This window comes from Paramisgurnus dabryanus, chromosome 17 (assembly GCF_030506205.2).
Source record: "Paramisgurnus dabryanus chromosome 17, PD_genome_1.1, whole genome shotgun sequence".
In the NCBI taxonomy this organism is placed as follows: Eukaryota; Metazoa; Chordata; class Actinopteri; order Cypriniformes; family Cobitidae; genus Paramisgurnus; species Paramisgurnus dabryanus.
This window is the reverse complement of record NC_133353.1, coordinates 9845063-9985820: the sequence shown is the minus strand read 5'-3', so window position 1 is coordinate 9985820 and position 140758 is coordinate 9845063. Positions and strand designations below refer to the sequence as shown.

Sequence of the window (140758 nt, the reverse complement as noted above, 5' to 3'; positions counted from 1 at the left end):
TTGACTCCAGACTGCAGCTGATTCAGGAAGGTTGGGTCCTCCACTTTATCACCGAAGTCAGTGACTTTAGGTTTCTCTCCTCGCTCGTAGCACTGCTTGGCCACGTTTGTGATGGTGGGGTGAATGAGCAGACTGATCTCTGGGATCTCAATATTCTGCTGAAGGTGGAGTAACCCCATCTCCAACTCCGCAATCTTCTTCTCCACTGAGGGAGCCATCTTATCTCCATCTCTGAGGCACAAACATCACACAGAGGTTTATAGTTTAAGATTGTGAACACAGTTATAATTGAGGCGATCACTTGTTTCACTGTTCCTCAATTATACAGTCATAGGTAATGTTACCTATCTGCTTTGCCAGACTCTCGAATGTAGGATTTGAAGTACGGAGCAACGGCATTGCTGATGAAAGAGTGAAGTGTCTCATACGGTGAATCCTCACTGAGCGTCAGAACACGCACTTGAGTTGAGATGGGTTTGTCTGCATCGATGACTCCGGTTCGCTTGATCAAAGCAAGACTGCAAGAAACATCACAAAATTCTGTTCGCTATAGTATAGCAATGAACACTTTTTTGTCTCAATGGCAAAAAAAAAACAAATACTATATAATACGGTCTAAAAAGAGTTAAACCCTTTAATTTAAACGTTTACAGTCTACTTTTAGTATTATTTGGGCTGACTTCAATAAACACATTCTCAAGGGTGTAATCCTAAGAGATCCTGAGATACCGCAGTACAAAAAACAGACACAGAGCTGTTGCTCAAGGCTTTTAGGGTGAAAGAATAAAATCAAGCAAAAAGCCCTTTATTGGTGATGATTTATTCTTTCTTTCTTTCTTTTAAATGCCATGTCAGCTTCTAAGGCATATTCACGGTGAGAATTAAGTCTGATTAAATAAAATAAGACTAGAAAAGATGTTTAAAATTAATTTCATCTAAAAATTGCAGAACTATGTCTTGATTAACTTGATTAAAAACCTCAGAAGTATCAACAGAATAAAAAGTTCACAGTGACAAATGTAATGCAATCTAGTGGGATACGTTTAAAGGACAATGAATTCTGACAAGATGAAGATTTTGGAGGATTTTTTTCTAGAGTAAAAATTGATGTACTTTTCTCTGCATCTTGTATGGATGATTTGATCCCAATGATTCTCAAAAAAAGAAATTATGCTTTTTCCCAACATCAGGATTTATTTCATGAAACTTATTATTTAGACATTGATTCCATTCTGATTGGCACTTATTTCTGATGTATTCATGAATGGTTTGTTTTAAGTCTGTAAAAGATATAGGACACTTGACTAATTCTTTGGATAGTGCTTCTCTAGCTGCATTGTCTGCTTTCTCATTGCCTGATGATTCATTCATTCATTCATTCATTACCTGTTTGATTTGAGACCATAATGGATGTCAATGCTGATGGTGTAAGAAATGACCTCTCTCTCCTCCTCTCCTTCATCACCAACATCCTCTGTGAGAGAAATCAAACATATCCATTCAAAACAACTAACTTAACTGGTGAAGTGCTGAAAACATGTGACAAACTGAGAATCAACTCTTTTAGTTATTGTTGCCTGCAGTCAGTACAGAAAGAAACGGCACCACAAACCACAGATGATGAAAGAGAACAAGAAGCACATTAAGAAAATATATACATAAACAAAAATCACATAAAACACAGACAGTGTGCACCATGATGTCACTGATCTGATCTCTGCAGTAAACACGCCCTGAACTGAAGTCTCATCCATCAGATTACATCAGCTTTCACATCTATATTTATTATCTTCATTTTAAAGAATTTATTACTGAACTTTCATCTTGACATATGAGACAAACTATACAAACAGGGCGGGGTCTGACAAACCCTGCGATTACAAAATAATAACACAATACACCATCTTATAATAGAGAAAACGACTATAAATTGCGCACATTCACCGTTAGCAAGTCATTATATCGTACGGTGTGTCAGTGTTTAGGCCTTAAAGGGCGTTTCATTGTTGTTTTTTAACGTGTGATGTGAATGTTTCACCTTTAAGTGTGCTACGCTCCACTAGAATCGAGTGAATTTGCGAATCTGACAGGAATTTTTTCATCTGCTCGAGCGCACTCTTCTCCTCCAGCGCGCTCTCGAGAGCCGCAGGCACGTCTCCGCCATCCTCCAGCAGCAGCGGCACGAGCTTACGGATGTGTTTCTGCAAAACTGACGCGTCCGCTACCGTCTGCACAGCGGCAGAAACCTCCATCCCGCCACCGCTGTCGTCTCCTCCGCCACTGTCAGACATTTCCACAGCGAATAATCCACAATAAACCGATGATTGAGCTGCTGAAGAGAGCACGAGCTGAGTCAGGCAGGGTCTCTCTCACAACAGCGTAATGGCCAGCGCCCAATGCAGCCGGAAACTTTATTGTTAAAGGGATTCTGGGAAGTGTAGTTTTTTACCAGACGAAAGCAATGAATGACCACGACAAGTGGACTCTAATACCCAGAAGCACGGCGAAAATGTCTAGTGGCAGTCAGTCCGTCTCTGCCGCAATATGTCATTTATTAGCCTGTGTTGCTATTGTAATATGATTTGGAAACGGTTTCTACATCTGCGAAGACTTAAAATCTATCGCACTATGTAATATGTATAATGTTTTAACATTTTCATTAAATCTATAAAAGTGCCCCACCCTCGTTTCATATATTTATTATTTGTTTATTTATGTATTGCGAACATAAATGCACTCATAGGACACTTTTATTAGGTTCATTTGTAGTTTTGCCACTTGCTCATTGTAACATTTGTATTTGTTTATGCCTAATAACAAAACCCATCTGTGTTAAACAATCTTAATATGACAAGCCAGTAATTGTGTCTAACAGTTAACCCATTGTGATAACAATGTCATTAGTCGGAAGAAAATGTGTCTTAATGAAACTGTAGTTAGGATGCTGTCTGCACGACAGAACTGTATAAACCGTATATAGGCATTACTTATCGTACACAAGTGCACCATAGAAGATAGTTGGATGGATCATGTGACTGACAGTGACGTATCCTCTCTCTCTCTCTCTCTCTCTCTCTCTCTCTCTCTCTCTCTCTCTCTCTCTCTCTCTCTCTCTCTCTCTCTCTCTCTCTCCCCCTCCATGTGTGTGTGTGTGTTCCTCTCAAGACAGTTAACAGACACGATGCCGAGTAAGTCAAAGAAAGAAAAGGTAACCGTAACTTTGATCTATCTGTCTGTTTATGTCAGAATGATCTGTTTTTTGACTTGAAACAAATCATTGTGTTTTCAGTCTGTGAGATCCAGCAGAAGTCCAAGTAAACACCGCACAGACAAACCGAATTCGGAAAACCAGGTAAACTTTTGTTTTGACTCTAAACTACAAACATGTGTTTATCAGCTATAGTGGGAATAGATATTAGATATAGGACTTGCTGTTACTTTAGGCATTTTTATAAGGATTAATTTATTTAATGGTTGTCAGGTTCTATACTATGACAAACTTATTACCACTGAATAACTTTTGCTGAATAAATTACCATTGAAATTATTGCAATTAATAAGAAAAATATGTTTGGTCCTTTTGTTACATCAAAAAAGGATGAAGTGGAAAATGTATGATGTCATTCTAACAGGAGCGTGACCCCTGCAGCCTCTCAGGTGATTGTTGGAATAAATGAATCAGGATTGTAAAGGGACCCTGTCCTGTGAATCTCATTTCCACAGAGTTCAAATAAGACGAGCAGATCCAGTACACCCCCCACCACCCAGTTGCTGCGAGTCAAGCACGAGTCGACCCAGAGCGCCCTGAAGAAACACCGGAGACTAAGCGCCTCCTGTTTCCCCATCAGCAGCAACAGAGAACTCCTGGCACTGTCCCATCTCAAAGGTACACAGGCACCCAATTACATACTCAAACACAACTTATGTAGCTAGATTCTGTGCATTATATTATTTAGGTTATATAGCACAGTGTTTCCCAACCAGGGGGCCGAGGCCCACAGGGAGGCCTTAGCAGATTTCCATAGGGGGATCAAGATGACTTAAAAGTATAAAAAAAAACTGGACAAAACAAGCATTAAAATAAGCTAAAACAAGCAAAAATAAAGATGTTTTTTTTTGGCCATTTTAGTAGCGAATATACATCTGTCTATTCCAGTGGTTCTCAAACTTTTTCGACGTCCTTCGCCCCCCAAAAAAAAAGTTATGAAAAATGTGTTCTAAAACGCAACATTTTAATTAAACAAAACATATTAAATTATACAAAGTAGTGCTGTTTGTTAGTAGCCTTATTTTTTTTAGGTTTAATTACACAGAATTTATTTTATAAAATATCATAAAACTGGGGCCTCCTTGGCACCATCTCGCGGCCCCCAGTTTGAGAATTACTGGTCTATTCATTCCAAGCTCCAGTTAATTTTATTTGGAAAAAATTTAGTGAACGGGGGCCTTCAAATATTGTTGTGGGCAACTAGGGGGCCTTCAAGTGAAAAAGGTTTGGAACTTCTGATATAACATATTCTGTGTGTTATATACAGCAGTTTATTCTGTGTCTTATATTTAGTAGCGTATACATATGGCATTATACCAAATTTCTGGTGTGACTATGACAAATTTTTAAGCAACAGTTCAGGCTTTAAATAAAGGACTGGTTTCTTTCTCTTAATGAACAGGATGTAGAGCGATGCATAATTTAAACCTCAGCGGATACAAATGAATGTTGACCCTGCATCTCAATGATACGTTATCCTCCTGTTCATCTACGAAACACCAACAATGTTTGAAATAAAGTAGCAAACATAAAAAAAAAACTCTGTTAAGTTGCATGAACAACAGCATCAGAATATATTTGGATTTTATTTACAGGTACACAATCTACTGAGATGCTGCTATCTGGTGTATATGATGCGATCATTTGAGTAAACATCAATTGTGAGCTTATATTTTTAGAAGCGTTGGTGCTGTATGGTTTAGTCCTATAACTGTAGTGCTAGTGACACCAATGTTATGGGTTTAAGAACACACATACACAATGAATGTAGTTTAAGTGTCTCAGCTTTAATGGTGCTGAAACCCAAGGTTTGATTTTGAATTCATCAGATTTGATTGAGTTGTTCAGTCAGTGAAGAGTCTCAGTGTTCTTGTTGCAGCTCGTATAGATCAGGCATGACAGCTTTATACGACTGCTGCAGGGGCTTTGTGGGGCATTAGTCCCGCCTCCATTTCTTCCAAACCAATAAGCATCTGCTTTCAACGGCAGTCTTATGATGTCACCACTCTTGGGTGCAGTGGACCAATCAGTTTGCCCCTCCCTGCTGACATCACTGAGCTGTTGGTTCCTCTAGCAGCAGCAGCAGCAGCAGCTTCATTTCTGTTGGGCTTTTGTGTAAAAATGGAGGCGTCCGTCCTGCTTTAAGGGCTTTTAGATTACGGCTGCGCATGACACGCAGGCCATCTGAGGTAGGATGGGTGTAGATGCTCCTAATTCCAACGGGCCGTTCCCGCCTGTGGCTCTGATGCACTTCAGAGGTGAGTGATCGGACGGTTATCAGACTGTGATCATCTGATGCTTTACTGGACGTCAGTTATCATTCATTATTCATTTACTGTCTTTATTGATCTGCTGTGTTTGTTCAAGAGTCTGATTTCACATGTTTAGAAGGGTTAAATTGTGTCTACAAAACACTACAGGAGAGAGAGAGAGAGAGAGAGAGAGAGAGAGAGGGAGAGCGAGAGAGGTGTAGTGCCTTCTACCCATCCCCCCTTAACTCCAGCAGTGATGTCACAGGAAGTGAGGTCACGGCTGTGTGTGGCTCTGTTTCTGTCGCTCTTAAATACAGGAAAGAAAACAGAGAGATCACAAATCTTTTTGAAATCTTCTCTATAAATATAATATCTTTGTAACAGTCTAGTGTTTTAAAGGTTTGCTATATTAAAACATCTTAGTCTAGTCTAGATGTGTTATTATAAATATTTTATATGCAGTTATGTTATATGTGAGACTTCTCTTTTTAAACTGGGTATGATGTTAATGTGCAGTGAATCTAATCTGCATGTCAAGTTTGGTCTGGACTAAATGGTTTTAACTGATATCTGTATAAAATCTAATTATATATATTTGAGAATGATTATCAGATGCTGGTTTATGAGGGTTATTTTAGTGTTTTTGATCAGACAAATCATCTGTTATTGAGTTGCTGATAAAGGCACAGTGTGATGATGATGATGATGAATATATTATAACTTTACATTCACTGATTCCTATCTTTTTTTTATGAAATAATGATTTGATTGCGTTGTTTGAAGAGTTTATGTTAGGTTTGTCAGTGTAGATGTTGATCTCGATCTCTCTCTAGTAGATCTGCTTTATCTGATACAGACGATTGATCAGTTTCTTAACCATCAAATGTAATTGGCATATGGTATGAACCGCGTGATACCACTTCACTGTCTGTAAACTCATTTCTCTAAAAAATGCATCTTTTGTATCTGTATTCGACTACTTCTTTATTTCTGTTCATTAGTTGGCTTTCCTGGTTAGAGGCTAAACTTGCATTTCATTGTTTCTAATGATTAATAATGATAGCAATATTTAGTGTTAGAGGTATAAAAACTGTTACCCTAACCCCAAATTAAATATATGATGAAAGCGTGCCTGAGAAGCATTTCACAACAAGCTTGTAAATATACGTTCAACTTAGAAATGCACTTTATAACATCCCTAAAACCAGAGCATGTTGCTGAGACTGTTAATCCTACCAACAACCCAGCGAGCAATTTTGTGTAAAAAGATGTCCAAACACAGCCCAGGCTAGAAGTGGGCTACTCATAGTGGGACTATATTGGGTCTATAGTTAACTTAGACGGTAAAATGACGACTATTGCTTGCTGGGAAGTCTCTGAAAGTGCCCGGATAACAAGCGTGTTGTCAAAAAACACAGATGAGCCTTAAAGAAACATGCATGTTAGATACACCCCCGGATCAGCTTGCTGTCTGTATCTGAAGAACCGTTCTCTTTTATGAGATGCAAAATGAATCATAAATGTCAGTCTATGAATAAGCGATTGCAGCACGGCACGATTAAGCAGCTGATGAAAGGCATCCCTATTGGCTGACATTGATGCCATCAGCTAATGCATGCTCGACTAACACGACCTGATGCCATACACTAGAGAGTAACCAACAGGCTGTGATGTGATGTTTCAGACGTTCCTCCGGCCGAGCAGGAAAAACTCTTCATTCAGAAGTTACGTCAGTGCTGCGTTCTCTTCGATTTCCTATCCGATCCTCTCAGTGACCTGAAATGGAAGGAGGTGAAGCGGGCGGCGCTCAGCGAGATGGTCGAGTTCATCACCCACAATCGCAACGTCATCACGGAGCCCATTTACCCAGAGGTGGTGCACATGGTAAGTCACGCAGACCCCTGAAGCACGAGTGGGTCTCATATGAGCCGCCCGCTTTGATGTTCGAGCTACACAATGATGTTTATTCCTGCCTGATACACGGATCTCTATCTACACGTGCACGTGTTTCATAACAGGGTGTTTCAATTGAATGAGCTTTTCCATTTCTGTTCAGTTTGCTGTGAACATGTTCAGGGCTCTGCCACCCTCATCCAACCCAACCGGGGCAGAATTTGACCCTGAGGAGGACGAACCCACACTTGAAGCAGCGTGGCCTCATCTACAGGTGCTTCACCTCACCTGCAGTCCACATTAAGACATGACTTATCTCACACCCATCTGTTCACTCACCATGACCCTTAATAGGTGACATGCAGGTCGTCCACTCGATTCTGTTCAATTCAATTCTACAAACATTTTCACAATTGGTCATTATTTCAATACAGCTTTACATGAGATGGAAAGGAAGAAAACACATAAAACTACAAAAGCATTGCAGTTTTTTTATGTATAGTATATTTGAAGTTACATGTAGTTGTACAAATTTATTTCTTACTTATTTCTCTAAAAACAAGCCAATCATATGCAGAATACAGCCACAATCATGGGTTTTCACAGAGGGAGAAAGCAGCCCAGTACTGCACCAATAGACACCACAATATCCAGTACTGTATGTACTGGTGCTGACCTCAGTACTGCCTCTTTTCGATTTCCACCAAACCAAAAAAAAAAAAAAAAAATATGTTTTTAAACGTGTTATTGAACATTTATTTCATGACTACCTGCAGTCACTATATGAATCAGATGGCTGTTGATCTTTACTGTGGTAGTTATGCAACAATGTCAGGTGTTTGTGACGTGCGACATCACAGGTTCACTGGTTTCAGACGAGCAAGATTTTAGGGCTGATTCTGAACCAGGATCAGGGCACAGAGTCAGGGCTTTTTTGTGTGGAAAAGCGCAGCACATTTCATGTTTTCGGTGGAAACTCACAGCAGCTGATTAAGGGGAAAATAAGGAGAGAGCGTAGAATAGTGTCACCCCTAGACACGTGTAAAACTCTAACAACACATAAATAATAATAGTGATGAAAGAGGCTTTTCAATAAAGTTTCACTTGTTGCTCTTTTTCTTGCAGTTGGTCTACGAGTTTTTCCTGAGATTTTTAGAATCTCCAGACTTTCAGCCAAATGTCGCAAAGAAATTCATTGACCAAAAATTTGTTATGCAGGTAATTTGTATTGTTCTCATTGTTAGTAATAAACATGTGAATGATGAGTTGAGTTGCGTAAACGTCTGTTTCAAACTGAATTTCAGCTCCTGGAGTTGTTTGATAGTGAAGATCCCCGAGAAAGAGACTTCTTAAAAACCACGCTGCACCGCATATACGGCAAGTTTCTTGGGCTGCGAGCTTATATCAGAAAGCAAATCAATAACATATTTTATAGGTGAGTTGTGTGTTTATGGTTGTGTATTGTGTGTGTCGTTATAGAGACGTTTTAAAACATTAAACTTTTCACGTTTCCTGTGTGCATTCAGGTTTATATACGAGACTGAGCATCACAATGGAATCGCTGAACTGCTGGAGATCCTGGGAAGGTAAAAGATTCATATGAATTTCATGAGTTTCACCTGACTCGTGTTGTGTTGTGTTGTGTGTATCTACAGTCATTCTCTTTTCTTCTTCAGTATCATCAATGGCTTCGCTTTACCGTTAAAAGAAGAACACAAGATCTTCCTGCTGAAGGTTTTATTGCCTCTGCACAAAGTGAAGTGTCTAAGTGTCTATCACCCTCAGGTGAGGAACGTTAGCTTCACATCTGATCTGTGATCAGACTGTACAGACATAATCGCTGATAGTTTACTGTTGTGTTTGTTGATCTGCTCTCTGTCTCTCTAGTTGGCATACTGTGTGGTTCAGTTCCTGGAGAAAGACAGTACGCTCACAGAACCGGTGAGACACTATCAGACCAAACATGTGTTAGGATAATGGGTGATGATGTTTTTGAAGCAGTCTGAATGATGCTCATGTTGTGTGTGTGTGTGTGTGTGTGTGTAGGTGGTCATGGCTCTTCTCAAGTACTGGCCTAAGACTCACAGTCCTAAGGAGGTGATGTTCCTCAATGAACTGGAGGAGATTCTGGACGTGATCGAGCCTTCAGAGTTTGTCAAAGTGATGGAGCCGTTGTTCAGACAGTTAGCCAAGTGTGTTTCTAGTCCTCACTTTCAGGTGAGCCGTCCATCATCTCAAGCCAGAGACTCTTTTAACAAGCGTTCGTGTGACATGACATGCAATGACACGTTATAACATGCACTTGAATTTGATGTGTGTTGGTGACAGGTGGCGGAGAGAGCGCTGTATTACTGGAATAATGAATATATCATGAGTCTGATTAGTGACAATGCCGCCAGGATTTTACCTATCATGTTTCCTGCGCTTTACCGCAACTCCAAGAGTCACTGGAACAAGTACGATATCAAGACACGTTCAGTTTTAACACTTAATTTATGTTTTTAAAGCCAGTATGACATGTGTACATACACTATCTCTTTCTTTATATATTTAATGTATATCTGTCATGCATTTAGTCCATACATTTTCGGTGTTACTTTGAACAGATGTAAGCGTATGATCTGTGTATGCAGTAAAAAAAAAAAAAAATGACATCACAGAACGTTTGTCTCATGTTTGGTTTCCTCTGTAGGACTATTCATGGTTTGATCTACAACGCATTAAAGCTTTTCATGGAGATGAATCAGAAGCTGTTTGACGACTGCACACAACAGTTCAGAGCGGAGAAGAACAAGTCAGTTTAGCCGTCTCACTTCTGTGATTTACACATCATTTCCTTTTTGTTATTTCACAAAGATTGATTGTGTTTCCGACTTCAGAGAGAAGATGAAGTTAAAAGAAAGAGAAGAGGCTTGGATTAAGATCGAGAATCTGGCCAAATCAAATCCACAGGTGAGTTTTTGTCATCCGGGGCGTTTTTCGGCCATGTCGACTTTAAAGTCGCAATGAATTTGAAATTGAAATAAAACTGTCATTTGTTTTTAAATATTGTGGTATTTTTTTTTACAAATTACTTATCAGTAGGAAATGTTTGGAGAGACTCCTCCCCGAACTTCCAGCTGTCCTGTATGTTGCTCTCTCATTGGCTGTAGGTCATCGCCGATGTTATTTTCAGTCAAATGCCAAATATCTCACGGGTGTTGGCGACTCGTCTGCGATTATCTCAGATCACGTCTTTGATCATTCACACTGTGTGATTGTCACTTGCGTGCACGAGCATCGACTTCCCTGTGATTTCGGGCATTTGTCTGCGATTTCTCAAAACCTGTCGGCGAGTCAAAATCAGGGCTAAAATCGTGCAGTCTGAACTCGGCATAAGACTGCAGTGTCGCTAACCTTCGCTGGATTTACCTCTGAAGAGGTTTCATTTTTCTATAAACATATAAATGTCTTTGATCTTTTGTCTTCTTGATTTCACCTTTATCCCCAGTATTTGCGAACAACTCTTCAGATTTCTTTTTGTCCGTGTTGTTTTATTTCAACGTTCTTTTTCACTACGGTTTGTATGTTGATCGCCTGCACTAAACAGTCCTGTAGACATGAAGACCAATACTTCCTTTACTGAAGATGTTCAGATTTTAATAAAGCCAGTAGAGGAGAAATCTGTCACGTGTGGCACAAACGCCCTGGGATCCTTCATGAGTTCCTCAGACTCTCTTTTTAATTCCCATTGAGAAATCATAACACCAGATATCAATCATACTGTCGTACGCTTATATGACCAACAGCAGAACTTCAGAGCCCAAAAGCCTTTTTCATTAGGGCAACACAGAAAGAAACGAGTCTGATTATTTTATTGATATGCCTCTGATTTTAATCAACTCCAGTGTGAGACACAGTGATGTGATGCTGAAGTGTGTTTGTGTGTGTAGATGCAGAGAGATCAGAGGAAAGATCGTCCGCTCATCAGACGTAAATCTGATCTTCCTCAGGACTCGTACACCACAAAAGCCTTGGAGTCGCACCGGCGCGCCGACGACATGCTCACCAACCACAACGGTCACTAACCGAATGAACGTCTCATTCTCAGGTTTCTGTTTCGCTCCGGACTCGGGCCGGTGAGACAGAAGCGAGCACAGCGTCAGCAGAGACAGCTGGCAAAAGTTCATGCTTTTCTTTCTTTGCCTTTTTTTAGTTTCAGATAAGCAGGGATAGCTGCCATTGCCAATACTGTCACCTTAAATAACTTCCTGTTAAATTTCGGTAGTTTACTTCGTATGTTTGTGGCGTTTTAGACTAAATCTGTGTAACACGTTGAACTCTCTTGACATTGATTTAGTACTTTAAATTAATACGGTTCTGTGCCATAATGTGCTCTTTACATTTCAGTTCAACTTTGTGTCTTCTTGATTGACTTTCTCTGACAATATCTGCCACTCATAGTGGTGTATGACAACTAAATAAGGTCCATCCATGTGTAATGTCGCTGTCATGCGTGTGCATGTGTGTGTGTGTGTGTGTGTGTGTGTGTGTGTTTGTGCGTGAGAGTGATATGGTTCACAGTCTGATTTTGTTGCTGTTGTGGGCGTTTCTGCCATCAGCTGAATCTAAAGAACATCATCAGTTTATTTCTGAACATCTGTCATAAAGCTTCAGACGACTCGGATCGCTCTCAATGCTGAGCTGGACTTCTGCTTTCATCTGTCAATGAGAAACACTAAAGTCTGTTATCCAGATGAATCATGGCAGATTAACTGATTCACTGGAGCGTTCGGTTCATTTGGATAAAGCAGGCAGCATGAATCCATCAGCACATGATCAGAGAAACAGCCGACACGACGTGGACATGTTGATTGTTTTTGATTCTCTGTTATTTTGTTAAATTAAATAGAAGCACTTCCTGAAAACTTGAAAACTCTTTTCTGTGTGTGCGTGTGTGCATGTGTGTGTGGTGTGTGTGTCTGCATGTGTGTGGTGTGTGTGAGAGAGAGAGAGAGAGAGAGAGAGAGATGATTCAGTGACCTGCCTGCAGATCTTTACTGTACCGTTACTGTACAACTTCTTTGTTTACTGACAACCTATAAGTTTGTTTTATCATATAATTATTTATCCCATATGTGAGTATATAAATGTTCATGTATAAAATACCTTAATGCATAAAATAATGTCTCTGTTTCCTTTTCCAAACATAAACACAGGGCCAGGCTAGGTTTTTAATTGTGGACTCAACACAAAAAAAATAAATAAATAAAAATATATATATACATATTTACAAACGTTACAATTAAAAAGTGATTTTGAAAATGCTGATTTTAAAAGTGAAACTTTATAACTTCGGTTTACTATAACAGATAGTGAAAAACATTAAGATAAATGTGAAGTAAAGAAATAACAACCGTGTTTCCTATGAACTTCAGATTGTTTAAAAGCAATATTTAAAGTTTGAAATGACTTTAATGAAACTGTATTTGAATATTAAACTGTAAATTCTCATGTAAAATGTCTAAGTCGAATACACTTTAAATTCTGTTAAGCTATTTCGGTCCTTAACTTGTTAACCTGTGTACTTTTCTGTTTGATGCTAACGTTACCTGCGAGAGACTTAACTATTTTATATGAACAGGATCCTATCATAGCATCTTTCATAATAAATGTGATGTATTATAATCACGTCACGATGGAGAAAGTCTTCATATCAATCCAAAAACACATGATGTTAACTCTTAAATTGATCTGGGGGATGTCACATCTGTTGTAATGTTAACCATTGTAATACCAATGTATTAGTTTCTGCCGGTGGGTCCTCCAAAAAAACCCTGCCCAGACATGAACTTTTATAATGAACAGTCAATATAATCATACAACAGTGCAACACATGACAGTACACTTCCACCATACAACACAACACGACACAATAAAAATATGATGTGTCACGGGCTTACCTGCTTTAAAACTACTGGAGGACTTCTTTTCTAAAGCAATGTTTGCAGCAGACAAATGCAATATATGTATATTTCTAATGTCACTGGGTCACTTCTCAAACACATTTTTGGGTCCCTCACCAAGCGCCACGCAAACACGTTTATAAAAGCTGCCACCCACTGGTGAGATCTGGAGGAGAGGATGAGGAGGAGGAGAGGATGAGGAGGAGTAAAGACACGGCTAATGAAGTGGATTAGATGTAGGGTTCATATTTGTAAGATAAGCAAACGTTATAGCCCCCAAACACTTTATATTGAATATGTTGTGTGCTGGTTTATATTGTTTGAAATAAATTGTATTGGCATTAACACTGACAGATTAATAACTGCTGATAAACAATATTGCTTATTTAAAGTTCAGGTTATGCATTTAATGTTAACAAATGAGAACTTTACTGTAAAATGTTAACATGTGTGCATAACTAAAGCAAACAATGAATTTGAAATATATTTTGTCTGAAATGTGTGTTTTAGACATGCATTGTACACGCTGGAAGAGATGCTCATATTCATCATAGCAGAACAGTGTGATAAATTTATAAAGACAGATGTATTTGACACAACAGTTCTTAAATAAAGAAAACAGGGACGGTTGAATTATAACTTTTTAAATGTATACAGAAGAAAATATAAATCATTAAAAAGTCATGCTAGCCATTTACAAAATCTTGTAAACAAATAAATGTTTTTTTAATTGTGCATGCATACGCATTTCTGCACACTTGATCTTAAAGCCGTTCTCTGGATAAATCACAATTATAAATCACCAGAAGCCCTTCAGATTCCAGCACTGATGTGTTTAATTGGTTTATTAAGTTTAATAAATGAAACTCAGTCTGTTAAATAAAATCTATTACAATATTTAAGAGCTCAAGCCTATTACACAACAAACTGGGTACAATAGTGTTTAAACAATAAACTATTTATGATTGGTTTAAATATATGTTTATACTTTTAACTAGCTTATCAATAAAGAAATCAGTTGTTTGCTCCTGTTCTAATGCAGTTTACCAGAAGGAGGACAAAAGTAACCTGCTGAAACTGCTGTCTAATTGAAGACGTATGGGGCAGTTTCCCGGACGTGGCTTAAGTCTAGTCTCTGACTAAAAGGGATGTTTCAGCTGTTTTAACCCTTAAGAGATCCTTAAAAAAACATGTGTTCCTATGACCAAAACATGACACCTTCCAAAAAACTGCTATAAAAATATTATACATCAAGATTTTTTCCACTTTAAACGATTCAATCTTTTATTTCACTTTGTGAAAATCTTAACCCTTTATATGCCAATATGAACCACAGTGTTCGGCTAATGTCGTGAAACATTTTGTGGGACATCATAACCCAGAGAATGAGCAGCCCCACATAAGTTTCTCAGTCTTAAGATCTCTCTGTGATTAAGTTTCTCTCATGCAGGTTCATCATGGCCCCAATATGCTGCAGGATTTCATGCATCAGCAGCAATGAAAAGCTTAAAGTCACGTCACTTATTCAGGCAGCGCCATAGTGTTGAAGGCCAGTAGTCCAAAATATTATCTTGACATAAAGGTATGCATTCGTTTATGTTAAGATAAATGGGGGGTCAAAATTGTAGTTATAATGGTTTTTAATGGGCATCTTTTTGGCCCTATAGGATCACATGTGTCAGTTTTTGCCAAGCTCAGCCATTTTAAGTTCATTTAAAAAACTGAAACCAAAATTCTAAAATTGATAAAAAAAAAAAGATTAAACTCTGACAATTTTGGGCAATATTCAATCAGCACAGTCAAGATTGTTTAAAAATAAAAATCAGAATGGCACAAAATGTCTCTGAGATCTCTTAAGGGTTAACTGAAATCAGCTTCCACTGCAACACATGAAGTCTCAATACAGACATCATTAATGATCTAAACGCCACTGAAAACATTTGGCAAGGCAAGGGAAGTTTACAAAAACAGACGTCAGCTCCAGACCGTGGATTTGTGAAGACATTTAGCCCAGGTGGACTCCAGTGGAGGTGTAGAAACATCTCAGCAACCATCAAGAGAAACGAGCCACCTGAGCTACATTTCAAGGGTCTGAGTAAATGTATTCAGTTTTTTTATAAAAAGTAAATAAAAACTAAAGTTTTTTATGTACTGACATTTCAAAAATGTAGGCTGCAACATAGCAAAACTGAAAAAAAAATGAAGGGAGTTTCAATCCTTTCAGAGTATTCAGAGAATCCAATGCATATGAACCAAATTAATAGTCAAAATATCCACTGCAATATTTTGCATATATGATTTTCCTATCTACATTTCCTTTTTTGATTTTATTTATGTAAATTTTAAATGAAGAAACAACAAACATTGGTTTAATAATTTCATCTTGCGTTTGATCTTTAGAGGCAGTGTGGTTATATTTATAAACTGACTGTAAATCATCAACTATAAACTCTTCACAGCTCTGGACACACAGATGGGTTTGGAAATACTGTAGGGTTAGGATTGACTGACACAGGGTCAGTTTCCTCTTGACCACACACTTCAATTTCATCAGAACATTCAAAGCTTAAAAAATGTTTAAGCTATATTGTAAAAATATGCAGCATTTATGTTATATCAACATATATTTTTTATGTTACTTAAAAAATTAAGTTAAACATCTTCAACTAGTTTTTATAAGTTAGGTCAACTATTCAAAATAGTTGAAATAGTAGGCTACGCTGAATTGACTTGCAATACAAAGTTGTTTGAACTTTTTAACAGTGTGTTTTAAAAGGTTTGGCAAAGGGCTAATATTAATAATGATAATAAAAAAATATTACTAATTATAGGGAGAATGGGCAATGATTAAAATGTATGTATAGCTTCTCCTAAAAGCTGTTGGTTTGCAAAACAACAATTGGAAAACATGAGTTATAAATAAACAATATTTCAGAAATATTTTGGTGAAACTGAATGCACAGCTCTCCAGTTTGTTTGTCTCATTGTTTGGTATAAAAAAATTGGCAACCAACCCCTAATCTCTCTCATTTAAAATTGTACGTTAGGCAAATAAATTTACTGTTTTTTTATTTACAGATGGTAAAACGATTAATGGCGGAAAATAATCGAAATGAAACACAAAAATATGCGCTAAAGCAGAAAAACCCTTTTCGTCAAATACAACATAGTTTCTGAATTATGGATGTTTATTTTAATGCGTTTCATTTGTCAAAAACGCGGAGACGCATTGAACTAAAAAAAAAAAATCAAACAAAACTTTGGGACATTTGTGTCAAATTAGCTAAACTTCGTTTCGAGTTTAAAATAAAAACACACTACACACAATACATAAATGTTTTAATACAAAATGCGTTTGATAAAAATAAAGGAATGTGAACAGATTAAATTTGCTGTATTTCAGACATCACATCGATTTTCTGGCTGTGTTAGGCCTTTTAAAAATCGACGTTCACAAAAAATACAGAAGAGAATTAAAACGTCAATAAAATCAATACTTTAAACTTTTGTATGCTAACTTATATGGACAGGCAGTAAAGTTTAGTCTTATCAAACTCTCTGATTTACATTTAGCCTGCTGCTGACTGTTTATAACATTTATATCGCAGCGGCGTCGGAGGCATCGAGTCGCTTTCGGTACCGGTCCAGCCAAAGTCGGAGCTCAGAGAGCCGGTAACCCTCCGGTCCGCGCCCGCCCTGATAAACCACCTTGCCGTCATGCACGACATAAAGTCTGTCAAAAAACGCTCCGTACGCACAGCTGGACGAGTTATTCATGCTGTCGGCAACTATCGTACAGCCCGGCGCCTCGCGCTGCATCAGACGCGCCGCGTCGCGTCTCTCCTCCAGACTCTGATGTTTGCGAATTTGATAGGGAGCGTCGGAACTGATCCAGCCGTCGGACGGATGAGCCTCCTCGATATAAACCAGCAGCGAATCCACGATGTCTGAATAACGAAGGACGAGCCGCTGAAACGCCGTCAGTCGCGTCATGAACGGCGGTCAACTGCAGCTGCCAAAATTCAGCACCAGCGGTCGATTTTGCCGGACAAAGTCCAGGATCCGTCTGGGCTGCAGGTCCGAGAGCTCCACGACTTCGCTGTTCGGCGCGCCGTGTCCAACGCGCGCCGATTTCATCCAATCCAGTTTGTGTCCGTGGTAAACCGCTTTGAGAGATTCCCAGCCGAACATGCGGTTATTATCAGAGATGCACAGCGGGGGATCTTCAGCATCTTCATCATCCTCACGATCTCTGAGATGAAGTAAAACTCTTTTCCTCACGCACAGGAAATCCAGACACCACAACACGAGCGCAGCGATCAAGACACGAGGCAAAATAAGCAAACACACGAGCGCGTTTCTCACACGCTTCATGATGAATAAAACCACAAATGAATGAATGAATGGATGAATGAATGACTGTCAAAGTAAGTGAATCACTTTAGATGATCAACTTCTCTTTATATTTTAAATGTCAGTCACTCCGCCTCCCAAACGCACTCAATAAACCACAAAGCCTGCATCACTTCTCAATTTATTTATCCTTAAACAAAAACCCTCGTACAATAATCTCATATAGTAACCTTCTATAACCTCAAAAAACTCACCTAAATACATTCTCAAATAAAAACAACTCCACATGGGACACGAGATTAAGTAAACGAATAATAACATGTATAGTTTTTATTCAATTTGAAAATAACAAAATACATCTGAGAGCTTTAACAACTGTAATGTTTTTAATAAAGTATAATGTGTGAATGTATAAGAGAGGCGTCAGACCTTCTTCACGAGTTATTTACTATTTCAATGTGAACTTATCTCTGTGATGTGTTCTCAATGCATTAAAGAAACACTTAACTTTTTTTGAAAATATGCTAATTTTCCAGCTCCCCTTGAGTTAAACATTTGATTTTTACCATTTTGGAATCCATTCAGCCGATCTCTGGGTCTGGCGGTACCACCGGTCTCGAGACCGATTTCTGCTTTCTCAGACTCATCTTGGACATGTTCCTTCAAAGACTCGGTCTTGACTCGGTCTCGGACCACAGTGGGAGGAGAAGGACTCTTAATTTCAGACCGAGTCCGAGAGACCAACACATTTTTTATGTTCATATAAAAAAAACACAAGAGAAAAATACTATTTGGTTATTTTTGAGCGCGATGCTAATGGTCTAAACGGATTCAATGGATTATGCTGAGCTATGTTAAAAGAAGTACTGCCAGACTCAGAGATCGGCTGAATGGATTCCAAACCAGTAAAAATCAAATGTCAAAATTTGTGGAAAATATAAAGTTAATAACAAAACACATCTGGTTTACCAAATGTGGTCTGCAGGATATATAAGAAATTATTTTATCATTAATTATTATGAATAATTTCTTTATACAAGTAAACATGTTAAGTTCATGTTACAGGATTTTATAAATCAAATTTTGAGCAAAGGTATTAAGCAGGAAACTCTCATGTCAATGAAGAACAACAGCAGATTATTTATTTAGAATTTAATTTGGTTTATGTGATGGTTTTTTTATAATCCTAAATACTTTATGCACACACACTTACATGTGTAGACAGCAGAAAGTTGTGTTATGTGTCCTTCATTATATCTGGACTTACAGCTAAATTCAAAAAAGCTGCAGGTCTTGATTTTTCTCAATGTAAAATAATCATCTTTATAGTCAGAATGGTAAAATATGTGACTACCAATGTTACACAAAGTGTATTAAACATAAACACATAAACTCTGCGTGGGTTTACTTTCACCGGCCAAAAACATGCGGGTTAGGTGAATTGAAGAGGCCAAATTGCCTCCTCCCCCTATGTGTGTATGGATTACGTTGTGTATGAATTACGTTTTATATGGATTACGTTGTGGGTTTGAATTCACATTACTGTAAGTAAACGATACTATTATAATAAAATATAAAAATAAATTATTATGATATTATTATTATTAAAACACAATACAGTGTTGTTTGATACTGATGCACACTATCAAGAGAGATATACAGCTGTACATAGAGTTTACATTACTGTACATGTATGTTTGCACAATAGCATGTTTTTAAATGATAGCACGACACACGCTTGACATCAGTGGTGCATCTGCTGGAGAAATAAACATAACAATCCTTCTGCCATTGAAACTTATATTTCTGTCACTGCGTTTATGTTTGAGCACCACATGTATGGAAAGTGTTTCCTGTCACCAAATTGATCTCTCAGTGAAGTTCAATTTTATTTATATAGCGCTTTTCACAATTGTTTAATTGTTCCAAAGCAGCAAGAAAAATCAGCGCACAACATAAGACGCAGAATACAACTGCTAAGATTAAACCGTACTAGCGAGTGTAGTAATAATGTAACGTATAGAAGAGAGTTTGAAGTTGAGCCAATGTTAGCTGATTAATTTAATCAGGATGAAAAAAACTATTTAAACAATCTGGAGGGATACTTTTTGATATAGTCTACTTAAACCTTTTTTGGTTTTATTTTACTTGTTGATATGTTTTAGTATTGTTTAAAATGTTAACAAAGGTAAATCAAGCCAAGCTAATATAAAAACATCACAGGAAACGGCAGAAACATCACAAACTCTGTGCAGGCTAGCTGGTGACAATACAATGTGAATATAAATTAATGCGAATATGAATGAAATCATAGAGCTTACAAGACATTAGTCATGATGTGGTCACAAAGTGTGGGTCACAGAGTGATATAACCACACTGCGAGCTCATACAGCACACGATATACAAGCATCCATCAGCAAGATGTCGCTCAGAGAGCTAATTGGAAACATGTCGCAGAGACGTCAGCATTAAATCCAAATGTAGTGAACACATCCACTGCAAGTCATGAACACACACAGGGAAACTATCAGTGCAACACTTCAATCACTTCCTCCCAGCTTTGCGAATTAAACCAACAACCTCTGGGTTACAAACAAGTCTGACTCTCTAACTCTCTTTAGGACACAATGCTTGGACAACACAAATCTGTGAATCTCGGTCACTTTTACCCTCAATCTGTGTGAGCTTTCTAGAAACTTTATTTCTAGGCTTCTTGATGCCTTAAACATGTTGTCTTGACATTTATATGATGTATGTATAAAATGATGTGTAAAAAGTGTCCTAAATTAGATCCTATGATCATTCCTATAATATTTCTTAGACATTAAGGGTGACGTTCAACTTTTATTACAGTTTTCCCGAGCTAGTTACTTGAGTTACATTCGCCAGTAGCACCTTCATCACACAAGGCACAAAACACAGAGAACAAAAGGGAAGGGGAGGAGGGCGTGAATGGAACAGTGATTGGTCTAAGTTTGGCACGAGGTATCATTTACCATCACCGATTGGTCGACACCCGGCAGCCAGCAGCACAGAGCGGCAGCGGCACACTCAAAGACAGATCGGGAAAATGGAAGCGTCAACAACGGCAAGCTCTTTTTCAGAGGAAGGTTCCCAGCAACAGAAAGTTAGTTTCGACGGGTGGAGATTCAGTCATATTTTATTATGTTCAACGGAAGGAAAATAACTTGACGGTGAAGTGCACACTCTTTAATGTTTCTCTGAACGCTGTTCCCTGCGTCCGGTAGCGGGTAAGGAAGCCAGCATTTTCTTGGCCGTGGCTTGCCCAAATAAACATTCTTGTCCAGAAAAAAATGTAACTAGTAATATAACTAGTAATATAACTAGTTACTTTCTCCAGGGAGTAATAAAGTAAAGTAAGGCATTACTATTTTTGAGAGTAATATGTAATACGTAATATATTACTTTTTTGAGTAACTAGCCCCAACACTGTCCGTGAAGCAGATAGATATATTGTGATATATTGTGAGACTGTCATCATCTGTGCCTGAATGTTTTGCTAAAAATGCAGATGCTCTTACAGTCTTCAGTATTTAATAGTCCACCTAGTTCTTAATCAATTGATCTACTCAAGACAAGGACAACTTTTTGCAGTCATATGATATGTCTATAAATATTTATTTATTCTCTCTCCCTTTGTCTGTCGGTGGTAATACACAGTGTTGGCTTGTAACCCAGTTACCTTCTATAAACCGTGCAGGATTCTTGGCAGCAGAATTAGGTTCATGTCAAGACGCTTACCCGGCACGATATGCATGCTAACTGAGATGGCACGTGTCCAGAAAGCAACACTGAAGAAGAAATACTTTAACAGCTGTCATCACCACCGAACACTTACAATATCATCACCCATGTTCTTATCCGGTAGAAAAGTCACTCGTCTACCTTTATTCAAAAACGTTTCATCCTCAATCTCTCGCTCGAGCGTTTCTCAGGAAGGCTGAGTCAGAGAGGAGCAGGTGCACAATCGCTACTGCACGTAACAGTTTGCAATCTTTACTTTTGGTGCTGGACACATACCTGTAAATATGAACCATTTTTAATTAGTTGGGTAATTTTACTTTTTCATTCTTGGAAAATATTTGTAATCTTCAAAGTGATTTGATTTTGCCAGCACCCTCATGGATTTGTACGCTGAGAAACATTTTAAATAATTTAGGGTTAGGGTTAGGTACTCTTCTGAGTTGTAGCTCAAGGTCTTTATATAATAATAATATGATAGAGAATTGGTGCCCTCACATGTTGAATAACTTCATGATAGAAACTGAATCCTCAGCTGAACTAAATGGTTCGTATATAACTGAAGAAATAAACACACATTCAACATCTGCCAGATTCCATTGAAATAAATTATAATTCCAGGTTTAACATTCATCATCATCATCATCATCGCAGGTAACCCAATACACAATTGCATCTGATACGCTTCCTTTTGAAGAGACTACATTACCATGGTAACAGCCGATGGCTGCAGGAGAAAGTCACTACACCTATTCAGACTGAGATTGAGTATTAATGGATTAAACTCAATATAAAACAAGGCTCAACGCTTTGTCAAAGTATCTCATCTGTTGATGGCATGAACCCTTTCTTAGCTGCTACTGTAGATTTAATCACATGTTGGTTGCTATGGGAGATAAAGTCCCATCTTCAGTATATATCATCATTATTTCATTTTACTTCATTACATTCTGATTATGCAACCATTTTGTGAGATAGAAATTGATGGAGACAGATAATGTTGTGATGTAAGCAGAGAGCCGAGGTAAGATGAGGACAAACTTGCATCTGTTTACATGGAAGAGTCATAAACGAATGACAAATCATACCATATAAAAAAGAGATCTCCGTCAATCCCTGAAACGTCTTTAAACCTTTACAGGTTTTTTTTGTGAAAAAGCTCAATGTGAATCGACACAGACCGCAGACTGTAGGACACTAAAGAGGCGACTGCTGACCTAAAGAATACATGACACTTTTACCACAGCGTCTGTGACTACATGTGCATTTCATTGAGTTCAGGAAGACGCGCATTTACCAGCAAAGAGAATTTACAGTAAAAGTCAGATTTCTCGATAGGATATTAGTCATCATCTACTGAAACATGAGTACTGTCAGTCTTAAAGTGTGACTCGCGTCTTACATATTCCTGCTCTGTGAAACTGAATCCCTACAGAAGTTTCAGCATCTCTACATCTGCTCACCATCATAACAGGCTGTGAAGCTCATGAGATCCTTCACCTGCAGAGCTTCTCATAACCATCAACAAATATCACATTACACACACACACACACACACACACAGACACACACACACACACACACACACACACACACACACACACACAGACACAGACACAGACACACACACACACACACACACACACACACACACACACACACACACACACACACACACACACACACACACACACACACACACACACACACACACACACACACACACTACAATAGTATACATATATAGCTTTACATTATTGGCATCAACATTCAATTGATTTACCTTCAAGTGAACCCAAAGCCAGCGCTGTATCTTTCAAAACTAAACACAAGATCACAAGATCGTGCTTTGAACAGGACTAAAGGGTTAGAGTAGTTGGTCAGAATCTCATTCAAACTCGACCCTTTCAGTGTGCAAGTCGTACTGATCTGTTAGAGGATCGAGACATGAGAAAACTTCATGAACAGCTTTTGAGTTTGCCTACACCATAGTAAAACAAATCAATCTATCAATCAATCAATCAATCCTTTAACCTTAAAAGGTATAGCGGAGGATTTTCTCGAATTTTAGAAAAGAACCGCATTCTCCACTTTAAAAAAAAATGCAATTGCGCAACACTCTTGATTGACAACTAGGAGGACCAATAGTCTTGATGATCCACACGGAAACAGAAAATCCTCCGCAATACCTTTAATGTCATTAACAACAAATGGCAGACAAAAACACTAACAGCAGAATTAACTAAACATTGGTCAGCAATGCTTAAAAAAACATTTAAAATGAAAGGGCTGAAGAATGTTTTAAACAAGACAAATACTCTTACTATATGACATGGTTGCTTGTTGATAGCTTGAAGACAGTAAATCTGCTGATGTGTTTGTCAGTATTTCTCTCACCTAAACAATTTTTAATTGAGTCTTTATAGGCTGAGCAGATTGACTGTAATATTTCACATCTGTATCTCATCTGTCTTCAAAATTAATAGTATGGGAAAATGTCCAGTCCAGTAGTAATGTGCCAATATGAATCACACTATCAGGACCTCTTAAGAAATCTATTTAAAAACAGCACGATAATAAAAGAGGAGAGATATAAAATACTACTTTCAATTCATTATATTTACATTACATTAATGCCTTTTCAGACACTTTTATCCGAAGGGACTAATATAATGCATGATGGCATAGATGTTTTGTCAGTATTTGTGTTCCCGGGAATTAAACCCACAACTTTTGCAATCCTCTGCCAGTTAAGCTTCAGTAAGAGTACAGTAACACGGTAAGATCAAAGACAACATTCATTAGTTGGTATCTGTAGGAAACTTTAGCCTGTTATGAATGAAATCTGAGGATGCTGATTCATGAAATGGTTTTTGTGATGAGAGGTTTAGACGTATCCAAGAGTGAAAGACTCATCCTGTACTTGCATATACAAACAACAGAGAGAAGCTTTAATGTTTTTATACGTCGAGACATGACAGGTTTGATTTATAAATATCATTAACTTCAAAGCTCATGACTCAGAGGTGATGATGATGATGACAGGGTTTGATAATCCTTACATTAGATGTTGAAATCTCTTTATTGCAGATGATATCAAACACTTTTTATAAACATGAGTGTTTATAAACAGTGTTTATGGGTTACAAGGTCATTTATTTGATACTGCTTACAACTGTCAATGAGCAGTGTAAACAGAAGATCGAATGACAGGAGGTCAAAGTTTATTTGAGTTCTGTGTGTTAACACCTGAGGATATGCAGTCGTACACATTTAGTACAATAAAGGATGATACGAGTTTATTTCACAACTGAATGACTTCAGCAATGATCACACAGAGTAGCATCAACACAGATATCAAGGCAAATATCAGTCACTTATCGACAAAACTAAACATATTTCTTTTAAAACACAAAAGAGATGCCTATGCATGCAAACCTGAGCAGGCAAAACTACACAAGTAGGGGAGAGCGGGGCACAAAATAACACTTTTTAACTTTGGCTCTATTATTAAAAAAAAACATTTAAGTTAAATTAATCAGGGCTTTTTACACAGTCAACATACACATCTCTGCTACAAATGAACACTTAAAGTTTGTTTGTGTGATCTACAGTTATCATACAATTACACTGAAAGTGACAGGAGTGCAAATGTTACCCCATAGGTGGGGTTCATTGTAACAAACAGAGGGTTTGTTGTTACACCTGCTAGAAAATTTAGTTTAAACACAAATAATTCAATCAAATTCTGTCTATATGCTAAAGGTGGATTTTGTTTATACACTCACCGGCCACTTTATTAGGTACGCCTATCCAACTGTGCGTTAATGCAAATTTCTAATCAGCCAATCACATGACAGCAACTCAATGCATTTAGACATGTAGACATGGTCAAGACGATCTGCTGAAGTTCAAACCGAGCATCAGAATGGGGAAGAAAAGTGATTTAAGTGACTTTGAAAGTGGCATGGTTGTTGGTGCCAGACGGGCTGGTCTGAGTATTTCAGAAACTGCTGATCTACTGGGATTTTCACACAAAACCATCTGTAGGGTTTACAAAGAATGGTCAGAAAAAGAGAAAATATCCAGTGAGTGGCAGCTCTGTTGGCGCAAATGCCTTGTTGATGCCAAAAATCTGAGAAGTATGGCCAGCCTGGTTGGAGCTGATAGAAAGGCAACAGTAACTCAAATAACCACTCGTTACAACCGAGATATACAGAAGAGCATATCTGAACGCACAACACGTCGAACCTTGAGGCGGATGGGCTACAGCAGCAGAAGACCACACCGGGTGCCACTCCTAACAGCTAAGAATGGGAAACTAAGGCTACAATTCACACAGGACCACCAAAATTGGACAATAGAAGATTGGAAAAAATGTTGCCTGGTCTGTTGAGTCTTGATTTCTGCTGCGACATTCAGATGGTAAAGCATGGATCCATCTTACCTTGTATCAACAGTTCAGGCTGGTGGTGGTGTAATGGTGTGGGGGATATTTTCTTGGCACACTTTGGGCCCAATTGAGCATCGTGTATTGTTTCTGACCATGTTCATCCCTTTATGACTACAGTGTACCCATCCTCTGATGGCTACTTCCAGCAGGATAACCCGCCGTGTTATAAAGCGCAAATCATCTCAGACTGGTCCTTGAACATGACAATGAGTTCACTGTACTCAAATGGCCTCCACAGTCACCAGATCTCAACCCAATCGAGCATCTTTGGGATGTGGTGAAACGGGAGCTTCGTGCCCTTGATGTGCAGCCGACAAATCTGCAGCAACTGCTTGATGTTATCATGTCAATATGGACCAAAATCTCTGAGGAATGTTTCCAGTACCTTGTTGAATCTGTGCCACGAACGATTAAGGCAGTTCTGAAGGCAAAAGGGGGTCCAACCCGGTACTAGTAAATTGTACCTAATAAAGTGGCCGGTGAGTGTATATCTGCCTATAATAGATAGATATCCACACATTCATCTAACCATCATCCTTCATCTAATCATCTGTCTATTATGCAGCAATGAATAGAAAGAGATTAAATATAAAAAAACATAATTGTGAGTTATTCCCCTGATATTGTATGAACAGTTATCATTTTGATGAATAGTATTTGTATTGTTTTCATTTCATTATCATTGTATACCTGAGACTGTGTGACAACTAACCCCGCTGTGTAAAAATGTTTTCAATCCCAGCTATCAGTTACTAGGAGTTGATGACATGTTTCAAAATGATGTTATGTTTTAGGTAACAAGACAGAGATTAAAATAATATAAAGGTTGGATTTGGTGACTTACACACACAACTCAGAAATAAAAAAACATAAGATGAAGAAATTTACCTGCAAAACACTCTTTGTTCAATATCTTAACCAAAACCCCTACTTTACAAAAACACACTTCAGCTTCACTTCCAAACCCAGTAACTTTAGATTTAATGTAAAGCAACACGAGATTAAATACAATACAATATGAAGACACGAAGTATTTCCTGACTGAAAGTAAACAATTGACTGACAGATTGTTTCTGTCAGTCTTAAATCATATCTTGAAGGCTTTTATCTACTTCAAACATTAAACACCTGTATGTTCCTTCAGAAAGATGAACGCTTAATAGATAACAGCACTGTAGCTTACCTGCTGCCGTCTGCCGGACAGAGAGTAAAGGTCAGAGGTCAGACTGGATGTTTTTGTGTGACCTCTAGATGGCAGCAAAGACCGCACGAGTAAAATGAATGTAGAACAACAACCATCCAAAAAAAACGCAATTAATTTATTACTGTAAACTAATACAAGACACAGCAGGGTTAATCCATCACGTTTACCTAGAAGACATTGTTGGTGAGTGCCTATATTAGTGCAACAACAATCTTCTTCATGTGACAAAACAAACCGACAAAATGGTTGTTTGATAATGCAGTGATAGGTTCAGCTGTGAAACAAACAGACTGAGGAAAAACTCACAAACACAACATTCACTGTCTGATGTCAGGATTAACAGACACTTGATGCATCTCTTACTTAGGAGAATATTAAACTTTATGTCTTAAGAAAAAGCACACAGGGTTTATTTTCCTATTCAAATACAAAAGTTGAATTCACACTAAGTACATTTGATTAGATTAAATACTCCTATTAGTTAAAGGTATATGATTGATATTTTTGTATTTCCAAAGACGCAATGTCGGACCTTCATATACTTGTATAATGTTTCCCAAAATGACTGAGTTTAATCTTCTCTGGTAAGATTATGTTGACCTCGCCATCCCTGTCTTTCAGAAGGAAATCTCTCTGTTGACGCACCAGCTGACTGTATTTTACATTAGCCACCCACATTTCACAACGATTCAAAAAAATAATGCCTGTAGTGACAAGTACCACCAGACAGGTAAGAAGACCCAGAACGGCCAAACAGATGACCTGACTCTGTGTGGCCAGAAAACCAGGCGCTCGATCCGTCTCCTTCATGGGGATTTTATGAAGCTTGCGATCGGGTGGACGAAGAAACTTGTGGAAAGCGTGAGCCGGTGCGGCGAGGTGGCCGGGGCCTGCTGCTTTAAATCTGGGTTTGACCTTGAGCTGAAGTTCACAAGATGAGCCGGAAAATCCAGGTGGACAAAGGCAGCGGATCCGGCTGTCTGTATGATTGAAGCAGATCCCTCCATTGACACACCGACCGCTGTCTGAACACAATCTGAAGCTGCAAACGGGACCTGAAAAGGCAGGCGGACAGACGCAGGTGAACGTCAGGTCACGACGACTCCTGCAAATACCATGGTTCTCACACGGGTTGGGATCACAGACGTCAATCTCAGTTTCACAGAAACGTCCTGTAAATCCAGATGGACAGATGCAAAAATTGTGGTCAGAGCCATTTCTGTCCACGCTGGTTCCTCCGTTCTGACATGAAGAGCTATGGATGAAAAATATTCATTTGGACAGACTGAAGAACACAAAGTGAACTGTTTTTCAGAATCACATTTGTAAATAACTACACAAAACCATAGAAGAACCACTTACGACTGTATGGAAATCAGTTCTTAGACTATTAGATGAGAAGGAAATGGTTTGACTGAAAGTCTATGGGGACCCACAAAAACCTTCTGATGATGCACATTTATTTCAAGTTTCATTATCTGTTAATGCATCTCTCACATAAAGTGAATCAATGTGGTGGTCACAGTGCTGGATTTGTAGTACAAATATCAATACAATAAAGGCTACTTTACGCAAGCAATATTTCTTTGTCTGCACTATAGGCACCAATTGTTTTTGTTTTGTTGTTCTTATAAAAGTAGGAAAGATCAAACACTTCTTTAATGTCATTATTGTTGATTATTTGTAACTGAAGTGAAGTTGAAGGCAGTATGTAGTGTAGTGTAGTGTGGTGCATGAGAGTTACCCATCAGTTAAAGAGGGGGTGTTGTTCTTAAGCTGACACTGTTTGCCTGTGAATCCATCTGTACAGATGCAGGTGTAAGAATCTCCCACATCCACACACACAGAGCTACCAAAGCACGGTTTAGATGAACACAAGCTTATGTCTGAAAGAAAACACAATGACAAACTCTTACTGACAAACATCTTTCTTTCATAAAGAAGAACTCAATATCAAATACCAGGGGCGTCATGCACCAATTTTTTTTAAGGGGGCACAGTGTGCAAAGCTCACAGAAATTTGCGCATACACATACATCAAACGAATTATATTATAGAGCTTTCAGTCTTTTCCATGGAACTTACATTTCTAACATTCTAAACGCCCCTGCCATAGTGCAAAAACCTCCAAAATAAAAGTGTTGACTAACTTTCATTTCAAATACTATTCAATCGGATTAATGACATATTGGCATCATATTTACATCTGAAACGGCATGTGTTCTATTTACGTTTTGTTTAACGACTTGTTTAATTCTGTCATTAATGCATTTTGCACAACAACTGCATTATCCTATGAAATTAATATAATTTACATCCATAAAGTATATAAACAACGAAAATGCCATAAGCTATAGCCACGTGATTGATTTTAATGTTCAATAATGATTTAAAAAAATATGTTTAGATACAATTATTAGAGGAACGGATTTTTGCATTAAATTTTACCTTATATGTGAACGTGATTCCGCGCCCCCGTGAACTCTGGCGAACTTTGGCGTTGTGCCAAGAAGATGAATCTAGAAATCTCTGCTAATCAGTGGCGGCGTTTCACGAAAACCTAGGCTATGGTATTGCAAAAATTCTTCGTACAAGAAGGCCATTCTCAAATAACTAATCTATAAAACCACATATGTGTACATACTCCACCAACCTGTACAAAAGCATTCTACGACTGCACGGATGTACACTACTGACAACAATACGGAAGCAATACAAATGAAACAACAACAATAGAACAATAGAAATCATGATTATTTAAAATGCTTTTCAAATAATTCTTAACTAAGCACAACTCCAGCAACAGATAAACTAAAACAAGATAATATCAAAACAAAACATACTGTGACATCCCTTCACAAATCTTGTCACGACAACCGCCAAAACCACTTATAAACACACAATAAAGACTTTTAAATGATGTGATAGAGCACACATAGTTATCCAACACTAAATAAAATTCTTAGTAAAACAGAGCTAAATGCAAAAACAAGTCTTACCTTTTGTCGTCGTGCAGTTTTTATTCCACAAGTGGCCATATTCAAAAATGCGCGCAAAAAAATAATACAATTCACTTCGGCTGCGTTACAATCCCCAGTGGAAGAGAACATGTTTATTTATCCACAGAGCAAATCATTTTACTTCTGGAATAATGTATGCAATATGCAAAGCGCGAGTGTGGGGGAGAACCATGAGTGAGTTTAAATGTTAAAACAAAAAGGATTTTATTTGCGAAAATAAAGATTATAAAAGCAGCGGTCATCATGAGACCTCCTGCAGCGCGAACCCAACTATAGATTGTGTTCGACTTCAAGCTGCGCTGTAAGAACGACAGGCTGATGACGTCAAAGTACCGCGAGGGTGACTCGAGGAATCATCGGAAGAGTTTGATTTCAAACCGCTGTCGCGGCACGTTGATGTCATCCGCTTGTTGGTTCCAGTGTCATAGCATGAAGTCGAACACACGTGTAAATGATACTTATTAGTGATGTACCAATGTTTAGATATGTTCTACTGAAAATATTTTAAATTATCTTTAATGAGCATCATTATAGCCTGTTGATTTCTGGTGTTTTGTCTGAATGCTAGGGTATGGCAACTAGTGATGAGCGAGTCACCCGAAACTCGGATCATTTAACCCGATCCCTAAAATGACTCGAGAACCATGAGTCCTTAGTGACCATTAACCCGAGTCAGTTGAGTCCTCTCAGATTTTGCATTAAAAATGAGAAATTGTATCAAACACAAAGCTCTTCAAATGTTTACAACAGAATTACAACAAATAACTCTACATAAGCTGCCATAGGTTCTATAACTTGCAACAACGAGTTAATTTACATCACCGAGTGAACCAAAAGCTGCTATTCCGGATCATTATTTCTTGCAGCTCCGAGTCCGAGTACAAAGGGATGCGTGCGCGCGACAATGAGTTGGTCGGCGGCTCGGGGATTCACACAGAGAGTGACTCAACTCATGGAGCTTGAATCCTGGGCTAGGAGAAACAAGCCTTGCTCGTGTTGTTAACCCACTGACTCATGTAGGCTAATCTGTTGAAATATTTGACTGGCACAATGTTTTGGGTAGAAGCTGCAAATGTTTAACATTTTTAAATAAGAGGACTGCTGCAGCAGTGCTGCTAGAAAGATCCGCCACCGACGGACGTACACGGCTCCTCTTGTTGACTGAGTCACTCAGAGTGACGTGAGTGGTTCACTCACAGGACCCGTGCAGGAGCGGGCGAGCGGTTCTGTCTGGGACTCCCTCACAAGATTAACCGAAGCCTATCGTGGATCTTTTAAGTCAATCTGAAACAGGACACGTTCCTCTCACGTCCAAGTCAACCAAGCCTGACATCTTCTAAATGTGTTGTTGATATATTTGTCGTTATGAAATGAAACTAAACACACCAAACTTTTACAATTATGTTATTGATAATGTTATCACGGGCATGCATGTTTTTTACGAGTTCCTCAGGTCACATAAGCCCTTTTTTGTGAGCAGAGGAGTCATAAACTCGTAGCTGCACGCGTGATCCGAGTTGCTTGGTTGGCATTAGTATGACTTAGCGATTGGAATTGGGAGATTTTGACCAAGTGACTCAAGTGACTCGAGTGACTCGCACAACCCGGATCATATTAGTGAGTGACTCAGAATAACCCGAATCCTTAAAAAGATCCGGGTTGACCATCACTAATGGCAACTGCCATAAGCAAACGCCGCCCCTGCTAATAAGGTCGAGCAGCAACAGCTAAGCTCATGAGCGCGCTCAGACGCTGACGTGTGCGGCTGCGCCGACTGCCGCAAGAATAAAGTAATGTACACGATCAAAACACTATCAAAACTCTGAAAAGTGACACGGATGCAGCAGAAAATTGATAATTTGGCCATTTTAAACAGATTAAAAGATTAATGGACGCTTTTTTTTATTTTTGAGGTTGCTTGCAAAATCCATTTGGCTCAAAAATCCGAGGGGGCACGTGCCCCCTCAGTTTCAATGGGCATGACGCCTCTGTCAAATACATTTCACCATCTGAACAGCAAAATTACTGAGGAGAGAATTTCGACATCATCATAATAAAAAGTACTAAGATTTCAGTGCTGTAAATGTGATATGTAATAAACCTCGATCACAGCGCGCTCCCGTCCAGCCGCGTTCACAAATGCACTGACCCGGTTCCACACACGATCCGTGCGCGCAATCCGCCGATGGGACGCACCGATCACACGCGATGCCGCGCCAGCCCGCCATGCACCTGCACTTACAACCATGCGTTTAAAATCATGTAAACAAATTCATACATGATTGACAATTACTCACACATGCATGCGCGCGCGCGCACACGCACACCTGTTGCAGTTCATGTGATTGACAGCATGATGTGATGCTTAAAATACACACACCTGCATTCTCCTGCGCGCACACAGAAGCCGTTCACACATCCAGATTCTGAACATTCTGGACCGGAACACACATTTATCATCAAAAGACTTTTATTATTATTATTATATGCTGTTAATATTCTCGCTGTAATTTACCTTGAGTGAGAAGAGATGTGCGGAAGAGCAGCGCGCAGGTGAATCCCAGCAGGAGAAAAACATTCATCCTCTTAAAGCTCAAGATTTTCTGCTAATAATCACAACCATCATCACACAGAAACAACATCTGCCCGTCGAGCTCAATGCCAATACACACACTGCCGAGATATAAAAACTCACGCAAGAAAGTCCACGACACTCACTGAACATCTGTGCTGAGAGAGAGAGAGAGAGAGAGAGAGAGAGAGAGAGAGAGAGAGAGAGAGAGAGAGCGAGAGAGAGACAGAGAGAGAGAGAGAGAGAGAGAGAGAGAGAGAGAGAGAGAGAGAGAGAGAGAGAGAGAGAGAGAGAGAGAGAGAGAGAGAGAGAGAGAGAGAGAGAGAGAGAGAGAGAGAGAGCTCTCATAATTTGCTTTACTCTATATTCTATCCCCTGAAATAAAATAAAATTAAATTAAATTTAAATAAATATTTAGATATCAGTGAATAATACCCTCACAGTCTAATTAAATAATTAGTTAAAAAGCAGGTAACATTAATGTCTGAAATTAGTTAACTGTTTAACGAGATATAGACACAGTGGCATATTATGTCAGACTTGTTTCATGTTGATACCCAAAAGACTCGGTGAAATGTGAAGCGTGGTCTCTCACTGAAGGAATGGCTGGTGGAGATGAAGAGGAAATGATTTTCTGGTACATCATTAAACGCAGGCTCTCATCTCTGCAGTGACCTACATCATGTAGCACATCTCTGTGTTTATGAACCCACAGAGCCTCTTATAAGATCACAGTCAGTGAGGATCATCTCTGGAGGTTAACACAGATAACTATGATCTCACAATGAAACAAACAGATTTAATCTGTGTAACACAGGACACGACGTGTGTCCCACACACAGCTGAATCTATTAAATCACATGGGAATCATAAAAAGAATTCAGCTGAGATGTTTCCACCTTCGTTCCAGCATGTTTTATTAATGTTGGCTTTTCATTTGATTTATTAAAGGATGAGAATTGTCTATCGATTCTTTGATGCAGCTTGAGATCCGTTATTTCATTCGTCCCAAGGGTCTCTCAGGCTTTTGGCTGTGATGGATTACAGAAAATGAACACAGCGCTGCCGACAGCTTCAACCGCTGGAGATTAACACTCACCCATCTGTCAGACATCTTCATCTCAAGTTATTATAACTCAGCAGGACATACAAACAGGTGGAATTAATGACATTGTAGATTTTTCATGCTAGTTTATTTTATAAACTCAACACGAGATAAACTGGGATGAGCTCTCTCTCTCTCTCCCTCTGATAAATCAATGTATTTGTTTGATTTAAACTCGTTTAGTATATGTTTACTCGGTTATTGTATACACATCTTCAAATTTGAGCCAAGCTCCCAACTCTACTTTACTAAACAGTCTTCAGTATATAGACACTGACACAACTGCAAGCCCAAATCACTTACAGCACCCAGAGTAACAGCACTTCACAAATCACCACACATTATACCAGAGGTCTATTGAATGCTTTTTTCTGATTGGTTGAGAAATGTCCCACAGGTGTTGATTATTATTCTGTAAAACACACACCTGACCTGACAAATGTCTTAAAATAATCACCAGAGTAATGTCTGTGGTAACCGTGGTATAAGAGGAATAATTGACTCTGGTCCTTTGAATTATTTGAAAATAATGCACACCTGCAGTGTAACTCTGCTTCGTGTCGTGCCGCATTTCCATCTTGGGTGTGCATTATTTTCGAATAATTCAACGGCCCGTCATCATTTATTCCTTACATGTTTCATTCAAAATATTTCTATGAAAAGAGTTTCAAGAGTTGTCAACCTGTAATCAAAACACAAACCATTAATGTTCAAGAGGAATGCCATTAATTATTCATTCACATTACAAAAGAGGGTTAGTGTTGTGTTTGCTGCAGGGGTTTAATGGGTTGTCAGTGTGTTTGTTATTGATGGTACTTCAGTGATGTGGCATAAATTCAGGTTTAGTGAGCTGACTACAGAATCTTTTTATGGCCATACAGCAGTATGAAATAAATGGATAAATAGTGGCTTCCACTTGATCAAAAATACATTTCTGCTTTTCTTCAAACGGCACGGAAACCTTTATTATAAACTCCTGCATGTATACGAGTGATTTCAGCTGAACAGTAAAGATGTTCAAGACCTCCTTCATGTTTTATGTCTTTTATGTCTGTGTCTTTCATATTCCCGATACATGACATTACTGCGTTTATAGACTTTTTAATCTGTCTAAAAACTGTTTTTGTTGCTCTTCACATGTTTCTGAAACACAACAGTGCAACATACTGTAAGTTATTCTTTTACCAGGATAGTTTTACAATATCTTTGAGCCATATATCAATAATCTATAGAAGAGTTTTCCTAAGTGACTGCATAATGAACCTGTATTGCACTATTACCATCAAACATGGCCAATGATAAAGCTATTTATTTATCTGCCGCATTTTTATATGTATGCATTTATATTCTTTTGTGTTTTCATATAGCTGGAAATGTTCAATAAATGTTTCATATGTATAAAAAAGAGAGCATTATTATTCACACGGCTCTTTCTCAGGTTCTGTGTGACCTTTACAGGTGCGTTCTGTAGTAATAACACTCAAGCTGATCTCAGGTCAGTGTGTGAACATTACTGATGGTCTGTGATGAAACAAGTGCTTCCATTTTCTGACACTTCATATCTTTATGAAGCATCTAACATTCATACATCTGACATCATGGAGATTGCTACATGTCAAGTGTGTTTGTTTGTGTCATTCAGACGTGCTGCTGATCCATTTAGTGATCGTTTAAACACAGATGTATTGATTTAGTTCTTTCGAGCAGATTACAGCAGAGAGATTTCAGGATGGAAATACAGTAACACGTCATATTTCATTTCATAAACTTGCTCTCATTCATCACAGCAGACTGTTTGAAATAAAGCATCAGAATTCAGCAGAAAAACGCTGCAGCTTCCCTTCTGTGTCAGGTTGCTATAGGGACGATGCACAAAGGATTTCTGCGAAAGGGACATCTCCTGCTGCAGTGACCTCTGTCTGTGTTTTCTGATATCATGAGTAACATATCAGCATTCATTATGTAAAACATTAGCTGTCAATTTAAGACAGGGCCGGTTCTAGATATTTGGAGGCCCTAGGCAAATTTTATGTGGGAGACCCCTCACACCCCTCTAATTTTCAGAATAATATGAGAACGTGTTTTTCTACTGCGTAAGAAATCAGATGAGCACTACTAATAAACATGTTTTTCCCCATTACTTCCCCTTTTTATTTAGTTTTATCAACAAATTGATTAACTTTATGCTAAAATGTAATTAGAAATTATGCAAAACCACATGTGTTAAAAAATTTAAGGCAGTCACATTTATTAAAAACATCACCTTTTTGGGATAACACAGGATAACAGTTTTGCTTTCTCCAAAGAGTAAAATTTGAAAGACAACAATACATTGCAAAAACCCTAACCGTAAAAAAAGTACAGGTGAACACCTCCTAGACAACTTTTATTGTTTTTTATTTTAACTTGGTATAAAGAAGAATTTCCCTCTTACTTAACCAATATACAGTATAAAGTTATCTATCAGACTATTGCAATACCTTTTTATAAACTACTGTCGTGGAATTTTAGCCGCATCAAATAATACTCACTAAGAGCAAAAGTCAAGGATCACACAGACACACTGTTAACAGAATTTTCTTTGTCTGAATTTAATATATATTTATATTCTGCAGAATAGGCTCTCACCCCCGTGGTGCTAGAAGTTTAAAAACCTAAGAGCCCTGTTTACAAGGTTGAGCACATATTTATAGTAAGATACTGAAAAAACACAGTCATCCCATCTCCGCCCATGATCCAAAGATTTCATCATAGTTCCAGCGTCACTTAGAAAATAAACCTTCAATTTATCAATGACTAAGAAACATATCAGTTGAAGCACATCTGGTCAAATAGAAGAAATTATTTTGTTCTCAGTGAAACTCCACCGTTTACTGAGTTTTTCCACTTGTTCATCATTTGTTACTTATGTCATTCACTAGCCCCCCTTTATCTTATCTGGTAGGACTTTGCATAATGTTCCACTACACTACCTTAAATATCCATACAAATCAGCTGTCAATGGAAGTTAAACAGACAAACTACTTTCATGATTTGAAAACTAAAATAAAGTGTAGAGGACTTACAAGATATACAGACAGTTTACTTTAGGTAACGCCATTTTTGTTTGCTGTTCGACTTTTTTAAATACAAACTTAATTCTTGCAGCCCTGATTTAAGATCAAAAATTAAAGGGGCTCTTTTTACTTCATTGTCACGGCGATTGTCTTTTCTGCTCCGGGTGGATATCTTTAAACCATATCTGAATAAAGACGCATGTCGATAGGTGCGTCAACCCCATGCGGAGCTGCATAGATGGACTGACAACTGGAATTAAAGTATCGTGAGATCAGACTACTTATAATTTCGAATGGCTCCCACGGCACAATGATGTCACTCGCCAGCTGGTCTGTGCAGCGCTGCATGAAGTTAAGAACAATGGGGCCCCCTTGTGGTGCGGTGCCCTACGCAGTCGCGTAGTCTGCGTATAGGGAGGATCGGCTCTGTTGCTTGTTATCCGAAATTACGGGTGTTTTTTAATGAAGGCAACTTAAACATGCATTTTAGTCTTGGATTAGACTTGAGCCCTGTCTGTAAAACTGCCCCATTATGTTAAGATATCTATGTGGTTCAACTGAAGATCTCACCAGACCAGAAGTGACGATTGTGGCATCTTACACATGACGATTCATATCTGAGTCTCATTCATCACATAATAACTACATGAAAGACCTCCACTTCTGCATATTTATGATAACTTTTCTTCACCTGCCTTTAACACTGTTTATTAGATAATGAGATTTCTAAACACAACTCATGTAAAACTTAAAATAAATGAAAGGTTTCCATTGTCAAAAACAAGCTTTAAATATTTTCTCAAGTATAATCTATTGTATATTATTAAGAACCTGATCATTAACAGGATCCTGTGTTTCTCTACATTCTTTTGGTCTTGGTGGCTGTACCTTTGAAAAATAATTGGGTCCTGTGTGGATACGAGTCAGTATTATACATATGCAGGCAGCGGTTGTCATAGCAACAGGGGGAGCGATCGCATTCTTCTGCTTTATTTTCAGCTCAGGGTGTATAGAGAATTGAACCCCACTATTTCACAAGGGACACGAGTCTAATAAAAGATGTGTGCCAGAATAACATCTCCTGACAGGAGACGCAGGAGCCGGGTTTCAGTCGTTTTACACTAAAGCACATCAGAGTGTTTTTACTGTCCTGATCTCATGCTGTTAAACGTGATCTCCTGTAACTCCTGTCGTCTATAAGATCAAATCTGTGAAATGAATCTGCAATAACAAAATCAATCACAAAATCTGAATGTCAAGATGAATCTTTTATAGAAGCATGCAAAAGCACAACTGATTGCATACTGTACATGTGTGTCTTCAGAGGAAATATATGTCATCATTACAAAGCTTAATTAAAAAAACATTGAGTTTATTATGATGATTTAAAATAAAACAGTTAAAAAGGTCAAAAAATAGATCAATGAAATGTCAAACATAGCCATTCCAATTGTGGTGGAACTATCCCTTTAACATCTAATGTTTACCAGATCAAATCTCCAGGAGCATACAGTATGTACTATTAAAAAAAACTTGGTCCAAACAATGTAAATGCACGCTGTGTGCAGCGGTCACACTACTGTATGTGATTATACTCATAGATATGTATATAAAGGCTAGATGGCTCAAGGCGGAGTCAGCTGTGTCGTCACTTGGCGGCCTTCTTAGGTCAGTGCTGCCATAGTGCTGCTCCCTGCTGCTGTGGACGGAAGGTGAGTGACATACGCCAACTAAAATGCTCGTAACTTGCTGAATTCTTGACGGATTTACAAACGGTTTGGTTTTTTACAAACGTTATTAACGTGGCTATAATTCTGGATGCTTTAACATGTTTCATGAATTTTTCATTTATTTTTAGTATACGTATTCAGTGTCATAGGTACATCTTTGACGTTTATACGTAACAAACCAATCCGTTTGAAAATCGGTAAAAAATTAAGCAAGTTATGGTCATTTAAAAGTACCTGCATCATTAAAACTCAATGTTACGAGTGAGCGAGCGCCCTGTCCTAAGATGGCCGCCAAAATGCGGACGTTCCACTCAATTGGCCATCAGCGCGGACGAGCCATCTAGCCTTTATATACATATCTATGATTATACTTATATTAATATCTTCATTAACCTATTGATCATCACAAACAGATCAGCTGTGGATGGTTTTACATTTACACTTTTATCCAAAGTCACTTTTAGTGCATTTAAGGTATTTTTTTGATCAGTACTGTATGTGTGTGTTTCCTGAGATCAAAGCCATGAGCATTTGCTATTGCAATACTGTAAACACAAGAACCTCTTTCATTTCCAATGAGATTAAGAGGTTTTGGGATGGCTACTCTTGGAACAGTTAAATGCTTTTACACATAAAGCAAATATAAAAACTAGAAATGATTTATTATTTTTATGCTCTTCATCACTGCACACTATTATTAGCCATAGCTGTAGCCGGTCCTACCCTCTGGAATAAGTTACCCTTGGCAAATAAAACTGCTTCTACATTATTAGAATTCAAAAAGAGCCTGAAAACTTTTCTTTCTAATTGTGCTTTTAATTGACCCTGAAGGGTTTATTTTGATTTTATTTTTTTATGTTTTTATTATTGTATTATGTAACTAGTCATGGACATCCTGCCTTTTAATTTGTGTTGTCGTGTGTTTTAAGTTTTATGCCTTACTATTACGTTTTTACTGTATGCCTGACTATTTACAGCACTTTGGTAGGTTTCAACCTTTTTTAAAGCGCTTAACAAATAAAATGAACTTGAACTTGAATTCTTACTGGTAAACAAAGCTTTTATTTAGTTAAAAAAAAACTTTGTCAAATTAATAAACGTAAACAACAAAAAACGGACAAATACACAGTGGATAAAAAATAAGCATCATCCTCCATCAGGTTGGAGCTGGAAAAGCAGGAAGCCACCAGAGCGGAGCCAGAAACCACCACAGAGGAGCAGGTGGAGCAGAAGAACACAGGGCAGGCGGCGGTGCAGGATCCGGTTGTGTTCAAGACCTAGGTAGAGCAGAAAGAACAGGAGAAATGACACAGGGGAGTCCTGGGCAACCATCCTGGCTGCAGCAGGGAACACAAAGGGCATCACTAGAGCAGGGGATAGCTCTGGAGGGGACATTGGAGGGGACACTGGAGCAGACATTGGAGCAGACACTGGAGCGGACATTGGAGCAGACACTGGAGCAGACACTGGAGTGGACACTGGAGCAGACACTCGAGCGGACACTGGAGCAGACACTTGAGCGGACACTGGAGGAGACACTGGAGCGGACACTGGAGGAGACACCAGAGCAGACCTTGGGGAGGACACTGGAGCGGACACCCGAGCAGACACCAGAGAGGACACCGGAGCGGACACTGGGGCAGACACTGGATCAGACACTGGAGCAGACTTACAGACAGAAGCAACCACCTCTGGAAGAGAAGCAGAACAGTGTGCAGTCATGCCACCCAAAATAGCAGAGGTGCACACAGGCAGCGCAGACAAACGTGGCACTTTTAGTCATTCTAGTTGGGCTGTGAATAGTCATTAGGATGTTTAAATTGGATTGAGTTCAATTCAGACTCAGGTGTGAAATGAAGCAAGCAGTTTGAAGTTTTCAGTAGCTCATGCTTTAGTATGCAGACATATGGAGAGATAAATGAGAAGATCAACAACAAACAAGAGTGATGACAGAGAAACTCCATTATATTCCCCAATTAATTAATCGATTTATGGAATTCAAGCTCTGCCCCACTGCTAACATCCTGTCCATCACATGGGATCCGTAATCAATACCTAAAGAGCAACTGACCTGGAAAGCTAACCAGATTTACTGTTCACTGAATTTATCATTACAGATATGGAGGGCAGACTGCACCGTGTTATTTCACCAGTAAGAAAGAAAAGCTCATGTTTTCATCTTCAACATGTGCATTTATTCAGAATATAGGCCTGTGAATCCATGTGGCTTGAACGTATCTTTCCAGGCAGAGCAAAAAGACAATTAGAAAAAGTGTGTCACCTACAGATTGGTTGTTCATCATGGATGCATGTAGGGTGACTGTGAGAGGGAGAATGAGGGCGTGAAAGCTGTTAAAATCTGGTCAACACAGTTCATCATGGTCCAGTTTTCCGTACACACACACTACAACGAAGCGATGTCCAAAGGAAGAATGCCGAACGGCTCCTCAAAAGCAACAGGCATTACAGTCAACAGGACGTTGGTTTCCAACCCGAGGACGCAGCCAAAGACAACATCCAGCAGGCAGGAACGCGGATCCAGTTCATCAACGGCCTTGTGTCCGGTGTTCTCAGGACGCCAAAGCAACAAAGACCCGTCGCCATGCTGCCCATCGAGCCTTTCCTCACCCACCCTACGTGAATATAGTTCAATGTCGAGCCTTAAGGGCTCCATGGCCAGTCTGAAAGGCTCGGTCTTCCACAGCTCAAACCTCAGTCTGCACACTTGCGGTCCCAGCACCAGTCTGAGGAACTCCAGCCATTGCAGCTCCAGCGAGGATGACAGCTGGGACACCAACAGCTGGAGCTCTGGGGCCACCTGTCTGCTACGCAGTACCATCAAGCATCACAGTGAGGAAGTTTTCAGAGCACGTGCCGGCTCGACGGGTCAACCCGAGGGGACGAGCGACTCTGAGACCGGATGCCGGAACTCTGACAGCCGCAAGGGGAGTGTGGTTGGATCGGAGAGCCGTGAGGGACCGGAGCAGATCGCCGTGGGCCGTAGAGATTCCGAACGTAGCCTGACCTCAAGCCAGGGTACGTCCGGAGCTTCGACGATATCGGCAGAGTTAGAGGAGAAGATCGAAGCAAAGCTCAAGTTTTCTCAATTCCTTGATGAAGTAACCTGCAGGGTTCTGGACCCTGAATGTCTGCAAGCCTTTGGTGTGGTGCGTGAAAGGGAGGTTTGTCCTGAAACATCATTAACTCCAGTCTCCAATTCACACCCCTGTATGGATAATTTTTGGTTAAGTTCTGCTCGGGATTCCTGGGCCAGGTATTTGCCAAGCTGCAAGATTCTGGACAGCAATGAGACCCTGAGAAGCAAACAAGAGAAGACACCCTGCAGAGAAATCTCATCCAGAGCCTATCTAGAGACTGACATAGACCAAGTGAGAAGGGAACATGAAATAAGCTCTGCAGTTACAAAAGAAATGGAAAAGCAAACGTTACAGCTGAAGGCTGAGTCTTCTCGTGAGGTACTGGACAGCAAGAGAAGCCCGGTTTCAAATCGCTCAGCTTGTGCACCCAGACCACCTCACCGCTCTTCTTCATTACCGAGACCTCTGAGCAACAACCTGGTGAGTATTCGGTTACAGGTTAACGCATGAAACACGTGAAAAACACAGGTCATTTGGACAGAGTGTTTAATGTTCAGTGCTTTAAAGAGAAGGCTTATGACTGCACTGCAGAGTGACTTCATTAAAACAAAGAACTAAAAAAACATAGCTTAAAAACATCTTTTTTAGGTATGCAAACTCATCAGAGGTGAAAAAAGCCTTTTCCTACATTTCAATAAGAATAATAGAGCTGTTTAACACTCCTGTTATTCACAGCGAATCAGCCAGAGTCAAGAGTCAAAGTCACTCAAGACTCGCTGTATCTGCTGGGGAACAACAGCTGTATTCATCATTTATTTGAAGCGTCCTCTCATATGATGCTCTTGAACGCTTGGAGCTCGTGAGAGCTGCAGAAATGACACAATTAGCAGATGAGGTTGGTTGCTGCCATGTCCATAAACAACAGCACTGTGCGTTTGAAGAGATGTCACTGTATTGTTGACTGTATGTAATAATACTATGAACTATATGAAAAAAGTAAAACAGAACATAAATAAAGTTCTGGTTTCCTCACTCCTCCATCCTTTCAGATGCCATCCATCTTCCTCTGTAGATCTCAATTCTTTATATTTGCACCATGAGGAGGTGAGGAACAAGAGTGAGGCTTCCTGAAAGTCATGAGCGAGCGAGGATACAAACATTTTTATTGACTAAACCTAATACAAAAATTATTTCTACTCCCCTTGACATATTTAAATCATATTGCAACACGCATACATGCTATTTATTTATTTATGAAGTTAGTGTAAATGTAGATTCATTTCAGGCAGTATATGTAATGTTTATTTGTAGACACTTTTATATTTATTTTAAAGAAATTTAAGAATGTCTTTGATTTTAATGTAATAGGGCTACGAACTTTATAGGAAATCTTAAATGTAACGGAAAGGAAACGAGGAAAGTAATCGAGGATGCACAAATAAAAAATAAGACACATTAATTGGAAAAATTTGGATTTGAATGATTTCTTGGTGTTGTTTTAATCATTTGGCAGCTCTGTTGATCAGAACGAAAGAAAATCAAAATCATTCAAATAATCTTGAGTTTTTTTCTTTTGTTTCTTCAGGCTGCAGATATTGAAGATGTTTCTGGCAAACGGTAAAGAACTGCCTCTGCTCCTGAATGCACTAATGTTGGGTTTGTGTCTAATAGTTTCTTCGTGTTGATTTGATTATTAGATGATTTTAAAAAGAGCTCAATGTAAAATCAGTGCTATTACTTGCACATTGCATGCTTGTGTTTAACTGATTAGTTCATCTAGTATACTGTAAACCGCTTATAAACCATGAGAACAACACATACACATGATGACAAACTTCTTACAGTTTCAGTGCATTCAGACTTCTGTTTCTCTTATAGATCTGAATCATATCTATTATTGTACATCATATTTATCAGGTGGTCTGTCAGAGGACACTGTGTCTAATCCAAAAAATCATTTAGAATCAACTTTAAAACTTAAATGATCAAATGAATTTAGATATCAGAATATATATATTTAAGGACACAATGATTAATGGTTGTGCCAAACTTCTTTGAGAATAATGGAGGTCTCTGTGCTCTTGGGTGCAGCATTAAATGTTTATCTGTGCTTTGTAACAGTCCTGTCTTTAATATCTGCATCTCATTTCACCTCATGCCTTGGTTTTTGCTCTGGTATGTATTGTCTGTGAGTTTTTTTTCCAAATCATCTTCAATCAATTTAATTAAGCACAGGTGTAGAAACATCTCTGCAACCTTTGAGAGAGGCACCTAAGCTAAATTACAAGTGTTGTTGAATACTTATGTAAATGTAATATTACTTAACCTACCAACTTAATGATATTTTAAGGGGGATTGTGCAAAAAATTGTGTGTGTGTGTGAGAGAGAGAGACAGATGTTTTCTGTGGTCTCCTGCTGTCACAGATGAGGTTCATACAGCAGGACATCTGTGTACCTGCAGTGAAGCTTCTGTCTGATTCATATGTTTGAATAGAAAGTTCATGAAGTTTGTTGTGCTACTAGAGGCACCGCATGGATGATTTGACTTGACAAGGAATAAAGTACTCTCAATAAAAACACATATTTGACCTGCTAACCACAGCTTGCGCAAAGATTTATGAAATGTGTTCTTATTTGGTGCAGGAATGAATCACATCATTTTTACATTTCCATTAACATGACATTTTTGCTTTTAGTCTAAATTTATGTCATTTGATAAATGATTTTCTAAAATCAGTTGTTATTTCTTAGAGGAATCAATATTAGATGTTTAAAGTGGCAGACTCAATATTGATCATTTCTATCAGGACTCATTATCACACACTGTCATTTCTAATCTAATCTGACCCAAACAGATGTTTTAATAATGGATCAGATCAATAACTGGGATCAATGACAATCTCTGTTGGTCTTACTCTCAACCCGATTAAAGATTTCATCTTAACTCTTAGTTTAATGTCTTTAGTGAAAGTGACCCATACCCATACTTGGAATGTGACCTCTGCATTTAACCAATCCAGTGAGTAGTGAACACACAAACACCCGGAGCAGTGGGCAGCGCCCAGGGAGCAATTTGGGTTAAGGTACCTTGTTCAAGGGCACCACAGTCACAACCCACCAGTAGTGAGTCTCAAACCAGCAACTCTTGGTTTACAAGCCTGACACTCTAACCACTGGGCTATAACTTTACCAGGGTTAAATATTTTTAAATGTTTTTGTTTGTATAGGACGCAGTGATTGTAACGGTTTGTCTGTATGTCTGTCTGCGTAGTTCTTCACAGGAGCAGACAGACAACCTGCGCAGATGTCTGACCTACACAACACATAAACTACACCTGCTGGAGAACGAGTTTGACTCGACCCGTCAGTACCTGGAGACTGAACTACGACGAGCTCAACAGGAATTAAAGAAATCCACAGAGAAACTTCACAGGTCAGAGTCAGAATCCTTCAATCACATCAGCAGAAGATTACATGAAATGAAGCAGAGTCATACAGTTCACAGATCAGTCAAAAATGAGCTTATTCTTCATTTCACCATTGTTTTTATAGAGAAGTTTTCCTCTGCATAGTTTTCCTTAGCCATATTCACATATTGAGCCATTTGATGTTTTAATTGGACACATTCAATATAGATCAAATCATCATCATCATCATCATCATTGTGTTTTCTGCAGGATTCATAGCAGTTACAAAGCTGTGCAGAGAATAAACCAAGAGTTACAGGACAAAATCCTACGAATGGTACAAGAACGAACACACACACACACACACACACACACACACACACACACACACACACACACACACACACACACACACACACACACACACACACACACACACACACACACACACACACACACACACACACACACGTGTTATCACTGTCATATTCGTGATTCATTTTCCTACACTTAATTTATTTCTTTTCTACACTTCTGCACTGAATGAGATTCAGATAAAGACACAAACACAAGTGATTTAGCATTAATGTTACTATATCAATAATGGAAGCAAAGACTGAATTTATTTTCTCAGATGAAATATAACTAATTGGACTCTTGGTAAAGACGCCTTCATACAGCTACTGTAGTGTTGTTTCTGTGACCTGATGCTGTCTGATCATTAACATTCAGTCGTGTTGTAATATAACAGGTAACAGTTCGTCTGCAATGAATCAATGAATAATGCGACTTTAATTCATTCAGGTTCATTCTTTCTGATACAGACCACGCTCCATGAAGAAGAAATGAGATCTTTGAGTCAAGAGATCCTCCTACTGAATAAACAACTGATAGACACCAAGATTACAATACAAAAACTACGAGAGGAGAATGTATGTATACTAAACAAAAATAGTTTTGTATTTTCTACATCAGATCTTGATACCTCATGATATGTTGTCACTGTGATGTCACATTCACACTTGGAGTGCTTTACTGAGCATCAGTTCTCTGCTGTTTACTGAGGATTTGTACAGGAATGATTGTAAGTTGACAGCTCAGTTGCTGCAGTCCGCTCACAAGCTGTCTGAGGTACAGCACGTGCACACACACACACACACACACACACACACACACACACACACACACACACACACACACACACACACACACACACACGCGCACACACATACAGAGCTGATGTTCTTCATGAAGGAGACCCAATACTAAAAATAACAACAGCATCTGTTCACATTCATCTCTGGCAGCAGCTGCTTTCTCTGTTTGCTGGAGGGTTCAAGAAACTTTCATATGAATCTGTGAAGATGTTTTCTTTGGTTGGGATTGATGTAAGAAATCTTGCTATGTTCCGTTTATGTTGCAGGGAAGAACAGAAATGTATTCAAATATTAAACCTTCTTCATATAGCAGAGAGATCTGATGTTTACTTCCAACAATGGACTTCGCCACACCCATCTGACATTAAACCCCGATAACACTGATGTGATTCCTTCATTTCATCTTTCATTTGTCTTATGTTGTTTCACAGCTTCCTACTGATTTTCAGGGGTGTGTGGATAAACACAATCACAGGAGGAATGTGGCTCCACGTCACACTCGCTCAGATTCCACTTCCAGCGGCATCATTGGGAAACCGGAGGCCGAGAGAAGCTGCCCGGTCACTCGTTCATTCAGCCCACAAGCCCGAGACACAGAGTTTCTGTGGGACAAACGACAGCAGCGTAAATCATGTGACCTGTACCGCAGTGACACAGCGCTGTACTGCCGCAGTGACCGCTGGCCTGAGCGCCGACAGAGCGTTGACCTCCAGAACTGTGTGGATGGCAACACAGAGGACGAGACTTTACACCTGAGCTTCTGTCCTTTCCGTGGGTTCATGGTCGAATCTCTTCCGGTCACCGGCTCGTATTCCAGCTTTAGTGCGGCTTCTGAGGAGGAGGCTCACCCGAGGTCATGTCAGCGGCTGTGGCCTGAGAGAGACTACGAGTGTGAAAACCCTTTCTTGTATGAACAGGACAGTCCAGGGTTTCCACAGTCAGACGGTTTCCATCACAGTCGTCACGATGTCAGTTTACCAGCGTCCTGCTATGGGGCGCCGTATCGTCTCGCAGGTGACTGCGATCTCCCTGAGGATGAATCGACCGCCCGCCGGAGGCAGATGAGCGTGGAGGACATGAAGACCTTCTCACTTCCCAGCTCTGGACCCTTCAGCTCTTCAGAGCGGCATTATGCGACGGCTCCCACCAAAAACAAACTGGGTTCCTTCTACAGGAGCATCCAGGACAAAGATGATGTCTTTCACACACGTGCGCTGAATCCCCATTTCTCTGCCTCAACAACTTCTAGTCCTGTGCTAAACCCAAAGACGAGTCCAAATGTGTTTCGGGCTGAGACGGGAGCGGCCATTCGGTCTATGGATGGCAGTCAGAGCAGCTCGGGAAACTTTGAAGAGGAGCAGCAGACAGAAGATCACTTAAAGCAAAATGACGTCAATGAAAGTTCATCCGAGTCACTAAACCAAAGTCTGGAAGCTTCTTTGGTCCAACTCTACAAGAAAGATGTTGGGATTCATCCGGGAGCTCAGAAAAACACTCATCAGAAATGTGTCAACACAGGACTGAGCAGAAAAGACAGTTTGACTAAAGCGCAGCTGTATGGGACGCTGCTTAACTAACTTCTGTCAGAAGCAATGATATCTGCTCAAGTACACGTCTGTGACAGAGTTTATAAGTGTTGATTCACAAATGATTTTCCGATGCCCTCCTCCAAAACCTATTTGAAAAGAAAGAATTTGTCTGTATAACGCTCCAAAGCATCATGTTGTGTTGCTTTGTTATGTTTTCAAAGATGATTCATGCCATTATGTAAACCTGTAATCACATGAGGACGTAATGGTTGATCTGAACGTAGTTACTGTTTGTTTAAAGCTTTCATTATTTGCAGAATATTTCTTTATTTAATAAAAACTTTATAGCCTCAGTTTGATAACAACTGTGAAATGTTTTGTGTGTTGAATGATGATTCTATGATCACATTGAGAATTCAACATTAAAACTCATTCTTCAATAAAGTGTCAGAAATGGAAAGACTCTGAACATTTAGTGGCACATCTGAATTATTTCCATATTTTAATTTCTCCTTCCCAATCACACGTGGCCATCGCACCGGGTAACACAGGATGCAGAGCTGCGCAGACGCAGGCGTGTTCGTGAGCCTGCAGCGTCTTCAGGGTCCGTGAGCTTTGAAAGTCATAGAAGTGCACAGAACCGGTTGAACTCCCAGACACGAGTACACTTCCATCTGCAGAGAACCCACAATGCACTGCAAAACCCTCCACCTACAAACACCACCCACAAAAAAACAACCAATCACTGCACATATACTGTAGACTTGATCTCAATATTCAGTTAGTTTACTAAGATTATGTTGGTATTATTATTATTATTATGAGTCTATCCGACAACATTGTTTAATATATTTATGAACGTTTCAATGTGTTGTTCATTTCACAAATGGTCGCTGGAGTGAGGTCAGATACATCAGATATGGATTCATGTTGGACACAGGGATTCGATTTAATGCCTGGGGGCAAACACTGACCTTGTGTCCTTCATATCGACGTCTCTTATTGGTTCTGTACGGCCGCTGCGCTGAAAACAGAGCGATGTAGCTTCCATTGGTCTGAGCCACAAAACTTTTCTCCAGCGGATGGGAGGTCAGACACGGGCAGGTGTAGCGCTCCTGGTCCACACATTAACCACATCTGTTTCAAACCATGTATAGCCATTTAAAATAAGAACAGGAGCAGTGATTTCATACGTACGTGGAATATCTGGTTGGACAGTTTAGCGGTGGTGTCAAAGTCCCACGCGACCAACGTGAGTTCTGCCGAGTCTCGACTCACTGCGTCTGTGCTCGTCACGAACTCTTTACCGTCACCCAGAAACAAAATGTCCAACGTCTGCTGAATACCGGCTTTATAAACCCGCAGCATCTGCGAGACAAGGACGTGTTAGGAGATCACAATCGAGTATTCCAGAGCGCAAATATCAGACTGACCTTAGAGGAGCGAACATCCCAGGCTTTGACCTCTGAACTGAAGCCACCACAGAGAAACACATCAGGGTCACAGGGTCGAGGGGCGACACAGCCCACCTTAAACTCATTCTCCACTTTTACAACAATTTTACCTGCGAAATAATCCATCAGGACAGACAGATGTGATGTAGCTCAGAAACACTTCTCCAATACAACAACAATAAAGCAATAAAATCTGTGACTTTACAATCATTGATTAATAATTCTTCTGACAACACATTCATTTCTGTCATGTTCAGTCAAAGGTTTTAAATTAAATCTGTGATGATGTCCTGTCTGTGAGGACAAACCTAAACGATAGGATCATTATTACTCAACAAAACACTTTCAAAACATCCTGATTACAGTTACTTACCATCAACACAACAACAAACCATGTGATATTATAACTACTGACTTTATATAAAGCATGTTATTAACAGGGGTTTACATACTGTATGATCACGTGACACAAGATTAATTTAATTTAAACCTGCTGTTAGTGTGGAGAGATACTAGATATTATTAATGAGCGCTGAGTCTCACACATTTAACCCTTCATACAAACAAAGATGAAGCTGATATCAAACAAGAGATGAGAATCTCATATTTATGAGCTGTTTAAAAATCAATATGTGAAGCAAGGAAAGATACTCTGAGACATTGACAAGAGCTCATCATCATCTGTCGGCCTGAAGAAAAGCTGATCACACACGACATCTCTAATGTTATTTAATACAAACTCAAGCTAAATGTTTAACCTCTTCAGGAGACACAGATCATACACATGGATATTTCAGATGACCCACCCGTCTCTACATCTGTGAGCACGACGGTGCCGTCGAACGACCCCGAGAGGATTCGCCGGCCACACGGCAGCCAACAGGCGTCACGGATGGCACCACGCTGCTGGGAATAAGTTTGTAAGCACGTCCCGCTGTCAACGCCATCCCACAACTGAAAACACAAAGATTCACAGAGACAACAAGTCAACTATACAGTAAAAGAAAATCAACATCACACAATAAATCTCAAACGTCGTGAAAATAATAATCAATAAGAACACTTTCAGAGCATCAACTAACATACTGTAGAGAAAACATACTGTAGACACTAAACTAAGTAATAAACTGTGGTAAAATCAAGTGTAATACTGATGTTTTGAAATCAGAGAAAACGTCTCGGTTACATATGTAACCCTCGTTCCCTGAAGGAAGGGAACGGAGACGTCACGTCGTGACCGACGAATTGGGAACCGCTTCGCGGGTGACCTATCTGCTTCGAGAAACCTTTAAAACGCCAATGAACTTGGCATGCAGATAATTGCATCTGCCGGCGCCGCCCCGCCGCGCAGGTATTTAATGAGCGGCAGGTGCAGTTATCAAATCAGCTATTTTTTTGCTGAGAAAGCTGGACAGAAGGAAAGGGTCCGGCCGGTATCAGCAGTGGAACAGCAAACTGTGGCGACGGGACGTGACGTCTCCGTTCCCTTCCTTCAGGGAACGAGGGTTACATATGTAACCGAGACGTTCCCTTTCAGTCGGTCACTACGACGTCACGTCGTGACCGACGAATTGGGAATCCCTACCAAAGCGCCACTGAAGCTGACCCTTCCAGTGCCTGCGTAAACCCTCCGACTCTCCCTATTCAGGGAACGGAAATGGGGTTGAAGCAGAGGCCGGTCACTACTTGTTCCTTAACCCACGATAGTGACTAGGCGAACTGGGAAGCGAACTCGTCAGGCGGGACTAAGATCGCTGCGGAAAGAAAACCCTCTAGGGGTCTACCACTAAGGTGATGGATAAAAAAAAGACACGAGGTCTATAAAAAATACTCTCTCTTAGTACACTAGAGAGGCGTAGAATGAACTCCACTAAGGGAAACGTGGTAAATCAGAAGTTTCCACGGAAATACTCACAAAGAAACCACTAGGGGGCGCATTGTGGACGCTAGCCTCACCCAGGTTCTTAAGGATACATCCAGTGAGAGGCTGGCAGCCGATGCTCCGCAACATCGGCCACCAAGCGGTGGAGGAGACAAAAAACAGTTTTTTGTAACGTTTTTGCCTTAACTGCCTTCCATAATGGTGCGGTCGTGCAGCACCGAAAAGAAAGGCACCAAGCCGACACAGGAGCCGTCCCTCGATGCTCTCACTGATCTGACGAGAGAACTCGAGAGGATACCGGCTCAACACGAACACTGTAAAATCTAGTGAACGTATTAGGTGTCGCCCAGCCAGCAGCTCTACAAATATCTGCAAGTGAGGAACCACAAGCCAAAGCCCAAGATGAAGCCACGCTTCTGGTTGAATGGGCTCTCAAACCAAAGGGGCAAGGAATGCCCTGTTTCTCATACGCCAGGGCGATTGTGTCTACAATCCAATGAGACATCCTCTGTTTAGTGACAGCTTTCCCTTTCTGCTGACCACCGTAGCAGACAAAGAGCTGTTCTGAGGTCCGAAAGCTTTGAGTACGATCCACATACACACGTAGTGCACGAACAGGACATAACAAAGCCATGGCTGGGTCTGCCTGCTCCAAAGGCAGCGCTTGTAAATTCACCACCTGATCTCTAAAGGGAGTGGTGGGAATTTTAGGCACGTAGCCCGGCCGGGGTCTCAGTGTAACGCTGGATTCAGCCGGCCCGAACTGAAGGCACGAATCGTTGACCGAAAATGCATGAAGATCCCCTATTCTTTTAATAGAAGCCAATGCGAGGAGCGTCAAAGTCTTCATAGTGAGAAACTTGACGCTCACCGTGAGCAGAGGCTCGAAAGGGCAGTGCTGAAGGGCTTTCAGCACCATGGACAAGTCCCACGGAGGAATAGAGGGAGGGCGTGAAGGATTCAGCCTCCGCGCACCTCTTAAAAACCTAATGACCAGATCGTGCTGACCTACAGATCTACCGTCTATGGGTGCGTGATGCGCGGATATTGCCGCGATATCTACTTTAATAGTAGATGGTGACAGCCTCTTCTCCAAGCGGTGCTGGAGATATGAAAGCACAATACTGATCGAGCATTCTCGGGGGTCCTCTCGTTGAGAGGTACACCACACAACAAACAGGTTCCATTTCAGCGTATACGCCTGTCTCGTAGACGGCGCTCGCGCTGCAGCTATGGTGTTAGATACCGCCTGGGGTAAATCACCTAGAACCTCCGCGCCCCGTCCAGAGACCACACATGGAGGTTCCACAGATCGGGACGGGGGTGCCATAATGTGCCCCCTTCTTGAGACAGAAGGTCCCTCTTCAGGGGAATCCTCCAGGGAGGGGCTGTCGCGAGGAGAGTGAGCTCTGGAAACCAACTCCTGGTGGCCCAATACGGAGCAACTAAAATAATTTTCTCCTCGTCCTCCCTGACTTTGCACAATGTTTGCGCAATGAGGCTCACTGGGGGAAATGCGTATTTGCGAAGACCTCTCGGCCAGCTGTGTGCCAATGCATCCACGCCGAGTGTTCCCTCGTTCAGTGAATAGAATAGGCGACAGTGGGTTGTTTCTGGAGATGCAAACAGATCTATCTGCGCTCTGCCGAAACGTCTCCAAATCAGCTGGACCGACTGAGGGTGGAGTCGCCACTCGCCGGGGCGCGCTGCTCGAGAAAGCGCGTCTGCCGCTGCGTTGAGCGACCCCGGGATGTGAATGGCACGAAGAGACCTCAGATTCTTCTGACTCCAAAAGAGGAGATGGCGGGCGAGATGCGACATGTGACGAGAGCGCACTCCGCCTTGGCGATTGATATACGCAACAGTCGCAATGTTGTCTGTGCGAACTAATACATCTTTGCCTCTCAACTCGCTGCTGAAGCGGACGAGCGCAAGATATACAGCCCACAGTTCTCGGCAATTTATGTGCCAATGCAGCTGGGGTGATGTCCACACTCCTGAAGCTGCAAGCTCGCCGTACGTGGCTCCCCACCCCGTGTTGGAGGCATCTGTGCATACTATTGCATGTCTGGAGACCTGCCTCAGTGGCACCCCCGCCCTGAGAAAGGCTGGGTCTGACCACGGGGTGAAAGTGAGACGGCATTTCGGTGTGATCGTGACACGGTGAAAGCCGGTGAGCCACGCTCTCCTCGGGACTCGGTCGTGAAGCCAATGCTGAAGCGGTCTCATATGTAGCAAACCGAGCGGTGTAACAGCTGCGGCTGCTGCCATATGCCCCAGGAGTTTCTGAAATTGTTTCAGAGGGACCGCAGTCCTGCCCGAAAATGTATTCAAGCAAGCCAGAATCGACTGAACGCGCGCCTCCGTGAGACGTGCTGTAAGATTGACCGAATCCAACTCCATGCCGAGAAAAGAGATCTTCTGTGTAGGACACAGTTTGCTCTTTTCTCGGTTGACCTGAAGACCGAGACGGGCGAGGTGTTTGAGCACCCGATCCAGATGGGTGCAAAGCATCTGACGCGACTGTGCTATAATAAGCCAATCGTCGAGGTATGCCAGGATGCGAACACCGCTCTCTCTGAGGGGCTTTAAAGCCCCCTCTGCGACTTTCGTGAAGACGCGGGGAGAGAGAGAGAGCCCGAACGGTAAGACTTTGTACTGGTATGCCTGACCCTCGAACGCAAAGCGAAGAAACGGCCTGTGTCGGGGAAGTATTGAGACATGAAAGTACGCGTCCTTCAGGTCGATGGCTGCAAACCAATCCTGTGGGCGAATGCATTGAAATATGTTTTTCTGCGTAAGCATTTTGAACGGCATCTTGTGAAGTGCTCGATTCAGAACGCGCAGATCCAGGATCGGTCGCAACCCGCCGCTTTTCTTGGGTACAATAAAGTAAGGGCTGTAAAACCCTGACCTCATCTCGGCTGGAGGAACCGGCTCGATCGCATTCTTTCGCCAATAGGACGGCAATCTCTGCACGTAGTACGTGCGCATCGGCGGGTTTCACTAAAGTGAAACGAATGCTCGTAAATTTGGGAGGTCGCCGGGCGAATTGTATTGCATAGCCGAGACGGATCGTGCGTAAAAGCCAACGCGACGGGCTGGGAAGTTGCTGCCAAGCTTCCAGATACCGAGCGAGGGGAATTAACGGCACGATCGTAGTACCCGCGGCGAGCGGAACAGGGGTGCTCGATGACGCGCTCTCTTGGGCTGCGTTGATATGTATATTGTGTAAATGAGCACTCACCAGACTCCGCTGATGGATGGCTGCGCGGAGAAGACCCTGATGAAGATGTCTCGGTGCGCTCGAAACATCCGCTGGCGAAAGAGGAGAGGGAGGACGTAGGGTTATGAGCCCATCCGTCACCCCCGGCTGCCTCTGAAGACCTGGAGGAGGAAGAGGAATTCGCTCTTTTTGTGGTTTTGTGGGTGCCGGCTGAAAAGCCGGCGGAACGGAAATTAAAGAAAACCAAGGATTCCCCACCCGGTCCTCCTCCGGGGGGGGGGAGTGGTGCGTTCACCATCTCCCGAAGAGCGATCCCCTCCACCTCCAGGTCGCCCGTCTCAGGGCCGCTTGGATTTACGCTTTCCACCAGGCTTAGCGGGCTGAGAGGGCGGGGCGGGCTGCTGACGGCCGGTTCCTCGCTTCCTAGGAGGGCCCCGATGAGGAACGGAGGCGGCCGCCGCTGCAGGACGCCCTCGGCGAGGGGCAGACTGAGGTGCCGACGTCGACGGGGCAGGTGTTGGTCTCTTCCGACGCGGCATGATGTTGGCAAGGGCCTCAGTCTGCTTCTGGGTGGCTGAGACTTGTTGTGCGAAGTCTTCTACTGCCTCGCCGAACAGGCCGGTCTGGGACACCGGAGCATTCAAGAGCCGGGTTTTATCGGCGTCTCTCATGTCCGCCAGACACAGCCCGAGGTGGCGCTCCTGGACCACCAAAGTGGACATAGCACGACCGACGGCCTGTGCGGTGGTCTTAGTCGCACGTAGCGCCAGATCCGTAGCCGCACGTAGGTCTTTAAAGACCGCCGAATCGTGACCTCCCTCGTGCAGGTCCTTCAGAGCCTTAGCCTGATGAACCTGCAACAAAGCCATGGCATGTATGGCTGAGGCTGCCTCCCCACAAGCCCGGTATGCAGACTCCGTCAGAGCTGACGAATGTCTGCAGGCCTGTGAGGGAAGGGTCGGACGGTCCTTCCAGTAGGAAACGCCGGCAGGACACAACTGCATCGCTACCGAACGCTCCACTGTCGGGATACCGGCATACCCTTTAGCAGCCCCGCCATCGAGGGAGGTGAGGGGTGATGGCTGATGCGGCCGGTTCCGGGAGGAAAACGGGGTTTTCCACGACCGAGTCAGCTCATCATGCACCTCGGGAAAGAAAGGTACTGGAGGGGAAGACTGTGAAGCCCGTGCAGCCCCAAAGTACCAATCATCTAGGCGGGACGGTACGGGAGGGGGAGGAGCTCTCCACTCCAACCCGACCGTCTCCGCAGCCCGAGCGAGCATGGCAGTCATCTCCGGATCGAGATCGGGAACCGCAACCCTTCCCGAAGGAGGGAGAGGATCCGGATCAACGTCCGAAAATGACGGCCCCCCCTCCGATGCTACGATAGATACCGAATCCTCGGGAGGCCCGACAGAGGTAGAAAGCGACGCAGAACGCGCGCTCTCCGTCTCCATCGGGACCTCGGATGGTTGCGGATCCGGTGGCTAAGGGCTGCTGGACGGACCAGCTCGCCGATTCAGCACCGTGAGGCGGAGGTCGTCTCTCCGTAGCTTCACAGCCGCCTTCTTAGGGGCGATCAGCAACGGAGGGCGGCGTTCCCGGAGAAACGCCACACGACCCCGCAGATCCGCAAGAGTCAAGCTCTCGCAAGCGGAGCATGTCCCTCCCACGAAAGCCGCCTCAGCGTGCTGGAGACCCAAACACGAGAGACAGCGATCGTGTCCATCACGAGGAATCATATATTTATCGCATCCAGGAGTCGAACACGGACGAAAAGACATCTTTAAAAAGACGCTTAACGCCCGTGAGCAGTGAACGGCTGTCTTTAAAAAGACGCAAGTTCAACTGCAGCTCTTTTAGGGGAAATCACTCTTTTAGCTGTGTAGTTGATGAAACACACAGGGAGGAGAACGCACACACTCAACTAAAAAATGTGAAAGAGATCACAAAAAGATAGAGGTGGAAACACTCGCGAGCCCCGCTGTGGTGCCTTCGCCCAACCAACTAGCACGCCGAGATCTATTCCTTTAGAGAGAGCAGCTTCTCGTGAGCAGTGTCACTGCCAGCTTTCGAAGCTAAAAAAGCTGATTTGATAACTGCACCTGCCGCTCATTAAATACCTGCGCGGCGGGGCGGCGCCGGCAGATGCAATTATCTGCATGCCAAGTTCATTGGCGTTTTAAAGGTTTCTCGAAGCAGATAGGTCACCCGCGAAGCGGTTCCCAATTCGTCGGTCACGACGTGACGTCGTAGTGACCGACTGAAAGGGAACTGTGAGGATTCAACTCGATCTAAACAACACAAACCCTCAGCCACCAGCAGAGTCTCAATGAAACTTCCATCACATACAGCTTTGTATTTCATTATTACACACGCACGCACGTTTGCTGTGAGCTCAATACATGAAGACTATTTTTCATTGACATGCCATAATACACTAACCAGTAAAGATACTTATCATTCTGGATTGTTGGTGAATAGCCACTATAATCAAACAAGACTGTAACCTTAGAGAGAGATGGAAGAGTAATGATTTGGACTGGAATATTGGGAAGTAAGATGGTAGGTCCCTTTAGGGTCCCTGAGGGCATCAAAAGGACATCTAGAAGATATGTAGAGTTCCTAAAATATGGTGTTTCACTATGGGATATGAAAGGAATCATGAAATAAATTTACTTTCATGCAGGATAATACATCATCCATGCTGCAAAAAGGCCCACTGACTATTTTAAATAATATGGGCATAAAATAAGAAATCAAAGTGTGACCACCATCATCCTCTGACCTTAGTAGTCCTATTAAGAGCCTGTAGAGCATCATTTAAATGAAAGATCTGTGAGGCCGACAGCACTATAACTCAAAACATCAACTTAGGGATGCAATACTAGCGTCTTTGAGTGAAATAAAGACTAAACCTATACTTACAAGTTTAATGAATGGGAGAGTTAAAGTCATGTCAAAGATATGCTCATATATTATTATTATGTAACTTGTGTAAATACATGAATTAATTAACATTGCGTTTGTTTTTTGGAAAAAAATGATTTGTCCATGCAGCACATTTAACAAATATCTGTCTTTGAATTCTTATAACCCACTGAATTAAAGTGCATTCTGCATTATCATTTGAAACAGCATATTATGCATTAAAGATTCATTATTATTTCAATTAAATATAATAATAACATCCACACTGTCATATAACTGTTAAGGGGAAAATTTGTAAACTTACTGACTGTATCGGAAAAATAAACAAAAATGGCATGTGCATAATAATTTGGGACTCGTGTAAAACATGTTATTTATTTCTTAGTGTTTATATTTCTTGTTTATATGCATGACACGTGGTGATCTGTCAAAGTCTGTTATTGACTGAAATGAACCCAAGTTAAATTCCCTTTCATGATGCTGTGGGTAGTTACATTGCTTTAGTTACTGAGGTCTTCTGGCCGGTTGCCATGACATTGCAGTGTGGTTGCTAAAGTATTACAGGGTGTGTTGCTAGGGTACTTTTATTGCCGAGCGGTTAGTTGTACCTTGTATGTTTTGTCCATAGATGCTGAGAGCAGCAGGTGGCTGCGATGATCCACTGGGCACCACTGCAGGGTGTTCACTGGACCCTGATGGGCCTGAACCCGATAGTGAACCCGTCTGGGCAGCTCTAGACCTGCGTGCTTTCTGCCCAGAAACGGACGGATTGTCTCGGAGATCCCAAACAGCAGGGGTGAGCCGACATTGGGTGGTTCCTCTGTTTGGACCGGAGCTGCTGGGGACACACGCTGTCTTTTAGAGACATACGGCCTCACTGCAGCCGAGTTCAGCTGAACTCTCTTCATACCCAACAAATCAGATCTTGAGCTTTGAGTTGCTGAGACACATGACTGTGATGATGAAGAGTTCAGTGATGATGAAGAGTTCACTGATGATGAAGAGTTCACTGATGATGAAGAGTTCAGGATAAAGAGATGGTCTTCAGTATGCTGGTCTTTAAACAGGTCCAGATGAGGCACAGCTTCACGAGGCGCAGTCCTGCTGTCTTCCTCTGACTCACTGTCTGAATCCTCATAATCCACAAGTGAAACCATGACACCAACTTTTAAACAAGTGAATTCATCTGGTGCTCTGTCAGTGCATCGGTTTCATGTAAGATCTTGCCACCTGCTGGACACCTGATGTGTTTCCATGACACCACTTACAGTCCAGAATCAGATGAACATCTTAATAAAAAACTGAAAGGTTACATATAACGCAGCAGAAGTTGATGCAACACCAAAATCTTATTAAACCACAAACAGCGAATGATGTTTCATTAGAAGTAGATACCGATCCGCCAAATTCATATCATATTATAACCACATTTTAGATAATGTTGTTATATCACTACACTATCTTTATAGTAACTTAGCCTAACTACCAATTTATTACAAGTGAAAGTTGTTTACATGAGAATGTTTGCATCACGCAGGCGAATTTCAATGAAATTTCAGGCTGAACGTCCCGGAAGTGCCAATGTGAACTCCCGTACAAAATAAGAGTCTTGTTTTAACGATACTCTTTAATAAAGGACAGCCGCTGTTTTTGACACCTCGTATTTATTAAACTTATGCAAGAATACAAAATGTTATATAAAACGGAGACATACAACTAAAACGCTTTCTAAAAAAATATGTAACGTAAATGAAATGTTGACGTAAGTGATAGGAACTGTTGTGTGTAGCGGGAATGTTCCTGTCGATCGACTTACAGTGAAACACAGCCGGAGTGAATCTGATGTAAGCTGAATGAAGTGTGAAGCACATCGTCAAACACGGTGCAGTTCTTTTATTATTATGATTATTTAACACCTGTGAGCATTATGCGCGTGTGAGCAGCACAGGTCACGAGACTGATGATCGCTTGACATGTTTTTAGTAGAATATATGGCGCGTGTCACAGCTGTTTCTCTCATGTCATCTGTATGTTCTCGAATGAATGAATACGAGAATCTTTTATTATTCTGTGTTACAGGTGAAGATGTCCGATTTAAATCCGATGGATCTGTACGATCATCTGACAGTTCAGGGAGAAACAGTCCGAACTCTTAAAGCTCAGAAAGCTGCAAAGGTCCGACATCATACACGAATATCATCTGACGTGTGTGTGTGTGTGTTCATCATAATGATAATGTGTTGATATCGTGAAGAAGAGTTTGTGTTCGTTATGGTTAATGCTGTGCTTTTGTTTTCTGGATGTTAACTCCAGGCTGAGGTCGATGCTGCTGTGCAGTTGTTATTGAAGATGAAAGTTGACTTCAAGCGCGTCACCGGTCAGGACTATAAAGCCGGATGTCCACCAGTGGACTCTGTTGTTTCCAATGATCATGAAGAAGCTGTGGATGGAGATGATCAGGTGGACCCGTGGAACGTCTCTACATCCAGCGCTAAAGGCGTAGACTATGATAAACTCATTGGTAGGTTATGAATATGTGTTTGACACAGTATTGATATCGTCGCTTTATGCATGAGATTTCATCATCGTTGTTGTTGTTATCTTCAGTGCGGTTTGGCAGCAGTAAGATCGATCAGGAATTAGTGGACAGAATCGCTCGGGTCACCGGGAAGCCACCACATCGTTTTCTCCGCAGAGGAATCTTCTTCTCTCACAGGTCTGATCTTCAGAGCACTGAGGTATAAATGACAGTCGCTCACTGCAGATGAATTTAATCTCTTGATATGTTTTATACTGCAGGGATATGCATCAGATCCTGGATGCCTACGAGAAACAGAAATCCTTCTACCTTTACACGGGCCGTGGACCGTCTTCAGAGGCCATGCACGTGGGCCATCTGATCCCCTTCATCTTCACGAAGTGAGACTTTTTATAATTCACAGCACAAGACGTTAAACTGTGTTTGTAGGATACGGCCGTGATTTCTGTCACTGTGTCACTCTTTGTAGATGGCTTCAAGACGTATTTGATGTTCCTCTGGTCATTCAGATGACTGATGATGAGAAATACCTGTGGAAAGATCTCTCACAGGAAGACTGTTATCGATACGCCGTGGAGAACGCTAAAGACATCATCGCCTGTGGTTTTGATGTCAACAAGACCTTCATATTCTCTGATCTGGACTACATGGGGTAAAACAGCTGTTTTTAAATCTTGTTCAGATTGTGTCTTTAGTGCAGCAAGCAGGTGGCGCTATGAGTCAAAATCACAGGATTCGCATGTGTTTATCTGCTTACCGTCATAATAAGAGTTCATGAAAGTCATGCCCGCTGCATTTCGGGCAATCGGAGTTTGAAAGTGTGCCGCTGGAGAGATGTACAATCTTCACAACAGACTGCAATCTGACATTCAGATCTGCATCTGTTTAGTTAGAAACCACAAACTTCCAATGATCCAATCAGTTCCTGGAGGACCACCTACATTTTTATTCTCATTCCAGAAGTTTGGTGATGGGAAAGCAAAGTCAATTGAATTTGTTTCAATGTGCAATATTTCATTTATTATTATCACAATATTTGTCTCTTTTATTCTAGTAACTCACGCTGTACGACTGAGACGTTTGATTCCGATTGTCTGTTTCTTCCGATAGATCGAGTCCATCATTTTACAGGAACGTGGTGAAGGTTCAGAAACACGTCACATTTAATCAAGTTAAAGGAATCTTTGGCTTCACAGACAGCGACTGTATCGGTAAGAGAAGCCAGTGAATTAAAGCAGGTGATCAGGGTCACGAGATAAAGGGTTCAACGTCTGGTGTATTTGCAGGTAAAATCAGTTTTCCTGCGATTCAAGCTGCCCCATCTTTCAGTAGCTCGTTCCCTCAGATCTTCAGCGGCAGGACAGATGTTCAGTGTCTGATTCCATGTGCTATAGATCAGGTGAGATCAGACCTGTCTGGTAATGCAATACTTTTATAATAATACTTGATCATGTAAAGTTTGTCATAAATTCAGCAGCAGAAAAGACATGGGGTTGATTTTGATGGTTTTTGGTTGTTCCTCAGGATCCGTATTTCCGGATGACCCGGGACGTAGCACCGAGGATCGGTTACCTAAAACCTGCTTTGCTTCACTCCACGTTTTTCCCAGCGCTTCAAGGGGCTCAAACCAAGATGAGTGCCAGTGATCCAAACTCCACGATATTCCTCACCGACTCGCCGAAACAAATCAAGAATAAGGTTCGGTTCTGCTGTTAACATTTGCTCAATGATCAGACGTGATTCTGTTCTGTTTAATACTGACACGAGGTCTTCATTTGGCATTTCAGATAAACAAGCACGCTTTCTCTGGTGGGAAGGACACCGTAGAGGAACACAGGAAGCTCGGTGGGAATCCAGATGTGGACGTTTCCTTTATGTATCTGACGTTTTTCCTTGAAGACGACGAGCAGCTGGAGAAAATCAGACAGGTGAGAGATCAGATGTGACTTACACGGATGTATTTATACTGTAAAACAATTCAATCGTTGAGACCGTTGAAATGTTGTCGTTTAGGAATACAGCAGCGGAGATCTTCTCACGGGTGAGCTGAAGAAACTTCTCATCGAGACCCTTCAGCCCATGATCGCCGGCCATCAGGAGAAACGCAAACAAGTGACCGATGATGTCATCAAACAGTTCATGAGCCCACGCAAGTTAGACTTTAACTACTGATCCATCACAGATCTTTACCGAACGACACAGAACAGATGAGATGTCCAAGACCACAGCAGATGAAGGAATACAGCGAATAATCATCAATTTCTGTTTGTCAAATAAACAACCCATCCTGTATGATCACTGCATGATGGGACCCAAGCCTTGCTATTTTAACAAATGTCTCATGTAATTATTACAGAACTGATGATTCATTTAACGCTGCTTGAATCTATGACATATAAATAAATGAACATCTGGCAGAAAATGTGTTCATCTCAGTCTCGAGTGACGTCAACATGTGACATGAGTGAAAGTCTCCGACAAATGAATCCTAAATCTTTACAAATGTGACATCACACCACAAATATCGTGAAGATAAACTTGACAACAGAGAATTAAGTGCATCATAAATAAACAGAGAAACATTTGTGAATAATTGTATTAGAAAACTGCATCCGAGTGACACAGCAAAACTCTTTATAATAATACATCATATATAATAGAAAGAATAAATAAATAGTGTTTGTTAGATTCTACAGGTGTTTATAAAAATGCAGTTAAACACAAAATGTTTCCAGTAGAAGAAGCTCAACTCTGAAGGCCAAAGTTTGATCGTCTTGTCCAAGATTTTCTTCAGTGAGGAATAAATGATCTCGAGCAAGTCAATCTCCGATTATGATTTTTAATCTACGACAATGTTGACTGAATTCGAAGAACCAGCTCATACGTGGCAAAGACGGTCATGTTGACGGGAAAGGCCCGTATGCAGTTAACAGCCAAACCCTTGAACAGAACCGCCGCACCTTCAGTCCTTACGCTGTCTTTTATACAGTGAATGAATCCTCTGTAGCGTCGTCTATTCATACCGTCCACCTGCAGACGGGACTTGATGACGTCCATCGGCGTCCCTACGGCCCATCCGCACATGCCCGAGACTCCGCCAGCTAACAGAACCACCGGCCAATCTAAAACAACAGCAGATGATCAGATTTATTACACAGTTCTGACACGAGTAAACATGTTTAACAAATAAAACCATTTCATTTAGATATTACACCACATGAAGCAGATATATCAAGCTATTTATTGAGACATTGATGCAGTGTTTGACTTCAGTACATTGAGTTAATGTGCTTTGTGTGCTGTTGTCATCCTTCAAGGTGTTTATTCTTATCTTCTGTGTCAGGATCTAAACTCATGCCATTGCTCTTCTGTTCTGTATTAAGAGCACATTCAACTCAGGATTTATTTTAATGATCTTTGCTCAGATGTTTTATTGGAGTCTGGATTTCTCAAGTATGGGGTGGTTTCCCAGACAGGAATTAACTTAAGCCAGGACTAGGCCTTAGTTTAATTACTAGTTTTAACAAACACGTCTTACTAAAAACAGGTTCTAGTCTTGTTTCTTGTTTCTGTGGTGTTAAGATCTAAACTCGTGCCCCTCATCTGTTTACCTCCGTACTCATTCTATTAGTCTTCAGTGTTTGGGTATTTTCACGTCACATTATTAATCTTTGCTTTCTCATCCTCTTGTGTATTTTGTTTTCAGCTTGTCTTGGCTATTGTCTGTTTTGTTTTTTTGCCAGTTTTAAAGATTTTTTTAAGGAAGTGCTGTCTTCAAGTCCTGACAGATATGACTTCAGGTTTGAATGTTTTCTGTGATGTACCTGCATGTTTGTTCCCTGCAGACAGTAAGTCACAGATGGTGTTGTAAGTGAGAAAGTAAGTGGCGAATGAAGGTCCGTCCCGCAGCGCTAAAGCCGTCGAGCCTCTGTAGAGTCCAGTCAGGCCCTCCTCACGAGCGATGCTCAGCGCACAATGTAGTGGACCGCGGTATTTTGGCCTCGAGTCTGGTCCAGCACGGTAAACCCTTTCGGTCTGACACTGAAGACGAACCTTCACGATGTCTGCGGGGGCCATCGCCGAAACCTGCGCACAACAATCCACATTTAAAGCAACAGTTCACATGCACGTGGACTGACATGACGAGTGATGTGTTGTTTTTAAACTGTACAGCTCATGAAGTACCTGAGCAACTCCACCGGCAAACCCTGCCACAAATATATCCACTCTATGATGCGCGTCTGTTGTGCGTCTGTCACGCATGTTGTGTAAATGATGCAGCACGTTTCTGTACGTGCCGAACACCAGAGAAGAGCTGATGGACACTGTGGTGACAGGCATGGACATCCCTCTGTAAAAACCTTTGATCTAAACACACAGCAGTGAGTTACTTTACTTTAACTCTTTATTATAAATGATGAAGGGTTGCTTTAGGTTTATACTCACTCCTTCAGTCCTCCACAGTCTTTTGACACAGTCCCAAACACCACCATTGTGTTTCTGAGTCTGAATTCTCACCTACAGCAATCCTTACTTTAGTTTAATTATCTGTTTAGCATTATTATAATATTATTATTATTATTATATTATTACCTTCACTGTGTCTAACGGATAGCCCACCGCCACACCAAAAGCTCCTGAATTCAAAACATAAAGGAAAGTGTTTATCTAGTGTACACACACACAATAAATGATATATATGCATTATATTTGAATGTATGCATTTGTCAGGCGCTGTTCTATTTGTGTTCTGTGGGAATCGAAGCAACGACCTTTTGCGCTGCTGACGTAATCATCTACCAATTGAGTGACAGACATGAATAAATGAATGAATCGAAGCCCGCATCATCACTGATGTTGTTCATGTTATCAGAACCCGAAATGTGTAGTTAACACAGAAATAATAAACACCAACAGATAAACAAACATCGGCGCTTGTATTCTCCAAATTGTACTCTCGCGTGCACCGACCTTGATCAGACCGAGACTTTATGAGATCGGACGGTAAAAACGCGGCGATCCGGATAACTCACCTCCGACAGAACCGGCGATAAAATCTACGAGATGCATCACGATCAGATCCGATCAAACACAACCGTCAGAATCGATCAGCTGATCTCCAGGCATGATCATCATCATCCGTGACACGAGAGAGAGAGACCGACCGTGTGTGGTGCAGAATGTGACCGTCTTTCAATTCCACTCACGTGTTTCAGGGTCACAATATCTAAAAAAAAAAAAAAAAACACACACACACCAGGGAGTGCACACACAGAACAATACATTTGCCAGCAGGTGGAGACGAGTCAATTTTAATCAGTTTTGTTCAAAACGAATGATTCGTTCAGTAAACAGTCTGTATGGATCAGTGAGTCACTTGATTCGTTTATTCAGGAACATAACACGGCAGTATGTTGCTGCAGAGACGCCTAAGTTAATAATGTCTTTAAAAGCATTTTAGTTGACGCAATGGAGCAAAAAGACAATAATTCATTCATTTAATTAAAGTAACTTAATATCAACTACATTGTTGCCTGGCGAGTGGCGATACAAAGAAAAGCAGTGCGATCGTTACATACTCAAACATGTAAATCATACACAATTAAAAAAATATAATAATTAAAACCTATTTTTGCCGGGGCTCTTCAGTAAATATCTGATGCACTTTTACCTGAAGCAGCTCTGCGTTGCTGCTGAAATGCTATCTGAAAAAAAAAACGATCTTAATGCACATGAAAGGCATGATGATCATAAACATATTTTAATGAATAATATTTAAGTTAGCTAAATAAAATATAAAATAGTTAAATTACGTGGGGAAAATACACAAAAAATAATCATGATGATGATTTTGGCTGTGACGCCCCCTGTCGGTTCTGCTCGAACACTTCTGGTGACGTCACCTTCTGGTAGGGGTTTAGTATTATAAAGAAAGAAAGAAACCTATTGTTTTCATTGTCTCATTACTACATGTGAAGGTTTAACAGCATATATTTGTGTATAGCCTATACATGAACTCTTCATGTTTGTTTCTTTTAATCTCATATCGTGTACCTAACCATAACCCTAACATCCAAAGAAAGAAATAAACAGTCCCTAATTAAACAATATAATTTTGACTAAACAACTATAATATTTGGTTTTCAAATAATGCATGCATGTTTTATGATTGTGATCGTAACTATAATTAATATCAAATAAACCTCCTCAGTGAATTTAATGAAGATGTTTAGAAATTGTCTGTTGTAATTTGATGCTGATCATGATGAGGATTAAACACATGAACTTTGTGTTGTTGTTGTTGTTGTAATGAGCTACAGGAACACATCATCTTGACAAATAAACTCAAAGTACTTTATTAAAATAGTTTGTATGTGAGCTAAAGAACTGGATGAGGCTTTTTTATTTACACTAACCTTAGTGTAAACTTTCTATAATATGAAGTAAATTAAGATGCAGGTGCTTTACTGCTGGGCTTTCTCAGTTACACGGGTCAAGGCCTGAAACACTTTAATATCTCACTGCTCAAATATCGTTGCATCATTTGCTGCAGTTTTTACGAAGCAGACAGACAGATACGAGACAGTGCTCTTCTATCTATTAATGGGTCACAGGATCTGTGTGCTGTGTTTGATTCAGTCTCTCGATCTCTATACGAATAACTTCATTTATTCGTCTGCATCTTCAGACTCAACTCAGTTAATACTCAAGGGGGAAACACCAATCGTGGCAGCATCTTCTGCTGTTGAATGATTGGAAATATACGACCATAATCCCAAATGAATGCAAGATGTTTAATGTACTTTTAACCGATATCTCACACTCACACACACACACTCACACACACTCACACACACTCACACACACTCACACACACACACTCACACACACACTCACACACACACTCACACACACACTCACACACACACTCACACACACACTCACACACACACTCACACACACACTCACACACACACTCACACACACACTCACACACACACTCACACACACACTCACACACACACTCACACACACACTCACACACACACTCACACACACACTCACACACACACTCACACACACACTCACACACACACTCACACACACACTCACACTCACACTCACACTCACACTCACACACACACACACACACACACACACACTCACACTCACACTCACACTCACACTCACACTCACACTCACACTCACACTCACACTCACACTCACACTCACACACACACTCACACTCACACACACTCACACACTCACACTCACACTCACACTCACACTCACACTCACACACACACACACACACACACACACACACACACACACACACACACACACACACACACACACACACACACACACACACACACACACACACACACACACACACACACACACACACACAAGTTTACAGTTGCACATAAATGTTTTTTAACAGAACTTAATGTACTGTGAGGCAAAATACCCCCTTATACTTCGCTTTCCTGGTTGATTTTTACTTCTAAATTTATTTCCTTTTTCACTTTCCATTACAATCATTTGTCTTGGCCCGTATCCAACCATATATAACTGCTTTCATGATCAGGTCAAGGTCACTTTATATTGAACAGGATTTATTTTAGGTAGATTATTGATAACTGATTTAAAGATCATAAACATCTCCACTTGTTGACTTTCAACATTAAATTAATAAATAATGAATGCCTATTCAAAAATGTTTGTTTGACATAAATGATAGGTTGGAGTCTTGATCTCATCTACATTTACTTTTCTGCATTTGGTCGATGCTTTAATTCACAGTCACACTTACAGTACACGTCTGAGGTCCACAAACAGCCTCGTGTAGAAATGAAGCTAATAGTGACTAATGTTGGAAAATAAACAAACCAGTCTTTAAAAAAAACGAGCAATTTTATTTTTCTAAATAAAATAGTGCCTGCTCAAATAGATCAACATAAATATAAATAATAATCAGAAAATCATCAAAACATTTGACATAATCTGAAACATAGAAAAGATTTTTATTTACACTGTAATCCTCCTGATGGTTTATCATCATAGACACATGTTAAAGTGATTTAGTGTTAGTGTAGGTTAGCTAGTTAGTTGCTGGCGGTCATGATTGTAACGCAGACAGCGATGAATCTCTTGCGCTTGTGAACGAGTGACACGCGCAAACTTCTGCAGGTCCTCAACCGAACTGAAAAATGACATTTCATGTTTATTCATTCATCCGTACGTCACATTTCCATTCAAGTTTTCACAGATCCACAATAAACGCACTCACCTGTCGATCACGTGTCTCACTGAGGTAAAGTTGTGGCACATGTTCAGACCGGCGATGTAACTCACGTACGGCAGCGTCAGGAAGAACTGAAGGGCCTGCTGACGGTGACCTCTGACCTCCAGCGGTACAGCGATGGCCTGACCTTTTCTCTTCTCTACCTGAGCGAGTTCACTCAGTATGCTGGCGGTCTCATCCGGACCTTTGCTGACCGTGAGCCTCACGCCCGCCCGTACCAACGCCGCCAGCGTCCCGTCATAAAAGCGAGTGTGCTGGAACGCTCGAAGCGTCTCGCCTGAAGACAGAAAACATCACGGCTGACAAACAGAACGCCGCGCTACAGACACGACAAACATGAAGCCTGAACGCATGCGACCTTCAGTGAAGATGAGATCAGATTTCTGATGTTTAGGGAAATTCAGTGGAATGGATTGAATTCCACGTCACAGGTCACTTTAACTCTTACTTGTGTGTGTACGTGTCTGATACTCACCAGGTTTAGTTCGATCTCTCTCAATAATCAGACACACACGCTCATGTAACGCCTGCAGTTTCTGGATTCTGTCCTGCAGCCGTCTGCGGTTTTGGACGCTGGCGATGTCCGACTCTCTCAGCCACTCCACGGCCATGCGATTGCTCACGATGAAGTCAGAGGTGAGCAGGGAGCAGACGTGAACCTTCAGCCCGTGTCTCAGCCGCAGGGAGGACACGACCTCTGACCCTCCGCTGATACAGCGACTGTCCACTAACACACTGAGAGGAGCGTCTGCGTCCTGCGCGCTTCGTGTCAAAGCTGTGTCATCCACCTGCGCTTTATTCTGTCAGAATATTAACATGAAATCTTATCTATTATACAAAGAAACTTTATAAACATGTTTTTATTGATGAAAGAAACTAAATGTTTTAATTAAAGTCATGAAAACAGCAGAAGATGAGATGATAGTGAATTTATGCTAAAGATGAGCTGTTGTTTTATTCTCACCTTATCATCAATCACATGACTGAATGTCTTGTCTCTCTGCTCCTGTTGTCTGTCTGTCTGTCTCACACTCCTCTCAGAGACACACTGAGGAACTTTAAACTCCTTTACCTGCTCCTCCTCTTCCTCTTCTTCACTGGAATCCTGAACTCGGATGATCCTGGAGCGTTTTTTTCTCCCGTCGGTCTCAGATTGGACTTTTCTCGTATCGTTTGCTGCTCTGATGTGTTTGATTTGAGCGCGGCGGCGTGTGGCATACTGCTTTCGTCCATCGATGTAAGAGTCTTCAAGAATCATTTCCACAGGTTCTTCATCACTCGCCTCCTCTACATCACTCCCATGAAGCACAAAGCTGTCTTCAGCGTACGTCTCGTCCTGTTCTGGGACCTGAAATCAAGTCGACAACAGATATTTACAACCACATACTGCCACCAAATTCACTTTTTATGACTTCAGGTAGTTTCGACTAAATTTACACTGAAACTATGTTGTGTGTTACATAAAAAAAACTGCTTGATCGATTGGCAGTTCGAGGTGTGTGACAAACTGAGATCGGCCTCGTGCTGTCAGTAATCCACAAGAGCAGCGTCACTTCGGTTAGGGGTTAAGGTCTTCCTTACATCACTAATATTATTTGAACTGAATGATGCTCTCACAATAGATTGAAGCTCACCTGTGAGAAGATGTCCACATTGTGTTTGGGCTTATATGTCATTCGCAGGTGGTTTTGTACTGCAGGGCTCCTCACAGACTTCAGATAGATGGCCTGCATCTCAGACTCTGCATGAACCGGATCAACACAAACCCTCGTGAAAACCTTTTACTCAGGACTGAATATTGTGTAGAAATTGAGACGTTTGTAGAAATGCTTTCAGTCTTTCACATCTCACCGTTAAGCCCCTGAGAGCACTGCGTAGTGTTGACCACAAACCCATCCAGAGACCGGTTCTGTTCATCTCCATCATCTTCATCAGATGAAACATCTTCGTTTTCAGACAGCTCTGCCTCCTCGTGCAGAAACTGACGCACTTGCGGATGATGAACCTTCTAGAAAATGATCAAAATCATGAATGACACAATCGAGCATCAAATTCAACAATCGATCATCAGTGGATATTTCTGATGCGTAAAATTACAGCAGATTTCAGCAGATGATTCCCTGAAGAACTCGGCCGAGGAACTTTGGATCTATGAGTGACACCCTGATGAAAATCATCACCTGACTCCTCATCCACATCTGTGTCCTCTGACTAACACACACCAACACACACACACTGGGTTACACAACAGCAGACTTCACAATGAGAGCATGTCAAACAGAACATAACAGTAGTACCATGTTTAACGCGGCTGAACGTTTTCTGCACACTTGTAAAGGAGAATCCACATCTGAGAAGATCTTTGAGTCCTACAGAAGAATCACACACACACACACACACACACACACACACACACACGCACACAAACAGTGTTGGAATAAATGATAAGAATACACTCTTACACTATACTTAAATAATATTCACATAAAAAGCTCAAGCATTAATAGATTTAAATCAGTGATCTCCAACCCGTCCTGCAGACTTCACCTCCAACACACCTGTCTGTAATCTCAAGCCATCCTGAACACTTGGATTATCTGCTTTAGTTGTGTGATAGCTCATCAGGAGCAGGGTTGGAGACCCCTGGTTTAAATGTTTCCTGAAATATGTTACACAGACACACATTAGCAAAACACATTGCTGAAAAATAAATGAGCCATTGGGTTCATCTGACCTCTGGAGATGATAAAAGATGAAGTTTATGTGCTGGTTTCTTCACAAACACCTCATCCTCACTGTCACTGCTCAGCACAGCGTCTGTAAAACACATGATGATTTATATTGAAGTCTTTAGCTGTGTGTAAGACAGGAGCTGAAGTCACAGGACTGTTGTCTGCATTATCTGAGGATTATTCAGTGCTTCAGTATCTCCTATTATAAATAAACAGTCCTCATACGGACACATTTACCCTTCTTCTTCTGGAGAGATGTGACGGGTGAAGCTCTTCTACGCACGGCTGACAGGAACACGTGGTCGGGTGTGGAGGCGCTCGGCCGCGCTGCAGTGATGAGGAGAGGAGATCGGATGATGAACGGCTTCCTGACCTCAGACAACGGCGTTGAGACTCCGGCTGCCGGCGAGAAGACCGAAGCTTTGGGTTCCTTTAACGCTGACGTCACGCTGATGTTTTCCTCGGCCGGTACGGTTTCAGTCGGTTCTTCCTCTTCAGAGTCAAAAGACAACCCGAGGTCAAAGTTCACAGAGAAGAAGTCCTGAGAGCAGTTAAAGACTTCTGAATTTTGCTCGGGTCTCTTTCCTATGGGAGATAACACATCAGTTAGGTTCTGCTTCACACAATTGGGGTTTTCTGTGGTTTCAGGAGCTACGGCGATCTTGTCTGGCGTCTGAACATCAGGTATGGACACCTGAAGGAACGCATCATCATCTCCAAACAGGTCAACGCTTTCATTTAAGTCCATGGGATTATGATGTTGCTCTAAGGGCAGATCAGTCTCGTCCTGAACATCATCGAACATTTCGTCCCAGCCGGGTGAAAGTGCGTTTCCTGCTAACTGTGGTGAATTTTGAGGCGTGAGCTCCAGCGAGTCGTCGGCTGTTAGGCAAAACTTCACGGTAAAGGGATCAGAGTCTCCTGTGGTGATCTCCGGGAAGTTAAAATCAAAGTCCTGTGGTGGAGATCTGGACAGGAGATTCTTAACATTGGCGAGAACGGTGTGAAATGTTTTGGCCGGCACGTTTGGTCTGAAGTTGGACTTAGATGGATAAAACATCTGATCGAGATCTGAGCTCTCATCTGCTGGCTGAAGGTCAGGGTTTGATTCACATAAATCTTCTCGTTGGATCTTTGATGGGTCGTTCCCATCAGTTTCTTCTGAATCCATTACACAGCTCTTATTGATCTGATGGTCTTGACTCTCATTAAATGCTTTGCTCTGCTCTGACGCTGGGCTCTTTTCACTTTGATCATGTCTATGGGTACGCTGACGTACGCTGGGTTTGGAAGAGGAGGCTCTGATGTTATGAGCAGATTTTGGTCTCATCTGTGAAGTGATTTTGTCAGTGTTCAGTTTTGATGTTCTGTCATCATCCTCCTGTAGATTCATCTGAACCTCTGACCCATCATCACAGTCACCCTATTAGGAGAGAGATAGTCTTAAACAAGAAATACACAAACTAATGTCAATAACAATAAACCTGAATGATGTCTGATCACCTTTATTAGGATTCTGGCACAAATCACAAGAGAACTCAACTATTCAGCTAGTTCTTAACATGTCAGACCTTATTTAGGCTCATTTATTGATTCATTAACTATAATTACTTCAAACCTCATAAAATAAATGAGAATATAAAAATCAAAAAGACTCAGCCAAAGGCTGAATACCGAACATGTTATTTTGACAATTTTCACACCATTGCACAAGTTACATTTTCAGAATGTCTTTTGTACTATATTTATTTCACATTGTTTAATAATGAAAATTTTTTCATTCAGTTGTCATTATAGGGTCTTTTACACGTGGTCATTTCTCTGATCAGATGGATATCTGACTAGGGATCAACCGATTTCGATTTTTCAATGCCGATGGCGATTTTTGTTTCATCAGCCTTAGCCGGGGACCAATAAAGGCTGCCGATTTTCTTGAGCCGATATCAATTTACATCATAAAAATGACACAATGATGATGCCAAATGTTACAAGTCTCAATTTTAAAAAAGTAACATTTATAGAACTTAAAAAAAAAAAAAATATTTAACAAATAGTAAAAAAAAGGTGAGGGTGCTATGGAACCATCTTTTGATGTTGTCATGGAAAGGTTGGTTGTTTTTAGTCACATGACATGCAATCGCTTAAGAAACTTAAAACGATGCTTATATATCACTGTATGTTGAGCAGCAGACGCGCACCTCTGTCCACGACAAGCACGAGCACAGGGAGGGGAGAGAGCGAGCCAGAGAGAGAGAGAGAGAGAGAGACAGCTGTAAGCTTTTGTTAATAAAGGTTTTATTTCTTGTTTAATATAAGAGTGTTTGTCATTGCCATTGTAGGACTTAACTGGTTCTGGGTTAGGGTTGCAGTGCTGTATGTTTTCGCGTCTTTCTTTGACACTTTAAAATGCTTTTACTAACATGACTCTGGGCTGGTGCTATTTGAACGCTTCAACAAAGATCTCATTATTCACATTCAGTCAAATTTATTTATTTATCTTCTCACTTGTTCAGCCAAACACTGAAAATTATTTTTGCTATTTTCAGTTGAATCATTTTGATTGTTGAACATTCGTGCATCTCTAAAATTAATCAAAAAAAGTGTTTATAAAAACACAATGTGTTATTAAATCTGTGTAGATCCACTGAAGTGAGCTCGACACACAGTCAACACATTTAATTTAACAGTAAAACACAGAAATCAACTGTTTCAATAAACCCAAATGGAAAACTGATTTTAATAATGACTCTTATACATGTACTGTAATAATGAGGTCATCATGAGATATCAAAAGACTGAAGAGAAGCTTTGTGTTACTCTCTTTCTCTTCTGCCATTCTTAAAACCAACGATCACTCACTCATAAAATATCTTACTGTCAATTAAAAACCAAGATAAAGTCTTTAAAGCAGCTTTAAAAAACATAAAAGACAATTCAGAAATCTCATTTCTGTCTGTTTAAATGTGAAGAAAGAACAACACTGAGAGAACAGAAATCATCTTTCATCATAAGCCGTGGTCATTAAGCATCAGTTATTGGGATGTGGACTGATGTAGGTCACTCAGGATGACCCACTTCATGTCCTCAGTGCTTATATAACTGTACTGACAAGAGTTGCATAAGAGAGAAATAAACCCATCTCACAGTATTAACTTCAGACGGTCAGTATTTATCAATCTAGAGCATCACATGAAACACAAGACATTGTTGTCAAACACGTTCAGATGAAGCTCAGAGATTGTCATGAAATAAGACACAAGCTTATGGCCTATATGTCAGATCAAGAGGAAGGAATACGAATCAATAAATATTATCAGATTAAATCAGATTTTGCCCAAGAGTTATTTATGAGTGTTTGTGGTTTACAGGGACATGAATAGCATAAAATGACATGTTTATTATGCTATAAACTCTGTTTACGGGTATACAGGAAGTAACAAACAGACTAAATGGTAGTTTTTCATAGATTAAAAACTGCCAAAAGGGTTTTGTGATGGTTGGGGTTAGGGACTGGGGTGGGTTAGGGCAGTGGTTCTCAAACTTTTTTAGCATGCGACCCCCCTTGTATACGGTGCATTCCTTCGCAGTCCCCCCCCAAAGAAAATTTCTGACAAAAAACTGTTCTAAAACTCAACTTTTAATTTAAACAAAACATATTAAATGATCGAAAGTACTGCTGTTTGTTAGTAGCCTTATTTTTTAGGTTTAATTGCACAGAATTCATGATAAATTAATTTATTTTATAAAAACTGGGCCCGGCACCCAGTTTGAGAACCACTGGGTTAGGAGAATATTTGTACAGTATAAAATACATTGGATTTATGGAAACCACACATGCCAACGTGTGTTTTTGTGTGTGTGTGTGTGTGTGTGTGTGTGTGTGCGTTTGTGTGTGCGTTTGTGTGTGCGTGTGTGTACACGAGTATATTCGCGCGTGTGTATGTTCGAGTGACAGTTCACCTGTTCGTCGTGTCTCATCTGGTCGATGAACTCCATGATGGAGGTGAAATGAAGGCATCGTTGTGAATGTTCTACTCTGTGTGTCGGCAGCGGTGCGTTCTGCCAGTGCCTCCACTCCCACAGTGACAGCTCTCTGACGCGACCCGATACACGCGACTCCTGCACACACACACACACACACACCTCTGTAATTCAACAAACATATTCACAACAATACAACATTTCTAAAGAAGACCAATGAGAGATTTAGGAATAAACAAAACGCCATCTCCTGCACTCGACACATATTATACATTCATTAAATATTTTCGCTTCAAATCTGCTTAGTGCCATTCAGAAATACATCAAGAGTCTGATAAAAAAAATTCATTTACAAGAAAACATGTCAGACGCACAGCTCGTTCATATATTGACAGCAAGCCTTCAAGTGATTTGAGTGACAGAAGTTCACCTGTGCTGATTGGCTGTCACTAAATGTCAGTAGAGTTGATTGCTTGAACACAGGTTGAGGTTCATCCTCTCCCAGCTTCATGGTGGACGTCCAGATGACCTCTTCAGCAGCAGTGAGACAGCCGTCATCTTTCACGCGTTTCTCATCACGTCCTACAGAAGACAAGAGAGGGAGACACACACACACACACACAGCTCATAATGATTGTGATGTTCACTGACTGTCTGTAGTGTACGGTGTAGTGTGCGTTTCACAGAGTGTGAGAGACTGCGGTCCCTCTTACCGCCGATCTGAGGGTCAAGTGAAGACCTGCGACCTTTCGCTGAGCTGCGTCCTCTCTCATCTGTGTGTTGAAACTGAGCGCAGCTGATGTGCATCTTGTGCAGTTTAGGGGTGACGCCCGCCGGCAGCATTCGAGGACTCTGAGGAAACATGTGGAAACTGTGCTTTTTTCCCATGATGCTTTTGTTGATACTGCGCCGACTGCTCTGACTCTGGTTATACGTCTGAAAAAGAGAGAAAATTGTAATCGATCTCTGAAGTTTCTGAAAATCTGCCAGCGTGTTTGTGCAGCTTCTTACTCTCTCTTCTCGTCCCTCCGCCAGTATGATGACAATTCGTCCTTGTCGCCTGCGTCCCGTACGGCCCATGCGCTGCACCAAACGAATCGGACTCTTCTGAGCATCAAAACATACGATGAGATCGACCTCACCGATGTCAAGACCCTCCTCACCAACACACGTGGACACGAGAGTGTTGAAACCCCCGTCACGGAAGCGACGCACGACCTAAACGCCAGCAGGCACACACATGGTTAGTGGTTACTTAGCAATCAGAACATGGACAAACACTTTAATCAAATCTTAATGACCTCACATACAAACCCTAACACACAAAACTGTATACATCAACAAAAACACACATTCATATTTATAGGGTTCATCTTAAAATTCATGTGCTCAGTATGAAGTTTATCTGATGACCGTGTGTCTGTTTACCTCCAGCTGTTCTTTCTGTGTGAATCCTCGAACTCCTTTACCAGCAGACGCTTGACCCATGAACGTCATGACCCTAACCAGCGGCTGATGACGGTTCAACATCTCAGCGATTTCCTGGACGCTTTCACGGAATGAGGAAAAGATCATAACGCGCGTGTTCACCTTTTCTGATGCGTCACTGCCTGGAAAAATCAGAGCAGGAACAGAACAAACCAAATGTGAAAACCCATCTCATGTGTGATTTATTGATACCTACATAAACTCATCCTACATAATGTAAAAAACATAATCTTGATATCTTTGGTATTGAGTGTGTAAGATTATGTCAAAGTCTGATGCTTCCACTTAAGTCTGGACTTCACAGACAGAGTGAACTCCAGACTAAAGAATTTTTTTTACATAAATAATAGTGCTGGGCAAAGATTAATCAAGATTAATTGCATACAAAATAAAAGGGATTTTTTGCATTATATATGAGTGTAATTATTAAGTATATAAACACACACACACACACACACACACACACATATGCATTTGAGAAACATTTACATGTGTGTATATATAGGTATTTGTACATAGACATTGTAATATACATAATAATTACACACAGTAGATTTTTAGAAAGGATCCTACGCACAGTTTTATAAATGAGAACCCAGATCTTTCTAGTTAATAATCCACTCACGTGATATATAGCTAAACTGATTTGTTACCTGAGCTCTCAGGCCATGTTTTAAAGTGCTGTAATACGACCTCATCCAGTTTCTGAAGCTTAGGATGACTGTAGAGATACGGCTCTTTAGGATCTAGGAATGAACAAAGAGCATCAAACACACATCAGGATGGACAAAGAAAGACGAGGATCAGAATGAAGGCCGTCATCATCACCTCTGCTGGATGGGGTGAACGTGGCCTCCATGTCCCTGTAAAGATCCACGAAGACCGGATTCCTCTGAAGTTCGTTCCTCATGCGCGATGACTCTAAAAAAAGGGTGAGTGTCATGATGAGTCCACATAAAGACCAGGCAAGCGTTAACATGCCAAGTTAGTGTCGAACCGGTTTACCTTTAGGCCCAGAGATGATGTTCTGAATGAAGAGGTAGAGCGATCGAAGACCCATCTGCTGCAGGAGTTCATAGCCGTGATACAGGCTGATGCAGAGGGCAAAATCCCCCTCGAGTACCCCGTGCTGTCCAGCCTGTCCAAAGATAACATCCACATCAATGGCTGTGAGATTTAGCACGTGTGGCTTATTATAAGGAGCTCGGGTCACTACCGTACCAGGACGTGGGGCGGCGGGTTTCGTCTAAACTGCTCTCGAGACAGAATGATCTGGTATTTGGTAAGCGAGCTGAGGTCACGGTGACTTAAGAGCCTCATCTGAGTCAAACGGGATGCAAATCTTTCTAAAAGCTGTTGGGAAAACAGGTCAGACGTTTGAAAAACACTTCAGCAGTACAATGACATGCACAAACGTTTCTTCAAAACAAGTAATTATGAAATCCAAGCACATAAACATTCATAACTGATGAAGAACAACAACAACATACACTAGTCAACTTGTAAAGTGGATCAAAAGAGTTGTCCTAACACAAGAACTGGTATTGGTTTTATGAAATGTTGTAATCCACTTCAAATGTTGAATAGTTTATAAACACTTAATACCACAGGTCTGTTGAATACTTTATTCTGGTTCGTTGAAAAATGATCCACGGGTGTTGATTATTTTTCTGTAACACGCACACCTGACCGGTCACATGTCTTAACATAACCACCGGAGTAATGTCTGTGATAACCGCGGTATAAGAGGAAGAATTGACTCCAGTCCTTTGAATAACTGGAAAATAATGCACATCTCTCATCGTACTGCATTACCACCACATAATTCAAAGGCCTGGCATCAATTATTCTTTACTGTGTCAGTCACTGAACAACACTAATAATAAACTAGCGATTACAATGAAGATCTAAGGATAAATGAATCAGAAGAACTGCTTTAACACAGTATATATACACCTTATATACCAGTTCAGCAATCGAACAAAAGTGTTTATTTACAGGGAACTTTATTTTCATGATTGTGTGTTTTTACAATATTGCCAAAGCATAAAACAAGAGACATACAATAACACAATAATAACAAACATTAACGTGAAATTAAGCTAAGGAGCTTAATTAAATCTCTCTCTCTCTCCGTGTTTCGTTTTTATGAGTCGTCATAGATGGAAGGCGGGGACTGTGACGTCATCAGGACTCGGTCCATATAAACACGACACAACCGCAAAACAACACGCAAAAGATCGAGACTGCGCTTTAAATCAAGATTATTTCTGATTCTGTAACGCGCATATGACAGTCTTGTAAATACGAGCACGCGCGTGTATCCGTATCATGAATGTCGGCGGTGAATGTCGCATGAGCGGTGGTGGCGGCGGTGGTCTGATCTCACTGGACGATCTACAGTCCCTGTCTGATGAGCAGCTGTCTGACAGCGCCGAGAACGAGCATGAAGATGAGTACGAGCATGGGGACGGGGACGACAGACTCCTGCACTACTGGAGAGATGTGGCACGAGGACACCAGGTTGATGTACCCGAAGGTAACGACACAAAATACACAATAATATACGCAGACAACAACGCGCATGCGCAGTTATGCAAGCGGAAACAACCGTGACCCATTTACACAAGACTGTCTCACAACTCACCAACTAGACAGTAAACACTAGATAGACAGCAGCGGAAGAATGTTTGATGATGAAATATACTGAAAGAGTTATAATATTTGTAAAGTCACACAATACTCATGATCAGATCTACCTCACAACAGTTTCTGTTGAGTAAACACAAATGTTTTCTGTTGTAGATGCACATGCACCTCTGTTCATCTCTCTCTCTCTCTCTCTCTCTCTCTCTCTCATTTCACAGATATGGCTCAACCCATCCAGCAGATAACCACAAATAATGACGGCACACACACACGAGAGAGAGTCCCATACACACTCATCACACACAAGGAGAAGGTACGACTTAACGTCCATTACATAATACACACTTTAACCCATCATTAAATATGACACAGGAAGATGGTGCACAGTAGCTACCTGTACATGCAACCAAAACCTAATCTGTTTTTAATCGTATTGATGGCTCAATCAGATTGAAAAGTCTTCATGTAAACACCTTAAATCAGTATGATTGAGGTCAATCTGATGCACATTTCAATCATATTGAAAGGGGGTGGTGTAGTCTGATCTGTGATCCGATCATCAGGAGAAAAGTACTCATGTAAAAGCGTGAATCGTAGTTTTTTCTCAATCAGATGCAGAAATACTTTGTGCACATGTGCAGCAGACTCACGTCTTATATTTATCTCTTATTTAATGATCACATGATTCTCATCACAGAAACACACAATGGCAGCAGTAATGGGGTCACGCGCTGTACAGTCTGCAGCGTTCATGTCTTTCATAACATACGGCTACATAAAGCAATAAAATAGCGTTGAGCTGTGAATAGTCATTGGGATGCCTTTGAATGTCCATTGAGATGGGTTCTGGCAACCCTGGCTGTGTGCTTGCGCAGACATTTGGTTTAGATGATATAGAATGAACATGTAAACCAATATTTTAATGTGGTGCATGTAAACTGTACTGGCATAACTTGCAATCGGATTAAATTCAGTCGGATTGACAAAATATTGTGCATGTAAACATAGCCAGTGAGTTACAGTTTGATTGGGCCTTGAAATCATTAGACTCCACCCACTTCCATTGATTGACACATTCTATCAGGGCAAAAAAATTAATTAGGGCTTGGGGCAAAAATGCCTCAGAATTTTTTTTAAAAAAACATTTCAACATTTACCCACAGACACTAAAGTGAGTTTAAAATATATATATATATATATTTTATCTTCCTCACTGTGAAACTTAACAAAACAATTTTTTTCTTTTCTTTCTGACTGTGTGCTTCTGTTTGTGTAGTGTGGAGAGGTGTTGTGGGAGAAGCGACACTATGAGAAGTCAAACTGGGCCTGTATCACCGTCTATGAAGACACGTATGAACAGAGCATCTGTTACGGCTTTATGAGGATCATGAAATACATCTGCCATCAGAACTCAGCAGGTCCAACAAACACCTTCCATCCGTCTCTGTTAATAAAAGTCTGCTGCTATTTTTCCACAAACACGACTTCACACGCCCACTTTGCTGTGTCTTTAACATCTGCAGAAAGTTATCTCGGGATGACGATACCCATCGTAACAGTGATCCATACAGACGAGAGACGCACCACCCTTTCTCGAGCCGTCACCGTAGCGTATTATCTGCCCACCCAGCACCAGAGCGACCCGCCGCAGCCGTACGACACCGACATCAGCATCGAGCAGTGGCCTGCCATGATAGTTTACAGCAGGTGAATTTATCAAATCTCTTGAGTTAACATACAGTAGCGTCTATAAACACCATCTGACACATGAACACATTTACAGTAATAAAGACTGGAATAGATATATTAATATACACGCTTAATAAACAGATTTTAAACTGATGAAAACTAGCTTTATATTTCTGCTAGACTCTTTGATTGTAAGTGTTTTAGAGTAAATAACTATATGTCTGCTTGGGTTTTCAGGGCATTCACTGGCGCCACAAACGAGCTGTCAATCATTCGTGAGATTAGCAGCATGTTCGAGGTCCTAGACTCTCCAGGTGATCGTGTGAACGACTCGTTTATCGTGGCAGGATACACAAACCCAGCCGCGGCCGATCGTCAGAACGAGATCTGGTTCCTGGAGAGGCCATGAGATGCTCGCTAATAAAAGTCCTTCACAGATGAAGTTATACAGATGTGAGATTTCTGAGATTATTTGTTGCTCCTGTGGTTTTTCTGTTCTCTGTAAGTGGGTAACGTGTGATTTATTTATTCTGTCCATTACTCAGAAACCTCATTCACAGACGGTTCTGCTTCACGAGTGCTGAGGGAGAGTTAACAACAGCTGAAACTAAACACAGATTATAAACTATACCAATACAAACACACATCACCATCCAAAGAAAACCCTAAGACAATCTAACATCTGTGTCCCTCCTGTAAGCCATGACCACAGACGGTCTCTCTGTCTCTGTATGTCTCTCTCTCTCTCTCTCTTCTGTTTGTGTTATAGATGCTCATGTTGTTGCTCAAGAAATCACACAAATAGATATCTATATATATAGTCTATATTCAGTCACAGTGCTCATTTTATTCAATATTTTTATAATAAAGACGAGTTCAGTCAGTTGTAGATAAATGTGTTATTGAAATCAAGTGAAATGTTTGAATCACTGCCATCTGATACAACAACACGCAAGAAAATGAGGTAAAAACAGGGTCTGAGTTTTTATATTAATTCTGATGTTTGAGGTTTAAATACAGTAAATGAGCTGTTTGTCCCTTTAAAGAGATGTTGTGTTTCTTATTGTGAGGGGTGAATTTAAAGTGAGCTCTTTTGAATGTCTGATCTGTGAGTAAATGTGTAACTATGAACTCTATGAGAAGAATGAACTACAGCTACTGCACATTTCTGAACTGCTTTGCTCATATTTGCTTTCTGTGAGAGAATAAACTATTTCTGAAGCACACAATCCTCTCCTTGTCTTATATCATTTGCATTTCACTGAATTATTTCTTACAGTAAGTGACTCGACACAAGTAAACCAATAAGAATGACTTCTGTCGTGACACATGGATGTGTTTTATGATCATCGGACCTGTGGCTGTGATCTGCGTTACATCTCATAATCTCAGGTTTGATGTGAGTTTGTCTTACAGCCGGGCCGCTGGTATGATGGGGTTAAGTGAGTTTAATCTAGTGAGAGGAGATTATTTCTCCCCCAGTGGCTTGTGGGTAATATTAGTGATATATAGTGTGCATGATTCTGCATTTCAGATTTTCACAGTTAATACTAAAAGATCTTTGGGATATTCATGTGAAAACACTATGATTTGGCACATACTCATTTCATACCAATGTCAGGACGGATAGTATCTGAATACGGACACAGGGTTGTGCAGAAACACGACAGATTCAACAAAGTTATTGTCTGTCATCTTCAGATTTCTACAAGCATAAGGTCTAAATAATAAATGCATCAACACTGAAGCCGTCTCACAATATCTCTGCCAATCTGAGGAATCTTACCTGCAGGTATCTGGTCTGATACTGAGTCAGAGATTCTCCTAACGGGACGACAATCTTCTCCACGCTACGCTGATGAACATGAGCTTGAACATCAGGACTGTCTTCTGAACGCAGCTCGATGTGAGAGATCAACAGGTTAGAGATGACCTGCTGTACGGCCTACACACAAACCATCAAGAAATCATCATGAGCAACGCAGGAGATATCGCACACAATGAATCTTTACTGTTGTATCGACACTGCGCATGACTCACAATGTATTTAATGATAAGATTATTATGTAAAGCTCAAAGCTCTGTGTTTTCCAGGACCATTAATCCACTCGTATGTTCTCAAATTATTGTGTCAAAATTAGAGATGGGACGATTACCGGTTTCACGATTAACCATGATAAAATGTCCTGACGGTTAGTATTACCGTTTAAAATGTAATTATCATTAAAACCGTGTTTGATTACCGTGATTTTGAAAACTCGCTGTAATTCCTGTCCAGACAGAATCAGTTTGACGCAGGCGCGCACATGCAACATAGTTTTTTTCACAAGAATGCATTTAAGGGATAATGTATTGTATTCATTCACGATAAACTTATTAGACGGATTTTTTTAACCACAGAAATAATTTCAGGGACATGAAATATTAAATTGTGATTTTCAAAAATAAAACTTGTTCAAACGTTTTCAGTGTGTGTATCAGTTCTTTTTTAATATTTCCATCTAATTTTAACAAATCTATGATAATATTGATAACCGTGATAACTTTGGTCACTATAATCATGACATTTTCATACCGTCCCATCCCTAGTCAAAATCTCCCGGATGTTTTGACTTTTGGAATATTTGTAACTTTAGAAAACATGCCGAATTTGTGTGGTCATTAAAGAAGAAGAAGAAGAAGAAGAAAAACCTTAACATCTCCTCCAGGAGTGGCACTGAGAGCCAGGACTCGAAACTGCTGTGTTTGATTCCAGAGCTCTCGAATCACCTGAAGAAAAAAAACATCAAAACTTCAGCTGCACAACTTTACTCTGAGTTTAATGTTCACAGTATTCATACAGAAGCGGTTTGATATAAATCTGCTGGTGTCTTTCATCAAGACATCTTTTCTGGGCGCTGCAGTGATAACTGATAAAGTAATGTACTAAACCTCAAGAGTCTGAAATATAAGAAATCCACATCTGATACCTGGCAGTAGGCGTGATTCCCTGTGGCCTTGTGGGCTTCATCGATCACCACACACTTGACGCGGGCCGCAGGGCAGGTGTTGCGGGACAGATCGTTCACCATCACCTGAGGAGTTAAGAAGAAAACACGCTTGGATCTCCAGAGGTCTCTACGCTGATGGGCTGCCGTCGTTCCTGCAGGAAACAAAGAAGCAAACATCAACACAAACATACATGAATACATCCATGACTCTTCTGTTTATTCCTGATCAAATGATTTTATAGGGAGCTGGAAAGCAAAATGATATTCCATATGGAAAACGTTCTTGATGTGGACGTATGGACTCTGGCTCTTATTTGAGTCAAATGTTCTTTCCATGACTTTTAACTCATTTCCATGACTACTGGGAAGCTTGCGTGTCTGTTGAGTGACCTGTGAGCTCTGCCATGTGCTGCTGTGGGATTCCCATCACTTTAAAACAGGCCTCGATCTGTTGGGACACCAGAGGTTTGGTGGGAGCCATGAAGACGATCTTCCCGGCAGGAAACCACCTGTAGAAGTTATACATGAGCACAGAGGCGATGAAGGTTTTGCCCAGGCCTGTGGGCAGACACACCAGTGTGTTCTGGAGGAGGGCGGCCTCTGAGATCTGCAGCTGGTACTCTCTGATGGGGTAGTTGGTGGGGTAGATCCATATCTGCCCCGCTGAAGGGTCAAAACCCTTAGTGTGCTCTTCGGGACAGGAGGTGACGTCAGAGGCCTGAAGGGATTTCTCTGCCTCAAACACAGCCACCAGCATCAGGTCATCATCATCTTCATCCTCCTGCTGAAAGGTCTCACCCCCCAGACCTCTGCAGCTGTCTCTCTGATCTGATCTGTCTGTCGGTCTCTTGTCCTCTGCAGGTTTCTTGGTGATTTTCCTCTGATCTGTGTGAGACGCATTGCTGCCCCACGACTCAAACAAAGTTCTCTGATTGGCCTTCATTTTATCAGCATCTTTATCAGCGAATGTAAATTAATAAACGCAGATTATTAAACAGTGCTCTCATCCTGTCACGCTAAATCAAATATAAAATAAAACGTGCTGAAGCCTCCCGCTGTACACTGGCAGCGTATAAATCAAACATATTAACATTCAGATAATGTAAACACAACGAATTCATCGATTATTCAAATATTAACTTTACATTTCAAGTTTTAAATAAACATAAACAAAAGAGCGACGAGCGAAGCGGCTGATCAAATGTGGCGCGCGGTGCTGACGTCATAGCGCGTCACACAGCAAGCAGGCGTTGTGTTCTTTAAGGTTTAACTGCGCACAAGATGCCCAAAATATCAAGAATTAATCGTGTAAACATGCTTTTTATTTACATTTAGAGTATACTCACTGGTTTGTTGTTTTGCGTAATTTTCCTGAAAAAATAAACTGTTAAACTGTTTTTCTATGATGCCGAAATTAGACTTGGTTAGTAAATAATCACGTAATAAAACATATCATATACAGTACTTCATTTTTAACATTGTTTGTTTGTGTTTTGCGGTAGTTATTTCAAAAAACATTTTTAAATATTCTTCAGCTTGAAGGTTTATGAATGATCATGAATAAAACTATGAATGGTCATGAATAAAACTGTGTTTTCCAAAAAAAATATATATATATATATTCCTATGTAAACATATTCAAACGATACGTATGGCTTATTAGGATTTGTGGGTAGATATTTGGATGTCTTAATCTCTGTTTAAGGCTGTCAAAGTAAATTCAATTAAACTTCAGACCCCTTAAAAATCTTATTGTGGGGTCTGGTATTAAAGATCAGATCAGATGTTGCTGTATGTAATTTCTCTCTGGTTTGTTTGTAGTATGAATCACAGTACAGTGTTTAGAGAAATAATGCACTTTATTATATAGATGAATCTCTGTCTCGTATAATTTCTTGTTAAATCTCATAAAGGCTGGCACTACACTGACACCTACAGCTGGACGTGACTGTATAATTAATAATATTATTAAAGCATCACATTCACATCCAGAACTGATTTTTCTCTTTATAAAAATACAATCTCAACAAATATTGGTGATGCTTTATCTCTAACTTTTGTTTAAACCCCACCAATAAATGTAAACATGCAACTTACAATAGACCATAATCACTTAATTGTTAAGTCATAACAGATATGCCAAAATATTCGCAAAAAGTACACTATACTGCAACAACATACAGTATATATCCAGCTAATACTGTGCTGCTTACCGTACATACAGTACAAAAGTATTTTGTAAATCCCGCATACAGTTTGATACCGACACATCTTACCAAACAACATCCGTGTTATTATTGTGCATTTGAAATACACTAGTCAACATTTGAAGTGGATCAAATCCTTTTCTAAAAGTTTTCTTAAAACCAATATCCAATACCCGTTCTTGTTTTAGGACAAATTTGTTGAATGTTTTTGATCCACTTCAAATGTTGACTACTATATTACATTCTGTAGTGCTTTTGCATGAAATCTTACAAAGAAACAACAAAATTCAGTCACCACCATGACAACAATTATCATAATAGTGTTACAATAATCCTGGAAAGTGCAAAGCGACAAAGAGCTCTGACCTGATACCATCACATCAGATGAGCTTAAAAACATTTCAACAAGAAATATTTGGTCTCTCTCTCTCTTTCTCTTCTATAATAATTGTGTTAAAATCAGTTAAAAGATTTTTATTTAGAGTTATACTCTCTCTTTAAAACAAAAAACCCAACCAGACAGAAAAAAATCCAGGCACTGTGGGAAACGCAGGAGCACGTGTGCACATTTATAGTTTAATTCAAGTGGAATCCTCTGTTACAGAGATGGTCCTCAGGAGCTCATTGAAGTCGCTTTGAACGTTTGCGTTCTGCGACTCGGCGTATTCCACCAGCGATCGGCCCATGTGCGCGTGCAAGGCTTTGCCCAGTTTAGCGGTGGCCGTCCGGACGCTGGTGCTGCCGCCGCGGCCGTGAGCGGCTCCGCTGTTACTGGAGGAACTGAGCAGATGCCAGAAGAGAGGAAGAACCTTCTGCTCCACCAGCTGAGGTTTGCGTGGGTACAGCTCCATCACCAGCTCTGAACGTCAAACACATGACACCATTCACAATGAGGCTGCTGCCGGGAGACGTTTGCTTTTTTTACTTGATTGCATCGTGGGACTCACCTGCCACCTTCTCAATAAGATCCAGCTTGGCTTTCCCGCTCACATACTGAGCCTTTGAGCAGAAGGGTTGCAGGAGAAGACTGTTATCTAAACACCCAAACACATAAACACAGTTAGTACAATAATAGAGAAAACAGACTACTTAGAAAAACTAATGTTGAACTCGGGACACTGGGATGTTGAAATTGAGTGTGATCTCTCAACTTCTAGAACATCTCTGCTTGTTGTATTAATATTTTTAATCTTTTATTATCTGTTTTTATTGCTGTGACGTATTACTTATATTACTTACTGAATTTAATATTAATGCAATAGTTTAGAAGCCTATATCACCTAGATGAGCAGAGAAGTTTAGGGATTCTGGTATTGTGCAAAACAACATCAGAAGAGTAAACAGCCGTTCACATTATATTATTGGGATCAGTTGCTGAAAAATTTTTCTGATGAAAAACAGATGAACGATAAACCAATGACAGCCAATCAAATCTAGTTAAATCTAAGGTGCACACGCATTTAAAGTGACAGGCACTGTGGAGAAGCTGAGGTCCATTACATAAAATTGCCTCAGGTGTCCAGTGCTGATGCAGTTGCTGTGAAATTGACTTTATTCTACTACACTAACTATTAAACCAAAACTTAAGACATTAGATTACACAAACTAGATTCACTGATACGTGAAACACGTCGTGTTGAGGACATGTTGCTGGTTATAGCCGCTGGAAATGCAACCAGAATATAATTTAAACAGGGTCAATTTTGATTTCATCACAAAACCACACAATAACAGAAAAATGATATAGTGATGTAATATATTAGACCCACCGATATTATGGAGGAGCGCCTGGACGGCCCCCAGCGCTGCTGTGTATATGGCGTTGTTTTTCGAGTTGAGATGATTGTCCACTATAGCTGGAATGAGAATATTGAGCACTTGCGTGAGGTTGTCTTTCAGCACAAAGATGATCTTCTGTAAAGCTTCCAGCGCCCGCAGGTTGACTTTACTGTTGGACTCCTGCAGACGGGCCTTCAGAGCATCAAAAACCTGCAAGAGATTAAGAGCAAACATCAGGAACCATTACGACCCGAGAAGATAAATTCCTCTAAATGTTTTAAACACATTTCTGTACATAAAGGGTTCATTTGTTTACATGTAAAACTTGTTGAATACGGGTAAAACAAAGAAGTGCGCTTTTGAAATCACTTTCAAGTGCCTCAGATCTACGGTCATCTCACCGGGAACAAACTGCTGATGACCAGAGATGGGTTCTCTTCACAATCTGACTCCAACTGATCGATGGCTTTGATTCGCTCTCTGAAATCCTTGGAGTTCAGCAGCATGTTCATCTGTTTGATGTATTCACTTCTGTCTGCAAGGCTGTGGACGGCTGCTTTACTGATGATGAACTGACCGCAGTCTCTGCTGAACACACAAGGATACATACAATATAATAACAGTGACCTGACAGGGCTCCAGACTGCCACCAAAATTTGAGAGTGTGCCACTGAATTTTACATCCAGTTGCACATGTGCGACCATTAAATTTCACCTTTTTTTGTGATGTAACACTGAATTTGAAACAGCACATTGTACTTTCTGCATCTATCAAAGTATTTATTAGTAATACAGTGGAAATTAGTAGAAATGTCAATATTTGGTTAGCATGTTGATTTTGGGTATGTGCCCCTACATTTTCTGGTTGCGCCCCTAACATTTTCAGTTGGGGGCCACTGTGCTCCTAGTGAAAAAAGTAAGTCTGGAGCCCTGCCTGATTCTGTCGTGGAGAAAGGATTCAATTTCTGTCACCCACCTGTTAGTCACAAGAGGTTCCCGTGAGTGGGACGAGGTGCCTTGGAGAGAGCGTCGGCCTCGTGCTGATGGGGCGTCCTGAGGCATCTCACCCAAACCCTGAAGTACACACACAGAGATGTTTCTAAGAAAGATGGGCTGAGACCACGAGCACAAATCAAAGCCACAAATCTTTGAAACCGATCCTGCTGTGCAATTAATGTGAGTTTTCCTTCTGCTAATGTGCAATCATTTATTTCAGAGGATGTAACCAAAGTGTGGTTGGTCACTGCACATGTCAGTCTCAAAGGGCATCTCTTCATGAGAAGTGTACTGTTATCAGACATAAGAGATATGAGGAGACATATTATCAGTACCTTAGTCTTAAGAGTGAAGATGGCGTCTCTGATAGTAGGCAGATCTTTAGCAGGGACAAACTTCTCCAACATTTTATCAAAGTCACGATGAGAAGATAAAAACAGCAGCATCCGCCGGCCAAAGTACCTGACAGAAACATCAATACAATAATCACGGGACAGCGCTAGAGAGAGAAAGAGAGAGAGACAACATTGACATGATGCTCACCTGGCCTCTTGAGATGAATCCTGCGACAGCTTAGAGACGGCAGGCAGCAGACGGTCGGTGAGATCTTTAGTTCCAGACAGCAAGCGGGCGGCTCCGACCTTCTCCACCAGAGAGGTCAAATGTTGAGCGGTGCATTTACGAATCACTGAGTTCAAGTGGCTTAAAAAAAGCCAAAGAGCAGAAACATAAGTTAAACACCTATAAGCAGACTTGAATCACAAGAGTTAAGACCCACAAACTTTACTGTAGTGAACTGACAACATCAGATCAAACTATAAATAATCACTCATTCAGCACCAAACACAGACCAATGAAACAGATGTAAGATGTTTTAACTTAATCTCCCACTATGAAAACATCGTACGGCCTCTATGAGACGTAAAGGCGTTAGGTGTGGGTCGGCGCTATGAATTTTTGTTTGTTTGTTTTCTGACCCGAGTCCTCCGACGAGCAGCGCGTTCATGCTGCGTGTGGCCGTGCAGTTCTGCACCATACTGTCCAGCGCCTTATCCACGTCCTGTCTGATGAACGTGTTGGTTTCTCCGGCTTTATGGAGCAGAGCTCTGGCGGTCCCCTCAAGCTCCTGGTCCATTCCTTTCTGTAGAGCGGCGAACATCTCGGCTAACGTCACCACGGCGACACGAGACACTCCCGAGCGCAGGTTACGAACCTTAAAAACAAAGCAATCCTTTAGTTGTGAGGAGACACCGGAGGAGATGATGCACATTTCAGCAACCAATGAAAGCGAACACCAAATGAATCGATGGACTCACCTCCTGAATGAGCGCGAGACAAACATCATGAGTTCTGCTCACAAGAACATCAGGATGATACTGAGTCAAACTACGCAGGACGTTCATTCCCTCGATCTTCTTTTCCCTACACAAACACAGATACTGTACAGACTGCTTGTGATGTCTCTTTTATAGACAAAAGCTTCTGTTAAGACACTATATGATCTGTAAAAGTGAATCTTTCTTTCTTTCTTTCTTGAGTTGACATGAATCAGTATGATGTCACTGTTAATCCTGATCCAGACTGAAGTGTGGGTCATAATGGGTTTGAGACTCACCAGTCATCTGAGGCGATCAATCTGAAGCTCTGAGTGAGAGACAGCTCAGGTTTAGAGAACGGTCGCAGGACTGTCTGATCCTGACCATCTTTTTTAGGAGTCCCAGGAATCTGCTCATCTGAGAAACATTGTGAAGAACCTGCATCATAAATCTAAAGTGACTGAGAGATATTTCAGCTCAGTACATTCACTGATTCATTCTTAAAATCATTGTCATTGGTTGATCTTAAAACTGATGAATGAAGAAAAGTAAATAAATCTCACCAGAGCTGTGTGAGCCTGAAGGTCGGGTCCGGGTCAGATTAGAAGTTCGCCTGAGCCGTGGCGGCGCGTTTCTATTAGATGGGCCTATAGGGGGGGTGGGCTGATGGGCGGGGCTAAAACAGTCAACTGGATTTTGGGTAGGTTGCAGCCTGGAGGGAGTCTCGACCGAGAGCGAATCGTGTAGCCTCAAGCCTGCAAAAACAGAAACCGTCAGAACTAGACACAGCATGATCAACAGTGTTAAGGGCCACCGGTGTTGACCTATCACCTTTCAAACAGTCGACATCATCAGCGAGGGTGCGCGTCAGATGTCGTCTCACTGGTTCCTGACCGGCTACAGTTTGCTGCTGCTCTAGACGATGCTGCCGCATCTTCTCACGAGCGAACTTGGACATTTTGATCTTCTCCTGTGTCACACACATCATTCAGATCAGATGGTTTAAACTCAACTAAACACACACTTGCTTTATAGCACTGAGATTCTTGCAGTTTAGTTACAGAATGTTTTTAATAGCACAAATTAAACTCTTATAACTGATGATCTGATATGAGCCCTCATGAGAATCAAGAACAGAAATTGATCACACTTAACAAAACAAAAGTTCTGTCTGTTGTATGCGTACCTCCCGTGGTTCAGCGCTGTCCACGTGGCCGGTGACAAATGCGTGGCCGTAAACCCCTGACGGGGGCTCACGGGGGGATTTGCCAACCGAATCGCCCTGCTCAGGAGATGCCGTCACACCGGGGGGACCGACAGGAACAACAGAACCGAACACTCCTACAACGCAGACGTGTACAAAACATGAGATCTAAATTTTTCCCATCGTCATTTCCAAAATGAAAAATCAAACCAACCTCGTCCAATTACCCCCTCTGACATCTCACGTGCGCTGCTTGACTTTGACACATGCCGCTGAGATCCTGAACCAGTAAAATAAGAGATACATGAAAACCTAAACCGTTTCAAACACACACACACACACACTGTAATAGTGCACGTACCTCGAGCGCTGACGTCTCCTTCAGGCCCTGTCACATGTTTCCCTGAGGGCACGTGTGTCATACGTGCTTTTGCAGCAGAGTTCACAGGGCTAAAGGCATTAAACCGTGAGACAGAATTCACACAAAATCATCACAAGTTAAACCCGTACCCTTTCACTTTAGTCATTTTTTATATTGGCCTGTGTAGTTTTATATGAAATAAACAGTCGAATACTTGATTGTTTTGGCTCGGTTTGAAATCTCTGACCTGCTCTTGGTGCCGGTGGGCGTCGGGGGCGAGCAGAGGCTGCTCAAGCCGCTTTCACTCAAAGGACTGGCCACGGACGGGGACGTCTCTTCCGGAGAATCAGGAACCAGCTCCAGTTTAACGGCCGAGTCGGGACTTTCGGGATCTGGGTCGGAGCCGCTCGCACTGACCGCTGCCCGTTTTTTAGCGGCGCTGTTCCGCAGCGAGCGCAGAGACTTCAGCATCTGAGAAATGAACACAGACCATCATTAGGCTGAACGTCAAGACGAGCAGAAAAGTCGCGGTGGTGACGTCCTCCTCAGCCTCACCTCCTCCCTGTCGAGCGGCTCCTCTGTGAGCTCTCGTGCTCCGCTGAGAGACAGCTCCAGATGCAGGTTTCTACCTGAGGTTGGAGGGGAGGCGGGCAACGGGGGTCTCTGACGGACGGAAGAGGTCGATGACTGACCGGATCGTGCTGCACGAGGAGGCAGCGGAGACCTCACCTCACCTGTGACATCATCGGAGGAGGTGTTTAGATACTGTTGGTCTTTATTTTGGCTCACACACGCTACTGATCCATTATAAAAACACACACATCTTGTGCACAGGAATCGTGCTCCCAACTAAAAAATGTGGCATCACATTTACACGCTAATGGTGATTAATCGATATGAAATACTAAAACGCAGCTACTAATTGCTCCAAATATCTGGATTGACGATCTGGACATTTTAACAAATGGCCAGAAAAACACAATGCAAAACAGCTCTCAAAATGTCACATCAAATCATCTGCTGGAGTCCTGACCTGTGACGTCCCTCCTGACACACGGGCTGATGTCCCGTTTGTTAGGCCAGGTGTTAGATGTAGAGAGCGAGGAGTCGGCAGGATTTCGGCGAGGTAAGGTCGGGGTCAGCAGACTCCCCGTCAGTGAGGTCAGTGGGTACGAGGGTAACAGGAAAGACCCCGGTGGTGTCGAGTTGGAGGGTAGTGAGAAAGTTCGCTCCATACTGAGGCTACTAGACAGAAAACCACTCGTCTTGGACAAACCTGCAACAGATCAAATATTAACATGAAAAAAGCCACCGACAAATGTACCACTTCTCACCTGCTGCTTACTTGGCAAAGAATCGCTTAATTTTGACAGATAAAATAGTTGTGCTCCATAAGACTCAAATATCAATAGAGACACGTCTGTCTGAATTCCAGTGTGCGTCTGTCGTTATTATTGTGCAAGAAATGCGGCTTCACGTAAGTGAGGAATAATTTCAGTTAAAAGTTTTCTCTCCACTGAAGAAGTTTCAGATGCTGTAAGCCAAAGGTTGATGTGTCATTTACTGTAACATTTCACATGTGATACGCAGTCATCCTTCTCACCTTTCTGAAGATCGTAGAGATTCGCCGCTTTGAAAATCTCTGGATCGGAGTCTAAACTTCCACTGCGGCGATGTCGACCCAATGAGCGGCGTGTGCTGCCTGGAGATCGAAGCTGCAAAGGTTCTGATAAACCTGTGGTACAACAAACGACACATATAGATTAAACCTTCCTCCTCTAAACACATTCACACTGAATACACACATGGGAGTGACGTCAACAGTGTGCACTTTAGTGAGGACAGGACAGATGATAAAGTCAAGTGTTGTGCCCTTACTGGATTTACTGGAGGTTGTGTGCTGTTTGGGTGTCAGATCATCACTGCTTATCTGTCAGGAGAAACATCACCGTGGTCAATACGAGTAAAAAGCACAAACATCAAACATAATGGGGCGGTTTCCCGGACAGGGATTAGACAAGTCCCAGACTTAAACACTTTTAAGAGCTCTCCAAACTGAAAATAACTTGCACTGACATATCTTAAAATACATCAGTGCCCTTTGTTTTACCTCAAAATGCACACAGGTAATGTTTTTAGTAAGGCATGTTTGTTAAAACTAGTTATATTTCCTAATTAAACTAAGGCCTAGTCCTCGATTAAGCTAATCCTGGTCCGGGAAACCGCCCCAATATCACATTCGTTTGTGAACCTGTTTGATTTCCACTCACTGAACACAATCAGCACAAACCCATAGGTGTGCTTCAAACACATCAGTTACTCCAGATCACAAAAAGACAAAAGTCTAACAACATGAACTCTTTGCTTTTAAAGAATTGAAAAAAAATATTCCTTGATAGAGCCGTTAATCTAATGCGTATGTGTCTACAGTGATATGATATGATGCACGTTTTGTTCTGACAAAAGTACTTCTGATACAAAACATCCCTCTAATGATTGTTTCCAAGCCGCTTGTTGATCTCAGGTGTGTCCTGAGGCAACACAAAGATGTTGATATCATCACTCACCCGATCAGGTGATCTTCCGTTTGATGTGCTCTGGGCCTGCGGCCTCACAGAGGAAGGAAGCGCAGACTTCTCCCAGGGCAGTTTCTTTTTCCCCGCACTCACGATCCTCCTCTGATGAGCGGCGTTATCGGCGAGGGACACCGGAGCGCCGAAGCCACACGTCCGATCAGAGTCTTTGCCAGCGTGAAGGCCACGCGAACCACGAGCTTTGCCTCCATTCAAAACCCAGTCAAGATCGGCCCCGGAGCCGAACTGAGGCAAACGTCTCTGTCCGGGTTTGGGAAGGACGAGAGCGTATTCCACCGTGCCGTCGGGCAACAGCCGAGGGAGGACGTGACGAGCTCTACGGGCCTGCACGGCTGCCATCGCGCCGTCTGCCTCTCCTGTGAGCTCCGCCCTGTCGATGGCTTTCACGAGCGCTTGCTTTTTGCCTGTGTCGAGACAATAGTCAAACACGGCGAAAAGCTCCAGGGCGGCATGACGTACTTTCTTCTTGCTGTCTCCAAGGGTGGGAGCCACTTCTAAACACAAAGCGGGGATGTTGAAGTCCTTCCGGGGGTGTGTGAGCATGGCTGCCGTGATGATGTTAAGCACGTCCTCTCGAACCCTGGAGTTCTTGTGCTTGAGCTGACCCATCATGAGGTCCAATACTCTTTGAGGACCCACGATTCTCATGAGCTGCCTAAAAACGTTCATGTATTCGTGTCGGGTGACGTTACGAGAATCGCCCAGAGTTTTTAGCGTGACCGAAACGATCTCTTTGTAATATCGGTCAACGTTGTACTCTAGTTTCACTATCAGCAGGTTGATGATCTGTAAGGTGCCATACAAGACCTTGAAGTTGTTGTCATCTAAAAGTTTTCGTAAAAACTGGATGAATTCGGTAATGCTGCTGGAGGTCACCTGGTTCAGATCCAGCTCCAGCAGGATGTTCTTTAACTCCTCCACTCCATTGGTCCGATTCTGATAGTTCTGGTGGTCCAGGAGCTGTTGGTGTAACTCCTGAGGTATTAATCCATAAATCATCATGGGTTGTGCTGCTCCGTATCCAGTCAGAGTCAATGATGCGGATGAGCGGGTACGCTATGCGTCATGATGGTGAGGGGTGTAGAGGGATCACATGATCCGACTGTGATGTGGTGAACATGTGCACCGGCTCCACACCTACAGAACAATATGGAGAACATCAAACATCTGTACTGCACATTGAGAATGAATTGCCCTAAAGACGAACGCCTGAAGTCTAGTGTTTGTAGGTCCCCCAAAAATACATGAATTCCAGTGAAACTATGGCATCATAAAAAAAAACAACATAAACCTCTCAAATGTCCATTCATATATGAGGGTGGAGAAATTCTCAAATCTGAAGCACATTTCACAGAAGTCTGAAAATCTAAACATGTCCCACAATAGGGCAATTCAGCTTATATGATAATAATAATATTGTCTATTTAAGCTGTTTTATATTACACACTGAAATATAGTGATACTTGTCTGTCTCTTACTGCACAACACACAAGTATTTATATAAACTTTATGCAAGTATACAGGGGAGAGACTTTAAATGTGACATATCATGAAAATCTGACTTCATGTTTTAAGTGCTATATCTGGGTCCCCAGTACTTCTATCAACCTAGAAAATGTGAAAAAGGTCAACCCAGTAACTTGTGTTGTCAGAAGAGGATCTTATTATAATAATACCACCCTTTTATCTGCACTATCCAACCACAGCACAGCCATTTAGTGCAGAGATCAGGGGCCTGATGTATAAACGTTGCGTACGCACAAAATGGGCATAGAAATATGCGTACGCAATTTTCCACGCACATGTCGGCATTTATAAATAATAAACTTGGCGTAAATAAGAGCGCACCGTACGGATGCTCTCCACTGTGCGTACGCACTCTTTTTGAGCGGTGTGAAAGAACATAAACTCTGTTCTTGTTTTCATACACATTTAGTTTAAATATACCTGTTTCATTCATGAAGATCAGCACTCAAATTGCATCTAGGAGTCGCACCTGCCTATGAGTAGCAAATATTTAACAGATGAAATTATTGAAAAGACGAAGCCTCTACGGTGAATGGAGTGCCACACACATCTGTCATGAGCGCGTCTGTGTGTTTGAAACGCAAGGCTATAAAGAACTACACGAATAAGCTTTTCTTCACTCAACAAACCCTAAAGGCTAATGTTTCGTGTATTAGTCTTTATTATCTAATCATAGACAAAACTGTAAAAAAATGTATTGTTTTAATGAGTGACTACATTGCTACAATAGACTTTATAACCTGTAAGATGATGAAAAAAAATGTGATGCACTCGTCTCGGACATTTAATAAAGTTTAGCCTAATATAAAGAGACGTTCTTATAATGCGGGGTTATATAAGAAAAACACTAACAAGTATTTAAACTCATTGGTTTTTATATTCTGGTTTCATCTGCTTACCTGTAAATATGTTTTTTTAAGGTGTACTGAACTTTTCGTTTGTAGCTACTGAACTTTTTTTATCTTAATGCCTTATGGCAGCGCCGCGTAATACATCATTGTCTTTATGTTTTATTATGGGAAACACTTAACGCGAAACTTTTATATGCTGGGCTCGTCTACTTGCCTATAGCAGCCTATTCTTTATAAGGTATGTAATATTGCAGTCGTAATGCATTAAGTCGCCTTCAATGGTATAATTGATGCACTTGCCGCCTGAGATAAAGACGAACATGACCCGAAACGATCTCCACCATCCGCTGGTAAAAAAACATTTAATCTCCCTCTGAGTTTGTTTTCCATTAAAAATGTTATGAATATAATGAGACCTGTCTGGCCATATGTGAAACCAGTATCATCTTTGACAATGCCAGTGTTTAAACACTGTTTTTATAATTTCATAAAACCCATAAGCCTAAAAAAATTATTTCTCTGGCCAAAAGTATATTTTAAATAATATGCTAAATAAGTTAATTTTATAAAGTTTATTTTTTAAGTTGAAACTATTTCATTTTAATCTTTTTAAAACTGTTTTGTTTACAGGTTCGTAACATAAAGCTTTTTTCTTCCAATGCGACGTGAATATATTTCCTAGAATTAAAATATATGAAGAGCTAAATATATTTTTTAATGCTTTAAAATTTATTTACTTGTGAAAAATATATTTTTGTAAACATATTTCAAAATATATTTCAGCAAATATATATTTTGGCATTTTTTTATTATTTTGAATTTAAAAATATATTTTTACGATATTTTCCTTGCGTTTTATAACGTTAATCCATATTAAAATGATATGCAGACCACATTATGCCTATTAAAACTAGGGGTTGTACGCTCCATGTATGGTTGTTTCGGGGAGGAGATGAGGGCGGGACTCACGTACGCACAATCTTCCGCTCACTTGGATTTAGGGATGCAGCGATTAACCGGTTTCACTATTAACCGCGATTTAAAATGTCACGGTTAAGTAACCGTAAAGCCTTCGCTACACCGCGTGTTTTTGTTTCACGCACGCACAAACCAGATCCACGAACCACCAAGAGGCGCATGCGTCATGATGCATTGTATGACAAAGCTCCGCGTTCAAAAGAATGTGCGCGTGACGCGTCTCTTGGTTGTTCGTGCATCTGGATTGTGCATTGTATGACAAAGCTCCGCGTTCAAAAGAATATGTGCGCGTGACGCGTCTCTTGGTTGTTCGTGCATCTGGTTTGTGTGTGCGTGTGCGTGGATGTGTGCGCGCGCACCTGCATCTGTACGTGAAAGAGCCACACTCCAATCGGTCTACTCTGTACAGCATTAAAAACCTCCTGCTCGCGGATCAAACCCGGGCGGGGCTCCTGGTGGTCTGACTGCATTTCATTACGTTGAATTATTTTAACGCGTTAATGATTAATTAATGAATAGCATTAGTTAACACGTTAATCTTGCCACCCCTAATATTTATATTTGACTTTTGTGTAATATTAAGCTTCACCTGTCAAAATGACTTGCAGTACCTGGTTCAGGATGACCCTGTGTAATTATTCATTTTGAGAGGCTCTTATCATTTTTACTTCATATATTTTACTTCAATACTTCAAACAAACCAAAATAATATAACTTTATTCAGTCCAAATGTAAAGTTACATTTATTCAAAAGATCATTAAAATGAATAGCCTACAGGTTTCAAAGGCACCTATACGGTTTAAGTCAAAGCCAGCCAAGTTATTATTATTATCATTTGTCCAAGAATTGTAGAGAAAAATTTATTCATGTGATTTTATACATTAATGTTGTAAAATAAATGAATCCTTAATAACCGTAATAACCGTACAACCGTGATTATTTATCAGACTATAACCGTACCATCAAAATCTATAATCGCTGCATCCCTACTTGGATTTATGAATAGAATTTTGCGCAGTTTCTGGAGTACGCATGGTTTTATAAATCTGAAAACTTTTGTGCGTACGCAAATTCTGCTTTATGTGCGTACGCACACTTTAAGGATAGAATCTACGCAAAGTTTTATACATGAGGCCCCTGCTCATTTGCATTTTAAAGTACACACCCAAAACAGCACATTTTTGTTCACGCCTACAAAGTGTCAATTTTAACATGATATAATAAAATATCTGTGGGGTATTTTTAGCTAAACTTCACTTGTGTACTCTGGGAACACCAAAGATTTGACATCTTAAAAAAGTCTTGTGAAATGTCCCCTTTAAAGCACCCATAACACTGTTTCTACTCATCTGATGTTAATCTTGAGTATCTATAGAGTAGTATTACATTCTTCATATCTTGGAAGATTCTTTGGTTTTATCAGAATTATAAAAGACAGATCAGCTCTAGCATTCTTTCTGAAAACGCACGGCCAGGGAAACATTTTGAAGGAGGAGTCACGAGCTGCAGGAGGAGCGAGTCACAAGCCAAGCAACACTGTATACAAGTTACAACTCTAGATAACTTATGATTCACTACATGTTCATGTCGTTTATATAATATGCACTTATGTGCCGATTTTCAATGAAATAAAGCGTTAAACAAACACATACGCAAAATCCGCTGCTACCCCGGATAAACTAACTATATCCATTGTTTCCATAAAGCTGGTTACTTCTTACATTAAAAAACACACCGCTTCTTTCGTGCCATTGTGAAGATAAAACAAAGCTGTCGCGTGAAGTGATGCCTGTGACTTCTCATCAGTGCCGGTGCCAGCCAAGCCTGCAAAATGATAAAGCTCAAAGTTCACTGCCAGGCGATATATTTTCTTTAACAGTTCAAAAGCCTACAGCGAATGGCCGGTTTGGACAAAAGCCCTCTACTTCCCAGTTGAATGACGTCACTAGAACAGTTTTTTGACTAAACTCCGCCCACAGGAATACTTCAGTCAGCTCAAGCGGCTCTGGCTAGGCTAAGCTGCTGTCGAGTCACAAGACACTAAACAAACTACACAATCAGAACTCATTACATAATTTCTGAAGGAGATACTTCATTGAACAAGGAAGACATCAGATAAATAAGTTGTGTGAATAATAATGCGCTTTTTTACACATGAAACATGAAAATTTGTTATATTGCGCACTGTAAACGCAATCAAAGCTTCAAAAACACAAAAAGAAGGGGACCTTTAATGTTGATCTGAGGGGGCGGAATAGTGACGTGACCCCCCCCCCCCCCCATGCTTCTTGTCCTCAGTTCTCACTCAACCACTGATTGCATGTGGGTGTGCTTTTCTGTGAGAAGTGCCCATAATACGCAAGGTCTACCCATGATACATAAGAAGTACCCATGTTTGAAAAAAACTTTCAGAAAATTGTACGAACCCTGGCGAAGTGCTTTCGGCACTCTGTCATACTGCTTTTTTGACACTTTGCCTATGTTTAGCACGAGGAAACCAACTCTTAAACTGTGTTAATAAGTAAGATTGCATGAAATAGCGTTGACCCCCCCCCCCCCTTTAAGTGAACTGAACCTGTTTTGATGTGAACAGCTGCCGTTCAGCGCGTGTGTGAAATACCACTCGATGTATATTTAACTCTGTCAACACTGCTTTTTGATTTAATACCAAATCATTAAGATTTAGAGTTTATACTTTCTTATATTACTCTGAATCAGAAGAACCACCTGTAGGGTACTAATATATATTATATGTACATAACATCTAGTGTAAAAGGTGTCATCATGTCTGATGTTTGTGTCATATCTTCTACTGAAGCAGAAACAGTTGCTTACATATAAATCATGATTACATGGCGAATCCTTTACTCTCAAATGCTATAAATGCATAATTACATTCATACTCTATAGTCAAATCTAAACTTATGCACTAAAATCATATTAACTTTTATACAATATTTATAAAACACCGGGGGAACAGCCTGAACCATCGACACAATTTTCACACAACAAACATTCAAATAATGAAATACTGAAGTAAATGTGTGTTCTGTGAGAATCAAACCTGTTACTCCAGATGGAAATGATTTTTATCCAGATTGTGTTTGATTCCCGCTTGGATTTACTGATTCTGATATCTCTGCTCTGAAATTGTCGGATTTTGGGCGTTTTTCTGTCTCCTTCAGATTTTTTTGCTGCTTCCATCACAACACCGAACCAAAATGGCGCTGATGTTACAAACCAGCCGCTGCCATGGTGACGTGACCTGTAACCTCATCGCAGGACTCACTGACGCAGGGTATTGTGGGAGATGAAGTTTACATGAGTCCAGACACATACACACACGCACGCACGCATGAATGTGCATCGTTAAACACTTTGTGGTAACTCCTGTTGATTTAAAGGGGACATTTCATAAGACTTTTTAAGATGTCAAATAAATCTTTGGTGTCCCCAGAGTACATATGTGAAGTTTTAGCTCAAAATACCCTACAGGTAATTTATTACAACATGTTAAATTTGCTACTTTGTAGGTCTGAGCAAAACATCACAAGGGACACCAAATTTCAATGACCTGTTTTTCACATGCTTGCAGAGAATGGTTTACTAAAACTAAGTTACTGGGTTGATCTTTATCACATTTTCTAGGTTGATAGAAACAACACTGGAGACCCAATTATAGCCCTTAAATATGAGATCCACAGTACTGCCATTTAGTGCAGAGAGAGAGAGAGAGAGAGAAAGAGACACATTTAAAGGACACACCCAAAAACAGCATTTTTAAATTTTTGCTGACATCTACAAAGTGCTACAAAGTGGCAAATTTAACATGTTATAATAAATTATCTGTGGGATATCTTGAGCTTAAACTTCACATTTGCACGGAGACACCAAAGATTTATTTGACATCTTAAAAAGTCTCATGAAATGTCCTCTTTAAAATTGACAAATGATTCTGATTTCAGTGATTTCTTCCATTAGTCTTTTATGAATTGTTGAAATGTTTTATACCCAGGTATCATTGAAATTTATTTTAATTGCTTAATGAATTGCTTAATTGCTAATTGCATCTGTGAATATTTACTATCCTGTCAATATACGGTAGTGTGATTGGTGTATTTCACATTAACATGAAGATATACAGAGAGACGTCACTTTAATGAGAGATTGTTTAAAAAGGAAGTTGCTTTTGTAAAAGCAAACAAGTTATTTATTGAGGGACTTGGACTTGAGCAGTTTTTTTTTTTGCTCTGCTGGCTGCTGACTGGTTTCCCGGAAGTGACGCATGCGCTGATGTGTGTTTGTTTTCCTGACAGCCGCTGCCGCGTTGAGCTTCAAACGGACAAAAATCCGTCACAAATGCAGGTAAACACTTAACAAAAATGTTATTTCTGCAGGTTACGCTAATAAAGTACATCTGAATGCCGGTGTAAATTAGATTATTGTGCTGTATGAAGCTGTCTGTGCAGATGCTAACGTTAGCAGTTTTCTTCTTTTACGATTGCGCTGTAATATCAGTCGATGCACGCGAGATGATAATCATTTAATCATTGTCAGTGATTGATAAGTAGGAGTGCTGTCGTTGGCTTTATCTCATATGATTTCTACTGTTCTTAAAATCTTAGGCTGTGTATCAAAACCCATTGAACTGACTGGACTAGAGACAGGCTAGTGGGCGCTTTTCGGATACCATAGAGCATCATTAACATATCTGTTTGTTAGTTCCTATTAACCTGTTTACCTGGACATCAGTTTATCCACTCTTAAGCACACAGATCAGACTATATGGCCATCATTGAGGATCAAACATGCTGTCTATGTAGGCGTGTGAAAGTCTATGAATGTTGCTGTTGTTGTTGGATGCTGTCTGAGTAGGATGCTCTCATTAGCTTCTATTAAACTAGTGGCTCGTGTGTACATCTGTGTATAAAGGAGGATTTTGAATTTGACACAGAACATTTGGACTATTTTAAAATGAATCTCATGCTTTAATGTTTGTATAATGAGAGACTCATTAGTCGTTGTTGTTTGTTCATCTGTTGCTCTACTGGGAATTTGCTGTTCCCTAAAGATCATCGCTCTCAGTCAGCAACACATCTAACATGTTATAATAAATTATATATGAGGAAATTTTGAGCTAAAACTTCACATATGTACTCTGGAGACACCAAAGATTTATTTGACATCTTAAAAAGTCTTGTGAAATGTCCCCTTTAAAGGTGTCATAGAATAAAAACTATATTTATGTAGGCATAGATGAATAATAAGAGTTCATGGTAATGACATAATGAGCCTCAAACACGATTGTTTCCTCTTTCTTATGTAAACCTTGTGCATGCAAAAGACCACTGGAAAACAGACCAATCTCAACTAGAGCTGGCAAAAAATTGCCTGCGATTCTCATGCGTGTCTCATCAGTAAAGCCAGTTTGGTGATTAGTAGTAAATCTGTTCCAATATTTAGTCTGAAGTTCTACTATTGACGTTACAGTTAAGTTTTGCAGGTCCATACTGAAAAAAACACAAACGTCCATTAACAATCTCCAAACAATTGATTATTCCTCAAAATCTGATACAGACTCAAACATAAGATCTGTTTACACACACACAGAGCTACTGAAGGAGAAACAGCCAATCAAAGCAGAGCTCAACATTATTATTCATGACTCTTTCAAATAAGATAATAATAATAGATCATTTAATTTTAAAGACAAATCCTAGGGTTGTAAATGGACATTTAAAACTGACTCTGGATCATTTTTGCACTTAATAAAGCCACAAACATTCAGTGTAGATATCAGAGAAGAATTTAACAGATTATTTCAATGCATTCTTTGGCACCTTTAACTTTCTAAGGATAGTTTTCCAGACAGGGATTAGCTTAAGCCAGGACTAGGCCTTAGTTTAATTAGGAAATATAAGGGCACACTCACACTATCCAAACCAAGAGGGCTTCGTGTCATCAGGCACCAAATGACTTTGAATAAAAAACACAAACGAAACATTATGGCTATAGAAATCTTAATGACGCCCCCGACTCGGATCGATAAAAGTACAGTGTGAGTGCATGCTTCTGTGGGAGTAGAGAGTGGGGACAATCACATTGGGGCATGGTTTGGTTTGGATAATGTGAGTGTGCCTTAACTAGTTTTAACAAACATGCCTTATTAAAAACATTACCTGTGTGCATTTTAAGGGAAAACAAAGGGCACTTGTTTCTTTTAAGATATGTCAGAATATCAAGGAAAGACTTGAAATTCAAAAGTCATGATGATTATGTAAGTTGTCTTTATTGACTGACTGTTCATGTGAGATCATGCCAACCTTCACTTCTGTGTCTGTAAGATGGACCAGCCGGCAAAGTCGTATATGTTTGCCAGTCTGACGCGTCCGCACTCCGAGCAGCTCCTGCAGGGCCTGCAACTCCTGCGACAGGACCATGAGCTCTGTGACATCGTACTGCGAGTGGGTGACACCAAGATTCATGCACACAAGGTGGTTCTGGCCAGCATCAGCCCGTACTTCAAGGCCATGTTCACGGGAAACCTGTCGGAGAAAGAGACCTCGGAGGTGGAGTTTCAGTGTGTGGATGAAGCCGCTCTCAAGGTGATGACTTTCAGAAAAGATCCAGATATCACTTTTTCATTTTGATCTAGCATAAAATAATCAATAAAATCAACTTGGTTCAGAGGTTTCACAGGTTTGTAGGTGAATGTTATAAAAACGTTTGGTAAATGTACACTGTATTTTGCATTAAAATAAAACTTCAGGAAAATGACTGTATTGCAATAATGGGAATCTGATGAGAGAAGCCAGCAGGAATATTTGGAGTTACAATAAAAATTGAAGGATTATGTGTTTGTCACAATAAAAAAACACACAAATAATCTTGTTTTGATCTGATCTGAAGTGTTCATGAGCGTGCTGGTGATGTGTAAACCGTTATCTGTGATCCTTACACGGTTTCAGATTTATTCAGCCTGCAGTGCCTTGTTGATTGTGTGTTATAGTTGTTGACCTTGTTGTTTGCGTTTTATAATCAGGCCATCGTGGAGTATGCGTACACAGGAACCGTCTTCATCTCACAGGAAACGGTGGAGTCCCTGCTTCCTGCTGCTAACCTACTGCAGGTCAAACTGGTCCTCAAAGAGTGTTGCAGCTTCCTAGAGAGCCAACTGGACGCAGGGAACTGCATCGGGATTTCACGCTTCGCAGAAACTTACGGCTGTCACGATCTCTGTCTGGCGGCCACCAAATTCATCTGCCAGAACTTCGAGGAGGTGTGTCAGACGGAGGAGTTTTTTGAACTGACGCGGACGGAGCTGGACGAGATCGTCTCGAATGACTGCCTGAACGTGGTGACGGAGGAGACGGTCTTCTACGCCCTGGAATCGTGGATTAAATACGACCCGGCGGAGCGGCAACAGTATCTCGCTCAGCTCCTGCACTGCGTACGACTGCCGCTGCTGAGTGTCAAGTTCCTCACGCGACTCTACGAGGCCAATCATCTGATTCGTGACGACCACGCCTGCAAACATCTGCTCAACGAGGCCCTGAAATATCACTTCCTTCCCGAACACCGGCTCTCCTACCAGACGGTGCTGTCTACGCGCCTGCGCTGCGCTCCCAAAGTCCTGCTGGCGGTGGGAGGCAAAGCTGGGCTCTTTGCCACGTTGGAAAGGTGAAAAGATTCAGTTTATCCGGTTTGTTTCTGTTGTCATTTTAAAGACTGATTACTGGTCAGTAGTGGCCAGAAGTAATGTTCCTTTGAGGATATTTGCTTTCAGTGCTTTCATTATGAATCGTTTGAATCACTCATCACGATGAATCTTTCGAGTCACTCATCATGATCAAAAGTGTGTTTGTTTGTGTGTTGCAGTATGGAGATGTACTTTCCACAAACGGATTCGTGGATCGGTCTGGCTCCTCTTACGGTTCCACGCTATGAGTTTGGAGTGGCGGTTCTGGAGCAGAAGGTTTACGTGGTGGGCGGTATCGCCACTCACATGCAACAGGGCATCAGCTACCGGCGGCACGAGAGCAGCGTGGAGCGATGGGACCCTGACAGCAACACGTGGTCCAGCGTGGAGCGTATGGCGGAGTGCAGGAGCACTCTGGGTGTGGTGGTGCTGGCCGGGGAGCTGTACGCTCTCGGTGGCTACGATGGCCAGTACTACCTCCAGTCTGTGGAGAAATATGTACCCAAAGTGAAGGAGTGGCAGCCTGTGGCACCGATGACCAAATCACGCAGCTGTTTCGCCACGGCTGCGCTAGACGGGATGATTTATGCCATCGGTGGCTACGGCCCTGCGCATATGAACAGGTACGACTGCTCATTTGTTCTAGAAGGGTCAGTAAAAACTAGCCACAACCCTGTAAAACATTCATACACTTCATACGCTTATACAGTGTTAATACATTGTTTTGTTATACACAGTGTATCTGTCAATCTATATATATATATAGTGTTGTGCTCACAGGGACACAGGGTTGTGTTGTGTCTCCATGATCACGCCGGCTCTCCTGAGAGCATCTTGAAGACAAGACATGAAGAGCGCTCTGTACAGTGTAGAAACACTTCATGCTGCCAGTATTTCGGTCTTTGTTCATAAAATTTTTAATTATTTCTGCTCTAAGCACCAATATCCAGAAACCTTTGAAATGTTTTGATGTTATAATAATGTATGATGAATAGTAGGGCAGAGCAATACTGCTGAAAACATGTGATGACACACTAAATAATGGGCTGTTCGATATGTGATATGATATCTTTTTTCTTCTGAAATCAGTTTAAATTGTATTAAAATATTTTTTAAATGAAATATCAAACATATGTTTCACATTTCAGCAAAAATAATGCATCACAACATCTGGAAATGAACAGCCATCTTTTACTGTTGCATAAAACAAATCAGAGAGATTTTACAATGTAAACAAACACACACACAAATACGCATGCTCATGCCAGATATTATATTATTCGCATCAACCTTAAACTTTGAACATACGTAACTTCTTGAAGTATTAAAAGTAAATTGTGATATGCACATTTGCGCTATTTCGCTATATTGCACAGCCATAATGTATAGTTTGAACAAAATTCCTGCGTATCTTTACTGAACATAAATGATCCTAAGATCTCATGTGCTGTTACCTAAGCTGTAACGCTTTCAGGTGAGTTTGACCTGTCTGATGATAAACCTGAGCAGAAGATCACAGAGACTACATCACTGTTATAATAAGAATTACATAACCCTTACATGCTAAAAATCTGTTTTTAGATGAATAATGTTTGACAACTCATGATGTAAACTCCTATTTGCCAATTTATGAGCAGTGTGGAGAGATATGATCCGAGCAAGGACTCCTGGGAAATGGTTGCACCCATGGGTGATAAACGGATCAACTTTGGAGTGGGAGTGATGCTGGGATTCATATTTGTTGTGGGGGGTCACAACGGCGTTTCCCATTTATCCAGCATCGAGCGATACGACCCGCATCAGAACCAGTGGACAGCGTGCCGGCCAATGAACGAGCCCCGCACAGGTGAGCGTCATCTGCTGACTGGGGTCTTTACTGATGTAGAAATGATTATTTTTGCCTCACAGATAAGAATTTACATAAAAGTGAAATGTGAGGAGTATTAATAAGACTCACAGAGGTCTGTCAGTATCAGATTTGATGCGTACTACTGTGATGTTGATCAGATAAGATCAGATCTCGTGTGTTTCTCTGTACAGGCGTGGGTTCTGCTGTGGTAGATAACTATCTTTATGTGGTGGGCGGTCACTCGGGCTCATCGTATCTGAACGTGGTCCAGCGTTACGACCCCATCACGGACAGCTGGCACGACTCGAGCGGAATGATGTATTGCCGCTGCAATTTTGGCCTCACTGCCCTTTGACCCCGGGCGCAAGGATGCCACCGGACGAGAGAGGACGAGGGGAAACGTGGTTTCTGTTTCTGCAGCGTGTTTCCGCTCATCTGCGTCACATTCTGACATTCACGCAGAGTATTTAGGACACGTGAGGGCGGCGCGGCCAGCACGGATCAGATGAACGCGTGTGTGACCCGTGCCGGAACATGCAGAGGACGCAGAACGGCATGTGTGTGAGGCTCGGTTCCTGTACTGCCTCTCTTAGCACTTTCCCCTTTACATCTGAAAGATTCTGATGTGTGTGCGTGCGCGCGAGTGTTGTACTCTGTGATAAAGGGCTGCCTTGTGTCTTGTACATAGTGTGAGTAGATGATTGTGAACGTGCTGTTGTTCATCACCTGTTCATGTAACAAACTGCACTGAGATACTGACTGTCTGTCTACACTCATATTATCCTCAGTTTCCTCTTTAAACATCTCACAAGAAATATCTGCCTCATATTTCACTTAACATTCAAAAGAAAGAGATTCTGTAAATATTGTGAAGAAAGAAGATGAAGCCGTCGTGGTATTATGTGTTATTACCACCGTGCACTCCCTATGATTACTCTTATTACTGAACTTTTTATAATCTATGTTTTTCCTTCTAATGAGATGTTTGAGGGAAAGTTGTGATAAAACGAATGCCACAAATCGGCTTCTTGTTCTTTACAAACAATCTTTGTCTTACTGAAATGTGCGGTTGTGTGATTTCTGTATGACTGTGACTCAAACACACACACGCACACATATGAAGACTTTCACTCTGATTGGTGCTAATTCAGATCATTGGGATGTTTTATGTTTCTCATCAGAGGTGAAAGTTGATTTGTGTCGAGATGTTTAAGGAGGCGTTACACACCAACAATCACAGAATCAAAGAGTTTTTCTCATGAGATGCGTTTAGTGTTGAACAGATAAAGTCAAACGTTGGTGCCAAAACATTTCCATCTGCAGTCAAACAGAAGAAAAGTGTCTGGATCATTTCAGCGTTCACATCTGTAGGAATCACTGATGCGAGAGTCTGATGTTCAGTCATTTTATTCAGGTTCTTCACAGATTAACTGACTAAATGAATGCGAGCATTAATCCACCACTCAACAAACCATTTTATACTTTGTAAACACTAATATTTCAGTTTGAAAGCATTAAGACAATGCAATAATGATATTTTCTTTACTTTTTTAAACCATCAAATTGCCAAGGTGTTTTTGAAATCCTGTGACTGACTGAATGGCACATAATTCAGTTTTTATTTTACGAAGTTACTCATTTTGACTGTCTTTCAAAACCTGTTGTTCAGATGAGAATGTGTTTGTTAAAACCACTCTGATTGGCCATGATCATTTTGACATTAAAATGGTGATGTTCATTTTGTTGCAATGAGTTAAACTACTTTCAAACAATGAAATGCATTTCTTTTATATGCAGTCATTACTCATTTAGCAGAATTAAGAAAAAATACACACAGATTTCAAAGGTCAAGGTGGAAATGATTGTGTATATCGAGATGTTTTGTGTTTGATTAGCAATAAGAACTGTTTCTTTATGTTATGGTGAATCTTTTAGAAGTCCAAATCCTCAGACACTTTTTCGAGTAACTGCTGACCAACATTTGTGTTATTTGATTTGGCAAAACTTTAAAGAGGTTGATTCTCATTTGTATGCTGAGCAAACTGTGTGCGCGTGTATATAAAGTCATGAATAAATCTCATGTAATGTGAGAACACAGATACATACATGAACTGATGACCTGAGCAGCGCTCTTCAATTAAAATCCTTCAGTCATGATGTTTTTTTTTATTTCAAGAGAATTAAACGATTCAGAAATGTAAACATGCTGAAAACATGAAACTGCAAAATGTCGGGGAGATGTGACATGCGTGTTTTTATTGTCCTGACGGTCGCTGTGCTCACCTAAGTGCTTGTTTCTGGAGGACACCATCAAGTTTGAGTGTCTTGCATTTTTGGCCACATAATGTTTTAGGTCACTGGGAAATGGGTCTGGTTTGTGTCTTACTGTAGTTGAGTTTTTTTAATATACCTATGGATTGTTACTGGAATTAAACAGAGAATATGAGCTACAGATGCACTATTGTTGGTTTTACATGATTTATCAAGCACTGAGAGAACATAGCACAGCTTTTTATTTTTGTTGTGTTGCAGCTGATCAAATCTAAAATAAAGGCCTGGAAATGTGTTTCTCCTTCATTATGTGAACAATAGTTTCATAGGAGTGGACTTTTATGGTCTTTGAGATAAACAAACAATGTTACAGATGTAGTTCAAATTTTATTTACAAAGACAACATATAGAAAAAATGCTAGACTATTGTATAGTTTTGATGAATCAAGGTGGAAAAGAAATGCCATCACAGCACTTATTATTAATCATACAGATTCTAACTCGTAACTATAAAACCTGGTAAGATAAAGGGTAAACATTACTCGTACTTGAGTAGATTAAGAAATCCGAGAGAAGAAAAGGTAAAAACAGGGAACTGAAAGCAATGTTGTATAGATTAAAATCATTTATAAACATACAAACACTGGATACATGTCCATTCAGGACTGATATATGGGACAAAACGAAACCATGAGTGATATAATTTGATATTTTAATAATGTAGACATTAATTTTCTGTAAGCAAGCATCTCATTTCATCTTCTGATATAAAGTTTACATACGTTGGATTACAGAGGACCTGAATGCAGTTCTGAGTTTTCCCTGTCAATATACAAATCCCACACAGGCCAAAACTATTATAGTTCATAAAAATATTCTTGGATTCCAAGCACGCCTGAAAAAAAGCCCTTTACTGTGCAAGACAGCAATCAGACGACATTATCTAGAAATTACAAAATTGAATATATATATAGAGATAGATATATAAGAATATGAAATTTCACAAAAACATGTAGTATAACAAAAACGAATCATTCAACTTAGATCTTCTTTGAAGGAAAAAAGTAAAAGTGTCCAGAGGACATCATGAAAGTACCAAAGAGGTCATGAAGAAGACACAGAGTTAAAGTTTGAGACTCTTTCTGGTAGCAGGCGTTTCTCTGCGGTTTATTTGTCTGAAGCTCGGATGTAAACAAGAGAAGAGAGGAGCAGGAACTCCGGTGGTTTATTCAACAGCACAAGATTGTCACTACGGAGACCATCATAGTGCATCCAGTATCCGTCCATCTGAAACGCAGCAGAATAATGATGCTCGTCTCTGTTGAAGAGTGTAGCGCCCTCTAATGAGTACCTACAGTATACAACATCAATGTTACACAGCAGCATTGTGTGTGGCAGAGATCCAGTACACTGAAAATCATCTTTCTGCCATAAACCACTATAAGCTGTATAAAAATAATGATGAGATCCAGGAATAGCAGCATGTCATCAGATATACCGTTGATCAGACAGTTCAAGGCGGTACGGTACGTAAGACAGATCCTCGGACTGCCACATCTGCATGTTCAGAATGATGAAAGGAGGCGGGCCGTGACAAAACACACGCTGACTGAATTCTCTCAACCCCTTACATCTGAAACACACAATACACACATGATTCAACCGCTGGCGGTTACAACGTTTCATTTATTTCATCAATAAGAAATAAAAATGAAATATTAATCAAATATTTTATTCCATTGTCTCAAAATAAAAAATTAAATAATTCTTAAATGTTCAATTAAAAAAAGCATTTACACTGAAAAGCCAATAAAGTACAAAAGTAAGGGGGCAGTGATAGGCGAAACATTTAAGTGTCCCCGATTGGATCCTTAAGAATGAATAGGGCTAGGCTAAATGCTAACACATTCACAACGCGTTGTACAAAGATTAAGTGTACACATTGAAAAAAGATAAGTATGTATTAATTTGCCTAAGTTGAAGTAAGAAAATAGTAAAATATTGAAAAACTGTGGTGTTTTCCTTTAAAAGAAAATCAGGTATCTCACTTGAATTCATCACAGAGTTCCAGCCGTGGGCAGAAAAACTCATCAACTGCTGACTGAATGGGATCTTTATCAGGCAGCTCATGTGGAGGACTGAGAGAGAGAGAGAGAGAGAGAGAGAGAGAGAGAGAGAGAGAGAGAGAGAGAGAGAGAGAGAGAGAGAGAGAGAGAGAGAGAGAGAGAGAGAGATTTTTAAATAATTCAATGGCCCTCGTCAATTATTGCTTAATTATAAGAGAAACTCAAGCATCCTTTACTCCAAAGCTCACAGCTGACGGTCATGAACCTGGAACAGAAGAATGATGCTACGCTACTCATGAAAACAAAAACATTCACTATTATGGATTTTCTCACAGATTCTAACAGCTCAGTTTGTATGTTTTTCACAGTGAATTTGTTTGTTTGTCACTCTGTAGGTCTACAGTCAAGAAGCTATAATATGACAGCGAATCATTTCCACCATACTAATCTTTCCTGAGTAATAAAATAACCTGCCGAGAGAGAGCATTGAGAAGTGTTTCAGGTCACCTAATGTTGATGGTCTTCTGGAGATCCTCCTGAAAGCGTGCCGGACAGCCCCAGTTAGAGCACCAGCTCTCCTGTACACTACACATCAGGTTCTGCAGGTTCTTGGTGAAGTTCTCATGCTCGTTCCCAAAGAGATCGATCTCCAGAGCTGCTTGGTGGACCTCTGAGCGATACTGACGCTTGGACATGCGGTCCCAGATCCACAACATCTTCACTGTAGTGTAGTCGTAAGAGTCCATCAGATAGAGGAAGAGCTCCACAAACTGTTTCCCGAGGAACGTGGCCACCTCTCTTGGGAAGGTGTGATTATCCTTCAGGATGATGTAGAGGAGCATGAGGAACCCGTCGATGGTGCACGTGTTCTTCAGATTGATCTTAACATAGAGAGGTGTGCAGGCGATGGCTTTTCGACCTGCTCTGATTGGGTAAACCCCACCCCAGGGCAACACCGGGCGCCAGAATGATCCATCACCGTTATTGTCGTGATTATTGACAGAGGCCCGGATCTCCTCGTACAGCGTCCTGGTTCTGTCAAAACAAAACAACAACACACAAACAGTGCTACAGATCCTTCAAGCAATACCACAGACAGACACACACACACACACACACACACACACACACACACACACACAGGAAACTTTCTGTGAATTTGGACAGCTTGTGTTTAGGTTTTTAAAGACCTTTCCCTTATAAAACAAAAACCAATAGACACCATCACAGAAATTCTATTGGTTTTATTGGGAATTTTATTGGTTCTTATGGAATTTGGCCAAAACGTACAGTGTAGTGGTTTTAATGGTAAAAGTGAATGGTTCATATTGGTATTTTAATGTAATGGTTTATAGTTTTTTTCAGCAGGGTTGACATCAGACACTAAATCGAAATGACGAGCAAATCTCTTCCGCACTCGTACACGCACAATCATATCAGTTTCTGGATCAGATCCGGACTCACCTCTCAGTGTTTTCTGTGTGTTCAGAGTGTGATATGAAGCTCTGTAGTTCTGTTAAACAGCTTAAATCTCTCTCCATAATGCTACATATACCTTCATTTCTGCACAGCCAACATGGCATCTGTTGTTTTTCATCGCTCAAGCCACGCCCACTCAGCGCAGGACACTGCGCGTCATCAATACACGTACAAAACACTGGCCAGGCTTAGAAACCCCGCCCACAAACACGTCATCATGTTTACAGCGCCGTGCTGCCTGCGCAGGCATGTGTCCTGTAAATATTACATTCATACAAAAAAGTGGGCTAAAGCCAAGCCAAATTGTGAACCATTTATTAAAGAAATTAAACAATATTGAAAGATTCTACGCAATATTAAAAACAAAAAAGACTTACGAAGCACTTGGTTCTTTTAATCTTTGTAACTTAGTTAATTTTATATCTGTACCGCTGACACAAATTTTTATTTCTTTTCCATTCAAATACCCTTATTCACTTTTCTTTTTTTAGTATTTCTTTTATTGTTTTACACATAGATATGTATATAAAGGCTAGATGGCTCGTCCGCGCTGATGGCCAATTGAGTGGAACGTCCGCATTTTGGCGGCCATCTTAGGACAGGGCGCTCGCTCACTCGTAGCATTGAGTTTTAATGATGCAGGTACTTTTAAATGACCATAACTTGCTTAATTTTTTACCGATTTTCAAACGGATTGGTTTGTTATAAACGTCAAAGATGTACCTATGACACTGAATACGTATACTAAAAATAAATAAAAAATTCATGAAACATGTTAAAGCATCCAGAATTATAGCCACGTTAATAACGTTTGTAAAAAACCAAACCGTTTGTAAATCCGTCAAGAATTCAGCAAGTTACGATCATTTTAGTTGGCGTATGTCACTCACCTTCCGTCCACAGCAGCAGGGAGCAGCACTATGGCAGCACTGACCTAAGATGGCCGCCAAGTGACGACACAGCTGACTCCGCCTTGAGCCATCTAGCCTTTATATACATATCTATGGTTTTACACCGCGCCAGTCACGTGAGTAAAACTCTGGTTGCCATGGTTCCCATGCGAGGCTGCTCATAGGCTATAACGGTGCGAGTGAATAAAAAAACCTACTGCTATGTGTGTAGTTACAACATCCGGGTACTTTCAGAGTCCTTAGATACCGCGCGCACGCTGTAAACATCAACAGGATGAGAAGCTTTCACTTCACAGCGTAAGAAACTAAAATGACTTACTTATGTGTGTGATACGTATGTGTGTGCGTGTTTTTCTTTAACTCACTGTGATTTATGTATCATCCTGCTGTGCTGTTGTAGGTAAAGATGATATGGAGGGAACTAAAGGTCATCTAAAGGAGATTTGTCTGGTGAGTTATGAATGTTCATAGACCTGACACACAGCCCATCCTGTCTGTCATCATTAATAATGATTGTGGTTCATCACTGCAGGATCCAGAGAGGTTAAAGGAGATCACTGGATGTCTATCAAAGAATCAGAGTATGATTTATACTACATTCAGTGTGTGTGCGGTCATGAAGTGAATCCTTATTGTGAATCCAGCAAGCAAATAGCTAATGAACATGACTATTACTAAGGGTTGTTGATATAAACAGTTGCGTATGTATGAGAAAGAACCATTCGTGACAATCATGGGGGGACTTCTAGTTGGGGTCATGTTTAAAACCACAGATGTCTCGCAGCGTAACATTAAGGATTCATCGCTTGATTCATGTGACTGTTGTAGTTGCTGTATGTGAAGACTATATGGACATCACAAAGGGAAGTCTGGATGATATTTCTCGACCGGCTTCCAGTGATCGTTCTCACGCTGGCAGTCGAGAGTCTTTCTCTGAGATGGGACACAGATCTCTGGAGGTGCTCAGTCCTGATGTCACTGATACGAGGGTAAAGTCATATTTGAAACCACAGAGAGTTGAAATAAATTGATTGTAGACATGAAGTCTTGTTGATTCTTTATCTTCTAAAGCAGATTCAAGAGAGCACGCATGAGATGAGCGATTGTGAAGAACACAAATCTGATCACGGTATTGAGAGATTCAAGCTGAATGCTCACATCTATACATTGATGTACATGATGATTGACACCGTGTATATATATATATATATATATATATATGTGCACTGTAGTGTTGCTGTTAAAGGGGACATTTCACAAGACTTTTTAAGATGTCATATGTGAAGTTTTAGCTCAAAATACCCCACAGATAATTTATTATAAGATGTTAAAAATTACTCTTTGTAGGTGTGAGCAAAAATGTGCTGTTTTGGGGTGTGTCCTTTAAAATGCAAATGAGATGATCAAATGCAAACACTGATCGCCATAATGGTGGTTTGTTGAAATTAAAACTCAATTGTGCTGTCAATTATTTTCTCTTTCTGCACTAAATGCAGTGTCATGGTTGGATAGTGCAGATTAAGGGATGGTATTATTATAAATAGATCCCCTTCTGACATCACATTCAATGAGCTATTTTTTACACGTACTTGATCTGTTTCAAATTTTCTAAGTTGATAGAAGTGCTGAGGACTCAATTATAGCACTTAAACATGGAAAAGTCAGATTTTCATGATATGTCCCCTTATATATACACTGTAATCTACTGTTAGTTATTGTGTGTGCGCTGTGGGTCACATGAACTGAACGTAAGTTTTGTTTTTCACAAAAGATTCTGACGAGGAAGCTAAAGATTCAGAGTTGGAAAAAGCCATGAAGAAAATGAAGAAACTGGATGAGATTCTGTCTCTTAAGGTTTCAGTGGAAAGGGAGGTGAAGAGGAAAAGCAGAGAGCTTCATCAGAGACTCTGGCAGGAGCTACAGGTGAGTCTCCTGATACACCAACATGTCAATGATTTATAGCAACATCTTTATCATCTGGACGGTTTGTAGGCTGTTAGTCTCAGAGCGAGTCCAGAGAGCAGCGATGAGATGGACAACACCAGACGCTTTCTATTATTGACGCCTGAAAGGTGTAAGTGTGATTCTTGTTATGATGTTTTATTCCTGTCAAGTCCCTTGATGTGTTGATTGTATTAACGTCATACATTAATCAATACATTTGCTTTTAGATTTACACAGTGAGAAATCTTGAGAGAGAAATAATTGACTGTGATTCTTTTAGTTGAGGATTGCAGTGAAGATGTGGATTATGTACCTGTGTTTGAAACTGAAGTTCTAGAAGATTTAAACCTGAAATCTCTGAAAGAAGGTGAAGTGTATTCATCTCTAAAACACAAGTGCAGTCATGTTTGTGTGGAGTATAAAACATTTGTAAATCGACAAAAACAACTGTAAAAATGTTTAGATTTCTGCTTTCTCACTACTTAAAGTGATTTTGTCAATTGTACAACACAATTTTAGTTATAAATGTGGTTGTAGTATTTGTTGAATGCTGCTTTAACACTGTATGGTTTTCACAGTGTTGTTGTTTATTTCTTTATTCAAACATTGACTGAAAATTGTATTAATGTCACTGACATTGTTTTGACACTAGAGGACGTCCTCACCTTAACAGTGACCCATCTGAGATTCACACAACTCTTTGACAGACATGATGTGCGTGTTTGTGTGTGTGTTTGTGTGTGTGTGTCTCTGTATGTGTTTGTGTGTTCACAAAGAAAATGCACAAAGCGATAAGACTGAATTAGGTCAGCAGGTGATTGAAGATCAGACTCCAGACATCAGACATGGAGCTGCTCAGAGCAAGCGCAGGCAAGATTTTGTCAAGAAAAACATTGAGGTATGTGGAGGTCACTTCAGGCCAATGAGGTCCATATGACTGAACATATGTAGAAGATCTCATACACGACTTGACTAGGGAAGATTTCTTTCCTGTTTTGATCGATTTCACTTTAACAGTCAAAAGGTTTTAGTTGATATTAAAGCTGTAATTCAGGTGGTTTTACCCATAAGTGCAGGCGGATGTCATCAATATATTTGGCCTGTTTTCTTGAAGAGAGTTACTGTGAATAGTTGATCTAAAAGAGTACAAAGCCACAAAAAAATGAAAGAAAGAATAATGTGATGTATAATCTTAATAAATTGTCCTGTGTTGTGTGTGTTTGTAAATGAATGTTCAGCTGGCAGGATCATCAGTTCTGTTGACCAATCAGGAGAGAGAGAGACTTGAGGAACTTCTCAAAGATTTAGAAGAAGATCAGAACAATACAGAGCCAATGAGTCGACGTGAGGTATAAATACAGACACACACAATCTGAAGACTGAAGATCCTTTTCTGTCTCTTAAAATGACTTGATGATCTGATAGGATGAAGTTTAACCCTAACTTATGTTATTGTGAGGATATTTGTGTCATTACTACATATAAACTGATAAAACCTCACTGCAAACTAGAATTGTAAGTAATTATGATCTGATGAGTTTTAAAAGTTCTGTTTGTTTCTTCAGTGATTGCTGTGAGCTCAGGTGTTTTGGGTCATAAAGTTCACCTGATTTCTCACAACATACGTTGATTTGCTGATTTGTTCTGTTTATATGACATTTCTGATTAACTGGGAGGGCTCAGAGCTCGGAATTTTAGCCAGAATCCCAAGTACCCTCCTCACTGGGATAGATGTACCAGCAGAGAAAGCGGGGTTGGGGTGGTGGAGGGATGCTGCAAAAACTGTCATTGGACAGAGGTGAGGGATGGCTATTTATAGACACTCCTTCGTGCAGATTGGTTGGATCACATGACCACGCTACTCCTGAACTTAGTTAAATAAACTTCATTTTGCATCAGTCCTTTATTAACATTTCTAGAAATTGTTTACCAAATTATGTTAATATTGATACGCGTGGTGACTTTGGTCACTATAACTGTGATTTCTCTAGTTCGCCTGCGCATTCAGGTCTTAATGACTAATGGTAAACAAACTTGGCTTGCTGTCCTCGAAGGGAGCTCTCTACCTGAGCTCTGAACCTTCAGAGAGAGCGAACCTGAGGCTGGGGCTCGAGCCACAAGTTCAACCCCCTGCAACGGAACTGCAAAGAGGAAGAAAGAGAGAGTGAAGGAGGAGATGGGGAGGAGGAGGGATGTCGGAAAAGAAAGCAGCTGGACAGGAAGGCCTGAAGGCTGCCTTATATACGCCCATGATGATGATGATTGACAGGCCTGAATGTTTAGGCTCCTCCCGAACCTACGTTTAGAACTGCATGTAAAATTTTCATACTCTTTTGCAAACACAAACACGAGTTGGCAGTTATTTTTTCCTTCGGCTGATGTCCGTGCATGCATATGCATGCTAATATGGCAGACCGGAAACGCAAACTTGTGTAAAAGTTCGACTTTGGTGAACTCTGATATGCGAATTGGTATCATGATACATCACAGCGTGACCTTTTCAGATGAAGGAAAAAGTGAATAAAAACCATATCCCACAATCCCATTTTGGTACAATAATAAAAAATAAATCCTAACACTTCTAAATCCATGATATGTAAATAATAAAACAAGACTTTAGCCTTTGATGTCAGACATGCGTGACTGCAGCATTAGTGTGGTGAGGAGGATCTCTTTAAGATTGTGAATAATAAACTTCAATGTGATCTCCTTCATCCGGTGTAGATACTACAGCCCTTCATCTTCTGTGCTTTGAATCATTGTGCTGTAATTATGAGAGGAAAGCAAACCGGCCACAGATGTTGCGAGACTCCTCACAGATTTCATCCAAACTTCTTCAGGACTTTACTGTCAGGAGATGTATTTTTTTTTTGGATCACAGCAGCATCGATAGACTCTTTATGACATAATTCAATTCAGATTCATCATTCTTCTCTCTTTGACCCTGAAAAACACTTCAGTTTTGATAAGAAACGTCTCGGTTGGACAGAAATGTTCTAGCAGACAGACGTATGGCATTTACGGTCTGTTGAACTTCATTTGCACAGCATGTGTGTTTGTAGTATTGCAGACTGATTATCAGTTGGATTTCTTTATAACTGGACTCATTTCCCACAGGAACTCAAACATTGTAGTATATATTGTTCTCAAAGACAGACAGACAGGGCGTTCACACACATAATGTGCAGTTGAAGATGATTTTGGCTTTGAATAAAAAGATCTTGAGTTTCAGTTCTGTATGAAGAACTCAGACATTACAGATTAAGAGACGCTTTTATCCGACGCTACTTACAGTACAGAAAGAAACAACAACAGGACGATTGGGCTTTGGATTCTGATTTTCTTCTGTTGTTTTTTCTTCGACCGCGCCAATTCCTGGCCAAATTACAGAGATGCCAATTAGCACGGGCCTCTGTGTTTGGCAGTATATGGTAGGTCATTTGCAGGGACATTTTTTAGTTTACAAATTACAGGTATGGTTGATTCGCACAGGATTTAGATCACAGACAACCTCGGCAATTATTAGAAGTCACTAGAGGTCACCATGTGATACTAATCCTGAGCGAATAGGGCTAAAGTCTGCATTAATATGAGATCTAACAGTACTTCACTCGGAAGTGGTCAATGCCATCATCGCCCGTCTGGGGATTCAGTGATTCTGGATCTTATCTAATAATCCCGTGCGTATAGTACTTTAGTATATTACGTAGCGTGACAGAAGTTTTTTCTTGAGAATTATTCAGTAGAGTCACGTTTTGAGATCCAGACAGTGTAATGGAGACCCATCTAAACCTATTGGAGTTATAAACCTACAGTGTTTGCTGGATTGTAACGCAGCACTGTGAGGTCACTGTAATTATACTCAGAATTATGAGCGGCCTTCCGTTTCTCCAGCGTGCCAAATCTGACCTCAGTGTGTCGGCTAAAACCCAACGCTCACAGGTCCACTACAGCGACCTCATTGGGAAACAGAAAGGGAGTTAGTCAAGACTTAGATATTTGGATCTTTGGACAGAGCGAGCGTCTGAGAGAAGCAATCAGAATATTGTCTGAAGTCCAAAACTAAATACCAGGTGCAGGAAAACCGCTGGACTTTTCTATTCATGTGAAACAGAGCTTGTTGTTTGTGACAAATACAGGACATGTTATTGTTGTTTTTATATCCAAAATGTGCCGATCTGTCATTATTTACTCTTCTTCAAAACTCATAAAAGTTTCTCTTCTTTGAAAAGCAGTACTATTGTTGTTTTATTTTCAGGTGTCTCTGTGTGCTGCTGTCTATGGTGAAGGTTTCGGTCCAGAACTCCAACATCTCCTCCATATTGACTCCAGACTGCAGCAGCTGCTTCCCGTCAATGACTTCACGTCTGTGAGGAGCTCATGGACCGAAGCCGGCTCATCGCAGGTCTGTACTCATCTGTTTCCTGGTTTTCATGTCTTCTGATAATACAGCACACAGATCTTTAACCCCTGCACCACATCACCAGTTCATTAACTACTGTTTGAGCGTCTGGATGTTCGTGCATCACGAGCTATAATGACTGAGTTTCATCAGATCAGATCTCAGTCCATTCACACAATGCTGCACAGAAGCGTGTTTCATCTGTTAATGTTTAATCTCATCAAAGATCATCGATCATCAACACATTCTGTGTCATCTTTAATCTATTACTTTGTTGGATTTGTACATGTCATTTTATTAATGATACTTCACATGAAGTGTTATGTAGATGATTAGGAACAGTCCAGTAAAACTAAACCAGCTAACATGAGATCAGTGACAGGCAATGAAATATTGCTGTCTGTGTAAAATTCAATTCATATTTATATAACATAGTTTTAAAGCAGCTGTAAAATGATTGCAGTCCAATCCAAGGCCTATTATTGATCCTGATCATTATCTTAGGATTTATAGTAAAAGATAGTGTGATTCATGCTAAACATTTGAAATTAAATTTTACCAAAACTGTCAGGTTTATAACCACTTTATGCATTGTCATAACCTTGTTGGCAAATTTAAACCAATCAAAAATCTGCTTGAATCAGTGTGTTACAGTACCTTGATTAATGCACATCTGATGTGTTTTATATTCATTATTATATTGATAGATTCAGAACATGATTGTGAAATAAACTGATCAATCTGAGCTGATGTTTTCTTCATTAAAGCAGCAGATCTCTGCTAACATGTTTTAAAACACCGCCTGTTTTGTCCGGAAGAGATGTGGTCATGAAGAGATTAAGATCAGATGAGAAATGTAGATCAGAGATTAAACTCAGTGACACATCGGCCAACAGCCACAAGTTCACGGACAGGAACGGTTTGATGAGTTTCTGAAGCAGAAGTCTTCAATCAGGTTGTGGTTTTGAGTAATGCATCATGAATTGCAGCCTTGAGTTTAAGTGTCATTGTTTATCTGTTGTTGATGTTGTTGTTGTTGTTTTGTGTTCAGTGAAAGGATGCAGTCGGTCCAACATGGATTCTGTCAGGATTAGGTGTTCACTTTTCTGTGTGTTTTATCTTCATTTTTATTTATAAATGTTAACTACACAGCAATAAGTCCAGTGTTAAATGAACTCTCATAGTATTGACACTTTCTCAGAGTTTTTATAGCTTATCTTGCACACTTTCAAGAGAGTTTTATTTTTAACACTAGACCAGAGTTCACAAAAGTGTTAAAGGGGTCATATTATGAGACTTTATTAAAGATGTTAAATAAATCTTTGGTGTCCCCAGAGTGCATATGTGAAGTTTTAGCTCAAAATACCCCACGGATCATAAATTATATCATGTTAAAATTGACACTTTGTAGGTGTGAGCAAAAATGCAAATGAGCTGATGAAATGCAAATTTTTACTGTGTAGTAATGTCTCGGTTTACTATAGTTACTGGTTAGTTTCTACTTAAATCCTTGCATTGGTTCATTTCATTGTCTCTATTTGTCTTTGTGTGTTTCTGGATTATTCATGAAATGATATTTGAAGAGGTTTATACTCTTTATGTTTGTTGGTCATAGACAGACTGTGACAGATTTACTGTTGAAGAAGATTTTTGCTTTGAGCTGTTTAATGATTTAAGATCATAATTCACGATGCCCAGACTCACATTATTTTGCACGTTAAAGTTCCTCTCAGATGGAAAGTTGAATGTTTTTTTAGTTAGTCATGTGGTTTTGATCTGTTGAAACACACAAATCCAGATGAGCTTCAGGTTTATTGTCTAACACTACAGGAATGTCTGAATGACTCGAAGAGAAATGTCAAACTTTAACTTAACTAAACACTGTTATTATTTCATTACTCTTCTTTGTCTTCTTTCATAATTACCCAATTTCTCTCTTTAATCTGTAAACTCCCTCTACACATCATTACTTAACTCAATATTATATTATATTACAGCAGATTATTCTCTTCTGAGCAACATTCATTTGTGTTTTTGAATTGGTTCATGTCTGATCTGATGTGTATGTGAGTCAGTTCTGGTCTGATTTGATCAGTGTATGTAGATCAGTTGAGGTCTGATCTGATGTGTATGTGAGTCAGTTTGAGTCTGATCGGATCAGTGTATGTAGATCAGTTGAGGTCTGATCTGATGTGTATGTGAGTCCGTTTGGGTCTGATCGGATCAGTGTATGTAGATCAGTTGAGGTCTGATCTGATGTGTATATGAGTCGGTTCTGGTCTGATCTGATCAGTGTATGTAGATCAGTTGAGGTCTGATCTGATGTGTATGTGAGTCAGTTTGGGTCTGATTTGATCAGTGTGTGTAGATCAGTTGAGGTCTGATCTGATGTGTATATGAGTCGGTTCTGGTCTGATCTGATCAGTGTATGTAGATCAGTTGAGGTCTGATCTGATGTGTATGTGAGTCAGTTCTGGTCTGATCTGATCAGTGTATGTAGATCAGTTGAGGTCTGATCTGATGTGTATGTGAGTCAGTTTGGGTCTGATTTGATCAGTGTGTGTAGATCAGTTGAGGTCTGATCTGATGTGTATGTGAGTCAGTTTGGGTCTGATCTGATCAGTGTATGTAGATCAGTTGAGGTCTGATCTGATGTGTATGTGAGTCAGTTTGAGTCTGATTTGATCAGTGTATGTAGATCAGTTGAGGTCTGATCTGATGTGTATATGAGTCGGTTCTGGTCTGATCTGATCAGTGTATGTAGATCAGTTGAGGTCTGATCTGATGTGTATGTGAGTCAGTTTGAGTCTGATTTGATCAGTGTATGTAGATCAGTTGAGGTCTGATCTGATGTGTATGTGAGTCAGTTCTGGTCTGATCTGATCAGTGTATGTAGATCAGTTGAGGTCTGATCTGATGTGTATGTGAGTCAGTTTGGGTCTGATCTGATCAGTGTATGTAGATCAGTTGAGGTCTGATCTGATGTGTATGTGAGTCAGTTTGGGTCTGATTTGATCAGTGTGTGTAGATCAGTTGAGGTCTGATCTGATGTGTATGTGAGTCGGTTCTGGTCTGATCTGATCAGTGTATGTAGATCAGTTGAGGTCTGATCTGATGTGTATGTGAGTCAGTTTGGGTCTGATTTGATCAGTGTATGTAGATCAGTTGAGGTCTGATCTGATGTGTATGTGAGTCCGTTTGGGTCTGATTTGATCAGTGTATGTAGATCAGTTGAGGTCTGATCTGATGTGTATGTGAGTCAGTTTGGGTCTGATCTGATCAGTGTATGTAGATCAGTTGAGGTCTGATCTGATGTGTATGTGAGTCAGTTTGGGTCTGATTTGATCAGTGTATGTAGATCAGTTGAGGTCTGATCTGATGTGTATGTGAGTCCGTTTGGGTCTGATTTGATCAGTGTATGTAGATCAGTTGAGGTCTGATCTGATGTGTATGTGAGTCAGTTTGAGTCTGATCGGATCAGTGTATGTAGATCAGTTGAGGTCTGATCTGATGTGTATATGAGTCGGTTCTGGTCTGATCTGATCAGTGTATGTAGATCAGTTGAGGTCTGATCTGATGTGTATGTGAGTCAGTTTGAGTCTGATTTGATCAGTGTATGTAGATCAGTTGAGGTCTGATCTGATGTGTATGTGAGTCAGTTTGGGTCTGATCTGATCAGTGTATGTAGATCAGTTGAGGTCTGATCTGATGTGTATATGAGTCAGTTTGGGTCTGATTTGATCAGTGTATGTAGATCAGTTGAGGTCTGATCTGATGTGTATGTGAGTCAGTTCTGGTCTGATTTGATCAGTGTATGTAGATCAGTTGAGGTCTGATCTGATGTGTATGTGAGTCCGTTTGGGTCTGATCTGATCAGTGTATGTAGATCAGTTGAGGTCTGATCTGATGTGTATATGAGTCGGTTCTGGTCTGATCTGATCAGTGTATGTAGATCAGTTGAGGTCTGATCTGATGTGTATATGAGTCGGTTCTGGTCTGATCTGATCAGTGTATGTAGATCAGTTGAGGTCTGATCTGATGTGTATGTGAGTCGGTTCTGGTCTGATCTGATCAGTGTATGTAGATCAGTTGAGGTCTGATCTGATGTGTATGTGAGTCAGTTTGGGTCTGATCTGATCAGTGTATGTAGATCAGTTGAGGTCTGATCTGATGTGTATGTGAGTCGGTTCTGGTCTGATCTGATCAGTGTATGTAGATCAGTTGAGGTCTGATCTGATGTGTATGTGAGTCAGTTTGGGTCTGATCTGATCAGTGTATGTAGATCAGTTGAGGTCTGATCTGATGTGTATATGAGTCGGTTCTGGTCTGATCTGATCAGTGTATGTAGATCAGTTGAGGTCTGATCTGATGTGTATGTGAGTCAGTTTGGGTCTGATCTGATCAGTGTATGTAGATCAGTTGAGGTCTGATCTGATGTGTATGTGAGTCAGTTTGGGTCTGATTTGATCAGTGTATGTAGATCAGTTGAGGTCTGATCTGATGTGTATGTGAGTCGGTTCTGGTCTGATCTGATCAGTGTATGTAGATCAGTTGAGGTCTGATCTGATGTGTATGTGAGTCAGTTTGGGTCTGATCTGATCAGTGTATGTAGATCAGTTGAGGTCTGATCTGATGTGTATGTGAGTCAGTTTGGGTCTGATTTGATCAGTGTGTGTAGATCAGTTGAGGTCTGATCTGATGTGTATGTGAGTCAGTTTGGGTCTGATCTGATCAGTGTATGTAGATCAGTTGAGGTCTGATCTGATGTGTATGTGAGTCAGTTTGGGTCTGATTTGATCAGTGTATGTAGATCAGTTGAGGTCTGATTTGATGTGTTTGTGATTCGGTTCTGGTCTGATTTGATCAGTGTATGTAGATCAGTTGAGGTCTGATCTGATGTGTATGTGAGTCCGTTTGGGTCTGATTTGATCAGTGTATGTAGATCAGTTGAGGTCTGATCTGATTTGTATGTGAGTCGGTTCTGGTCTGATCTGATCAGTGTATGTAGATCAGTTGAGGTCTGATCTGATGTGTATGTGAGTCAGTTTGGGTCTGATTTGATCAGTGTATGTAGATCAGTTGAGGTCTGATTTGATGTGTTTGTGATTCGGTTCTGGTCTGATTTGATCAGTGTATGTAGATCAGTTGAGGTCTGATCTGATGTGTATGTGAGTCAGTTTGGGTCTGATTTGATCAGTGTATGTAGATCAGTTGAGGTCTGATCTGATGTGTATGTGAGTCGGTTCTGGTCTGATCTGATCAGTGTATGTAGATCAGTTGAGGTCTGATCTGATGTGTATGTGAGTCAGTTTGGGTCTGATTTGATCAGTGTATGTAGATCAGTTGAGGTCTGATCTGATGTGTATATGAGTCAGTTTGGGTCTGATTTGATCAGTGTGTGTAGATCAGTTGAGGTCTGATCTGATGTGTATGTGAGTCAGTTTGGGTCTGATCTGATCAGTGTATGTAGATCAGTTGAGGTCTGATCTGATGTGTATGTGAGTCAGTTTGGGTCTGATTTGATCAGTGTATGTAGATCAGTTGAGGTCTGATTTGATGTGTTTGTGATTCGGTTCTGGTCTGATTTGATCAGTGTATGTAGATCAGTTGAGGTCTGATCTGATGTGTATGTGAGTCCGTTTGGGTCTGATTTGATCAGTGTATGTAGATCAGTTGAGGTCTGATCTGATGTGTATGTGAGTCGGTTCTGGTCTGATCTGATCAGTGTATGTAGATCAGTTGAGGTCTGATCTGATGTGTATGTGAGTCAGTTTGGGTCTGATCTGATCAGTGTATGTAGATCAGTTGAGGTCTGATCTGATGTGTATGTGAGTCAGTTTGGGTCTGATCTGATCAGTGTATGTAGATCAGTTGAGGTCTGATCTGATGTGTATGTGAGTCGGTTCTGGTCTGATCTGATCAGTGTATGTAGATCAGTTGAGGTCTGATCTGATGTGTATGTGAGTCAGTTTGGGTCTGATCTGATCAGTGTATGTAGATCAGTTGAGGTCTGATCTGATGTGTTTGTGAGTCGGTTCTGGTCTGATCTGATCAGTGTATGTAGATCAGTTGAGGTCTGATCTGATGTGTTTGTGAGTCGGTTCTGGTCTGATCTGATCAGTGTATGTAGATCAGTTGAGGTCTGATCTGATGTGTTTGTGAGTCGGTTCTGGTCTGATCTGATCAGTGTATGTAGATCAGTTGAGGTCTGATGTGATGTGCAGTAGTGTTATGTTGAGGCTACTCGGGGGAAACTTTGGCTCTTTTCCTGACTCTACGTGGCATTGAGTGAAGCTTCAGTTCTTGTGTTTGTGAGTCATTCAGTCTGTTTTCACTCTTCATAAGAAACACAGCAGATGCATCTAAAGACTTCAGATTAGTTTAGTAGAGAAACATACATTGTGTCTGCTATGAATATGTGGAGAAAATTAAATGCTTCATTTAAATGTCCAGCATATGTGAGATTTATTTTCTTCAAACTTCTCAAGCTGTTCCTCCTGAAGCTGACTGCAGTTTGCAGATCTCCATTACAGAACAAACAGAAGAATTTCACTCGGGAATTTCAGTGGAATTTAAAACAAGCACATGTTTTACACATGATCACGTGTGTTTCTGCACATGTATGATTCACGTGGCTGTAATCCTGACAGAGATCTTCAAATATAAAATACATCATTTGATTTGTTGATGTTTTTGGTCACAGCGTAATTCAGATTTCGACTCTTTACATTGAGAAGTTGAATATTGGGTGATTATGTGAATGTAGATGATGATTTATACAGCAGACACACTGAAGTGATGTTTGTTTTAAACAATCTTCTGCTTATTCAACACCACAGCTTGCAAAGTAATTCAATAATAACTTCAGTTTAGTTTAAGTTTAAAACTTTTTAATCGAATCAAATATGATGTTAATTGAAGGTCTTTCATTTGAACCCAAATGAGGTTTATTTTAGATGGATGTAGTCAGTGAGAGTATATAAATCCTCTGAGGACAGATAGGATTGTTTTTGAATATTTATGAAGCTGATGTTACAGTGCAGTTTGTTTGATGATGTTATTATGCAGCAGTGGATCTCAAACTGAAGACATGAGATGATGCCGGGGGGCCCAGATGTATGACATTTAAAAGAACACATTCATTTCTCTGTGTAATTAAAGGCTACTCAATCATGTTTTGTTTCATTCAAATTCTAAGTTTGAGATTGTTTTATGTCATGGATTTTCTTTGGGGAGACAAACACTGAAAAGTTTGAGAAGCACTGTTATAGAGATTTAACATCTTCAGATTCACTCGTGCTTTACTACTGAATGTTTTAGAAGACTTCAGCACAAGCCGTTCATTTTGAAAGCAAACGTGTGTTTAGTGGTTTAGAGGGGTCAGTAAACTGGACATTTAGTTTCCTAGTATATAGTAGTCCATATAATCTTCTTCAGCATTCTTCAACAGAAATGAATGTTCAGATGTTCAGCATTTACAACAGAAATGATTATCTTTCAGGAAAAGAAACAGAAGATGTGATTCCTTATAGACTCTTATCATAACATATCTGACTGCCTTGCTCTTATTAGTTTTACTACAATAATAAAATGACCTTCATAGTTTAATGTGTGAGAGAGATGATTTACAATATATTGATTCATATGATAATGTGTCGTTTAAAACCAAGACTGAGTGATGAGCAGATATCTGTACCTTCTCTTGTGCTGAAGAGTTTAGATGAGATGAAGATGGGAGACAGAGTCTTGTGGGACGTGAGAGAGAGACGAGAGCAAGAGAAACGTCTGCGAGAAATCCAACATCAGCTGCAGCTTCTGGATGAGATAGAGAAGAGTGATGTGAGTTCACAAACACACAGATTTACTGCCTCAGACGTCACACACAATCACTACTAATAGAAATCAGACTTTTATTTCATTTCTTTGCTTTGTGAGAAGGTTTGTGTGCTTGTAATCCTAATGACATCTGTCTTCTTCATCTGTATCAGCAACTTCAAGTTTTATAGAGTTTCAGGTCACACAACATGTGTTGTTATTCTGTGTTAGTCTCAGTGAGACACACACACACACACACACACACACACACACGCACGCACGCACGCACGCACGCACGAGAGGAATGTTCTTGTGTTAGATGTGCTTTGTGTGAATCACTGGAGTTTGGTGAACACCTTTCAGAGGTTTGATGTAAATAATTGATTTATGATGAAATAATCTTGAATGTTTGGGTGCTGCTGGCTTGTTCTCAATAATATTATTGAATATCATGTACTTATATAATGTGTTATTAAATTTGGTCTTACATTCATTTCTCAAAAGCACACATGTGTGATTTATAAAACAAATGTACGCATAGAAAACGGGCGTATGCCCCACTTTCAGAGGTAAAATTTATAAATCAAGAATGGCTTATATTTCCAAAAACCTGCAGCAATTGAAGAAGCAAAAGTGCGTACGGCTGCTGAGACCCTGACGTGGCGCTGAACACAGCAGTGAGACACTGATGATGATGATGATGATGATGAAGAACAGTTTCTGATTTGTTTTTAAATCACTTCAGGACTTTTGTGTGTGTTTTTGTTGGCCGTCCTCAAGTTGGATAGTAGTTGTGCTAACAGGTTGATTTATTGTCAGGAAATATCCCAGAAAGATCTAAATGCAAACACTGAATGATGTCAGATTTACTTTCTAACCACAGAGGGTGAAAACTCTCAGTTATTAGAACTAAATCAAAGTCCCAAATTGTGCAAATATCAACTAAACAAGTCAAATATTAGTTTGACCTCTTGAGATGAACGGTTTTAAAACTAATCTGTCATTTAAAAGCTGTGTGTGTGTGTGTTTAAAGTCAGAATCTGATGTTTGTCATTAAGGTTGAATGATTGGCCGTCCTCTCTTTACAGCTGATTCATTTATCTGACGCTCACGGTATTTCTCCACGGCCGTCCAGCTCCGTTCTGAATGAAACTGATGAGACGATGACAGAGCGAGAAGAGAAATCCTAATCACAGAGAAATAAACTCTTCAATCATCCATTAATGTCGAACTATAAGAATCTTTTCACTTTGATTTATTCCTCGTCTAAGCGTCTGTCCTTTAGGTCTGTTTGTCATTTGGCCCTGAGCTGTTTGCCAGTTTCATCATCAGAATCAGATTTGTGAATCAGATTCAAATACTTCACAAGAACAAAATAAAATGTTCCTTTTTAAAATGAAACCCGCATGTCTTTCATTTTTGTGTCATGAACTTTTGATTTGCAAAAATTTTTTGAATCTGAACAAACATTTAATTTAAGATTATTTCTGCAAAACAACTTGACGTGTGTATCATCTTATGAGTGCTATAGTTGTGTATCATATATTTCATAACATCTATTATATTAATAACATTTTTACACATTCTTGCACTCTTGTGTTGTGTTTTGATCATAAGGTTCATTGGTAACAGGTAAGTGCTCACCTGAGATAATCAGCTAATAGTGTTTACAACCGAGTCTGTGTACTCTAATAAAGCTGAGCTGATATCAGTTTATCATTAAGATTTAAACCTAAATAATAAAGATGAGTGTGTAACTCAACCTGCACACAGATGTGATCAAATCTGACCTTTAGGAAAACTGCATATCTGACCAGTCGTAAGTCGCACGTTTATATCTGTAGCAATAGCCAACACCACCTATGGCTCAAAATTATTGATATTTAATGCCAAAAATCATAAGGATATTAAGTAAACCTCAAGTTCCATGAAGATATTTTGTAAACTTCCTATTGTAGATATATTGGTAATGTGTGTAGCTTAGGACTCCATTTGGACAACTTAAAAGGCATTTCTCAATTTCCACGCTTAGATTCTAGATTTTCAAATATTTTCTTAACCTAAAAAACTATACATGGATAGAAAGTGTATTTATTTAACTTTAGATGATGTATACACCTCAATTTCAAACAATTGACCCTTATGACTGACTTTATAGCACAGAGTCACACACAAACCCAATGCAGAAGTGAAACTCACAATAACTGCACCTGTGGATGTGTTACTACTCTGACATATCTGTGTGTTTACTGAACAACTTTAAATCAAACTTAAACCAGACATTATATTCTTCAGACATAAAGCCGAGAGCACAATACAAACATTTAAACTAGATCAAAGTATTAGGCCTTAACTGAGCAAATATCCACCTGGTTTCACAAACAGGGTTACGATTAAGCCACAAGTAAAGCTTTAGTTAAAATCAGTTCTGCTATGTCAAGGCTACTGAGGACATTTATATACAAACATGATATATTTCTTAAAACAGCAGTGTGATGTTAAAGCTGCAATCACTAACAACTAACAATCACTTAACTGTTAAATGTTTTTAATTCAATACAGAATTATAATTCATTACTATATGCGCCTCTCTATATTCAACCAGGAGTCTTTTTTAAAATGACTAATGGCTACGGTAAGCTTCCATCTCAACCGAAAGTTAAAGTTTGTAGCGTTAGCTTTTATTCACCACCAGTGGAGTTTTGTTTCCCATGTTAACGTCTTTACTGTGAGACCGCTGACTTTAACTTGACTTAATGTTTTGTAAATTCTGTTAATAAAGCTTTTCTTGTGATGGTTCGGCTACAATTTTTAAAAGACGTCACAGTGTGATTTAACAAAGTTAGTTTGTTAAACCGGTCCATAATGAATCAAGGTTAAAGGTTGTGTGTCATAGCAATAATCTGACTGATGACTGTGAGTTTTGGAGGATCTGATGTGACCGTGAGGTGTCTGTGGGTTTAGATTTCAAAGGCTGGACAAATCCATTTAATCCCAATAAAAACAAGTGGTTTCTCTTTGTTAGTTAGAAATGCTTTTAATAAGAAGCAAAACATCATCATTGTGTAAAACTGAAGCCTCCTTAATAATAAAAAAATAAACAAGTCCAATCGTTCTCTTACATCAGTGTGCAAACAGTTTATACAAAACACTTTCAGATATCAGGTTACGTTCCCTTATAAATTATTTAAATAGCATATATGTACACATGACATTATTTCAAAACAAATTGACTAATAACTTATTTTTTAAAAGGCATCAATATTTCTATATACAACTTTCCATTCATGTCGTACTGGGGCATTTCTTCCAAAAATGTATTTTGTACTATTTACAGAAGGAAGTGTTTTATTACACAGAAAACAGAAAATATGGAAAATATCTTTGAGTTGTTGATTTCAATTGTACAACTGTGAGGTAATATTTGTGTTTACTCTTCATCATTCCATCAAGACGAAGATGATGAAGCTCCAGTTTTGTTAGCGTAATTGGCATTGGCCCGTGAGAGTCTATTATCAGCCATCATCTCTCCGTAATATCTTAAACACCTTCCTGCTCGTCTGTGCAAATGCTGTGAGCATCTATGCGTTCATCTTCTTAAAGGAGAAGAAAGGTCCTCTTCAACTGGCAAATCACAAAAAAGTTCACATCCAGCCCTGAGAAATATTTCACTCTTTTAAAATAATGACATTATTGATTAGAAATTGGCTCTGGCTGTATCAATATCAATGCAGGATGATTAATCGATGAGTAACTCTTGAATCCTGAAGGTCTCAAGGATAAAGATCACATTCACATAATGTCAAACAAAGTCTGTGCGTCACTCCTCAAGAATCAAGGAGAAGCTTCAGTTCGTGAGGGCTCCTTCATTCATCGTCCACAGCAGATCAGAGATTTTATTAAAAAATGAATTTACCCAGCAAAGGTTTAGAAAGGAAAACCTGATGTGACGTTTCTTTCTCATTGAGAGCCAAAAAGTTCATCTGCGGGCTCCCACCATCCTGATATTTAGATCCTCAGTGAAAGGAATGGTTAGAAGTTTTTTCCAGCTTCTTGATCCCACCAGATTGAAACAGATGGATAATAATCGATAAGCAGCAGATCCTTCATGTTTATACATCTGCAAAAGAGTCACTCATTAGCATATGTTGTATTGGACAAATGTAACGTGGTCTTTGTGTAACAGTGAAGAACAATGTGTACAAGTGTACAATACCTCTACATTCATATTTGAGGTCTGAGAAGTAAACCATCTCTTGAGAGAAGACGAAGAGGCCGAGTCTTCCGCCCGCGTATGTTTTGTCATATATACTTCCAGAATCAGCCATGACTTTCTTCCCTTCGTACATTATAACTCTAAACAGCAAACACAAGAGAACGTGGTGAGAACTAATATCTGCTTTAGCTTTTGATCGGTATTGATCAGTCAGTGACACTTACCTAATGTGTCCAGTTTTGGGTCTGTGGACCAGTTGCCATCTGTAGGCTGTGTAATCCTTCCAGCCAATGTTCTTTGGGTCGTGCCACAGGGTACGCACCTATCCAAACAAAAAGTGAGAGAGACGTTTCAAACAGACCTCGACTTTTGAACGTTTACTCAATGAAGTTTATTAACGGTGCATACTTGTCCTTGAGTGTCTCCGGTGTGCCACAAAGCGTTCCTGAGATGCTCGCCTGGTCCTGTGGTGGAGTTGACGACTTTAATGGACAGTCCAGAGTAACCCTGGGCTTTGGTGGGTGTGTGAGACCAATAGGTTTGCGTGATCTGCTTCCACATCACCACATAAAATCGAGAACTGGACTGGTAGCCGAACACGAAGCCGGCATAGTCGTCGTCACGGTCGGTGTTGATAAAGAACGTCCCGCTGAAGTCCACGGCATTGAACTCGTCGTAACCTGAGGGACGATAAAAAAAACCCGAACGCTTAGATCTTATCGTCTTACTTTGCTCCGGTGGAATGCATTCAGTTGTGTCTCTGATCACTTACCGACAGCGATGCCAGGATCACAGTTGACCGTCTGCAGAAGTTCTTTGCCCCGGTGACGGACGACCCAGTTGGGATCGATTTGCGAAGTTCCCGTGGGGTCTAGAGGAACCATCTGGAACCTGCGGAAATCTGTTTCGCTGATGGCAAAGTTCTCTGGGCAAACGTCGTTTATATCAGGCACGCTATCTTGGTCAAAGTCATACTTGCAGGCGTCGCCTCGGCCATCACCTGGGGCGAAACAGAAAGAGACCAAAGTTCAGCATGTGTGGAAGCACAATCTAGCAAAAAAAGTAAAAAAAAACCTTGTCTCACCGTCAGAATCTAACTGGTCTGGGTTGGGGGCGAGTCGGCAGTTGTCTTTGTCATCGGGTATGCCATCGTTGTCGTCATCATGATCGCAGGCGTCTCCTTTGCCATCTTTATCGTGGTCGGCCTGGTTGGCGTTGGGGACGTAAGGACAGTTGTCAAGGTTGTTTTGATGTCCGTCCTCATCGATGTCCTGGTTGCTGTCACACATGTCTCCGACATTGTCAGAGTCTGAGTCGATCTGTGACGAGACATAATTTATTTACATCCGATTTCTTAAATATTTACACTGTTTGTGATAAGATATGAACATGTTCTGTTCTGAAGGACTGAGATAGTAAAGATCTGCTGTATCATTTTATGAAACCAAGCTAATCTGAGCGATTTAAGGTCATTAGAAAAAGCCCATATAACTAATCTTGTTATTAAAATCTATTGTTACCTGGTCAGGGTTGTGCTGGAATGGACAGTTATCACAGTGATCACCGACTCCGTCCCAGTCACTGTCCTTCTGCTCAGTGTTGTACACGTATGGGCAGTTGTCATTCTCATTCAGAATGCCTGGACAATTCATTGACAAACACAACCTTACAACGGTGTTCAAGTGATTGATTGGTGTTACACTTCAAAAATGTCTAAACGCCTCTCTTACCATCACCATCAATGTCGATGGCACAAGCGTCTCCCTCGCCGTTGTTGTCGGTGTCTGTCTGTTCTGGATTGCTGTCATGTGGGCAGTTATCGCATCCATCACCAACTTGATCGCGGTCTAGGTCGTACTGTCTTGGATTAAAGATGAACGGGCAGTTGTCCTGTTTCAAACAGATTCGGCTTAGTTAGTTTTTACTACTGGCAAAGTCTCGTCTCCTTTTTGTCATGTTATTACGATCTTCTGTAAACAATCTTTGAGAAGAAGAATGTGTTCATGACTTACCGCATCATCAGGGATCCCGTCATTATCATCGTCAGGATCGCAAGCGTCGCCGGTTCCGTCTTTGTCGTAGTCTTCTTGCCCAGAGTTGGGAAGATCAGGACAGTTGTCCTAAAATGTTACGATTGAAGAATGTTTAACCTCGATGTCATAACAGGACGTCTCTTAATTATATAGTGAAGAAAACGCTCATCTACCTTCTTGCAGTGGTAAGTTGCATTTTCCACACAGATGAGATCGCTGTTTGGCCAGCCGTCCAGGTCTGTGTCCTCTCCACAGATGTGACCGTTCCCAGCGTAGCCCGGTTTACATTCGCAGCGGTACATGATGTCCGAGAAGACACCCAGATAAATGCAATTGGCTTTCTTATTGCAGTCGTGGGTGGCATCCTCGCATGGGTTTCTTGGTGTGCAGACCTGAGAGAAGATTTCATTTAGACAAAGTTTCTGAGATTCTTTATATATTTCTAAAGCAGATGACGGGTCAAACCTGTTTATTGGCAACGGCCTGCTCCATTCCCCTGCCGAAGGGCTGTTTTCCGGTGTATCTTGTCGGGCAGGGCAGGCAGTTGTAACCCGGTTCTGTGTTCTCACACTGATGGACTCCATTGAGCACAAAACAGGTATCTGGTACTTCTTTGCACTGCAGATATGAAGGATCATTTAAGCATCCCAAAAGAGCAACGTCTACATTCATTCATTCATTCATGGAAGAGCGCCTTACGTGTCCTCATTACCTCATCAATGTCTTGACAGTTGATTCCATCTCCAGTGTATCCAACTGGACAATCTCCACATTTCCAGGAGCCGTCAGGGAAGCTTGTGCATTGAGTGCCGGCGAAGCACGGGTTAGACAGACATCCATCTGTTGATGAGCGAGATGAACTGATGTTATCTCATAGCAAGAATGACATTTGCATCTGAATTCAAAGTTTATATTTAAATCAGTACGTGTGTTGCCTGGATTTCGTGACTTACCAATTGGACACGATTGAGAATTGCACAAACGGCTTCCTTTGGCGTCTCCCAGACACTCTTTACCGCCGTATTTGGGGGCGGGGCTGTTACAGAGACGATGTCTGAGCTGAAGTCCTCCACCGCACGTGACAGAACAAGAGTCCCATAGTGACCACGGTCCCCAACCTCCATTCACTAACACGCAAACACAGAGAGAGAATTCTCATTTCAGTTTTTCTGTCATCAAGAGTCACTAATTTACGCAGAAAGAGCGAAATCTACATCAACCAACCAGGATTGGCTTTGCTTTGAGACGGCATTTAGGGACATTAACGTCAGTCGACATAGAAGCATATTACACTAATGATTGTATAAAAATACTTGCATTCATTTCAATCATAAGCAGCACATGCTCACCTGGGCATAAAGGCATCCGACACGACTCGGTCTGGCGACCTTCACCTTGACAGTCTCTGCCACCCATCTGTGGTGTAGGGGAATTGCACAGGCGGATTCGCGTGATGACGCCGTCTCCACACGTCACCGAACAGGACGACCACGGGGACCAGTGGCTCCAACCTCCGTCCTGCTTGACTGCATTAAAACCATCATGTAAAGATGATTGACAGGTAGGGTAGACGAGTAGAGGAACATCTATTGGGTTATCGACTTACAGCGTTTGTCGCACTCCTGAGTGAAGCAATCTCTCGTCTGAACCGATGTGCCGTCGCAGTTTCTGTTGATTCGGTCGCAGGAACGTCCGCGCTGCTGAATGCCTCTGCCGCAGGTCACGGAGCAATGCGTCCATTCAGACCAGGGGGACCAGCCGTCTTCGGCATCGTCGTTTGCTAACGGTAAGACAGGGAAAAAATCATAAAACGATGGATCCTAAACACTGATCTATATAAATGACTGGATTGCGCATAGAACGCTTGACGTAACTGCGTGACGTGAAGCCAGCGCAGAGTTCGAGCCGCCATCTTGGTATACCCAACCGGCAGAGGGCGTCATTGACTTCCATTCAAAATCATGATCAAAATTTACCCCCTTTACAGCGTATCAGTTACACAATGTTATTTTTTAGGATATGTGTACGTTAATTTTTTGTTAATTCTGGTGTTATTTGCAATGTTTATGTTTTAATCGGGCAGGATAATGGATTTATAAAAAACCGTTAGGTGAGTGTGTCTGTTGCATTTGTTAATGACACGGGTATACATAAAGTTTTTTTGACATTCAGCTACACTGTGACGGTCAGCGTTATTTCTCTAAATAAGTTTAGGTAGCTTGTAAGTTTAGAATTTAAAACTAGCAAATTATTGCATGCACATACGGTACAAAGCATGATTATTTATATAGATTTCAGAATGAGCACGTTTATTGTCATTAATACTAAATATGCTGCGGTCTGTCTGCTGATCTGATACTGTAATAAAGATGAATGTATAATAACGGATTAAAACGCAAAATGTACAACTTTCAGTAAATAACTATTTACATGCTTTGGACGTTTGTGTTGTAATAATGTACAGGGTTAGTTCACATATAAAAACGAAGACGAGTAAAGTGATGTTTTATCATTAAAATCTGATAACGTCCATTGATTTAATAGAACGTTTGGGTATACCAACATGGCGGCGCGGTGGCTTCACAAGTGTGACGTCATGCGCAATCCAGTCATTTATATAGATCAGTGATCCTAAATGTCCTCATGATTGAAAATGAAGCTGCTCTTGGTATATGAAACTCAGTCCCCAGAAGGAAACCTGTCATCAAAACCGTATAAACGTCAATACTCACGAGTACCGCAGCGTGGACAACATTCACCATCTGGAACAGTGGCATTGGCACAGGGCATCAGTGGGCAAGAGATTTCACGACACACTGTAGCAGAGTTCTGGCAAAAAAAAGCACAAAAATGACATTAACTGAAACGTCCTGATAGCTCAACGTCAGCCAGATACACACAAAAAAAAACATTTCTCTGCTGGCATCAGGGTTGTCAATAAAAAATGACCTCTGGCGAGAGAAGAAAAACCCTGCGGTGAAATAAACTCTGAGGTCAACATAAGGGTGGAGAATACAAACTGAGTCAGTGACCACACACACACACACACAGACTCACACAAAAACACACAGGAAACAACTACACTGGAAAACTCTTCAGACATGATACTGTTGGAAGAAGTAAACTTTCATCAATCAAATGTAAGTTTGTCATCTGCGCATGTCTGCGCAGCAGCTGTACCTGACACGTGCAGTGTGTGCAGCTGTCAATCGTCCATTCGTCTCTATCGTTGTAAACAACACCGTTGTGCAGACAAACTCCTCCGTGGATTTTTATTTGGGTCTTGATTAAGTTATTATCTGCTGTCTGAAATAAAAGAAAAAAAAACTCAGCTGAGAGTCTGAGTGGAGAAATATAGAAACACACAATGATATCACAGAGAGAGAGAGAGAGAGAGAGAGAGAGAGAGAGAACTTTATTTGATTCTCACCACTTGTCGAAGCTCATTTGACAGCTGTTTCACCACAACACCGAGACCTTTGAGTTCTTTGAACATACCGCTCAGATCCTCACAGGAGAAACCACAGATGTCCTGTAAATCTAAAGAGAAAATCTTAATTTAACTTCACTCGAATCCAAGACAAAACAAAGAATCGACCCGTCTGAAACTCGTACCTTTAGATTTGTGTCCAGTGTAATGTGTGCGGATGGCTGGACTGGATATATTCTCTAAGGTCATGACGTCAGTGATGAAGGCGGCTGTATTGATACACAAACACATGAATAAAATCACTCTGATTCTAGATTTATATCAATGTCTTTATGTGTTTGATGGTAAAGGAGAGTCAAGGACACATGAGGAGATATCTCATTAAAAACCTCATGAGGTGAATAAAAAACCTGCATAGACCAGCATCGTTCCCATGCTGTGTATATGCTGGTCCATGCTGGTTTAGCTGGTGGTCATTATCATCCCAGCACCAGCACAAACCAGCACCAAAACACAAGATATGCTGGTCTTGCTGGTTTTTCCAGTACTGAATTTTAGTCACTCCATCCAGATGTGTTTAATATTTCATATTTCTGATGACTTTGTACTCAAATGCTGACAGTTTTATATATATTAATGTTGTTTGTTGATGTATTAATAATTAATATAGAGAATAAATTCTTTTTATAAAGACTTACAGCTCCCACAGCCTTTATTGCGTAAAATCGCGTCGACCGTCGTACCAAACACAAAGCGCACATTCTGCAAAACTCCCTGAATAACAAAAAATAAAAAAGATATTTAGATCACAATCAATACAAACAGCAACACAATACACACAGAAATCTAAACCAACGTAATATCACACTTTCTAGTATTTGTGTCTTATTTTCATTATAAATATCTAAAAATTCTTAAGTTAAAATGCATTTTCTTGATGAGCAAAATTACATAAGAAAATAAGTCAAAAACTTATTGGGCTTAAACAAGCAAAAAAAAATCTACCAATTGTTTGTTTTAAGCACAAATGCACTTAAATGTTATGTTTTTGGTCTAAAGAACTTTTTTCATTTTGCTGTTGAAGAAAACGCAACTTAATTTTAGATTTTTGATATTTGTAGGCTACTGAAAACATGAAAAAAATCCTAAGTAAGAAAGTCTTTTATTTTGCAGTTCAAGACATGTTTCGTTAGACTCAGAAGCAACTTTCTCACCATGAATCGATCAGATTTAGTCGCTGGTTTGCCGATCCTCAGCTCGGAGATGTCCGCGATGTCCTGACTCAGGATCTGTTGGATCGGAAGATCGAGTTCTTGAGTGTTGATCTCCTCACAGCCCACGTGAAGTTGAGCTCGGTCCTCTTGAATAAACAGCGTGAGGTTCCGCCACTGTCCGTCCGCCACATCCACATCTTCAATGGACACGAGCTGCTGCCCGATCGCGCTCCGGTACAGCAGATCCACGCTGTTTGCTTTTCCGTTCGATATGATCTCAAAGAGCGAACCAGAACCGTCTTTCATCTCGACGGTGATCAGACTGGCCCGGGTCCGTTTGGCTTGTTTGAGGTTGGCCGTGAGGATGAACCCTCGCTCGGTGTGAATGGAGAACAGAAGGTCCCTGAAGGAGGGCTCGGGTACGGAGGGAATCAGGTTCGGCTTCAGGATCTTATAAGCCGGACTGTTCGGATCCGGACCCTTCACTAAACTCACTCCCACATGATGCTTATGAACATTTGTGAGCTCAAACACATCATAAACGGTGTCATCTTCCAGCACTTCTGTTCATTTACACAGAAAAAATACAGCTTTCAAAAACATCTACAGGTATTTCACTTTATATTCTGTACATTAATATAATAATAATTCAATAATAATAATAACAACGTGTTTATCTCACCTGCATGTCTTCTGCAGTCAGACCTCCACAACACGAGACTTAAAAGCAGAAATCTCAAAGACATCATGAACCCTACACAACACACACACAACACACAAAACACTTTAGCTTAAAATCGATTCATTGTATGAATAATAAAACATTCGCATCGAGATGTTAAAATACTAAACCCTTACCTAAAGAGAGAAGATGAAGTGATGAAATGATCTGTGTGTGTTCAGTGCTGAGCTCTATTTAACTCCTTTCACACATTCTTCAGCTGCGCTCTCAACCAATCAGCAGCCAGCATGACTCTTATATCCAACATTAGAAAAAAACACACAGCACATTCTTTCCATCAGCCAGCAAAACTTTATCATATACAGAGAGAGAGAGAGAGAGAGAGAGAGAGAGGGAAACACGCAGTTATACATAATAAATATAATAAATAAATGAATATAATATTTTATTTTCTGATTAATAAACTGAGCTTTCAGTATTTGTATGAAGTATCTGAATTGTTTTATTCATGTTGTTGATGTGATGAATATAAAAACACAGTTTATAGAATCACAGCAGTAATACTACAGTACTATTGTGTGTGTGTGTGTGTGTGTGTTTATTCTGGAATGAACACAATATGAAATGTTATAGTGATGTGATCATTGCTTATAAAGTCTGCAGTGAGAGACGCTGACGTCTAACAGAATCTCTCAATCTTTCCATCTACTGATATATAACTCAACCTCTCTGTTCAATATCACTTAAACCAATGACAGGTGTGAGTTATTATTCTCAAGCCAACGAGTTCTGATTAGATTCATAAATCTCTACTCTAGTGTGCATTCACATCCACATTTGTATCCCTTTCAATTTTCTTTTTTTGTCATTTTTGGCATAACATTTGCTAAAGCTGTGTATTTCTATTATAATATTTTACTCTAATTTGCCTTCATAAATGTTTTTAAAACTAGTTATGCAAAATTGTTACACTCGGGTGCAGAAGGACAAAAATGTCCCCATTGAAATTAAAACAATGAGTTTAATCTGTGTTACATTTAAAGACAAATCACACATTCTGTATAAAAATGCTTTTTATTTGTTGGCAATTATTCAAAATATCAAAATATTCGAATATTTATTGAAATTTTTATGTTTTGACATGTGTACTGTCTTTCCTCAGATTCTTCCATATTGGATTAAATTATGTTTTTTTCTTTATTTCTGCTTCTGTGGTATAATAGAGCACTGCAGGTAAATTCAGTCAAAGATGAAG

The 140758-nt window shown here is 40.6% G+C and overlaps 14 protein-coding genes across 26 annotated transcripts in view; 5 read left to right on the top strand and 9 right to left on the bottom strand.

The window, feature by feature from the left end:
* The window catches only part of dync1h1 (dynein, cytoplasmic 1, heavy chain 1), a 31656-nt gene extending 29263 nt beyond the window's left edge, over window positions 1–2393 (bottom strand). For both annotated transcript variants that reach the window (XM_065275119.2, XM_065275120.2), the window contains exons 1-4: window positions 2039–2393; window positions 1387–1474; window positions 345–518; window positions 1–231 (exon numbers count right to left, since the gene is read on the bottom strand). The exon at window positions 1–231 is cut by the window's left edge and continues 25 nt beyond it. In XM_065275119.2, coding sequence (XP_065131191.1) covers window positions 1–231; window positions 345–518; window positions 1387–1474; window positions 2039–2291 — 746 coding nt within the window. In that variant the 5' untranslated portion in view covers window positions 2292–2393. The remainder of the gene's footprint in view (window positions 232–344; window positions 519–1386; window positions 1475–2038) is intronic.
* Window positions 2394–3157: 764 nt separating this feature from the next.
* Window positions 3158–12626, top strand: ppp2r5ca (protein phosphatase 2, regulatory subunit B', gamma a). Of its 2 annotated transcripts, XM_065275144.2 has the most exons (15): window positions 3158–3208; window positions 3290–3352; window positions 3724–3886; window positions 7205–7404; window positions 7577–7687; window positions 8539–8631; window positions 8718–8848; window positions 8940–8999; window positions 9090–9198; window positions 9301–9354; window positions 9460–9630; window positions 9742–9869; window positions 10106–10207; window positions 10293–10365; window positions 11346–12626. In XM_065275144.2, exons 1-15 carry the CDS (start codon window positions 3182–3184, stop codon window positions 11478–11480), a joined length of 1620 nt encoding a protein of 539 aa, XP_065131216.2. In that variant the 5' UTR covers window positions 3158–3181; the 3' UTR covers window positions 11481–12626. The 2 variants fall into 2 exon arrangements, with proteins under 2 accessions (XP_065131216.2, XP_065131217.1); XM_065275145.2 differs by lacking the exons at window positions 3158–3208; window positions 3290–3352; window positions 3724–3886 and adding an exon at window positions 5291–5526 and having other exon boundaries at window positions 11346–12623.
* A 3534-nt stretch (window positions 12627–16160) lies between these two features.
* dio3a (iodothyronine deiodinase 3a) lies at window positions 16161–18015 on the bottom strand. Its single transcript, XM_065275146.1, has one exon. The coding sequence runs from the start codon at window positions 17730–17732 to the stop codon at window positions 16956–16958; it is 777 nt and encodes a 258-aa protein (XP_065131218.1). The 5' UTR covers window positions 17733–18015; the 3' UTR covers window positions 16161–16955.
* A 6551-nt stretch (window positions 18016–24566) lies between these two features.
* Window positions 24567–32893, bottom strand: dlk1 (delta like non-canonical Notch ligand 1). Of its 2 annotated transcripts, XM_065275082.2 has the most exons (5): window positions 32667–32893; window positions 32532–32586; window positions 32253–32383; window positions 28876–29017; window positions 24567–28386 (listed from the first exon to the last, which is right to left on the bottom strand). In XM_065275082.2, exons 1-5 carry the CDS (start codon window positions 32731–32733, stop codon window positions 27666–27668), a joined length of 1116 nt encoding a protein of 371 aa, XP_065131154.1. In that variant the 5' UTR covers window positions 32734–32893; the 3' UTR covers window positions 24567–27665. The 2 variants fall into 2 exon arrangements, with proteins under 2 accessions (XP_065131154.1, XP_065131155.1); XM_065275083.2 differs by lacking the exon at window positions 32532–32586 and having other exon boundaries at window positions 32667–32891.
* A 15402-nt stretch (window positions 32894–48295) lies between these two features.
* wdr25 (WD repeat domain 25) lies at window positions 48296–58887 on the bottom strand. 2 transcript variants are annotated; one of them, XM_065275142.2, is made up of 7 exons: window positions 58814–58887; window positions 57908–58588; window positions 50067–50214; window positions 49240–49370; window positions 49004–49174; window positions 48781–48921; window positions 48296–48517 (listed from the first exon to the last, which is right to left on the bottom strand). In XM_065275142.2, the coding sequence occupies exons 2-7, from the start codon at window positions 58454–58456 to the stop codon at window positions 48296–48298; spliced, it is 1362 nt and encodes a 453-aa protein (XP_065131214.1). In that variant the 5' UTR covers window positions 58457–58588; window positions 58814–58887. The 2 variants fall into 2 exon arrangements, with proteins under 2 accessions (XP_065131214.1, XP_065131213.1); XM_065275141.2 differs by having other exon boundaries at window positions 57908–58846.
* Window positions 58888–58968: 81 nt separating this feature from the next.
* Window positions 58969–62260, top strand: wars1 (tryptophanyl-tRNA synthetase 1). The gene is made up of 11 exons (XM_065275140.2): window positions 58969–59181; window positions 59379–59474; window positions 59613–59820; window positions 59907–60015; window positions 60099–60218; window positions 60308–60490; window positions 60949–61049; window positions 61125–61237; window positions 61363–61536; window positions 61626–61766; window positions 61852–62260. The coding sequence occupies exons 2-11, from the start codon at window positions 59385–59387 to the stop codon at window positions 62008–62010; spliced, it is 1398 nt and encodes a 465-aa protein (XP_065131212.1). The 5' UTR covers window positions 58969–59181; window positions 59379–59384; the 3' UTR covers window positions 62011–62260.
* Window positions 62261–62392: 132 nt separating this feature from the next.
* slc25a47b (solute carrier family 25 member 47b) lies at window positions 62393–65518 on the bottom strand. The gene is made up of 6 exons (XM_065275143.2): window positions 64872–65518; window positions 64432–64475; window positions 64285–64356; window positions 64024–64206; window positions 63663–63924; window positions 62393–62960 (listed from the first exon to the last, which is right to left on the bottom strand). Exons 1-6 carry the CDS (start codon window positions 64906–64908, stop codon window positions 62683–62685), a joined length of 876 nt encoding a protein of 291 aa, XP_065131215.1. The 5' UTR covers window positions 64909–65518; the 3' UTR covers window positions 62393–62682.
* Window positions 65519–67140: 1622 nt separating this feature from the next.
* Window positions 67141–84886, bottom strand: fancm (FA complementation group M). Of its 3 annotated transcripts, none has more exons than XM_065275135.2 (23): window positions 84069–84886; window positions 83658–83830; window positions 83380–83457; window positions 82475–82633; window positions 77572–77703; window positions 77356–77488; window positions 77179–77271; window positions 77004–77096; window positions 76291–76472; window positions 75874–76080; window positions 75576–75798; window positions 75293–75444; window positions 74842–75000; window positions 71119–72304; window positions 70884–70966; window positions 70447–70518; window positions 70247–70360; window positions 70001–70157; window positions 69784–69890; window positions 69114–69497; window positions 68625–68949; window positions 68135–68426; window positions 67141–68047 (listed from the first exon to the last, which is right to left on the bottom strand). In XM_065275135.2, exons 1-23 carry the CDS (start codon window positions 84619–84621, stop codon window positions 67942–67944), a joined length of 5163 nt encoding a protein of 1720 aa, XP_065131207.1. In that variant the 5' UTR covers window positions 84622–84886; the 3' UTR covers window positions 67141–67941. The 3 variants fall into 3 exon arrangements, with proteins under 3 accessions (XP_065131207.1, XP_065131208.1, XP_065131209.1); XM_065275136.2 differs by having other exon boundaries at window positions 70884–70967; window positions 71123–72304; XM_065275137.2 differs by lacking the exon at window positions 70447–70518.
* soul3 (heme-binding protein soul3) lies at window positions 78511–81917 on the top strand. Its single transcript, XM_065275138.2, has 6 exons — window positions 78511–78889; window positions 79218–79312; window positions 80276–80417; window positions 80523–80706; window positions 80926–81141; window positions 81234–81917. Exons 1-5 carry the CDS (start codon window positions 78682–78684, stop codon window positions 81095–81097), a joined length of 801 nt encoding a protein of 266 aa, XP_065131210.1. The 5' UTR covers window positions 78511–78681; the 3' UTR covers window positions 81098–81141; window positions 81234–81917.
* Window positions 84887–86125: 1239 nt separating the features above from the next.
* LOC135761013 (TOG array regulator of axonemal microtubules protein 1) lies at window positions 86126–100703 on the bottom strand. 2 transcript variants are annotated; one of them, XM_065275070.1, is made up of 22 exons: window positions 100557–100703; window positions 94109–95272; window positions 93420–93471; window positions 93145–93276; window positions 92575–92817; window positions 92097–92275; window positions 91789–92012; window positions 91542–91630; window positions 91395–91460; window positions 91163–91317; window positions 90808–90946; window positions 90540–90731; window positions 90276–90393; window positions 89977–90082; window positions 89638–89873; window positions 89204–89362; window positions 88996–89122; window positions 88641–88738; window positions 88066–88252; window positions 87655–87874; window positions 86833–86919; window positions 86126–86744 (listed from the first exon to the last, which is right to left on the bottom strand). In XM_065275070.1, the coding sequence occupies exons 2-22, from the start codon at window positions 95135–95137 to the stop codon at window positions 86467–86469; spliced, it is 4116 nt and encodes a 1371-aa protein (XP_065131142.1). In that variant the 5' UTR covers window positions 95138–95272; window positions 100557–100703; the 3' UTR covers window positions 86126–86466. The 2 variants fall into 2 exon arrangements, with proteins under 2 accessions (XP_065131142.1, XP_065131143.1); XM_065275071.1 differs by having other exon boundaries at window positions 88066–88249.
* A 1059-nt stretch (window positions 100704–101762) lies between these two features.
* On the top strand, window positions 101763–109606 carry LOC135761031 (kelch-like protein 28). The gene is made up of 6 exons (XM_065275115.1): window positions 101763–101857; window positions 103837–104097; window positions 104535–105172; window positions 105371–105814; window positions 106829–107037; window positions 107232–109606. The coding sequence occupies exons 1-6, from the start codon at window positions 101786–101788 to the stop codon at window positions 107393–107395; spliced, it is 1788 nt and encodes a 595-aa protein (XP_065131187.1). The 5' UTR covers window positions 101763–101785; the 3' UTR covers window positions 107396–109606.
* Window positions 109607–109678: 72 nt separating this feature from the next.
* Window positions 109679–113001, bottom strand: dorip1 (dopamine receptor interacting protein 1). 3 transcript variants are annotated; one of them, XM_065275118.1, is made up of 5 exons: window positions 112842–113001; window positions 111885–112412; window positions 111360–111449; window positions 110810–110944; window positions 109679–110662 (listed from the first exon to the last, which is right to left on the bottom strand). In XM_065275118.1, exons 1-5 carry the CDS (start codon window positions 112958–112960, stop codon window positions 110479–110481), a joined length of 1056 nt encoding a protein of 351 aa, XP_065131190.1. In that variant the 5' UTR covers window positions 112961–113001; the 3' UTR covers window positions 109679–110478. The 3 variants fall into 3 exon arrangements, with proteins under 3 accessions (XP_065131190.1, XP_065131188.1, XP_065131189.1); XM_065275116.2 differs by having other exon boundaries at window positions 111885–112454; window positions 112842–112997; XM_065275117.1 differs by having other exon boundaries at window positions 111885–112445; window positions 112842–112997.
* Window positions 113002–113952: 951 nt separating this feature from the next.
* Window positions 113953–129353, top strand: fsip1 (fibrous sheath interacting protein 1). 4 transcript variants are annotated; one of them, XM_065275072.2, is made up of 13 exons: window positions 113953–114064; window positions 114168–114217; window positions 114300–114348; window positions 114596–114756; window positions 114839–114896; window positions 115539–115690; window positions 115760–115841; window positions 115992–116078; window positions 116488–116609; window positions 116950–117060; window positions 119970–120116; window positions 127827–127952; window positions 129017–129353. In XM_065275072.2, the coding sequence occupies exons 2-13, from the start codon at window positions 114179–114181 to the stop codon at window positions 129116–129118; spliced, it is 1236 nt and encodes a 411-aa protein (XP_065131144.1). In that variant the 5' UTR covers window positions 113953–114064; window positions 114168–114178; the 3' UTR covers window positions 129119–129353. The 4 variants fall into 4 exon arrangements, with proteins under 4 accessions (XP_065131144.1, XP_065131145.1, XP_065131147.1 ...); XM_065275073.2 differs by having other exon boundaries at window positions 114842–114896; window positions 129017–129351; XM_065275075.1 differs by having other exon boundaries at window positions 128962–129100.
* Window positions 129354–130939: 1586 nt separating this feature from the next.
* LOC135761037 (thrombospondin-1-like) lies at window positions 130940–139745 on the bottom strand. The gene is made up of 23 exons (XM_065275134.2): window positions 139680–139745; window positions 139504–139575; window positions 138822–139384; window positions 138306–138381; window positions 137793–137876; window positions 137608–137717; window positions 137358–137483; window positions 136910–137006; window positions 135784–135957; window positions 135527–135703; window positions 135131–135304; window positions 134890–135017; window positions 134643–134795; window positions 134351–134569; window positions 134157–134264; window positions 133875–134034; window positions 133665–133783; window positions 133229–133463; window positions 132917–133144; window positions 132553–132824; window positions 132369–132466; window positions 132145–132284; window positions 130940–132048 (listed from the first exon to the last, which is right to left on the bottom strand). Exons 2-23 carry the CDS (start codon window positions 139568–139570, stop codon window positions 132041–132043), a joined length of 3516 nt encoding a protein of 1171 aa, XP_065131206.1. The 5' UTR covers window positions 139571–139575; window positions 139680–139745; the 3' UTR covers window positions 130940–132040.
* Between the last annotated feature and the right edge of the window lie 1013 nt (window positions 139746–140758).

Bases quoted from the DNA above. Each gene is read 5' to 3' on its own strand.
- ppp2r5ca (XM_065275144.2), top strand. From the start codon at position 3,182: ATGCCGAGTAAGTCAAAGAAAGAAAAG. The intron at 9,000-9,089 runs GTAAAAGATTCA...TTTCTTCTTCAG, and splicing joins CTGCTGGAGATCCTGGGAAG to TATCATCAATGGCTTCGCTT. The intron at 9,631-9,741 runs GTGAGCCGTCCA...TGTTGGTGACAG, and splicing joins TTTCTAGTCCTCACTTTCAG to GTGGCGGAGAGAGCGCTGTA.
- dlk1 (XM_065275082.2), bottom strand. From the start codon at position 32,733: ATGAATGTTTTTCTCCTGCTGGGATTCACCTGCGCGCTGCTCTTCCGC. The intron at 29,018-32,252 runs GTTTATTACATA...GTTTTCTTTCAG, and splicing joins GGGAGCGCGCTGTGATCGAG to ACATAAGCTTGTGTTCATCT. The intron at 28,387-28,875 runs GTAACTCTCATG...TTTCATCCATAG, and splicing joins ACCCCCTCTTTAACTGATGG to CTCTTCATGTCAGAACGGAG.
- wdr25 (XM_065275142.2), bottom strand. From the start codon at position 58,456: ATGGTTTCACTTGTGGATTATGAGGATTCAGACAGTGAGTCAGAGGAA. The intron at 49,371-50,066 runs GTGGGTCATCTG...ATTATTTCGCAG, and splicing joins GCTCACAGATGTAGAGACGG to GTAAAATTGTTGTAAAAGTG. The intron at 49,175-49,239 runs GTCAGTCTGATA...CTTGTCTCGCAG, and splicing joins GGGATGTTCGCTCCTCTAAG to ATGCTGCGGGTTTATAAAGC.
- wars1 (XM_065275140.2), top strand. From the start codon at position 59,385: ATGTCCGATTTAAATCCGATGGATCTGTACGATCATCTGACAGTTCAG. The intron at 59,475-59,612 runs GTCCGACATCAT...TGTTAACTCCAG, and splicing joins AAGCTCAGAAAGCTGCAAAG to GCTGAGGTCGATGCTGCTGT. The intron at 61,050-61,124 runs GTAAGAGAAGCC...GTGTATTTGCAG, and splicing joins CACAGACAGCGACTGTATCG to GTAAAATCAGTTTTCCTGCG.
- slc25a47b (XM_065275143.2), bottom strand. From the start codon at position 64,908: ATGCATCTCGTAGATTTTATCGCCGGTTCTGTCGGAG. The intron at 64,476-64,871 runs GTGAGTTATCCG...TTTTGAATTCAG, and splicing joins TATCGCCGGTTCTGTCGGAG to GAGCTTTTGGTGTGGCGGTG. The intron at 64,207-64,284 runs GTGAGTATAAAC...CTGTGTGTTTAG, and splicing joins GACTGTGGAGGACTGAAGGA to ATCAAAGGTTTTTACAGAGG.
- soul3 (XM_065275138.2), top strand. From the start codon at position 78,682: ATGAATGTCGGCGGTGAATGTCGCATGAGCGGTGGTGGCGGCGGTGGT. The intron at 79,313-80,275 runs GTACGACTTAAC...CTGTTTGTGTAG, and splicing joins TCATCACACACAAGGAGAAG to TGTGGAGAGGTGTTGTGGGA. The intron at 80,418-80,522 runs GTCCAACAAACA...TAACATCTGCAG, and splicing joins CTGCCATCAGAACTCAGCAG to AAAGTTATCTCGGGATGACG.
- fancm (XM_065275135.2), bottom strand. From the start codon at position 84,621: ATGAAGGCCAATCAGAGAACTTTGTTTGAGTCGTGGGGCAGCAATGCG. The intron at 83,458-83,657 runs GTATCAGATGTG...TTTTTTCTTCAG, and splicing joins GGAATCACGCCTACTGCCAG to GTGATTCGAGAGCTCTGGAA. The intron at 75,001-75,292 runs GTGAACTTCTGT...GTGTGTGTGCAG, and splicing joins GTGACAGCCAATCAGCACAG to GAGTCGCGTGTATCGGGTCG.
- LOC135761013 (XM_065275070.1), bottom strand. From the start codon at position 95,137: ATGATGATTTATGGATTAATACCTCAGGAGTTACACCAACAGCTCCTG. The intron at 88,739-88,995 runs GTACTGATAATA...TGTGTACTTCAG, and splicing joins TCTTCACTCTTAAGACTAAG to GGTTTGGGTGAGATGCCTCA. The intron at 86,920-87,654 runs GTGGGTCTAATA...TTGGGTGTTTAG, and splicing joins GGCGCTCCTCCATAATATCG to ATAACAGTCTTCTCCTGCAA.
- LOC135761031 (XM_065275115.1), top strand. From the start codon at position 101,786: ATGTGTGTTTGTTTTCCTGACAGCCGCTGCCGCGTTGAGCTTCAAACG. The intron at 101,858-103,836 runs GTAAACACTTAA...TGTGTCTGTAAG, and splicing joins AAAATCCGTCACAAATGCAG to ATGGACCAGCCGGCAAAGTC. The intron at 107,038-107,231 runs GTGAGCGTCATC...TTCTCTGTACAG, and splicing joins AATGAACGAGCCCCGCACAG to GCGTGGGTTCTGCTGTGGTA.
- dorip1 (XM_065275116.2), bottom strand. From the start codon at position 112,960: ATGCCATGTTGGCTGTGCAGAAATGAAGGTATATGTAGCATTATGGAG. The intron at 111,450-111,884 runs GTGACCTGAAAC...TCTCTCTCTCAG, and splicing joins CAGAAGACCATCAACATTAG to TCCTCCACATGAGCTGCCTG. The intron at 110,663-110,809 runs GTATATCTGATG...TGTATACTGTAG, and splicing joins CTTGAACTGTCTGATCAACG to GTACTCATTAGAGGGCGCTA.
- fsip1 (XM_065275072.2), top strand. From the start codon at position 114,179: ATGGAGGGAACTAAAGGTCATCTAAAGGAGATTTGTCTG. The intron at 114,349-114,595 runs GTATGATTTATA...TGACTGTTGTAG, and splicing joins ATGTCTATCAAAGAATCAGA to TTGCTGTATGTGAAGACTAT. The intron at 120,117-127,826 runs GTCTGTACTCAT...CTTGTGCTGAAG, and splicing joins CCGAAGCCGGCTCATCGCAG to AGTTTAGATGAGATGAAGAT.
- LOC135761037 (XM_065275134.2), bottom strand. From the start codon at position 139,570: ATGATGTCTTTGAGATTTCTGCTTTTAAGTCTCGTGTTGTGGAGGTCT. The intron at 134,265-134,350 runs GTAGATGAGCGT...GTAACATTTTAG, and splicing joins CAACTTACCACTGCAAGAAG to GACAACTGTCCTGATCTTCC. The intron at 132,467-132,552 runs GTATGCACCGTT...TTGTTTGGATAG, and splicing joins CCGGAGACACTCAAGGACAA to GTGCGTACCCTGTGGCACGA.